Below are 144179 nucleotides of genomic sequence, written 5' to 3'. Positions count from 1 at the left end.
CATCCCCACAGGGCCCGGAGGGTAAAGGTCAGCCTGCTGATGAAGGGTGGGATGGGGTGTGTGTGTGTGTGTGTGTGCGCGTGTGTGTGTCTCTGTGGGAGTCAGTCTGCAGGTGTGTGAGTGGGAGGATTTAGGAACTGGCTTCTGTGTCAGTTAGTAGCTGGTACGATGTGAGAAACCATCTGTCAGCAGCACTGAGTCAGAATACAGTGGTTGACCGGCTATTCTTTACACTCATGTTGTGTCTCTCACATTGTTACAGCTTTATTTACTTTGTACAGAGTAGACAAAGTTAATGACAAAATCAGGATATTCTTCAATACCTCTTTACCCAGTAATTCTAAACCACTGCTCCTGTACACACAGACATTGCATTAGGCTTTGATCTTACAAATGAACTTTACCAACATTTAAAAAAAACATTATCTGTACCAAAAGCTGAACTTTTGTCCCACTTGCACTTAACTCTTAACATTTCTTATTAGCTTCAGATATTGATGTTTTGCACATTTTCCTTTTCAGAATAACCAGGATTATTTGAAAATGATGATATATTTGATATAGTTGCAGTCAAGATATATGGATTATATGAACATGTAGAATTTAGGTTCACCAAGAAAACAAAAACATAACAAAATGTATTTTATTGCTGTGAGATTACAACAGAACATAACTAATAAATAAAGCGATCTAAAATAAGTATAAAGTAAAACAATAAAGTTTTACACAAAGTGACTTTTACTCAGGCTTTACTCACATAAAACCATCCAACCTCTCTGACTTAGGCGACAAGGGTCAACTACTTTGTGAGCAGTTCCCTGAAGCGTCATAACCTCAAGTCCTAAATAACACAGGCAACTATTCGGAGGGCTTCTGTATAGCCTCTTAACATCATTATGTAGGTTGGTTCATAACACACAGGGGTCATAAGCATGATAGCCCATTGTGCAGGACCAGGGACTGATACTGATATGTTGATTGACAGCGAGATAGAACAATTTGTTCATATGGAAGCCTCACTGAAATGGCAGGACACCAGTGCTCTGTGTGGTGGAACTAATAATGGAGAGTTCATGAGAGTTAATTTTTGACTTCAGAATCTGTAGTTTGCCCAGAAATAAATAAATAAATAAATAAAGTCAAATTAAATGCAGCAGCTCTTTTTCCCCTGAGTGGATAGAGTCTGCTCGGTTGTCATTTAGGTAATGAACATGTAATTTAAATGCTAAATACTGATGTTATGGGTGTCTCTCACATTAAAACAATAACAAAAGATGTAATTGATAATGTGAAGTAGCGTAGGATCAGGTGATTTGTTGTCTTCATTGTTAAACAGCCACCATAGCTGATGAAAATCTGTCTGACATGACAGAAGCAGAAATTATGTTTATAGACAATACTGTATAAAAATTCTATTCAGGTTAGGTTAAATCCAACATTAATGTATCCAACATATCCAGTGTTTCCCCAGAAGTTGTAGCAAATGTGGGTTTGTCAGTTGTTGGAAACATTGGATAATGGATGACAAAACAAGCAGGAACAGTAAACAAGCATACTGAAATAATGGCTGACTGTTGACTCATAAATTTCCATTTCCAAAACAAAACTATGAGAAGCTCTAAGTTACAGTTAGATTAATTAGATGGTGACCAACACCAAACATCCTCATTGATATACATTACTGTATGTCTGATGGCTGAAACCTGCTTCTTCAGGCTGTGTCGCAAAATATGTATGTAACTTGTTGGCTTGACTGCTTCTGTTTAACTTGTACATTAACTTGTATATTGTTTACATGCTGTTTTCTTCTCTGTTTAGACCCCGCCTCCCAACAGGAGTATGAACAACCAATCAACTTGCTCTACCTGCATGGCCTGTTGCAGAAATTTAGAGGGTGTGGCTCCTCAGGGACCTATAGTTACCCATAACACCCTTCACCTCATAGGCTTGCAAGATGTATTTTTCAGCTTAATTTGTGTCCATTATCATCACAGTGTTGGACTCTAGCATGCTGCATGTAAACATAACGTTTTCTTGCATGCAAAATTAACTTTTGTGGACTTATCATGCTCCACCGTGCAAACACACACAAACACACACTCCTCCCACTAAGTGTCAGGGTGCTCTCCAGTAATCCTAAACTTTAAGGCACCTGGCTGATGTCCAATCGCTTCAAGCAAACATTAAGAAGACAGTTCCTCTAGTCAGTCCCCATTACACACACACACATACACACACACACACTGTGTCTACACTATCTTTAACGCACGCACACTGAGCTGGAGTGTTGTAATCACACTCACAGCTCTGTTCTGGTTTTAGGGCACAGAGCCAACCAAACCCTCTGTCTGCGCTGTTACTTCTGCACCACTTTGGCTGCAGAAACCCAGATAACATCAGTCACTACACTGAACAGGAGGGGGGTGAGGGTGTGAGGTGGGGGTGGACAGATAGCGTGTAAGAGAGGATTATTTGTAACAGATACAGAAAGAGTGAGAGCCAAAGACAGATATGGTGGGGGAGGGAAGATATATTTTTTTTTAACAAGTTATGACTCCAGAATGGTCTCCTAAAACTTGATGAAATGAGCAGACTGTAACACACAGATTACATGTTGTAAACGTAAACTATGTGATGATTATGACCCTCTACCACAAATGATGTGACAATAGCACCAATTAGATATGCCACTGTGTTGTTGGCCAAATGTAATGGTTTGCTAAACAACTATGATTAAGGCTCAGTGAGAAGGGAAAGCTTGAATTTCAGCCGTGTATTGACACGAGGTGAAACCAGAACCTGAGTTCTTGGATTTAAAGGGAAGATTAATCCACCACCACCACCTTAACCTCCACACCCTTAAGGGGGGCCAGTATACCCCATCAGCCTGATGGTTGCAGTGTCTAAGACTCCTCCACCCACACCTATCTCATGTCATTTCACCTGTTTAACTTTCTAAAACCGACAAATCCGATATTCACACTTCACAGCTTTTACCGTAAGCACTCTGTTTACATTCCTCGGAAAACTATGTGTCACTTTTCATGTGAACAACCAGCTACAGCAGGAGCAGATTGTCTTCAGATACACGCCATTTTCACCACATGTATGATTTTAATGTCTCTTCTGCTCTATGACGGGTGGGTTTTTGTGTGTGGCTGTTTGGATTCAACACATCTTCATAGGCTGATTGCCAATTCCTTGCAAGACACGTGATATAATTCCTGCAACATTGTGCTTTACGTTAAAACTGTTCGTATTTCGCACAGCCAGACCTATCTATCTACACAGCACTCGACGCTGGAGAAAGTTGTTCCTCCGCACATGATCGGCCCACTGTAGGGGAAAAATGATATGGCATGTTTGTATTTCTTTAATTCAGTCAAAATCATCAGCTTAGCCCGGGATGCAGCAAACAACATCTGGGGGTAACTTGTTTTGCTGGAACATTTGCACAGCTAGAGGAGAGCCCTGGCATTAAAACGACAAAATCACAGCAAAAGATGAGATAACAGGTTCTAGCTTGTTTATGTTTGTAGCCTCAAGGTTTTACGTTGCCATTTTCAGCGTGTCAGTTGCTAGCTCAGAGGTTGTTTTTTTTGTCCCTGTAGTGGATACGGGCATAACAGAAATGTTGTTTGCCACCAGAGACATGCATTCAATGTTAGGCTTATACCTACAGTCAGGTTAAATATAAGCACTGTTTTCCTTCAATGAGGTAAAACAACACATATGAGCTAGTTCTTTTCTAGCATAACCCAGCCATTATTTCACTCCGTGCAAGTTCAACGTCACCTTGGTTTTTGTCAGGTCTTCTTTCCATTATTTAATTATTTTGTATAGGAAAAGTAAAACAATCATGTGTTTTTTTCTGTACAAAACATGCATTTACACTCACAACAGGTCAGAACTGAAGACCAAGCTCTACAGTCAGAAAATGTGGAGGATATAAGATGACAGTTAGACAGAAATAATGCATGTACATGAATAAATGAAGACATTGCCTTCAGTCATTCAAAATTTTTAAGTGAAGTGACGCAAACTGGAAACAAAAGTAATGATGAAATTGCAAGTTAAAAATTTAAAGTACTGATAAACTGTGCAAGCATGATTGAATAAGCTTTTGTTTTTTTGTCCACTTGAGAACAGACATTTGTGTGTGCGATGCATGTAACAGCAGTTTGTAATTAAACCCTCCATATAGTCAGTGCACCTCCATTCACCACCTCCTCTCTGATGTAAAGCAGATTGGACTGCAGCCACACTTCCGTCTCCGTCCACTTTGACCTGCCAAAAGGTGCTAATTATAGACTGACCTTCACAGAGCTGCTTCATGGTCAATTGCTGCCCTCCCACTCACTGTGCAGGGCCTAGTCATTACATAAGTAACTATCACTCTGGGTCAAAGGCACATACACTCTGTCTTCTGACACTCATCAACTGGTAGAATCCTGACAGCGGAAGGAGAGTGGGTGAGGGGGAAATTTAAAGGAACGGCTTTTAGAAACATGCTGATTTGCATTCTTGCTTTGTTTGAACACTGTGTCGGGCGCAGTGACAACAAATTTTCTTTTTTTACATCTTTGTTTGTGCACAGATTAAATGAGCAAAGCACAACATGTTAATTAGTGAACTTTATAGGTATTAGTAGGTATTTGTTCTGGCTGTGGACAGAGCCAGACTCGCTGTTTTCCCCTGCTTCCAGCCTTCATGCTAAGCCAGAGGTGGTTCTAGGGTCAGCTGAAATCTGGTGTGAGTCAGGAGGTTTGCAGTTCGGACTAAGACCGGGATAACTGTGGATACAGATGACTTCATTACCTCAGTATCATCATTACTGGGGACAAGGTGGAGTCTGTTGCATCATTCAGCTGTTTGAGACATTTTAATGTCAGGACCTGCTTTCTAACATAGTAATTATGTTGCACGTGGATGTGGACACACACAATCATAGTGCAAACTGTCACACTGAGTTACCAATTTGAGTGAACACATTTAAAGCTTTTACAATTTTCTTCTGAGTAAACATAGCTGTCCTCTGTTGTTTTTGCATTACTTGCTTCATTCTGGTGGCCTGACTGTCAGGGCATGAAAGCTAGATGGATGCATGTACACCCTACTAGTGCAGGGTCGAGCAAAAAGAGTGCACTTGAGTTCTGTGAGTGCATCCCTTCCAACCATTCAAGTCAAAACACACTACACAAATGGGTTTTCAGAAAACGCATTGCATGATAAACAACCTAGACTTACAGCTTTCCTGGAAACATTTGGGGCTTACTTTGCCCTTAACCTGCTCACACATGATCAGCAGTTGAACCGCTCTGTACTGGTTGTGTAAATTTTTGCCTGTGGGGAGAATGGTGGCACCCAACAACACAGCTGTGACACCCTTGGCGGGACGCACTAATACAAAATAACCACCGCGTGCTACACTCAAAAATTAAAATTTCCTCAGCTTTAATTGCTGTATGTGACAACTAGGCCTGAGCGATATAACTGAAAAATGATGATGAAGTTTCCTATTGGTTGACATAGTTAATTATTGATTATTGAATATGTTCTAAGAGGTGGAAGCAGCTAAGGTGATAAAATGAGTCTGTCATAATATCTCTGAGGGATGTGAACAAAATTAAATAACAAAAATATTTTTGACCAAATACCTAAGTATTGATACTGATACCAACATGTTAGCGTGGCTATTGGTGCTTTCACAAAACGTTAACCCATGAGATTTTAATTAATAATCATATAGGTAATGCTGATAACCAGGTGGGTAAAGGCAAATCACAGAACAGCTAGAACAGTCTGGTAAGTTCAGAAAATTACACCACTTCACTGTAATACAACCTTTAAAACCACAAAACACTTTTGCCATATCATGATATAACGATATCCAAAATTGATCATGATATGTAGTCTCATATCCCAATATGATATAATATTGATATGTTGCCCAGCCCTAGTGCCAGCAAGGGAGGTAGAGACTGATTGAAGGGAAGCATTTAGAGTTCCCTAAACACAACATTAAAAAGACGCTACAATCTCATCAAGAAAAGTAATGCAATGCAAAATGGCAGCAGTCAGATGGGCCTAAGGGGTTTGTGCATATGTACACAAATTTATCTAAAGCCAATTCTGAAGTTCACTTAACTGTTTATGTACACCAGGCAGACATGATGTTTAGAGCTGTGCTTTGCCTCTGAAAGTCAGTAAAGCAATGAGTCAAGAGGAAAATGCTTCTCATTTAAATGCAGCTTTAAAACAGAGTAAGGCAGAGAGAAAGGCAGTGCACTCAAAAGACTTAGCCTCACTGCTGTAGAGGTGTTCAAAACAAAGGAAGGAACCATCCCTACTTGTTATGTTTGTCTTAAGTCCTGTAGGGTGCTTCGAGTCAAGAGCAAAAATCCACTGAATTCATGTCAAAATAAACAGGCTTAAGGCTCACTGCACCGCACAATACATTTGGGGCTCAAGCCTTGTAAGTCCATCCCTAGTGCCGCCTATGGGTTAAGCTCTGCACAAAATGCACAGACGGTGGTATCAATCCTTACATCTAACTGTCTGCAAGATAAAAAATGAGTGCAGTTCCCAAAATGTCAAACTTCTCTAGCTTTACAAGGGAAAAAAACAACCCTAAAACACTGTCAAATACTGATTTTTGTTGTTTGGTGGAGGGATGAAATATAATGTCTGTGATGTTGAGTAAAAGAAAAAGAAAAATCACTTATCTAAATCTTTGTCTTTGAATAAATCATTACTGCAGGATCAAAGATCCATCATGAAAGACATTCCAGACCCACAAATTTGCACCAGTGTTCAAAGTCATACGGGGGGAAATCCACCATTTCAAAGGAAAAAGTTAGGGAATCATTGAAGTAGATGAAGCAGTTTGAAAGGAGTTGGATAACCAGCTGGTGAGTCAAACCACTGTAGGCTACATACCGTGTGTACAGTCAGGTACAGGAGTACACCAGGCCCTTACTGTACAATGTATTCCAAGAGTTTTACCTTCAAACTATATCTCTATTTGAAATAAACTTTTAAACTACATTAAATACATGCAGCAGCAAACATCTAATTATTCTTAAAGGAGAGAGAAGGAGAGGAGAGCAGCGACTAAGCAGGACTCCTCCATCCACGTTACTCCTGCCAGACTGGCATCAGTCTGCCTTGTTCACCACCACATGATGACTAAACTAAAATTAAAGTGGCACTGATCACATGCAGCTCGCCACATCTGTCTGAAGACTCCCCAACTAACTGTAGACCACTGGAGCCGGAGTGGAGCCCTCCCCAGACAGAGCTGCCCTGGGGCAAATGTGCTTCATGTTCCACCAGCAGCCGCCCCAAAACAGTAATTTTGTTTCTTTGTGGTCGCTGAGGCAGACTGACTTAAAAGACATTGGCCATGAAGTATCAAAGGACATTTCAGTTGCACAGATTTTTTTTCTGTGACATGATGGCAATAAAGATCTAAAAATATATCATAATATAAAAATAAGACTATATATCTATTACTCCTTCAACAGGCTGGAAAAGTTTGGAAAAAGCTTTCAAACATTTCTTACAACAGATTGTACGTTTTGCGTGAAACGTGTTCAAATTAAAGCGTGTATAATTTTAAAGGTTATCTAAAAGTTCTAATTTTTTTTTACTGAGATTTCTGTCTGCTAAGGGATTATCTGAATGAAAACATTTGTTTTGAATTAAGCAGGCACTAAAACAGTAGTTTTAAACTGCTTGCATCACTCAACCTTTGTCCCTGTCTCATTAAAATCATTTGCTGAATTTGGGCTATAAAAGCAAATGCAGCAATTGCTGGCATGAGGCTCCAATTAGAGTTACGACTAGAGGTGGGGGCTATATGGGGGATTTTTCCAGATCTGAGTGTGTGTGTGTGTGTGTGTGTGTGTGTGTGTGTGTGTGTGTGTGTGTGTGTGTGTGTGTGTGTGTGTGTGTGTGTGTGTGTGTGTGCTCAGCATGCACTCAAAGTGGATGTATTGCAATACATCTGCAATGATATATTATGTCCTGAAATCACCTGTGTTTATCTGTGACACACAGTAGGAGAAATATGATTAATCTCTTTAGATTAATCATATTCGTAAGGATGAGTAGTAACTTGATCTTCACCTGCAGATGACCTGCAAGTCAAAGCTTCAGGCTGTTTTCAGTTTCATTCTCAACTATATTTTTAGTACCTAAATGGAAAATCCACAATCAGTGTGTGCATGTAATTGTATTTTTTGCCATATACACAGTCATAAAAAAGTCAAATTTAAGGTGTGTCATTTGTTTTTTAATTAGTGAAATATAATTTCTGTTTGCCTGCACAAAATCTCAACAAGTGCTCTCAGGTTTAGCCTCTGGGTTGAATAGTAAACACAAAACCGTTTGGTGACTCAGTGTGCTGTTCCTGAGTAAAGAGGCTGTTTACCTTACCTTGTTGTTTGCACAATGCTGATCAACTTTAATCACCAATCAGTGTTTGCCTGCTGTTTGCATAAACTAAAAAATGTCATCTAAGATCAAAATGCCTTATCAAATGGACAACATATTTGAGAGACTAGTTATTTTCTACACTGAAAAATTGTGATATATCAGATTTCCAAGAGCGATATATTATGTGAGTGAGAGCCACTGCTGGAAACAAAGGTGGAAAAGCACTTTTTATATATATTGTGATATTCTGAGTCTGATAACTGTATGAAAAGTATGATTTGTTTCTCAAACCCAAGTGAATCTTTTTTAAAAAATACATATTTTTCTTCATACCTGTAGTGCTATTTATCCATCTAGATTGTTTTGGTGTGAGTTACAGAGTTTTGGAGATATCAGTCATGACATATATCAAAGTCGAGACAAATGATTTTCTACAGAAGTAGCGTCCATTTGCTGTGGTGCATTAAATTTCTCTCTCCACTCTCCACATGTCAGAGGCAGGTGTAAACAGGGCCTCTACACACCCATTCACCACCCCGACCGTCACACCCTTTCTGCTCTCTGCTTCACTACATAAAGGGCACAATACTTCCTTAAATCATGATGTTCAGAACTGCCTACTATGGATGTAATTCCTGTGGATTAGGAGAAACAGTAGCCATCATGTTGTATATAAATGGCCAAAAGATCACTTCTGCCTTCGGGAATTACTTGTCAAGTCAGAACAATGGAAGTTTAAAACTGACTGATGACTTGGACAAGCAACTTAAAACTGAAATAGTGCCACACAGGTTACAGCAACAGAATTGGCTAGCATTTACATGTTATCATGTACATGCCAGTGAGGATTTTGAATATTTAAGTAATTAGGAACATGATAAGTATTGCATAAAACATCATAAACACTGTCAGAAAGCGTGGAAAAAGACATTCAAAGCTGCAAACACGAGGAATCACACCTGAGTAATATCCTTCAGCAGTATCAGATATCTGATGTGATGCACTGTGCAGTTCAAAACATCTCCCGGTTAATATTAAGAGCAGCTGTATCACCTGAGGCCCTACAAGAATAAACACAGTCCCAGTCTCCTGTTGACTCCAGGATATTGAATCACATCCAACATGCACAGGGAGCCAAAGAATGACTGAAGAAGAAGAGGAGGAGGAGGAGGAGGGATACACAGAGAGGAAAGTGACAGAGGTGATGAGAGGGAAAGATAAGACTCTTTATTTAATGTTTGTTTGAATGGAGATAGATATCTCAATAAATAGACTGAAGCCACTAAACATGAGGTTTATAACATAAGCGAAGTTGTAGTGTTGTGTCCATAATGGGCTTTTGTTAATAAATCAGATATACAAAAGATTTATAGTGCAATAAATCTGGTGGAAGAGACAGGGGAAAGTTTACTATAATTACATGACTGGTGGCTGTGAGTCAATTTATATTTTAAGTTGTCTACATGATGATTAATTCTGTGTTGAACGAGAGGGAATGGTCATACACTGACCTGCTGTATAGTGTTTGGGCACTTATTTTATTCATCTTTTAAGTTACTGAGACAAAATACGACAGAAGTTTCATCAACAATCTCAGAAGCATGGTTATGTAAACATGAGTTTATAGTGTTGGCAGATTTATGACTTTATCAAAAACCTAAACGGCTCTTTTTCTCTGGCAAATTGGCATGGAAGTTTGTATTATCCTGAAAGATTTGAATCTGGCATCTTTTGCTGAAAACCAAGAAGTTACACAATGACAAAATATGAAGAAAACAAAAACATAAATCAACACAGAAAAACCTTCTGAACCTATGTATATAAATTTGTCTTAACTTTGCCCCATCGCTAAAATTGGATCCCATTAAAACAAGATGTTTAACCTTTGAAACCTGTCGACTGAGACTGTCCTCTCAAGAAAAGGGATTTATACTTTATCCAAACAGCTTGAAATATTGCACTGAAGTGAGAAGTATTTGCAGTTCGTCCGAAACAGTTGATGGCCACCAGTATCATTATGACTGATCATTTAATGTGTGTTGCATTCAGTGTGTAAGGACTAGTTCAAAATTTTGGGAAATCCAATGATTTGCTTTCTTGCAGTGATTTCAGTGAGAAGATTTATAGCTTTGCACAAAGGCTGGAAAAGGGGAAACTGTTACACTTTTGTCCAAAGATAAAATCTGCCTCCCAGAACCACTAATTAACTAAAAACTGTGGTGTAAAATGACAATTCTGGCTATTTCTTGGCAGGCACAGATTCCAGGAGCTTAGGTTTCTTAAAGGAACACATTATATAATGCAAAAAAGTGAATGAGCAAATACACGAAATGCCAAACTAAGGGGTGGTTGCATCAAGGCTCACTTGTATAAAACACTAAACTACATCTTTGTTTAGAACTTCTCTCCATGTTTGTTACGCTGACAACCGAAACAGTGGCCTTTGGCACTTAACTTAACTCCACATGCCCCTTTTTAACTAACCTGAATATCACACAGGGTGACAGTTTTTATCCTGTCTCCAACATAATGAGACATTACCCTGCATTTTGATTGGCTCTAGCTTTCAAAAATCAAACCGCTGCAAGACAGACTTTTGCAGAGGCTGTGAAGAAAACTGGGAAGGCTTGTGTTTGATGTCAATCAAACTGCGCACGTACAGGTCAAGTGCAGGTTAACCTGTCACTGTCTTTGCTTCCCCACGCCCAACGGGGAAAACTGCAAGTCATCATCAACTCACAAGTTATGCAGAATCAGCTGGAATATGATGGAAACTTACTCATAGAAATATTCAAGGGAATACAGTTACAACAGAGGCTGCAAAACTACTTTTCTGTTGTCTGTTGTTGCTACTGAATCAACCAGAATGCAATGCAGAGAGAGGTTAAGAGCTAAGGGGCAGAATAGAAATGTTTTTAATATCAACACTTAATACCTCTCAGCATTAGTAATGCATCCCACATTGCTGCACACAAGTATGCTGTTTGTCCCACATTTGGTTTGGGATCTGGTCACGCTACTACAGCAGTAACCAATAACTTCACCTCCTTCAGTTACATTTAGTAGATATGGATGTAATTATTTTGAGCTACCGGGGAACTCCCTAACCTTAACGAAACCTAAGAGAAACGTGTGAAGTGTTAACAGGTTGGCTGATATTCAGTCATCAGCAGAGGTGTTTTAATGATAAATCCACCCTGAGGAAAGCTGACTCTTTTATTCTTTATACATTGATGTCCTTTGAGTCATGGATGAAAAGAGTTTATTAAGTAGACATAATATAAGGAATGAAGAGTAAAGCAGCAGGAATCTGTTTGTCCTTCTCACGGTTTAGAGGCACAAACAGACTGGATGAGATATGTCAACGTGGGAATTGAAGAATGCAGAAATGAAGAACGGAAGTGAGGGTCTGTGAAATGAACTTTGAGACCATTAAAACATATTAAAGAGGCGACCCCAACTTAATGTTAGGTAACTGTGACTGGACGTTTTGTTTCTTTACTCAGATGGGGAACTCTCAGTGAGTCAGTCCTCTCTTTCATGAACCAACAGTTGAAGATGTTTTGTTCCCCTGCGTGTGAACAAATTAAACTGTGACAATGAATCACAGCACAATGCTGCTTTACCAGAAATCAGTGGTGAGTAATAAAGAAACAATTGGTTCAAAGCTTGCCCAGTCACAAGTTTGTTCTTAAGAACCCCCCCGCCCCCTGGTACATTCACTTTCTATCCCCATGATGTGTAATCACCACCGAGTCAGAAAACAGGAATCTGGTATCGTTGCACAACAACAGGACTCACAGGCCAGACCTCTTTGACCTGGTTCCAATCTAGATCTCCATACATGTAATCCTTCCATATACTAGGCCTCACGATCTGATTTAAAGGAGCATTATACTCAGATATTCAGGCACTGGTGTATCATCAATCTGTGTTGTACTGTGCATTCCAGGATTTATTTCTGACACACTCTTGTAATTTATTTCTTGCTGTACATTTACCAGAATCCCTCTGACAAACTGCAGAGACCTTCCAATAAACACAGACTACAAACAGACCTTCTGATAAATATTAGAGGCCCCATATTACAATATTATCACAATACCTAAGTCACACTAAAATATTATTTTGATTTTAAATATTTTGTGATACAAGTATGTAATAACATGAATTGATAATTGCGATTTATAACCTTTTTCAGCTGCAAATTATGTCCTTGAAAGAAAAAAAAAAACAATAAGAAAGTTTTCAGTCTGTTCATCTTTCACTTTAAGCATATTTATTGCAGCAAAATGGGATTGTCAAGCAGACACAATGACCAACCAATCTAGCTGACTGTAACCTCAGCTGACCTCACCAAGAAAAAAAGAATAACTGATTTTTATTATTCTATGCTGGATCGGTTTTTCCCCCACCCTTAGTGAAAATCCTGTAAATCGGGAGTGAAAATACACATCATCTCTTTGATGACAAATCAGAAACCACTCATATGACTGTCATATCAGGTGCAAAGTGTGTACTGCATGATTCGTAAATTAAATTGCAGGGTAACCGTTATTATGTTATTAATTTAAAGGCAGAATCGGTAGGATTTGCCAGAGCTCTTTGATGATTGTTTGAGTCTATGCATTGTTTTTAATGAACCTGCCATGAAAGACACTGTGGTTTGACAAATGGCTTATTTTGACACACAATCAAATCATTTAATTTGTCATTTTAAATTACTGCTCAGTGTTTCTCCAAAAATTTCTTGGAGCTTTTGAACCCTGGAGAACTTGCCTGGACATGCCTGCAGTCAGTGTGGCTGGACAGAGGAAGGCCAATAACAATAGTAAAATCTTAGTAACCAAGCCGAAACAGCAAGTTTTTCCAGTCAAGAAAGGGGAGAGAGTCACACCCCTCACTCATAAACACACATGCTGGTCTGTTGAGGCTACTTGCGGAGAAATGTGCATCCCTCCCTCTTTTGAGATGGAGGTGATATGATGATCGTCTCCCTGTGGGAAGTTGCTACTGATTCATACAAAATGGTGAGTTAAGAGAGAAGCATTTAAGATCCAAATGCACTGAATTATATTCGTGTGCCTCATTTCACGCATGCCAATTGATGCCAAAACCACAGAAACAGCAATATTTTAAGAAAATTTAGTTATTTAGGCAAAAATTTTACAGACACTCCCATTAATTTTCTTTCCATTTGAATTTGATTAATGTCATATGGAATGTCAACACCACAGAATACTGGTTTAATTATTAATAATTTTAATTAAGTTAATAAAAACACAGTTACAGAAAAACAGCTTTGCTTGCTGGGTCCAAACTGGCCAAATGTGCACCAAAAGTGTTATGGGGCGTGTACTTTAACTACAAATTTGTTTTGATTTTGAACCCTTAAAAGAATAGATATACCTCCCATTGCACACATGAGATGCTTTCAGGGCATTTGGGCCTTTACTCTTCAGTCATGACAGCATAGCATGTTTTGAAAGGTAAGAAAAAAAAAACAAAAACAACAATTGCTCAAAAAAACACATCATCCAAACAGATGATGACGTATATATTGTGCTTTTGGCTTGTGTCATCACCTGTTTCCTCAACATTGTTAACAGTTGATGAATATATAATTAACAGACGAACCGGATACATAAAAAAAATTAAAATGTCTCCGCATTCACATTACACCTTGTCAAACTCATACACTTGTTGGGGTTTGGGGTTATTATTGAGAGTGGTGGCCTCTTTGTGATGCTTAATGACAATGGCAGCACATGATGCCTTTTTTTTACATTACAATGAGCCACTTACTTAGCTGTGATAATCAGAGCCTCATTAGTTACCCTTTAAGTTATACCTTTGACAGGTATCTGATTTCTTTATCTATGCAGGAATGTCTAGATGTGACAGACTGATGATTACTTTCACTACAAACACAAAGGGGAAGTTGATTGACTCGTTTGTTTGGCACAAAAGTGAGAGGAGACGTCTCAGGTGGAGACAGCTACTGGATAAAAAACTTTGCTGTCACCATCCAGACGGCAACTTTCACATGCTAATCAATGCTAATGATAGCTAAAGGTTGGCTGGATGGTTACAAAAGATGTTGGGTAGCTGACAGAAGATGGTTCATTTTATCATTGAACTGACATGTTGCTCAGCTGGGTACTTCCACTCATCTGAGGCATTATGAGCTCATCCAGGGGTATGTCATGTATTTGTGTGCTCTGCAGTGTGAATGCAGTCTAAACAGTTACAGAGACATAAGAGAGCACTGCCATACTTTCTGAACAACACACAGAGACACATAAACAAACCAGCGCACTTATGTTGTGTTTGTTTTAAAGATAACTAAGTGATGATCTGCTGGAAATGATCAGACATCCATGCAGATGGGTATTAACTCAGGTTCAAGTGGGTCTTTAAATTGTCAGAATACACATCTGGCAGGATGGCCTCATTATCTGCCCTGCTGTGAGAAATACCTTACTACTCTGTAGCACCAGAAATTCAGCTGGTATTTGAAAGGTTTGACTCTGACCAATGATATTTCAGCCGTGTCTTTCACCAGTTTGTGCAGTCCACCGTCTGAAGTCTATTTTCTCTCTGCTATTTTCATTTTATTGGTAAACCACAACCTCAATTATGTTATGTTTAGTTTTGCTAAATATTTTCTCTCCTTAAACAAAGTCCTAGTTTCAACAAAGATTAATATAAAAAAAAGCACCACCTTTTAAATGATTCACAAACTCAGTGAGTTTGTTTGTACTGATGAGGATACGGTGTACACAAAATCACAAAAAACCCCAAGGCACTCGCTTTAAAAATAATTAAAATGCCTTTATTGTCACAGCATGATCGTGCTGGACCTTAAAAACAAACTCTAATATTTTTTCAGCATCATGTCTTGGTCAGGGAATCAAACAGGATTAATTCAATTCAATTCAATTCAAAGGGGCTTTATTGGCATGGGAAACAGATGTTTATATTGCCAAAGCGTGGCATCAACAACAACAAAAAAGTACATTAATTAATGTAATGTTGATTTATATGTCAGGGGATGGGAGACAGAGAGCAATGAGAGGAGGGGTTCATGCTTGTGACAGTGCAGAATGTAAATGTTAATTTTGACCCCCCCAGTTGAGCTGTAACCTCTCATCCATAAATAGATGCACACTTCCTTCTGCACAGTGACACAGTTGGTGGGTGTAGTTCAATAGAAAGAAAATAGTTCCTACATAAAACTGCTGACAACAAGGTTTGTGGATTATCTTGATTAACAAGGTCATGATTACTGGACTCTTGTCCATCAAACCTAAGCGCTTCTGCACCTGCATCGTTCAGATCATGAGAAGAACTGGCATACCCCATTTTATTTAAGCGCAATATATGAGGCAGTCAACAGCCTTTGGCACAATTAATGTTGCCTACGGTCCAATGATGTCACCTGCAGGTGAAAGCGACACTGTTGTTTTTGCCTTTTCTTCCTGTGCCACCATTACATAATCCCCTCTGAATAAAGAGCAGTGGATACTTACCTGCCTACTTTATTCACCATACATGGTGGCCCTATATCCCTTACCTTTGCTGAATAGTACTTAGTGCAGCAGCTTCTATTGTACCTGCAGGTATAGAGACGGAGGCCCGGGCCCCCTCGGTGATCCGGTGTCCTGCGTGTCTCAGGTTTCCTTTAGGGAACCCCTGGTATCTTTCCGTTTGGCCAACATTATGTGTGACTTCCTGTCTGTGGCAGGGATATGACTGGAGGACCTCTCCAGGGACAAGGTGGCAATTGTCTTCTTCTTTAGTTTCTCTTTCTTTTCTTCTTGTTTGGCTTTTTTTTTTAACAAGGAGATGTACAGGCGTGTATGTATGTGTGTGAGTATGTGCATGTTAGAAAAATGCTGAAACTTTGAAACTTTGTTCATTGGGTCAAGTCAAACTTATTTATAAAGCACATTTAAAATTAGCCCATGTTGACCCAAGTGTTAGTGTAAAGGCATGGATGACTTTCTCAAGATCTTTGAATGAAGGAAACGCCCTGATTTTGGCAATAGTATAAGCGTGGAAGATTTTTGTTATTTTTATTTTAGTGCTCACTAAAAATAATGTGAATGATAGAGCGTTAAAATTAGTGTTCTGGAGGGTACTGTACAATCCAAGAATGGGTTCACATTTTCTCAAATCTATTTTAATGTAAGGCTCATATGCCTGCATAGTCAAAGTTTACTGGTGACTGTAACCAACCATTCTGTCTATTCAGGCCATAAAATGGTCCTTAGTGCAATTCCATTATAGGAAATAGCTGGGACAAAATTTAAAGGACCGGTACGCAAGATTTATTGTCATCTAGTGGTGAATTTGCAGATTACAAACACTTTGTCTCACCTCTTCAAAGTGCACAGCAGAACCCACAGTGGCTGTGGATCTCATGCAAAATGTCAAAGGCCATATCTACAGTCATTGTGTGGGTTGCCAGTTTTAGGCTATAGAAACATGATGCCGCAACATGGTAGATATAAAGAGCTCATTTTAACGTGACAAAAGTACAACAGTTCTTATGTACAGGTGATTATACATGAATGAAATGTACTTATGAATATTATATTCCATTTCTGCCAATAAATCCGCATAATTTTATACACTGGACCTTTAAGTTCTTGTTCTCTGTAAAATGTCTTCTAAATGGTCAGCTGAAGCTTATATGAGGCTTCAGCAGACTGAGTAAGTCAAATCGTGTGTTTATCAAACTTTTTAGTACAAAATTCCCTGTAAGTCACTATCTCTTTACTGCAGCAAAGAAACACTGTTGAGACAAACAAAAGCAGGGAAATTTGTATTCAAAATACTTTAACTTTGTGTTGTTCCTACACCTGTCTAAATATACATCTGGGCAGGTGAGTATTGTGTTAGAACAGACTTGAAAAAATGTGAACCTATCCTTTAAAGCACAATACAGCCTGATAATGCACAACACATTCAGCTAGCACTGTGGTCGTGTCAACACCAGGTGAAATCCAACACTGAACTATAAATCAGGGGCACCCGCTGCTGTACACTATTATACAGAAACATGAATCCACTTTTAGATATAAAATATCCCCAGTTGTGGCCTCAACACACCATACGCCCCTCCATGATTCTGTAACCTCATGTTCCCTTCATAACACACTGCTAGTGTGCTATGTCTGTGATCACACACTTAATGCCTGGAATGATAAAAACCAATGTTTAATGAATTAAACATTTCCATAAACTATGTAGTAACGCTATGTAGCAGGCTGAGGCGCAGTCTGTGGAAATGTTAGATTTAAACTGTGGTTTTGCCCCGGGCAAACGTTTTATGATTTAGGGCATCTGTGGATCAGAAAAAAACACAGGAAAAAAAAGTCACAGAATAATGTATATGCCATTTTTGCAATCATCAGTGGTTTCGTTGTTTTCTTTTTCCAAACTCATCTGGCAGATACATTTCTGTACCTCAGTTAAATGCATAGTGTTGAATTCTATCCCGACATCAGTAAATGAATACGTTCTTTCAAACACATGTCAAAGTCCTTTCTGTCCTGCTCATTTTGTTTAGAAAAGGTTGTCATGTTTTCCTCAACCTGAGAAAGCCGAGCGCATCCTCGTGGGACTCTGGTAAAAGGTGAAACTCAAGACGATCTCTAGTTAGTGTAGCGTAGGTTAAAGCATCCTCCTTTCAGAGGCAGGAGGAGAAAGAGGGAAGGAGACAAATAGGTTCCCACCGGCAGAGAGAGGTCAGCTCTCCTGGGAAGCTTCTCCACTATTCTCTCAGAGCGAGGTGTGCTCGAAAAGAGTTTTTTTTTTTTTTTTACGTGGGTCTGGAGTGAAGAAAAGGCTCCCACCCATAACCTCGCCGTCTGCCTCGTGCACACAACAACATGCACCATCCTTCTCTCTCTATCACACACACACACACACACACACACACACACACACATACACACACACACTGCATTAACCTGCTAATGGATTGACCCCCTCTGCCCTCTCCCCTTTGTTTCGTGGCACAGATCACTTTCCTCCGGCTCGATTGGAGAACAGCAGGCGAGCTGCGTTCCCTCACACACCCATCAAAATGTTCAAGAATAGGTGAACAACCTTTCATATACATTGTGTTGTATGGAGGGAGGCCTGTGGTTTCACGCAGGAACAGCAGCTGTGGTTTGCATGGTTTCAGTCGTCACACATTTGCCTGCTGCACAAACTGTAAACAAGATCTGGCAGTTTCATGTCTTATTATCTTAATATATTCTCTGGAACTCAAACTGAAAGCAGACAGTATTTTTTTTATTGAGGAAGCAAGAACTTATGTAAATGTAATGCCATTTAAACTTCCACATGCACAGGCTAGTCTTCTGCTGAAGCTCATGACCTGATGTTGTATTAATATATACAGTGTTAAGAAAATTCAGATCTGAAGATTCAGATTGGCATCAAAATACACACAGTGATAAACAAATGGAATACATGTGCCAGATTTGATATTATACCACAATAGTAACAGCCCTTTTCTACTGTATGAATTGTTTATTTGTGTGGGACTTCCCATAACCTGATCATTCAAAAACCATGGGAGGTTTTAGTGGTGGTTCTTCCTCGTATTCACTTCATTTTACAAACCCATCTTCTTCCTCTTCTTTTTCTTTTGAGGTTTTAGCTGACGTCCTTGATGTTGCGTTACTGCCACAAACAGGATATATGTCATTAAAAAGTCAAGCGCTGTTTGGTAGTCAAAGTGAAGAAAGCCTTTTTTTTTTTTGGGGGGGGGGGGCAGACAACAATGCAAGAAGTGGAGCTGATTTTGCACAAGCGTGAAGACGGCCCAAACGCGTTGAACCACTTCATTCCATTTGTTATTTTCATTAACCTTCTGAAAAGGGCTCTAAGTGTACTTTAGAGTAGATGGATTTAGTGACTTAATGTTTTTTCAGCCTGAACACAACCTGACAAGTTAGAGCTGGTTTAGCTATTCCCTTTGTCCTTTAATCAGGTGGGGTATTATATTATTATTATCACTTTATCAGGCTAATTACACGCTGAAGTTGTTAGAAATCGAGTCTGGTTAAAACAGAACCCATGTTGGCTCAAATGGAAACAAATCTGAAATTTATGTGACATTCAAGGCCAGCTGAAGACTGAGGCTATTTAGGCACTCGCCCAGGGCATCAACTTCTGGTGGGCAGTGGTCATCCTCCCTTATTTTCTGCCTTGAGGAAAGAAAGAAAGACAGAAACAAAAGCCAGAACGACAGAAACACACTTTGCATTCCTGTTCATCACAGTCTTTCATCTGCCTTGGCCTGCATGAACTATGCACATGAAGGGATGATGCGGACAGGGCATTACAGAGATGCAAAGATGCGCGATACCTGTTAATATAATGTTTTTAATTAGTATGTATTCATGAAGTAGTGAATAATTCACAACTAAGTGATAATTCACATTATAACTGGGCTAAGTTTAAACTTAACTTGTCCTTTTCTGCAGCTACATGCTTGTAGAAGGCTCTATCTAAATTCACTCAGGAAATATGCAAATCCTAATCTTGCCTAGGACACCAAAAATGTGTAAAGCTGACCCTGGTGACAGCAACATTATTACTTTTTACATTAAAAAAATGATCGGTTTCATTTATGTTTGGACCAATACTGTGTTTTTAATCTCTCAAGTGAAGGCACAAAATGTTTTTCCAGTGTTAGCTGTGTGTCAAGACCAGCATTGTTCCTACATAATAACATTTTTCTCACTCTAATCCTTTCAAAAGTAATCTGTTACTCTAGAACCTCTTTGTGCGATTCAGTATCCACCCTGTCTTTCCATTGATCTGAGCTGCTCCCTCGCTCTGACCTTTGATTTTGAACAGATAATCCCTCTGTCCACAGACATGTGCGATGTTTGAGCGTGTGACGAGCGCCCTTGATCCGCCTGGGTGAAGGATTTTGTGACAAACATGCTACCTCACACCAGCGTCTGACTCTACACGACCGCTTCAAAGAGATCTGGGAGACGACTAGAGTTTCACATTTGTCCGTCTTGTTTGGGCTTCAGCCCAGAAGTTGTCTCTCTGTGTTTAAATATATTTGAGGAGGGCTGTTCGTGTGTCTGTGAGTTTGTGTGTCGCAAAACATCATTAGTGGTACCAGTTGGTGTGCAGCATCTGAATATCTTAAAGCTTTTGGCAGTGATAGAAAAAGTACTGAAAATCTATACTCAAGTACTGTTACATTACTAAAACATCTCTCAATTACAAGAAAAGTACTGGTGCTAGAAAAATGCTTAAGTAAAAGAACAATGTGTTAGTAAATTTTTAACCACTGATGTTTAATTTATTTTTTTTTAATCATGTTTTGTTTTTCTTTTAATTGTTTTCATTGGTCCATGATCAGATGCAGATGTATACTAAAGTATGAGTAAAACTACAGACTTGTAAATCTAGTACCCCCCAAAAAATTAATTACAGTAATTTGAGTATTCATAATTAGTTACTTCCAGCCCTGGCTTGGAGTAAATGCCAATAGAAGCTCGTCATGTTATTGAAAGGTCAGACGTTTCACCTCTGAACTGGAAAATGAAAACATCTTTCTGTTAAGATGTTCTTCAACAAGGCAGTGAACACTCACCTACTTGCTCACTCAGCATTGGTCAAATACTTAAATTCTGCCTATGTCTTGATGGGTTTTATTACCATAACTACTGTGTATTTGCACACCTTCCAGGCAGGTGTTTGTTTGCCATTTTAAAATGATGCACAGTACGTTGCAAGGGGAGCCCGTTTGTTTCAAATGAAGTCCTTATTTGATTGTCAAACAGTTTCTGAAACTCTGTCCACCCACAGATTTCCAATGTGGACAATTTTTGTAACTTTCCAAAACTGAACAGACATGCGAGGGTAAGAAATTGTGCATAAACTTCTTAACGCAAACATCATTTGTTTGCGCAACATCATGAATACGTTCAAGACAGATCGTCTGAACATGTGTGACATCCCCATTTGAAAGATGATTGCATGTTGACTCTCTGTTCGGTGATGGCATGTTTTTTGCCCCGCCATCAAGTGTGGCTTTTCAGAACAGCTGTGAACACTTTTGCTTCCAGACATGGTTGAATGCTACTTCGTACATACTAATTTGTTTAAAGCGCTCCCTGACCTTAACTGTAGGACAGTGACAGTTCAGACTTCAGCAATGTCTCAAGCAGAAACACATTTAAATTTTAGGGAGCAATTTGGAAGACCCTAAATGAGTACTGCTGTCCAAATAATGACTTGGAGCTGTATGTTATATTAAATAAGTTGAATCTCTACACATATAATCAGTCAGCTGCAACAATTATTAAATTAATTGACTGAAAAAAAGTAGTTGCCAACTAGTTTTATAGCAGACTAAGATTTTAGTAATTTTTCAAGCAAAAATGTCAAACATTTGTCAGTTCCAGCTTCAGGATTTGCTGCTTTCATTAGTCAGTTATGTCAGTAAATAAGGAGTCTTTGGGCTTTTGGTTGGACAAAAGAAGCTATTTAGAGACATCACTTTGGGCTCTAGGAACACATTTTTTGACATTTTTATAGATTAAACAGTTGACTGATTCGAATATTTGGCAGATTGATTGATTTTTAGTTGCAGCCTCACTGCACCTGACAGAAGTGACAGAAAAGTTTTTGTCTCCATTTCCTTCTTGTTGTGATATGTTTCCTAAAATGTCAATTACCTTCATTTTACTTTTTTTCTGTTTTTGTATCTCCATCTCTTTAGTGTTAACAGTAACTTGCTTTTTTCTCAGATTAGATCATTCAGGTGTCAACTGGGGGTGGAAAAATTTTTGGTAAATGTTTGGTTTCAGTGTGAATTTGGCTGAAGGTAACGGTAAAGAACAGTTTTGCTGCCCGACTTGGCTAGAGGGAGTAAGGAATTGTAACATAAGCCATGTGTCTGTTGCTGCTGCTCAGATTATATGAGGAGGAGGAAAACGACCTCCAATTTTATGGTATGTTTGTCTTTTTGTACTTCACAATTTATGCTGATCTGTGTTAGCCAGAGCATAAATGTTTGTCACTGTCTTTGTCTGTTTATAACAGACGAAACGGGGGAGGGATGTGTGTAGGGAGGGGGGCTGCGAGTTGATGAAATGTGATCCCATTAAGGAGCACCAACCCCCCCTTAACCCTCAAGGCCATTATAACTCTTCGCTCGCAATCCCCCCTCCCTCCTCCAACCATCCCTCTCTCAAAGTTTGGACACCTGCCAGGTCCCACAGTCATTATCCTAATGAGCACTGACAGCCTAAAGTCAGTCTGGCTGCAACACACGCACACACACACACACACACACACACACACACACACACACACACACACACACACACACACTAGCAGGGTCTAGAAGTCTGATTCTGATACACACACCACATACTGTACCTTGGAAATGAATTTCTTAACTCTTATCAGAAACACATTACCCAACTTAAAGACTGTGGAGGTTGGTTCCTTCTGTTGATAACTTCATAGCTGACTTTACTGGTCTTGCACACTTCATTTAGGGGTGTTAAGCTTTAAGTTTAAGTTATAAAACATTGTCACTAAAGTTGAAGACTGGAAACAAAGATGTGTTAGTTGTTCTTGCAGTTTTGTGCTGTAAGCTGTAACTTAAGAAGTTTATAACCATAAAATTTAGATAACTTTTACATGTCATCTTGTCAGTCACAGTTCTCAAACAGCGTCAGACCAAAGTCTTGTTTGAAAGCAGACAGCTAAACAACATGACAGTAAACAGACCTGTCTTAAATCAAAGAACTGGGCTGGATTGGTGTGCTACTTCAGGGACTGGTGAGACAATGAAATACAACCCGGGAAGTACAGTTTGAGTAAAAGATCAGTGGAGGCTGATCCGATGACAAAACACACCACGATGTTTTATAATACACAGAGACAAGATTTTTACGACTCTGGAAACTTATGCCAAGCTCAGCGTTTTTTTGCCAGAGCCTTCTGTCTTAGCAAGCTCACTACAACACCCTGTTGTAATGAATGTGAAGGTTTAATGCTCATTTATGCTCCCTTTGCATATGAAAATAGATTTGTACATTTCATACAATATTACAGTTCCTGGCCGCACACTTCCACGTTTCCTTTATGTTGGCATGGATGTTAAGAAATACAACCACTGGGGAGGGTTGCTCAGAGAACGACCTCATGAGAAGAGGCAAAAGCAAAAGCAATGTTATACATGGGTGTTCTGTGTGGCCATTAAATACATTATATCATGTGGATGGATATTTTTTCACTGCTTAATTTGTCTGTATCTGTAAGCTTTCAGAATATGGACAGAAGTATGGACAACATGAATGTAAAGTATGGACAGGAGGCGCCGTCCGTGTCCATACATGTATCTAATGTAGAGCATAAATGAGCCTTTAGGCTGCGGTGACCAGATGTCCCAGTTTGTTTATGACTGTCCCAACTTCCAGCTGGCCGCCCTAAATATCTGTAAGGCACTAAAGCATCCTGGTTTTCTACATTCATTAAAAAACTGTACCAATTTTCACCACAGTTAGAATAATAATTCTAATCATAAAAGTTGTTTTCAGCACTTACATAGATGTTTATCATGTTCCGGTTATTATCAGGTCAGGTTACAGAATAAAATGGCAGGGGGTGGACCTGAAATTAGTGGGGGTGGACTAATATCTGCAATGCTGCAACACAACTGGAAAAGTTGAAAACAGTCTTAAGTGAATACAGTGTGTCATTCTATTTCAGCAGCAACAGTTTGCTTTATGAGTCAGAACAGCACCACTGATATGTTGATAAATCACATTGTGAAAAGTGCTGAACGCAGCACTGTTACATTTAGCACTTTACTGTGTTTACTTTCATTAAATAAGCTGAAAACAACACCAGGCTGCTTAAGTATAACTATACAGATCTCTACAGGCACCAGACTGGTCAGTTATAGCTCAATATTCTGCTTTTTTAGTAAAGAGATGTTTGATTGCCAGAGGTCTTAATAACCACTTTTACAACTTTATTTTTAGTAAAAGCAGCTTGTCATTTTAACATTGGTATGTATGTAATAATCACCACCCACTTGCTAATCTATATTCACCTTTGTCTAGCATTTTGGATTGCACTGCTGCACTATCAATAGAGGCTACGTGTGGAGACAAACAGTCTGTGTGCCCTGAACATGCGTCAAATCATGTGTCAGATTTCAACCGATGGTGCACAATGTTAAACTGAGTAGAACCAGGCCTTGTTATTTTCTAACCCAATCAATCACTGCATTGTGGTCAAGGCTGTTGCTAGTCTGAATCATATAAGTGTCACAGGCAGCTCCTTCTGAGGTAGCCTGTCAGTATGCTAATGTTAGCTGTCACAGCGAAAAGAAAGTTGGTCTTTCCTAAAGAGTTCCCGGAGTTTTGCACCTTCCTTATAAATTACAGCTATGCAGCAATGAAAATGCTGCATAGCTCATGGCATTCATGTTGGTGAAAGGTGCACTCAGTAGGTGTAATGACTGTTGATATAATTGTCCTCAATCCTGATGTGTGTGCGTAAATGCATGCATGTGCACGAACATGAGCATGCAGTATACTTCAGGGTACGGTTTTGGGGTTTGAAAACATGGTCACCCTAGGTTATGCACAGCTGTGCTTTAAGATATGCATATTCTTTGGGATCATCTTAGTTAGGAAGACCTGTGCGTTCTCTCCCTCTGCCTTTTATTTTAGTCCCAGTACTTGGAGACTGTCTCTTTTCTCCCTGTCCTCAAGAGAGTTTAGTCTCCAAAGTTTCAGCCCTCCTATTCCAGACTGTCAGCTGCAATTCTGTTGAGGAAACTCTGGCGTACAGAGATTTAACATCAGATCAAACCTTTTGTAGAACTTTGTTTGTTGTAGATGTGCCTTTCTGGTGCTCCTTTTGGCATCATGGCTTCAACTTCAAACAAATTTACCAAACATTTAACAGACTGATGGGAACAGAGGGGTTTGTCTTCCTTCTGAAAATCACTTGGAGGAAACATTCTTTTCTTTCATGCTGCATCTCTGAGAAAAACACATTTTAAGATTGGATTAGAATTGCAGGAAACCAGTGAAGACAAACCCATATCCAGCCATGTCTGTTTCACATGGGAAATTTCATGAGGGAGACACCTGCGAGCCCGAAGAGGAGCTACGTGACCTGATGAGACACTTCCTGGCGCGACACCACCCGTCTGGTAGGAACACATACAGGAAACAAGTTAGCAAAGTGGCGGGTTTGTGCGTATGTGTGAGTATGTGTGTGTGTGTGTGTGTGTGTGTGGACAGGCTACACCCTCAGGAGTGTGCCACCACGGCAACTGTCTTCATGGGAACAATGCCACCTGTCGCTCGGGGCGACCAGACAATGGAGGCCAGATGGGGAGCAAAGGGTGGAGGACGGAACCAAATGCCGACCTTCGCAGGGGCATCAAATCAGATTCTTTAGGTATTCCTGATGCCAAGAGCCTATGGTTTTATTGTTTATCAGTGTTTGTATCGGTAATACAGTACATGACCATCTGTCTGTTTTTGTATGTAGGTCTTTGTTTCTTTGTCTCTCTCGCTCTTTGATTCACATATGTACTTTAGGCAAGATGAAGTGGTCTAGTGATATTTTTTCATTGGTGCAAAGCAGTCATTGTGGTCATGAGTGTACTTTTTCCACATTCAGCCACAATGAAAAAGATGAATAAAAGGGGCTTTTGATAATTTTATCTAAAAAAAAATCATTAAGGATTATGAAATCAAATAGATTTAGAAGTTGTGTTCACCATAGGTCATCTAGGGAGTTTCCTTTCATGGTAGTGTTTCCCAAATCAACTGAAAAACACACCAACTTTAGAGGTTCTTAAATTTTATTTGTGTGTATCTGTGAACCCACACTTAGACATTTTATTGGCAATGTCAAATTTCAAAAACAGTGACTAAAACTGTAGTTTGTTTGAGATGTCACCTGAAATGGCAATGTTTGTTTTCCAGCTGTTAGTCATTCCCACATTTCCATTGTGTTGCATTACAGTCAGGTATGTCTGTGTCTGTCAAGACTCTGAAAGAAAGTGATTTTGTTTGCTGATTGCTGGCATTTTTAAGTTCACATTATGTCATTTTTATTGATGTGAAATTCTGTTAGAAATACCATAGTTGATACAGCTGGGATATGGCATTTAGATCCACATATGGAATGAATTCATTGAATGAAAATGTTTCACTCGTCTTTCCTCATCATTTATAGAGTCGTATAGAAAAAAAAAAGCATGCTGGTGCGAGGAGAAGTGGTCTCTAAAACACAGCTGTATTTTAATTCTTTATCATTAGGGAAATGAAGCCCTCACTAACATCAAGACTGACTTACAGTTGTTTTAATTCTTACAGATTATTGACTCCAGCTGTGTTGTGGAGCCTTTCCAAGCTGCTGTGGTGTGGTTCTCTCCAAGCCTCTGAGCACTTTCACATTAACTTTAAGCATGGTATGACTCCTCCAGTAGTTAAACTTTTGTCATCACTCAAGCCTGCAACTGCACTCACACATACATTACTGCTAAACCACTGAATCAAGCAGAATTACTTAAATAGATGAGGAAGGCAGTTAAATGTCATTGGCATCTCCCTGAAATGAGCGTAAGCAGAAGTTGCCCTTTGGTCCGGGGGTGCACCAGCGCAAAGAGGCATAAGATTCGGTCACGATCCACTTCTTCTTCAGCCACCCTACTCTTTGTCTTCGTCCTTGAACACATCCTTCATTTCCTCTCTCGTATCTCTCATGTCCTTCTCACATCTACCTCAGTGATCCTCTTCTTCTTCTTTCTCAAGAAACAGGATGTGAAGAAATGTCTGTGGCTCAGAAAGATAAACTACCCACTTACTTTTAAATATGAAACCTATCATTCTTTACTGCGGTATAAACTGTATGCACATTTTGGGGCAATTGCTGCTGTATATTTTTCTCAGTAGCTTCGAATGAGATCATTGTGTTGGCAGGATTTTTTTTTATCTTGATCACGCTACACTCTGAAATATGTTATATTTTAAAGTATGTGCTTCCCCAGTGGTGCTGAAACCAAGGACATATATTTCTTTCTGTAGAATACCCAAAACAAACATGCAAATGTTTTGGACTAGCACCCTTTACAGCATGTCTGAAAATGGAGGTGAAATCAAGTTTGCTGATCTCTGAGTTGGCAAGTGATTGGCTTAAAGAGTCACATGGCAATTATGGAGGAGACATATGTCATGTTTATTGTACTAAATTATGAAAATGTCTGATCAGAGATTAAGGAAACATGCTAAGCTGAGATGCTTTTTTTTAGTTTATTTGTAGGGGACAAAAACTGAAAAACACTGAGAGTTGCATAAGTAGTGTCTTATGTGCTGTACATGTGTTTATAGCCACAGCAAATTTTCAACACCAGTCCCTTGATAAGCATTGACAGTCCAAGCAACTGTTAAAAATTAAAGTTGCAGAGTAAAAATGCATATTCCTATCCCTGAAATTTTCAAAACACGTTTTTTATTTTGATGTGTGTGACTTCACTTAATAATCTTTTAGAAGGTGTAGCTGTTTATATCAGTTAAATTGAGCAATATGTTAACAGAGTATGGAAAGTAGTAAGACCAACAGTCACTGAACTGAAGATTGTTTTTTGTTTTTTTTTTTTTTTTTTTTGTCTTTTTTTTTTAGCGCAGTGTGGTTTTGTTTTCAGTTTTCACTTGTTAAAGTAGTTCATGGTCTGCCTGCCTTTGAGTCTGGGGAAGAGGGGGCAGAGACACATCTCTCTCCAGTGTTTTGAATTTCGCCTGCAGTACCCATTTTTTTTAACAACAGGGCGTTACAGATTTCACCTTTAACTTCCAAAGGTCTATATATATATCTTTTCTTGACAATATGTCAATGATTAAAAACAAGTGAAAGGGAGTTTTTCAGCAGCTCCCACACAAGACTTGTTTTTTGCTTTAGTTTTTTTTATATTAAACAATAGTGTTGGATCTACACTGCAGATTTTTGACAAATACATTAAACTATATATTTTTTATTTCGTTGCACAGCACATTCACATGCATTAATTCCTTCATAAAGCCTGCTGCAACCCAAGCTTAGACCTTCGATTAAGCCAGCTCAGCAAGTAAATGATACAGTATAGTGTGGAGAACTGTGAAAGCCATGACACATACAGTCAAGTCAGTATTACATGGGATTTACCATTTCACCTCACCATGTGTGCTATAAGATTAGAGAGAAAATATGAACACTACAGAGAGTCTGGAAAAAACACAGCAGATGTATCATGCAGATGAAGTATAGTTGTATATTAAGACAGTGGCCATTTGTGCTCATCAGCCACTTAACTTCTAATCAAGTCTACAATACATGAGGCTATTCATTCTGTTATCATGGCAAAGGGGTCATTCTAGTCTTGAAGTCTTTTCCAGTAATTGGACGGGCACCATTGCCCAGTTCCCATAACTTGTATGATTACCCCATGAAAAGAAATCGTATGCACAAGAGAGCAGACGTTTTTGTTCCCTTTAAACGACGGAGCATTCAAGTATAAATCTAAGCGATCCCTGTCACACATGCCACGCTGCCATTGGCAGTATAGGAGTGAAGGCTGAATAGAACAGGAGAATGTGGGAACTTCTGGAGGTTTTCTGCCCTGTCAGGGTCGCCATCTGCTCTTTATCCACGCTGGCACCAAGCCCTGGTCCAACCCTTGGCACCTACACACACACACACACACACACACACACACACACACTGCATGTGTAATATAATTGTAACTTTGCAAAGAAAACCTGCTGCAGACAAATAAAATTAAGCAAACAATGTATTTAAACAAAAACTATGTGATTATGCTCATTTAAAAGGTGTAAAATGTGGTCCAAGTGAGTGGGTTTGCATATTTGGAGTTTCCTCCAGTGTTTCTGGCTTTTATTTGAAATGAGTCAGTGAATGGAAGAACAAGGGTAAGTGTTTATTTGTGGATGTTCTTGTGTGTGTTTGTGGGAGGGGGGTGCTTGAGTTTGTATGTGTGTGTGAGAAAGTGAGCATTTGTATGCAAAACAAAGAATATGTCTTGGTGTTTGAGTGGAAAGACAAGAGGCCATAAGTATTTTGTGTGTTTGTGTGTGTGGATACAAACCCAGAGTGATTGGCTTTTGTTTTTCGAAGAAGTGGGTGGGGAAGGTGCGTGACAGGCGTGTTTCTCTCCTTTTGGGTTACTTGGCTCAGTCTGGGTGTTGGTGCATGGGTGTGTGTGGTGACGAAGTTGGTTCCCAAAACAAAACCGGCAGCTGTTTTTACAGGCTCACACACAAAGCCATTCATCTGTTGTCATCTTCGACCACCCCCCTTCCTCCTTTAGCCGTTTCTTTTACGCTCTCAAATAAACAAAAGCAAAACATTTTCTTTTAAATATAAACATTCAATGAAATTGTCAAAATAGGAAATATCACAGCAATAATTTGATGAGGCATTATTTTGCACAGAACATTATCAAGGGCATGAGAGCTATTAAACAACAGCTACCAACCAAAATCTTGTGCATAAAAACTCCTCTTCCGTTCATTTTTTTTTACTGTAAATATGAACCAGTAAAAGGGAGGAGAGAACAATGATGGCTCACTAGCTCCATAGTGACAGGCGGAGTTGGCATAGCAACCAATGAAGCACAGCTCACTGAGGTTTACAGCTGGTACCACATCTGTGACCAATCACATTACTTGGCTGAAACTTCCCGTTGTATAATGGCATTTGAAAACATCACTCATCAGAAACCCCCAAACACGTCTGTGTAATCTGGAAGGTGTGAGGAGTTAATGGCTGAGTGTGACTTCAGCTATTTGAAGAGCTATGAGGACTATTAAGTTCTCTTTATTTCAGTAACATGTCAGTGCTGCTGTTTCAACAACTTCAGCAGCTGCTGATGTCTTGTGTCTTGCCACAAGATATTGCTGTGGACTTGTATGAAGACAAGAGAATGCATAAATAATAATACTCTGGTAGCATTTTAGTCACAGCTTGAAAACAAAAACTGTGACAAAGTAAAACTGAAAACATATATTTCATTATTACATGCTGACTTATTCAGTACTCGAAATATAGATCACAATGTGCAGATAGGATCAATATAGTCCTATTACAGCTTCAACATATTGTTACAGCTGTGACTCCCCACCTACACAAATGACTCAACACTGGTGACGATTTTGTTTTTAGACAAGGCCCTAATTCTACTACTGGTCAAAATGTGGAAGCCAGAAAATTGGCCCATGACATAGCCATATGTCAGCCAACTGTATGACCATAGCTGTTTTCAATGACATACTAAAAACGGATGTTTCATTTGATGCGGGTACTTTGGATAATCCCTTTATTTTGCATTGCAAAAATATTTTTGCATTGCAATATATCTGAAATTGCATTTTAACTTCAGGACAAGACAGACGTGTGGCACACAGCTCTAATGTGACATCCAGGCTAAACACAATACTCAAGAACTGGCTCATATCTTGTTTGCCACCTTGACTGAATGCCTGCTTGCCCATATCCGGGCCAAAGTTCTGTAGGTCTGCTATGTGGGATCTGTCTACACAAGCCTCTCCAGGTTATTTTAGTAAAGATCAGAGAACAAGAACAAGAAAATGGTGGCATCTCTTTTTCAGCATCTGACACAAGGTTGATAGAAGAATCCAGATGCAGATTTGGGGACAGAGAAGAAGGAAAACTGAAATTCTTTACTTAAGAATTCACAGCCTTGGTACAAAAGAAACTGACCGGGGCAAAAACAGAAATTGCAGAAAACTAAAATGACTAAGGGGTTGAAAAAAAGTCTTCAGAATTGTGGAGCATTCTGGTAGCAGCATGCTGCCGCCTCTCAACTTATATAAACTACTGATGAAGATCCTCCACAGGTGTGCTCTCAGCAGGAGTCCACTGACAACATTACATGCAGGTGTGTTACTCCTCCCTGTGGGACGCAGTCAACCAGTCAGAGACAGAGACAGAGGCCTTTGTTCACACTGCAGGCAAATTACATTTGTTTCTCAAATTAGATATTTAAGACTGACTGTCTGCAGTGTTATTTGCAAGAGATAAAAATAAGATTTGTGTGTCCAGACATCTGCATGGGTTACTGCTGTAAAAGCTAGTCACAAAGCTTTCCAACACTCTGATGCATTTCCATCACTCTGGATTTGATGCCATTTTTGTGCGTAATGTTGCGAGTGATGCAAAAGATGCTTTGAAATCTGAGCCAGTGGCCAGAGCATCAGATCTGAATCACATTTCAAACAACTTTCAAATGTGGCTTGGATCTGATTTGTAAAACTTGCATTTCATGTGGTTTCATACTAAAAGGAGACTTGAAAAAATAAATAGAGCACAAACTCACACAGATTCATTGGGGTGGGAACATCACATTGTCCTCTTTTCATAAAAAATAAAAAATACATATAAAAAATACACAACCCGGATGCTCATGTGAGTCTTAACTTGTTAAACCATCCTTTTCTGTGTCTGGTGTAAGATGATGGGACAACTAAGAAAAAGTTGTAAGTATGATAAGATATATTGAATTATGTCATGACAGAAAAAATGGAATTGGCAAAAGTTTGTCTTCCAAACTTAAGTAACAAACACCTGTCATCTGGGATTTGGCGTGCATTTGTCATTGTTTTGCAAAAATGTCCCTGTACAATGCAGCATTTTAACATTTAGTCTAAGTTGTGGCTGTGAAAAATGTCAGCTGTAATTTTAAATTAAGACAGCTTAATGTGGACGTACCCTGAGCTGTGATCACTGGGTGTAATCTGGTTAAGACAGATAATCTGATAATGTGGTTAAGAGTAAAACCCCTTAACCCCCGGTTTATAGCAGAATGTAATCAGATTCCTCCCATAGCCTCCCCATGTGTCTAACATTATTATCAGTTTCATTGTCTTCTGTAAACTGTTTTATGCAAAGATGCACCATGTAGGACAAACTATGAAGATATCATTCCTCTTCTTTAGAAATCCTGCTGTTAAATCCTGGTTATGCTTTTAAAAAAAATATCCTCTACTTACATACAATTTCCTGAAATTGTGTCCACCAAAAGTGTGTGTAGAGAAATCACGTGACTGCAGTGAACCAATCATAAACATGCACTGAAGACAAACAAACAAAAGAAAAACAAGCCACCGTCTCATCAGAGTCGGTTTGTCTACAGACGCTGACTGACCAACCACATGACTACGCACTACTGTTGTCAGAAGGGGTTTGTGTGTGAGTGAGGGTGTGTGCATGTGTGTGTGTGTGTTCGTGTGTGTATGTATGTGTGTGTTTGTGGCTCAGGAGTCAATCCCTCCAAACAGGACTGTCATTAACCCTTGTAGCTCTTGCAAGACCACCCAGATGTGTGATGCGTGTGTGTGTGTGCATTGGTTTGTGGGTGTGTGTGGGCTGCATACTGGCATTGTGTTGTGTGTTATCTATCCACTCCAGCCTGTCCATTTATACTGCTAAGACAACATTCCCCCCCCTAAGAGTGGAGGAGAGGAGTGTATTATATCACCATGGTAACGCAGAGCACTGAAATTGGAGGGAAAATGCTGGCAAAAAATGTAATCAGGATAAACTATAAAACTAAACTAAAATTTATAAGATGACATTAAACTGGGGTTTTGCCATGGTAACCACTCTCTGTCCTTTTGTTTGACTTGAACAGGTCATGTCCGTGCCCTAATGTGACACTTCCTTGCTTCATTTTCCCCTAATGACCCACCAGAGGGACACTTGAGGGGCCCACATGCCCTCTGGCTGCCCCAAAGACCCCTTTGGGTGGCGCAAATGCTGTCTGGTTGGCCAGAGCGCTCTCCACTTGGCCCAAGTGCCCCCGTGGTCAACCTCAATGGCCTTCTGGTCAGTGTTGTTCTGCTTGCGGCAAAATTGAACTCTTACCCTGCACATGCATGACATGAACCTGGTTTCATTTTTGTCCCTTATCCTGTGCACATCACTGGGAAACTGGGCTGTAGCAGCTGCAAACCTAAAGAGAAAGAAGAAAGAAACTACTATAACAAGAAGAAGATACAATTAAAACAACAGAAAAGTTAAGATTAATAAACAAACTTGGTATTACAGTGAAGAAACAAAAAATGGCATAAATGGAAACAGAAAAGTACCACCACACTTGTTTGAGAAAATAAAAAGAAAAAAAAGAAAACCCCTGCATTCCTGATCCATTAGTCTTCATTAGAGCTAGATAAAAGGCTGTGGCTACTTAAACACAGTGTTTGCCTTAGTTCAGTCTCTTGAAAACCTTTGACTGGAGTTCTTAACAAAAGATTATCCCTGCTCAATTCACTGCCTGAGATAACACACTCCACAATTAGTTAATATAATCTGTTACAAGACCAGTGTGTAGGCTTTAGTGGCACTGACGGTGAGCTTGCAGATTGATAAGACTGTCCCCTTCCAAGAGTGCAGGAGAACCAACAGTGGCCATACAACTTGCGTAAAAAGCAAAATGCCTGGTCGCACTGTAAAAACATGGTGGAGCACAAGCTTTTAAAATGACATCTTACAAAAAGCTGTGAATTGGAGTCACATTTCAGATATCTGTTAGTTAAAACAATGATCGGTGTGTGATAGCAACTGGCTATGATGCAAGGGGCACCAGATAAAATATTGCCTAGTGCACTAAATTTGGGTTGAAAGTGGGTTGAAAGTGGCACTAATGAAAATATACTTATTATATTGTATTTCTGCCATATTGTGACAATAGAATCCTGTACATCTTATACACTGGGGCTTTAAAGCTGAGGCAGGCAGTTTAATTTTGGCATCACTGAGCAAAAGTCCCAGAATAACCTTTAAGCATAATGTAATTCTAGTGGTCTGAGAGAAAACTACAGTAGACTTCTGCTCTGATTTCAGGCTTAATAAAGTCTAGCCCATGACAGGAGATTTTGTCCAATTACAGTTCGGTAAGGTAGTTAATTGTTGAGTCATATTACCAAAACATAAGTATTGGTATGTTGATTCTGTACCTGTGAAAAATCATGTGACCAAGCAGGGTGAGAAGAAGATCTTACCTGTGATTTTTTTTTTAAATATCTTGATTCTTCAGTTGGATTATGCTTGAACAGAAATAGTTTGCAAGTATGCCGCTGATCTAAAATCATGTCTCAGTATTTTAAGAGGTTCAGTTTGTTTCCACTGCATAGCCAATAGATTTAGAGAATCTCTGTGAAGAAAAGAGGAGTATTTCCTGTTCACTTTTGTGACCCTCACCTTGAATTTGTGCTTCAACATGACAGTCTAGCAGTAACCAGAGCACTACGGGTCTCCTGCAGCTGCTGAAACACACAAAGAGTCCCTTCTTTGTAACTTTAGATTCAACACACAGGTCCTCTGCACGGGATAAGTTCAAAGATGGAAGGAGAAAGAGCATTACATGGGAGTTTCAAAGGGCAGGTCCGGCTGCAAGACCTCAAACGCACTCACACACACACACACCCTTCACACACCTGTGCAAACTCTCAATCTGACTTCCTCTCTTCAAGTCACACACACGCACACACACACACACAGACACACATTTCCTGTGGGCTCATACACTGCCCAGTCTGTTCTCCAGGGCGTTGGCTGCTGGGCACTTGGTCAATGTGTACCCAAGTGTAATGCTTCAGTGCTCTGGGACTGGCATGCAGACAGCACACACACAAATTACGTAGCAATACACATACAGTAACTATGTGTGAAGGCAATAACACATTTTCGGATGGATGGTTGGAGTAGCATTGAAACAATGGCTTTGAGGTCAAAGTGTCGACTATCAGCTTTAATTTGAGGATGTTTAAATTCACATCAGAAATGTAACTCTTTTATGCACGATATCCCAGTATTAAGGGTCAGAATGCAAGTTAACATGGACTTAAAGGACTAGTGTGTAGGATTTTACCCACCTCGTCTCTGTGACAGCTGTAAATGGCACACCACACAATGGCACAACAGATTTTATACCTCTTTGCAAAATACGTGCCATTGGAAGTCTAGTGACATTGGGACTATTCCCACTGTAGCTGGCAAGCTAACCGCTGACACGCAAGCCAGCCAGGAGCATGCTATCTCTAGCCTGTCACAATGGCTCCAGTTGTTTCAAGACACATATGTTGTACTATCTTGTAACACTCCAGCTAATGTGGGTGGTGCATCATTACTAATAAGCTGCAGTTGTTAATGACTATCCAATTACTGATCAACTATACAATTTTTTGTTTCAAAGTTCACCCAAAGATTAACTTGATGCAAAGCATTTGCATGGATTTACGTCACTAGTCATTCCACTGAACTGAACTGACTTTGCACAAAACATTACTTTTTAAACAAATGTATAAATATACAAAAATGCAGTTCCTATACAGTAGGAGACAGGGTTGTATCTGCAAGGATTGTACTGCAAACAACTTGAATTCTTGCAACTTTATGAGACTTTTTGCCTTCAGTGTGGTCATGAGCAAGTTAAACACGTTTAGATGGATTGAGGTGAAGTGCAATGAGTGTGTACCAGTGAAGTGTCAAGACATTTGACACTTTTTGATCATAAAAACATTGTAGTTGCCTAGTCTGCATTTGTTTGGGATCACTGTCCTAAAACTGGGAGACTATATTCAAAATGGGCCGGGAGTTTTGCACTGTTCACCTGAAATTAATGTGAACATCCACAAAATACCCTCAAAGGATAAATTTGGCACTTGAACCCCTTTAGTCAGTGTCGCATTCCAAATCCAATGTGCTCAACTTCTGAGCCAGAAAAATGAAAAATACAACTGTCCAATAAACTTATGTTGTATCCACACAGCTGGGCAACTGTGAAGGAAGGAAAAGAGCTGGGTGATCTTTAACACACACTTGATCACACACACACACACACACACACACACACACACACACACACACACCACCTCCACTGTTTACACACCCCTAAGCAAACATCTGAAGAACAACGCAGGCGTGAAAATCTAAACTAAAACCTTGTGTTGCAGACGACGTCTCACTCAGCATCGACCCAGCATCAGTCCACACCACACAGGTGACATGACACATTATTTGCAAATACACTACAAATGAGCAACATCCGCACACATATGCAAACTCCTGACATAGATTTGATGACAAACAACTGTGGTATTGATTTATTCCATTTAGTTTTTCAAAATTAGTAGTTGCAGTGTTTTCACGTGTGATTTCAAGGTTTTTATCAGTTATATTATGTCAGTTGTGCTTATGTTCTTGCTCTATAATATAATAGCATAATAACTGCACACCTGTGGAGATAATCTGTTCCTCCATTATGACAGAGCAGGTTATATACATCTCAACAGCTCCTGTGAAGGTATCGTACTACTAGATGTGCACAGAGATGTCATTATTTGTATGTGATGTTGTATTTCCTAACCTAATATTCATTGACAATGCAATTGTGCCTTCAAGCCATCACACTGATTTAATACTAGCATATAATTAATTCTGAAATATATTTCCACATCCTCATACTGTTCTTTTAATTTCTCTTTCTCTTCTTCTCTTCTCTGCTTGTGAAACACTGGTTATTTCCAGTGTTTCTCAGTTTATGAAAAACTATAAGCCAGAGTTTTTAGCTTGTTATGAAACAGTCCATCAACTACATCAACTATATAGTTATCTTTAATGCCTGCCCGTCGGGTTCTCCTTGAAATCAGATAAAACAAGCCGCTGTTTACATTTTCCCGGCCAAAATTACAGTTAGTAGTACGTTAGCCAATTAAAAAGAAGCAGGGGGGATTTTTTATTTAAATAATTATTTTTGTTGTTATATTTTGTGGTTGTTATGGTGGAAACACTTTTGTCCACAGGGGCCTAAAAAATAAAAACATATGAAAAGTTCCTTGTAGTAGCATTAAATGCTTAATTGAAGACCGAGATAAGGTTGAAATTTCCAGACAAAAGATGATAAGTGAACACTGAGTCTTTGTCAGGCTGTTCTGGCCACGAATGAATCTTCATGCTGAATTAATTGCATAAAAACAAAATCTTAATGACATGTATGTTGCATGTGAAAGTTTGTGATCTTCATAGATCGTAGACATTTCAGGCTGACTTCAAAGAAAGGAAGAGACAGAGAAAAGTAAAAAATCTTCAGTCTTTGTTTCAAAAAAATAAAAATATAGGAGTCTGCCACCAGATCTACATACCATTCAAAATCGTAAACCCTGACAAAACACAACCGTAGATACGAAGTTTATTTAGGTGCATACAAACTTCCACATCCATCTCACAGTATTTACCCGCCCGCCGTCTCTTTACTTCCTACTGACCAACACAATCTCTCCCTCTGACCCGGCCTCTGACCTTTCCCCTCGGTATCACCTGCCATAAATGCTCAACATTTGAACAAGGCATTCTTAGTCGGGGTGAGGCAACAATCTGTATCAGGAGGCAACAGCAGCCCGAGGGGAGGGCTGGAGCCGCCCCCCTCTCTGCTTTATGGTGCTCATTTAGGACAGCAGGCAACCAGAGAAATGTGTGTGATGACTGTGTGTATGTGTGGCGATTGTGTGTTCGTGTGTGTGTGTGTGTGTGTGTGTGTGTGTGTGTGTGTGTGTGTGTGTGTGTGTAAGTGCTGATTTAGGACTGAAGGCAATGAGTGTTGGCCAGTGCTGGAATCCAGCTGGCTCCACAGCTAGCTAACCATCAACTAGTAATGAGTCCCTGAGACGGACAGACAGTTGGCTTGTCGGATAGACAGACAGATTGACAGACAGATACACAGTGGCAGATAAGGAGATAGACAGAAAATGCGGTGGAGGCATTTTTTTACAGTGGTATCCAATACACTGTTACTCAGTCCCTCCAGGAAGCTGAGATGTTGCTGTTGCAACTGAACCAATTCCTCCGCACAAACTTGCAATTTGGTCCAATTCCAGCAACTTTTCTGCAACTTTGACCAACCATTGTTGCTTCCTGCAAGTTCACAGCAGTCCCCTGTACGTACGGCATAAATATACATGGCAATGAAGCAACACAGTGTTTTATTATTTACAATGTTTTCATATTTTTCTTCTTTTTTTAATTTGTCACGGTTACTGAAAAGTTTGTTATTGACTTTTATCAATTCGCAGTGCACTTTTATAATATAAAGGTTACTTAGAACACTTTTTTCTGTTTTTTTCATGTCTTTCTGTCTTTCTTTTTTTTTTGTTTTGCAATTTTCACTTGCTCCCATAATGTCATTGCAAAAAAGGCCTAAAAACATCACAGCATGCATTACATGTTTTTTTTTTTTTTTTTTTTTTTTTTTTTAGAAACGCTGTTGTGAAATCAGACATTTTAGGCTGTACCAATCCCCAATAAAGCCCACAAAATCCTGGAGGAACTGATTATTATGACCATGAAGATCCAAAGTGAATCCCAGTGTTCGGTATAGACCTTCCTCTGTCCTCTTAAAGTGAGAAAAGCGAGGTGCAGACTCTGTTTGAAATAGCATTATTTATATTATCTGTCAAGAGAAAGCTGAATATTGGATCTAGCTTCTCTCGTCTCTTTGGTTTACACAAATCATAGACTGCCTGAATTGGTAAAATACAGTTTACAACATCATTCTGCATAATTCCATGTTATTAAAGTGTTAATTTGTCAACATTTTGCCTCTTCCTGTGATCTTAAGTTCCTTGAGTGCAAAGAAAGTTTAAAACCCATGATATCATAGCTTAAAGGTTGTGCATCCCAGGGGTTTTGGTTGGCAGAGCAAAACAGTAATTGGTAATATTTAAGTAGTTCTTGACTGTAGACATACTCAAATCCAATTTTACGTTGGTTTTGCTGTGACAGAATTGGAATTCACTTATTAAGTCAGTGATTAACATTCATTTCAAATTCGAGAGCTCGTCTATTTCACCCTGCCCTCAGTATCTGGCATCATTTCAGTCATTTTCTTGGATAAATTCCTGCAGTAACAGTTTGCACTGAAAAAAGGGATGGAAATTGTGTGGAAGGATGAAAGTCACAAACATGTACACTAAGTTTAACACATCCTTATTTACAGAGCTTTGTCATTCAGAGTTTTGGAAGAAAGGGCAACTGAATCTGTCACCATCAATAAAATTAATATTATCCTTAAACAAAGGGGAGGTGCTTAATAATTAGTGCTAAAAGGTTAAATGCCTCCACACACTCACACACAACATGGCTGTTGTACCCTGATAGGAAGGAAAAGCTGCTGTAAATTTGTTTCACACTCAGCAGGGGACGTCTGTTGGAGACAGGGGTGGAGGGTGGAGGGTGGAGGGAAGGTGGGGTCGCACTGCAGGAAACCAGCCAGCAGGAAAGAGGACGTCATGATTTCGGTGGGAGAGGGATGTTTGTTTATGTGTGAGAGAAGACACTACATGTGTCACACACGAGGTGCATCCATCTGTATTCTGTGTATTCCTTTCCCAAAATTATGCATATTTCTGTTCATATCAGTATGCAGATGAATAATTTTGGTGTTTACAATATCTCTGACACTTTCAACTCATTTTGGAGCAGTTTTTTTTTCTCTTGGCTGAGCTGTAACTTAGGCTTTCACTCAACGTTCCTCACATTAATGAATAAATATTTTTCATCGTGTTTTCTACATTGTTTTTCACCACTTGAAGTTTGTCTGGCACTCTTTTAAATATGCCATCTTATTATGAGCTCTTCTTCTTCTGTGATTTAATGGCACCCAGCTGGACCTGTTTATCTAAATGAACCTATCCTAATAATCACATAACAGCAGTGAACAGAAAGGCACATCAGGATTGCTTTTTCTTCTGCTGATTTTCTTGTAATTTGGTTCAACTTTGTGCTACATTTTGATGAAGACCTAGAAAATACGTAAGTTTTTGTTAAACATTGGGCAGTAATGCTGGAACTAAGGACATTTATTCATTTGTTTGGATCCCCATTAGCCACTGCCGAGGTAACAGCTACTCTTTCTGGGGTCCACGTAAAAATTACGTTATAATGTTATGCAATTAAAAATCCATGGCAAAAGGAAACAAAAGAAACAAAGAATGGCATCAATACCAATACAACTACTAAATAAGGTCAGAAAACAGTGGCAACAAGTCCCTACATTATCTAAAAATACTTAGTAGGTGCAGGGGTTTTAACACTGGTGTGTGTCTGAAAATTTCAACAGAACTTCATGTCTTATCAGTGCTCACACTTCATCTTATCTTCATTTCTTTAAGCTTCTATTGTAGATGTGATTTCAAAGTCTTTGTAAACTGTGTAAATATACTTTCTACACCTGCATAGCCACAAGTCTGATGTAAGTGTGTAACTTGCCCCATGTCTCACTCGAAATTTTTGGCCACCTTCACTTGCTGCAAGCCAACAATGAATTTGAGGATTTTCTTCAAAAAAAAGCACACACAGCACATGACGTTTAACGAATGGACTACTTCAGCATACCTTAGCTTTAACAGCCCAAGTCGAAAAGTGCAACATTATATATTTTGTTAAGTGATGGTTCAGATTTGTTTTGGTAACCTTGCTGGATCATCTTTCCTTTAGGAGACAGTCAGTATGTATCAGAGCTTGGTCAGTAGCAGATGGTATATGCATGAGTTGGGAAGAAGATGCCTTTAAACATGTAACCCTACACGCCAAATCCACACAGAGACACGGATACTGTTTCAAAATATCTGTTGAACCTTGAAAGATCACCACTTATCTGTTTAAAATGGTCAGACATTATTGTCCGAGTGGATTTCTCTACTTCAGCTGCACAACCTGACTCCCGCCAGGTGTGCTGGGTTTGTGAAGTCTGACAGTCGATTGTTCCAGTTTAACGACTATGAGATGAAAGCTTGTACTGTTGTCTGTAACCAACGTTATGTTGGGATGTGTTCAAGTTCACCTTCACAAGTCATTGTTTCTCTGTAATCCTAGAACATCAGTTGCTTCCTCACATGTGTCTGAGCTTAATGCTGTTCTTCTCAAACTTAGGTTAAGTGATTATCTGTTCAGAAGATTACTCTGGGCTCCTTAACCGTTACTTGTTGTTTTGCTCTTGTATGAGTGTCTCTGGTCAAATACAGTTTAGATGCAGGGTTGGAACCAGTTCTAATTATGCAAACCAAATATCTCTGGTACTCTCTAAGTACTTAAATGCAACCTTATACCACTGCTCTTCATTTAAGAGGAAAATGTTGTACTTTACTCCACTACACCTATAGTTACTTTTCATATTACAATTTTTCATAACCCTCCTGTCCAGCAAAAACTACATAACTCCAAATTTGTTGACTTTGAATTTTAATTTTTCTTATAAAGGATAAGTTGACCTTTATGGGCTGAGAAACGTATTTTGCATCATCAGAAAGCTGAAAAGCTGATTTGTGGTTCTCACACAGTGGCAAGACTATAAACATACGATGATTTTATTAGAATATAATCCATTACTGAAGATTAAATTACCTAACAGTACATAATAGTTAGACATCTGCATACCTGACCATTTGTTGTGACCACGCCGACTAGTCCGTGGACCTTTCCATGCAGCCACTACAGACGCCAATCTACTGCGCATGTATAGTCTGCTTCCTCCAAGCAGACTCCAGAAACCAGTAAAAATAGAACAACTAGGTGTCCGTGGGGTCCACAGCTGTGTGTGTACGTGTCCATGTGGGACTATAATAGAGGTCTTACACACATTCACACCTGGAAGCTGCCCAGTACAACCACAGCCTTCCCCACCCAGATTTATCCTGCTGGTTGGGGATTGAAACAGTGACCTTACAGTCACAAGCTCTCGGCTCAAACCCTCAGGCCACCACTTCAACAACTACAGCAGTAAAATAGCACACACATTAATGCAGTATTAATAACTCTGTAAGTACTTTTCACAGCCACGTACAGTACATTTATTCAGTCACGTCATATCAGAGTTGACCAGTCTGGAAGTTTGGGTTCCCTAGACTGATTTCCACTGGACATTTTGTATTTCAAAGAGAGGAAAAATGAAGAACAAAACCAGTTTATATCGAACAACTCCTCTGTTGGGGTTAGAGCAAAGTTGACTGGTAGTTGAAGCATACAGTGAAAAGTTTGGCCATTTCACATCTGCACAGACAATAGCGCCTACAATGCTTTTTTCTGCCCCACAATCCTCCCAACCCCCACTGACTTCCCTCTTTCTTCGTGTGTGTGTGTGTGTGTGTGTGTGTGTGTGTGTGTGTGTGTGTGTGTGTGTGTGTGTGTGTGTGTGTGTGTGTGTATTCTCCCTCCACAGCACAAAGCTGCCATTGGTTGGCCAGATTTGTTGGAGGGAAAAAAAGAGCCGAGTAGCAGGGAGAGTGAAGCAGGGAGATAGTGCTGACTCAGGCACTCGGCCCATTGTTCTCGTCGTCTCGTAACCCTACACCTCCCTGCCTGCAGTCAGACAGCCCATTGGCCAGCCACAAGTGCTGGAGCCAGGGGGACTGCGGTGTTAAACAGCACCAAAAAAATCTTATCTCTTCCTCCATTAGTCCCACAATGAGAGAATTCAGCAGCCAGAAATCACAATGGACACAGAGCCATTCAGGTTGTGATATCTCTGCTGCATCTTGACAAGTTAGAGAGAGGTATTTTGGTGATAATCAGGGCATTTTATGTAAGGAGTTCTACCTGTTTGTGTTGCTGTTTTGACAGAAAATGCACATTTTGTAAGGCAAGGGTGGGTGTGTCCATCAGGTCTGTTTTATAGATAATGTCATCAAATCTGTTATCTGTGCACCATCACCACCCATCAAGTTAGGTGGTCGCAACCCGTTCGACTCATAACACAGGTAAACTTCAGTTTCAACATGGTTGTAAAGTTCGGTGGTTTTCAAACTGGGTCTGGTCTTTTTCTGCTATCTTAATAATCTTTTAATCCAACATTTATCTTATATATCCAACTGCTGGTATGAATTCCTTCATTTCATGTTCAAATATATCACCACAGTTGTCAGTAGCTGCAGTTACTTGAAATGATTTTGAGTTATGTTGAGAAACATAAATGTATATTTAACTTCAGAAAGACAAGATTCCGACTTTTTTTCCCCAATAAATCTCTAAAGCTTCTTTGCCAAAAACTAAATTAGGAATAAAAGGAACTGAACAACAGATGATGAAGCACCTACTGCAATGCAACTGCAACTGCCAGATGCAACCAGATCCCAAGTGAGAAGAAGACAAGAAGAAGAGTGAGAAGTCAGCTGTCAATGGTCAAATAAAACAGAGCAGTCAAAAACCAGAATTACCACCTGGCATGTGTATGTCTCCACCAACCAGTCGTGCCTGTCCAGACTCATATAATGTTTCCAGTGAAGACTTTGAAGGAATTTAAAATGGAACTTACCACTAAATCGACCTGTTACTTTGAAGGAATTTAATAAACAGTGTTGAGTGTATTTTTGGCACAGTGGAACTTCTCACTATACACATGTGATTCCAGTGAATCATTTCCATTGAAAAACATGCTGTCTTCACTTAGAGACTATTTTATCCTCTTAGACATTTGTGTGTAATTTTGCCATAATTAGCATATACATTCTTAAGTTGTAGTTAAAAATGTATTTAGTGAGGTCATCATGATCTTGACCTTTCATCACCAAAATCTTAGCTGTTCATTCTAGTGGATGCTTCCACCAAGTTTGAAGAAATTCCCTCAAGGCGTTCTTGAGATATCGTGTTCACAAGAATCGAATGGCCTGAAAACATAAAATCTGGCGTAGAGCCATAAAAAAGGTCCTTCAGGGTTTTCAGACTCTGCAGCATTTGGCATCTTTTCTTGTAGTGTGTTTCACACAAGACAGACTGAAGATGCAGAAAAACTTTCCTGAACCCTTTCATATGATTTCTAACCATCCCTTTCTGTTCTGTAACTGAGCACTGCCAGACTTTTAAAACTATAAACATCACACATATCGTCACATACCACAGGAGAAATGATACAGGCTAAATGCTCGCCTTCGGGAGACAGATTACCAGGTAACAAATCAAGGCTCGACAGGGAGGAAAAGTGAGAGTTGCAGCAGCGCCAGTAATGGGATCCTCAGTTAACTAGGCCATTTAGATCCTCAAGGTGATAAACGGTGTGTGCCTGCTGCAGAGGGACGAGTTTAGTGAGCTGAAACCTGTAAGGAAGAAGCTGAAAACATGGTTGTATAACATATTTTATGTCACTTTGCATCATCTTTCTATGTGGCTTTGTATCATGTTCACAGCTGCACAGAGGGTTATGTGTATTAAATAACAGTGCTGACATGATTTCCATGCATTGGGTGGATGCAAAACACTGCACTGGTATTATGATTATAAGACTTTGAGTCATACGACATGAATATCCAAAACATAGATAAAAAGGGAGTTTATGGAGAATATTACAGTTTATTTTTAATGCTTCATTTCAAGTGTGAAGAGTTTAAAAGATATTAAGTTTTTGAAACGTTGTTCTTCTGCCAATGGTCCACACAGGAGGAAGCTGTAGGCGTAACAAGTCAGTAGCACCAGGACATCCACAATCACACTTAAAACAATGGTGGAGGAAATATCCAGGCCCTTTACATAAGTATAATTATTAACAATATTAAAGCGCAACTAAAGATCCTGCATTTAACATTTTCCCAAAGTACTAGAAAGTTACAATGTCATATTACATTAAATTCATTTAGAGGATGTTTTTGTTTATAGCCACTTATGATAAGTGCATTTAACCTCCATAACACTGAAATGTCATCAAATTATTACGGTATCCCTCCCTAGTTAAAGGGGAACTGCGGCTATCTAGTATTGCACTTGCTTTAAGTTGGGGCACAAGAGAAAAATAGAATGATCAACATTGAAACAGTGGCTGAGATACAAGAGATTTTTAGTTCCCAGTTTAGTGCCGTAAGTCGTAATATGGGACTTTATTTTTTCAAATCTTATGTCTTCCAGAGACAGAGAGGAAGGGTTGTGAGGAAGGGCGTGCCACAGGTTGCTGCTTTGACAAATGAACGAAAGAGTTCCCCTTTAAAACATTAAAAATAAAGTATAATGTAGAATGGCCCCTTTCACAGGGGTAAATTGTGAAACTGACTTGAAAACAGTGTTTTTTAAGTTGTAATTTATAGAGTGGAGCAAAAAATAGTATATTTAAAAATAAAAGTAAGAAAGTAGAAAGTTCCAGAAAATGGACAAATTCTCTTTTCATTTCACCTATGAACTGTTGTCTTTGTAACAACAGTGTGCAGTTCCATTGCAAGTTAACAGGGAGTTAGTCTGCATGTTCACAAAAATAAAAATATCAGCTTCAGCTTGTGCTGGAGGGTCTTTCTTATATAAGTAACATATATTTGCACAGAACAACCTGAGAGAAAGGAAATGGATGAGTTCTGTCGTTCAGATGAGACATGATACTTCCTTCTCAGGAGGCAGAACTACAACTATTGGAGACTAGCTACTGTGTCCCTACATGCAAACTTACATATCTACTAGCTGCTTGTGCTAAGCTGTTTTCACACATGAACTTCAGACTAAGAATCACATCAGAACAAATTGCAGGAAATACATTGGGCGAAGGGTGGCGCCTTGGTAGAGCTTGAGGAGGAAGGGGAGGGAAAAAAAAGATGACTGTTTTGGGGTTGACATCAATTTGGCTGATCCCTAAAAGTGGATGATTTGAGTCATCAGTCGAGGAGTCAAATTGTTTTCTCGATGTGTCATTGTACACAGAGCAATGCAGGAGAAACAGCATGGCAGGCTGCAAACTTTACAAAGTGAGTCTCTGCCCAGCAGGAGAGGTATTCTGAGGTGTGCAGGGATTTTATAAGTAACTATGAGCTGGAAATCTAATGTAGATAAATAAAGAAAAGCAATAAACAAGCCAATGTCATCCTCACATCTACACGATCATTGTGAATTCTCTCCAGACCTGCTCTGTTCACACAGACTTTGGACTATGTAGCTGGAAAAGTTCAATTTGTTTACAGTACAGCTGATTCAGACATTTGTGTTCACACACATATCTAGTTAAGTGAAGAGTTGCAGTGCTTTTGTTAAAGGGGCCTTAGTTTCAGGATTAAACTGTTTTTTATTGCAGCAGTCAGTTTTGCCACATTTTCAGTTGTATCCTTCATTTAACAGTTTTGTGTGATTTTGAAAATAAGAGCAAAAATTGTGGCCAAGGGAAGCGTGAGAACAGTAGTATTTGAACACGAACGCCCTCAGGCACCGCTCAGCCTACACGCGTGTTCACACGGATATATCCACCCTCATCTGCGTTCTTTACGTTCTCAACAGTGATCGCATCACATACAGAATCACAACAGTCTGCTTACACACTCTCATAGCTGAGGCATTGTTTGCCTGTGACGCCCAACAATTAGCCGTTTTTCCCATGTGAGACAACTGATTCCCCTAAGCCCACTTTTATTAGATTCCGCCCTTGTTGTATGAATATGGAGGAGGGCTGGCACGGGGGGCACAATGCCCTGCTCCTGTCCGAGCCTGCACACCAAGTTTGGTCACGGATCGAAAATTCTGCCCACGGTCACTCCACGAGACAACAAGGCTCTTTCAGCTGGTGGGGCAGCCCAGACTCTGCCTTGGCAGTGTGATTTTGTGTATTTTGTGTGTACACGTCTGCTGGGAATACTACACACCGTCATTTATTCATGATCAGAATTACTTTTCAAAATGAATTGACTGTATCTTGAAAGTTGATGAAACCGTTTGGCAACATGCTAGATTATTTTTCCTTAGACTGAAAGCTCCAGCTAAATGGTGGCGGGGTTTCTGTTTGCTTTTTGGCTCTACTTTTGTGTGAGGTTCAAACACAAAGGATGAATTATCAGTGAAAAGACCAAACTTAGCTCACTTTGAAGATATTTACCCCAACGCAGCTGAGCTCACATATTTGTGAAAATGACGACACAGAGGCCAAAGTGTGATCACGTCTGATCTCAACCAAACTTTCTCCAGTATGCTAATTTCTTAAACAATAGGTAAATGAGAAACCTAGTGTCCATAATCAGTGGCAGGAGATTAAATAAACCTTGTCTTGTAGAAATCTCCTGAGAAAGCTGATTTATTTGCCAGGTATATGCATAGCTTGGTTTCTTTCCAGCTTTCTACATGTACACATCAGGATGACAAATTTTTCAGACAGTATTGCTGAGACAGGAAAGCACCAGGATGAAAGGAGATGGCATTACACCGACATGTTCAATGTGTCTTTGCAGCCTCCCTGAGACTAAATAAGTCACTTAATATCTGCTGAAAATGCAACATAAAATAATGACACATTTACACTGCAAGAAAAGGCTGTGCTTCAAAATAAGGTCACCAGTAGGGAACAAATCTGATTAAAGTAAAGTAGTTTAGTATGCATGTGTGGATGTACAGTAACTAGGCTACAACAGTGCATATAGCCTGGCCTCTATTCATTTTCAATTTCCAACTGGCGTTATTTACATGTAAAGACCAAAACACCTACAGCCAAACAGAGCAACAAAATGTGTTTTGTTTCCACGCAGGCAGTGGCTGCAACTTGGTCACAATCTTTCTCATATTACAGCTAAACAGTGCATTAAAACATGCTTCTGAAAACCTTTTAGGACAGAAATAGGGAAGATTCATCTGGTTTCCTGGCTACCATGTATGTAAATACACTGCATGTTTGATCTCCTGTGGTTTATTTTTCACCTTCAACATCCTCCACGCTGTATATTACAGTCACTCCTCTAATTTGTCTTGTCTCCCTTCATTCTTTGCTTCCTGTCCCCTCCTCTTTCTCCTCCCCTCTTGCCTCTTGGTTCGGGGTGTACAATCAGCTGTCTGGCCCCCTTTTTTCATCCCCATGTTCCTTCAAAGAGTCAAAGCAGGGCCTCTCTGAGGTATTAAATATCTTTATTAAACTGCTGCTTTTGGGGGCTCCCCCTCAGCCCCCCTGCCTCCTTCTTTTCTCTCCTGCACAACCCAACTATCCCCACAAACTTGGCCCCTGTCGGCTTCTCTTCAAAGGCCCCCGCCATGCGGCTTCTGCCGGCTACCTGCTGCGCTGCAAGATCATGCACAATAGCCTACGCTGGTCCCTGCTGCGTTAAACCAGGCAAGCTCCACCACACTCGGCTGGGCCACATCTGACGGGGGGACTTTGCCCAGGCGGAGTCCACAGGATCAGGGACTTTAGTGAGACAGAAGAGGAGAGGGGGGGGTTAGGATAGTAGGAAGAAGGAGGAGTGGGTTTCGTAGGCCAGCTGTGTCATGCTTTACTGACTGCTATCAAAGACAAGCTCTCCAAGTTGTCTCCCACGTACAAACACATGCATCTTTTGGTAGTTTCACTCATGCACACAGTGTCACTGTGTGTCTTTGTGTGCGTGCGTGTTAAAGTGTTCCACTCGCACATGCACACACACAAATACCCACACTCTTTAACAGATGGTTGCTACAAATTTGCACCCTCACAGGCCGGACACCCCTCTCTCTGAGGGTGACTACACTCTGGGGCGTTCCTGACTCGCATTATGGTGATTCTCTAAACCCTGAGTTTGAGCGAGTCATCTGTCATCACAGTGACATCACAGGAAATCCCACGGTTACCCGCTACGAAATATCACAATACTGTACCCACAGCATAGTAGCATTTGAATGAGCAAAAACAAAAGTAGTTTTTGGTTTATGGGCTCCTATGCCCAAAAAATCCCCCAAATACATGTTTTTATTCTAACTTGTAGAGCTATTTATCTATCTAGATAGCTTTGGTGTGAGTTTGGTTGAAGGTTTTCGATATATCGTCCATAGAGATGTCTGCTTTTTTCTCCAATACATTGACACTAAATGGCACTCAGATTCAGTTTCAGATTCAGATAAGCTTTATTATCTCACATGAGGAAATTCATTTGGTCCAGTGCTCCAGACAAACACCATAAAATTCAGACAGACACCATAAAGTCCACAGTGAAAAAAAATAATGGCATACACAATAAGACCACTAAATAGTCACACTAAACAACATTTGATCCCATAGAGAAGGAAGAAACAACACAGTCAAATATAAACAGTCAATTCACAGCAGCACAGTCAGAGTTGATATGAACGTGCCAACGTGCAAGTGACCAGTTAAGAGATTAAATGCACACAACGTGCAGGCTGATGGCTTTGGGAATAAAAGTGCTCTTATATGTACTTGTTAAGATTTTAAGAAGAAGAAGATTTTTTTAAGAAGGCTGATGTGTATGTGTATGATTGGTGTTTTATATTTTTTAACCTGTTTCAAAAAAAATCCCCTCATGTTAATCTTATTTTATCTTATCTTATCTAAATGTTCTGCAATATATTTTATGAAGGCCATAAGCCACTTCAAGTGTTGCTTGAGTTTTGACTGCTTCAGTATTTTTCTCTTCTCCATGCACCTTGGATGTAGGTGAAGATGTGCCAGAAATACGCCTCTTCTTCACACAGAAATATTCTGGTTAGAAGCATTAGTTACTCTCAAATGCTCTAGTTTTAAAAATCCAGCATGAACACACTAGTGTTTTCAGTTATTCTGGTGGATTAGATTTCTCCTCAGGTGCACGCTGAGCATCGTTCACTAACAAGAATGATAAAAATCTCAATTGCCCTGCCCTGACAGACGCAACAAAACTAAGGGGAGTGAGAAATATCAGTCAAATCAGTTCATGCCCACTCAGTCCTGAGAGGAGCTCTAATTAGGCTGAAAAGTGAAAACACTTGTGTGTGTTGAACATGTGTGAGCAGAGGTTTTATAAAGCTGCTCCCTCAGAATCAAGCCTTGTCAAGTCAGTGATAAATTATCTGCATTGAAATTTCTTAAAGACAGTGATTCCTCTCCACATGGCACTTTCTGGCAGGCAGCTGTCGCATAAATGCATTGATTTTAACAGAGGCATCTGACTAACATTATCTAAACAATCATGACTGATCTCTTAGTAAAAATAGAATAATAAATATATAGTGGTATTAATTAAAGAGATTTTAGTTTAGTACTACATATTTGATGTAAAATATGTAATCAGTGTAACTTTTTGCAGTTTTACTCCCTGTTGACCGACTGCCTCCGGTGTGAAGTGGCTGCGTGTAAACTACACTTTGAAAGTAGCCTCCCCCCACACCGCCAGTTGCAGCGCACTCTTTGTCCACCACAATGTGAGCTGAGGAAACAAAGGCGCCATTGCCGACCCTGAGGTTTTTTGGGAGCTGTCTGTCACTCAAACCCATTGTTGACGTGTGCAGGGCTCAGAGGACAATGGCACTTTGTGTGAGGAGTCAGGACACACCCTCCTCCTGTATCGCTGCCTCTTATCTGTCTCACTGTCAGATTTCTCTACACTTCTCTTCTCTTCTTCAGTTGATCTATCTGTTTTTTGTGTGTTTCTTAATGATTTTTTAAGTTAAGTTTTTCTACTCTTACTGTCTATGATGTGATTAAACACAGGATGCCAGATGCAAAAATGGAGTCTATGAATTGTTCACTTTGCATGTATGCCAAAAAGGTTAGCTTCTGGGTTTACTTCTGGGATATGCAGTTTTTCTCAGTTCTAGCGAAGTTTTAAACAACTTTCATGAATCAAAAATTCATGGCAGAAAGGGCCATAATTTGCCACGTTTGCTGTTCGACGTGTCTTGTCAACAGTTTTACAGACATCTCTTTTATAATAATGTATTATGGGCAAAATGTTTTTGGGCCACAGGCTATTTTTTCACTGTAATTTGGCCACAGGGCAAAATTGAAAGCAAGGCTGAATGGCAGCGCTGTGTTCTGTCTAACTACCGTGCAAACAGCTAACACGCTAGCAAGCCGGAAACATGCTAGGACTTCTCAGTCACACTCTGACAGTTCTCTGAGCATCTCACTGTTATCACTGCACTGTGGCTTTTACCCCCCTCTGGTATTTTGTTCTCAGATCATACATTTATTATTTTTTTGCACAATAACATAAGTACATTAACAAGAGAAATAAAAGAAACAAATTGTGCAGACGAAACCTGTAAATGCTTAGAGAAGAAATCCCACTGCAATAAGCATCATACATAAGCAAATATAAAAGATATGTAATCCACAAAAGTGAGCAAACAAGCAACCATACGGTCAAAGAGCAAACATTTAGTACACCATATGAATTTCATCACTTGAAGTGAAAAAAGCTAACTTGGTCACTAACAGGACAATAAATTCACAAAGATTATTTAAAAGATTAACTTGTACCATTAATTCTTCTCTCATAACTGTCTGCCATCCATTTTTGAGACATAATGCATGACTATTTTGTCAGGGGATTCAGACACCAGTGGTTCATCTGTATTCATTTAGCAGTGGTGCACCACAAGGAAATTACAACTGCAATGTGTGTACACATTGTAATTGTGCTTTTATGTTCTATATCTATCTATAACTAAACTAAATGTAGTCCAGATTCTTTAGAAGTGATGATGAGTTTGAGAACCACAGCTCTAACAGAGGAGACCTACAGTAAAAATAAAACTGTCTGGTTCTAATAGCTTCCTCTATTTTAGATTCCCCAGTTCTCCGTTCCCTCGAAGCCCGACACTGTCAAGACAGTGATTTACTCACTACAGTGAGTGTCAGAGTTCGCCAAAGTAGAATTTGATGCAAAAATCTGAGAACTAAGTCTGCTCACAGCAACCGATCACATGCTGATCACTGTGCTGGTGTGACCATGCATGAGCTGAGGTTACGTGGATTTTTTTTTTTTTTTTTTTGCTTGTTTATTTTGCTTCTATCTTGTCTTTGTGTGACACTGTTTTTCTTAATGTTTGTCCTTGTTTTTTCCTAAGTTCTGTTCCTGGTTGTTTATTGCTTGATTGTGTTTGGTTTGCCACCTCACTGCACATGTAAACAAGTGGTGACATTTGTTACAACACACTAGACACAATGTGGGTTCTACGCAAATATTTTAACACAAAATAAAGGTAGGGGTCAACTTTATTATCACACACAATAATACAAATAAAAGTGCTAGAACTAGAACCATAAAGGGTTCTTTGGCTTGTCTCCAAATAAATAAAAGTTTCACTTAGTTCTGCAGAGAACCCTTCTATAGTATAATTGTCTGACCCAGAACCCTCTCTGGGAGTTCTATCCACAACCTTTCCACCATCTAAGGGTGCTAACAAGAACATACCCTTTTTATAATCCAATGGTTTTATCAAGAACACAAGCAGGGGGTTCTACTGAAACCTTTCCATATTCCAGGGGTTTTGTTCTAGAATGCACCATGGGGTTCTACTGAGAACTTTTTTATATTCCAGATGTTTTATCTAGAACAAATACAAGGGGTTCTACTGAGAACATTATGTATTCCAAGGGTTTTATCTAGAACCCACACAGGGGTTCTACAAAGAACTGTTTTTTTATTCCAGAGGTTTTATCAAGAACCCACTAAGGGGGTCCTACACGGAACTTTTTAGATTCCAAAGATTTTATCTAGAACACATGCAAGAGGTTCTACCAAGAATGTTTTGAGTTTCAAGGGTTTTATCTTGAATACACACAGGAGGTTCTACTGAGAACCTTTTCATATTGCAAGAGTTTCATCTAGAACTAAACACAAAGATACTCTTGAGAAACAACAATCCTAAAAGAACTATTTCTTCTAAAAAGGGTTCTTTGGGTGAAAAGGGTTCTTAATGGAACCCTTAGTCTTTCAAAGAACGCTTGACAAACCCATTTCTCCAAAAAGAGGTTCTTTAAAAGCAAATAGTACCGGGTAGAACCTTAGCCCTTCAAGTGAATAAAATTAAAAAGGAAAATACAGAAATAATTTTAAAAGTAAAATTAAAAGTTGTACACTGTAGTAAGTAAACTTTACTTGACAGTTGAGTAGAAAATGATCTATTCTGTGTTTCTGGCTTCAGCGTCTTTGTTTCTCTTCAGTCCTGTAACTGGACCAGTGGGTCAGGGCAAATAAAGTTGGGGTTTGTTTCGAAGGCCACCGGCAGTCTGGCTGTGTAGGCATCACAATCCTGCCCTCTGACCCTGATGACATCATATGACTGGCTCTCGTGCGTCTTTCGTGAACCGAGGAGGTCAAGATTATTCAGTGGACTTTCAAACAAGCGAAGAGTAAGTGTCGAGGAGCGAGAGGCTTGGACAATTATGTGTGTTTGCTCTGAGAGGCACCGCTCTCTGAGTGTGTGTGCGGTCAGAGTCGCTCACATTGTATGAGACAGCGAGTGTGTGTGTGAAAGACAGAAATGCATGTTGCGTTATCTGTCTTGTAACACATTGTACTTTTGTGTTTTCATCTGAAAACCCTACAATGAGCTATTTGTCTCTTCTTTTGTTTTTGTCCTTGATAATGGTGTAATTTGCTCGGTTATTGAGGCCATTTGCGTAACATTGTTGATGGTTGTGAACTTGCAACTTTGTACAAGATTAAGTGCATCATTAAGAACACCTGAAATGACAAAAAAAAAAAACCACACACACACATTGCATTGATCAGCCATGACATCATTTCCTAATGTGGTTTACAACTTACTGCTCCTCTCTTCATTCATCACTCAATCATCTACTCTCCCTGCCCCTTTATCTTTTAATTCCCTGTCTTTCTCCAGAATTCATTCCTTTCAATTTTACTGCTTTAAATAAATATCAATTAAAACACACAAATACATTAAAAGCATCAACAATGACATGGATACGCAGGATTAAAATGATTAAAAGGAAAAGCAACAAGGAGACAGGTCAACTGTGACTTAATGCAGCTCCTGACTGCATCTACAATACCCACAATGCTACTTGACCATTGACAGCTGGGTTTCGGCTGTGTTATGCTTATGATGGCTAATGTAGCCTTGAGCTGCTATCCTCAAGCAGAGATGAGGAGCAGGCTACACAGGTCTGATAAGCTCACTTCTGTCCAACTCCACCCCACCAGATTTTTATCATTTCCAAACTTGTAGAATTAAAATCCAACCGACGAGGCAAAAAGATAAGAAATAACCCATCATGTGACACATCTTTATGCCAAGCATTGACTGGAATCAGATGAGTTTCTGTTTGCAACCTACTTTGACTTGACATGTTTTGACACAAAAATGTGAAAGTCAATATGACTTCACAAAACTGTTACGACAAACAGCCCCTCCAACCAAACATCAGCTTTTGTCCGACTGTAATTGTGTTGCGTAAACGAAACGTACACGCCGGACATGAGACTCCCGATCTGGAAACGCAACACTCTGCTGTTGTTGTTGTTGAAAGCAAACAAATGAAAAGGACACCAAATATGTATGTGAACATACGATGGCTTGTCAGTGATGTAATGTTAGTTTCCCTTACTTGTCATTTCCCGCCTCATTCTTCATTTTGTTGCGCACGTCGTCTTCTGGGAAGTCTTTCCACACCTGTATTACAAGTCCATTCAAGAGGCCAAGGAGGAGGAATTGTATGTGTCATCAAATAATTATTAGATTATGTAACTTGTACATCTCCTCAGTGTTGTAAAAAAAACATGAGGTGAGTTCCTCATAAACATTTGAATTGATGAGTCAGAATTTTGCACATTTTCACAACTTTCTTTCTGGATTTCTCCTCCATAGCCTTAACCTCTCTAACCATATCCGTGTCCTCCCAACCATGTCTGCTTCACCCTTCAAGTCTCTATTTTCAGTTGGATCATACTGATTCAATCTGACAAACTCTGATTCCCACCACAACCAGAGAATCGGCTTAAAGAGCAAAATCTAATTTTGGTTTCTAACAATTTTTACCACACAATAAACATATTTCTTAAGCGGATGAGCAGATCAGTTTTGATTGATTCTCATTCATTCTCAAAAGTTGTTGTTTCAACCACTGTAACGAGATACTGTTCACCACAGTTTACAGTAAAAGAAGGTCTGGTTCTCTTTCAGTGCTTGAAAATGTAGAAAAATGGGCAGAAAATGCAAAAAATGGTGCTGTTTATGTCCTACAAAGTAAAAGAAAAGTTTGCAAAGCCTGTGCCACTTTTGATATACAATTTTCACCTAATTTTGTGCCTTTTGTTTTGCAGCTTTCACTTGTTTTTGATGTTTTGCATCACTTCTGTACACACACACACACACACACACACACACACACACACACACACACACACACACACAATTTTAAGAGGCTCTATTTCTGTCCAGAGGCAAGAGGAGCTCTCGGTGCCTTCTTCTGGCCTCTTGAGTCAACAGGGGCAAGAGGTTAGAGGTCAAAACTGATTGAATGAAGCCCAAGGAGACAAGAGAAGAGGAGAGGTGGAGGAGGGGTGCAGGACACCGGTGGGGGGTGGAGGAGGAGTAAACAACGGGGGAGAGATTTTGGCGGGAAAACTGAGACAGACCTGGAAAGTCACCTCTTGCAGACAGACGGTGAGTCAGAGTCTGCCTCAGCCGGCCGTCCTGCAGCCTCTGAATCACACTGACATGCTCGTACACAAGCTCAGACTTATAAGGGCATGCACACACACACACACATACATACACACATTCTCAGATACACAACCCCCCCCCCCACTCACACACACACACTCACACCTTAGCAGCCTTCACACCAAACAATAGCTGCACCCCTTGCAGTTGCCCCCTCCTGCACACACACACTTTGAGATGATGTCATCTTTCTTTGCCTCTGTGGCATTGCTACACAAGCATGACTCAACATTTTGTGTGTGTGTGTGTGTGTGTGTGTGTGTGTGTGTGTGTAAAGTTGACTCATGAGGTCAAGGTCCACATTTGAGCCTGATGTCACTTATCACTGACTAATCCCCTCTGAAGCGTTTGAACAAAACAGGACAGAGGGCGGGAGGAAGGGGGAAATTGGAGGGAAATTTTAAGTTTCACCCTGTTTTTGTGTGTGTGTTAGTGTGTGTGCGTGTTTGCAAGGCACAAGACACAACCTTTGTCCCCTGCCATTCACACTTTTGCAACACATGCACATTACATCACTCTTTAAGTCTTCAATTACACACACACACACACACACACACACACACCCACCCACACACAGTCCTTCCCATACTAACTTAAAGAAGTAATATATAGCAAATGTGCATCCAAAAACAAAAAAGAGTGCTACAGTCCAAATAGGAAGTTAGAGCTATGGACTGTATCTTAAACAGGTTGAAATCCTTTTCAATATACAATCTATGGTTGAAGCAAGTTGTTTTCCTGCCGCCCCCTCCTCCCTTAACTTGGGGAAACTCAAGCAGGCTGCAGGAAGACTGCAGAAGTGCAAGACAAGTGCAACATTATAATTTCACAGTAACAAGCAAGTCCTATATGTAAAACTAAGCTCGTTATCCTGAAAACAAAAGCCCTCTGCTCTGAAAAAACACTCTCTGGAACTGGAGTTCAGTGACTGCCTGCCTTGCAGCCTGCCAGACTCCATTAATATATTGCTCAAATTAACTGCTACAAGCTACAAGCATCTACTCATTCTAAAAGATTATTAATGATTTCTTAAGACTCATAAACAAATACTCATTTGGTGAGCATTCAGCATTAATTTGAACTCTAATAAACATGAAATGAGCAGCAGGAATGGAAATTTCTAAGGAGGAGGGCAGAGGCGGCTGTAGTGTTGCTGTCGAAGTATTTCAACTGAGCATGTTTCTTTAATTTCTGACGAGATATCATGGTCATTTTATGATGTATTACAGTAAATATATTACAGATTTCTCCTTTAAATAAACACCAACACCTCTCCTCCCTGTCTCTTTCGCAACTAATAACAAGTTTCACCACAGGTCTTTAAAAGTGTGCAAATTCCTCTAATCACACGCTTATTAGCTCCCAATGCAAATACGCGCGCATTTAAGTCCACACACACTTCCTCTTAAATGTTCAGTGTATAAACACGTCGCCATCACCTCCACTTCAGTGAAATGATTAGAGCTCGGGGGCCAAATTAAACATCCCCTGGATCCCAGCCTGGGAAATGAACTCATAGCTAAACCCATGACATGGCCCACTAGACATGAAAGCCCTCATAGAGCGGCCCATTCATCTAGAGGGGGCAATGACAGAGTGGCACCGGGCCCGCACGGATGTGGCAAGAGATCGTGATGTCAGCGTGGTCTCTGCGCGCCCTGCCAGGCAGCGCGGTGGCCGTGGATCTGGAGTGTAGCGCGATGCCAACGCAGGTGCACTCAGGACACACACCAACAGTGACAGCTTGGCAGGGCCCCCCCCCCTGGGATGTGGAAACACGGGTTGTATATTTCACACTTGTATATACAATATGTGCTTCTGTGTGCATGGCAGCGAGTATATAATGTACACAATATATAGTCTGTATTTAAGTAGAAATGTTTTTGTACCATTCATGAATAGTGGGGGAAAGTGAGACCGGAGGCCGGTGAGACAAGGTGAGACTTGCTGGTCCCAAGAAGAGAAACATTCACTTATTGAATGTAACAAGCCACATTTACTGAAGTATTTAAAGCTGTAAAATGTAACATTACTGTTTTAAAATGCCCAAAAGTGATAGATATGTTATATATTTTGTAGAGTTGTGTACACCCATTGTTCCAAATGTTTTCAACGGTCAAACCCAGATAAATCCGTGATCTTTTGAAGGTAACAGTGAGTTTCCTGCTAGCTGCTAGTTGCAATAACTTCCGGGAGATTTCTGCCTGATTCATGTCAGATATTTTCATCTGGAATAGTGGTTGTTACGTAGTTCAGATAACAACTCCCATAATACCACGCAACTTTGTGATGCCATCAAACTGCATCTTTTGTTATTGTTTTTATGTGAGAAAAACCCATAGTGGCAGAACTTACATGTGTGCATGTACGTACAAATTCAAGGTACTAATAGTTTTCATGAGTATTTCCATTTTATGCAACTTCATACCTCCACTATATCTCAGGGGCAATTATTGTACTTTTTGCTCCACTACATTTGTCTGACAGCTTTAGACACTAGTTACTTTTTAGATAACAATTACTGGTACCCTTACTTTCTGGACAAAACCATTTTGTGATGCTGAATTTTACATTTTGTAGTAAACTGAAGTTTCCTGTTTTAGGCTGCTTACTGCTGATTACTAAACAACCCAATAAGATGTAGAGCGCCACTGCTCCTCGATGTTTAAGGGAGACAGTTGGGATGGTTTGTACACCTGATTAGGATACCTCCCGGACGCCCTCTGTGGAACAGGAGACCCCGGGGCAGACCCACAACACCCTGGTGAGCTGACATATCTTAATTACTCTCTTAAGAAGAAGTGGCTTAGTAGCCTCGTAGTCATAGTTTTCGTCTTTGTGTGACAAAGCTATATCCGGATCTAAATTTGCTCACAGACACTTCTCTGCCAGCCTAACTTAATTTTACCGTTCATCTCTCATCCACTAAAATTATATCTGGTTTGCCATCCTTTGTTTGCCTTAATCCAAGTCTGCTGCCACCACAACCCGGACCCGGGTAAGTGGATGGTCTGTTCGTCTTTGTTGCTTAATTTCTTCAGACAAGAAAACCATGACACACACACGCTCAGATCAGCAGCCAGTTATCTCTAGGCAAAACAATGGCTCCGGATCAAACATGCTTCTAATTTGCTGCCTGTAATCTGTCGCGACGTGGTTGCCTCAGATGTTTGTTTCTCAGCTATGAGGATGACTTACCAGCTGACGATGAGTAGAAATTTAGCGTTATTCCCATGTGGCAGCATGGGAAATATGAGGTTACAGAACGAAAAAAAAAAAAACACAGTGAGACAAAAAATATGTGACATGCAGCAGCAGTTATTCACTGTAGCACAACTGAGTGTAGTAAATGTGGGTTTTCTATGATGGTTGATCTATAATTAAAGCTAAATTATGACTAAAATGTCTGACATCCCATGTAGAAATGTAAAGATGTCAGGATCCCAGTGTTCCCCAGACGAGCTGTGGTTGAAATAAGATGGTTTGTAAATCCCACACGGACACTTCATCATGTTAACGAGAGGGAGGGAGGCTCTCCTCAAACACTGTGATATGTGTTTCTTACACACAATCCTGGGAAGAGTGTATATGCTTTTTTTTTCTTCAGCACAACCCTGATTCACATGTTCACATGCTCATCTGGTGCCTCAGTGATACTGTGGCTCAAGAGAGTCTTCATCTGATATTTTTGTGTATGGACAACTAGTTATGGCTCACTTAAATGCACAATTCGTAAGTATTGATGATGTGCTTGATGAAGTTCTCTCATGAGTCAGCCAGAAATCATGTTCATGTACAAGGTAATATATTAAGGTTTGAGTCACATTTGCCTGTGTTTATTCACACTTGCCAGCTTCCTTCCTCACTCTCTAATGCATCAAAAATATCCTGTTTTAAAGAAGTCATAGCAACTAGTGGCTAGTAGGAAACACACTGTTACCTTGAATAAATTACAAATTTCTCTGGGTTTGAATATTGTTGGAAACATTTGGGATAATGTAAATACACAACTCACCAAAATATATGTAATCTGTAAATGCATGCACTGTAAAATTTCCAGTGAGCTAATGCACTGATATTTTATAAGTTGTGTGGCTTAACAAATGTATTTATTTGGGTTTTTGTGTTTTGTCTTTATTTAGAAAAGCCGCTACTGTTGTCTGGTTGTCTAGTACTATTTAGTGTTGTCTTGTGTTGTCTAGTAGAGTCTAGTCAAGTCTAATATATGCTGTAAAACTGAAGTTCATAAGAGGTGAGCTGTTAACAGGAGGCAGAGTCTGTCCATTGTAAATGTCCCTATGTTGTGGAACTACCTATACCACAGTTTATTCCTATTACTGTGCTGAGTTTAAAGCTGAAAGTTAATAGTAAGTGCAGAAAAAATACAGAAAGAGGTAAAGCTATTTTTTCTGTTTTGTGATTTTCAGTATTAATGCTGCTTTACTTTTTCACAGGCAGTCAGGGAAAATAAACACCTGCTAAGTAATTTTACTCTGGGTTGGTCCCATCTGTTTTTGATCTGGCCACTAACATTACTGATGCAGAAATTCTACATATAGCTTTAACATATACTAGAGAACATCACCAGGGGAACTTCTGCACCAATTTTACTCATAGATCTTACAAAAATCACCCCTTTAAACAATCTGCAAATCTCATTTGCAAAGGAGACATGCTGGCAGGATAGAAAAATACAAACACATGTAGATAAAACAGTACTAAGGGTACTAAGAAGGGTAAAATAAGCTAAGGCTGGAGATAATTGACAATTAAGGAGTTATTAACAATAATATTTCAACTATATGTCCATACATTACTGGGAAACTGTCCTTCCAAATAAAAATTTCTAACAGTAAGGTGTTTGCTGAAGCCATATCATGTTGAAAGTCTGTACTGGTTTACATAAAGATAACCACAATCATTACCTTACCTTAATTAAATTGTTTTTATTCCTAATCTAACCAAACCTTGACCATAGGGACGTCAGATCGGTAAACGGTTTTATTTTTCCATTGATGATTTGTACTGGTGGAAAGCACCTATGTACCGTTAAAGGGCTTTCTTTGGTACAAACAGTATATTCTGTCATTTAATTTAGAGGTCATGTTCCTTGTGATCCGATCGTGATGATGATGATCGTGAGATGAATTCTTACTTGCAGAGATATGTTAAGTTTGCACAGATCTGCATTTTAATATTAACCTTTTGGTTGCTGAGTTTGACAGCAGCTGTTCTGAAGGTCATGTCTTGTTTAAGCAAGCAGGGCCGACTTTCACAGTTTCCTGAGGAAGTGAAAGTAGTGGGCAGTGGGAAGAATGAGTCTATCTAAAAACCACTGCTCAGCATCTACCTCTCTTAGGTGGGAGCAGTTCAGCTAATCAAATGTCAAAAGAGATTCAATCAGAAAATCATTTGTTTTGATCCTGTCTGAGCTGAAATCTTTAAAGATCTGCTCCACTAAAAAATTTGTTTTTCTTATGTTTATGTCTAAAATGTCTGACCTTTACTGTATCTGTGCAAAGTTTGTCACTAGAGAAGGGAGTGCACTTCCCTAAAATCTGAAATTCTAACACGCCCAACAAATCTGAAAGCCAATCACTGTCTAAAATGCAAGTACTAGCAAAGAACCCTGACACCTCCAGTGCAGAGCGGATGTGTCGGTACAAAGAGCGAGAGTTTGCATTATCTGTGTCAGCCATTGCCAGCTTCAAGCTAACAAGCTGACAAGCAACTTCAACGAATAAAGTGGACACTGGGCTTTGCATCTGGTATCCTGTGTATTAAACATCCAGATCCAGAATTTTTCAGTGTGGAGAAAAAAGTGTAGTGCTCCTAGCCCCTTTTCAGATATTAATCAGCAGAGTATTTTCACAAACTCAACACGGTTCTACTAACAGGTGTGGTTTGTGAGCTTGAGGTCAGAGAGGTCACATCATGTGGACATCTGTGTGTGTCGTGTTTGCCTCACTTTCTCAACCAGAGCTCAGTTTTTCTAGTAAAGTGACATGTTTCAAATGCTTGTCTACAGGTAAAATATCCTTCCAGTCTTATCTCCATGGGTCTCACAGGTCTCAGGTCACATCAGTCACATCTGACTATCCTGAAACATATTTATCATTCTCCTAAGTGTAATGGTTGCCTCAGGGCTGCTTTCACTCTCAACTTTTACTCACTCTTTGTCTTTCCCTCTTTCCACCCTTTCATCTTGTCTTTACAAACTCTCTTCCTCTAACAAACACGCACGCACACACAAACTGCCGTGGTGGTTTATGCTTCGGCATGCCATTAGCGCAGCTGTGACACAATATGAGGAAGCCTTTGACCAACTCATTAACGGGAAAGTGCACGAACTTGTGAAGCAGCGGCCCCTCCAGGAATCTGCATCTGGTCAACACACACTCATGCATTAACTGTATCATTCGTTTTAACCAATATCTGTGGCAACAGCCCACAATTTGGAGGCATTGTTCGATGCAGAACTGTTTGTTTGTTTGTTTGTTCTACCTCAGGTGAGAACAATAGGTGGAAGAGCAGAGAAATGACTGACCATCACCACCCTGACCTCAAGTGTACTCCAACCTACCCATGATTAGCAGTGACCCGTCCTCCTGTGACCTCCTAGGTTGAGGTGACACAACACAATGTGTATGTGACATCACATGCACAGTGTTAAAGAGGAGTGATGTGATTTCAGTCATTTCCCTCTCGAACTCTTTTTCTCCCTAGATTAACTGGTGGACAATCAGTGCATCCTCAGTGGGTGTGTGTGTGTGTGTGTGTGTGTGTGTGTGTGTGTGTGTGTGTGTGTGTGTGTTCTGTGTACATGAGTGTGACAGAAAAACTGATTTATCCTAAGTGCACCTCTACAGCCGCTTCTCACTCAGACAGGGACAAAATGGACCTCTACTGCCCCCTTCTGGTGTGTGTAGCCCATAAGGAATTAATTTTTCCCCAGCTCTCGCAATTTTCAATAATTCCTTGGCTCGAGACAAGAAAAAAAATATTTTAGTGATGCTTTACATAGCTGTGGTTCAAGTGAATTAGTTCTGATTAATATTTTTGTATCAAACCCAGAGGTCCTTTGATCAGCGCACAGCAGAGTATTATTGTCTTCAAGTAAGCAATCAAATCTACAATCAAATCTATATGAAGAGCACACTTTCTGATGATAAATGAGTTATGAATGATTCTTTTTGGGCTTATGCAGTTCCTTCAAGGAGCCTCCTATTTTTATATTTTAACTTAATCCAACTCTGGTTGCAGCAAGCAATTCTAGAGAAAGATGCTTTGGGTTGGGTTGATTCTTGAGTCTCACTGTCTTGTTGAGCGGCTCAGTACGAGCCACCAGTCCAAAGTGTCACTGATTTTTCACCTGGGAATGAGAGTCAACAATCACCTTTCTTTCTGCAGGATCGCTTACTCCAACTTTAATCCTAACATTCGTCCAAGGCCGAGGACAGCTTTTTGAAGAGGAGGACCAAATATGTCCTCATTGTCAAGGTTAAAACTGACTTTGGTCTTTACAAAGATAGAAATACAACACATACACGCACACACAAACATACTGAGCCTGATGTCTTTAAACAGCAAAGCACCAGTCCAAAAAATCTGTCTCATACAGTAACACTGTCTGCTCACTTCTGACTGCACAATAGTGCTTGGTGCTCTTTGTAATCACTTCACTCACAAGACTACATTTTAGAGGTGAAGTGATTACACACACACTCTAACACACACTCACACACACAAACACACACACTCATAGCCACACTTCAGGAAATGAACCCCATTACCTTCACACTGAGCTGGAAAAGTGCTACCAAAACAGCACAGTCACCATTTTACACAGAGTTGCCTTTCACCGATACCATCCACACACAATCCATGCCTCCACAATCCACACACACACTTCATACACACACACACACACACACCCAAACAAAGAGGCAGTTCTCTCCAACAAGGGTGTGGCTGACCAGAGGTGGGTTGCTAGACTGAGGTCGGTGTGTGTGTGTGTGTGTGTGTGTGTGTGTGTGTGTGTGTGTGTGTGTGTGTGTGTGTGTGTGTGTGTGTGTGTGTGTGTGTGTGCGTGCATGTCCTGCTCAAATATGTTGCAACAGACTAAGATAAATGGTAAGACGACGAAGAGACACAGCTATCACCAAACACGAGGATGCATAAAAGGTTGATAAATTTGAACCTGCTGTGTTGTAAAATACATCATCCCACACAAACATGGCAAAGGTAAGCAAATTTCTGTCAGCTCCTACTCTGTCTAACTTATTATTTGTGTTTGAGTGGAGACAAACACATAATACATCGATATATCTTGATGTTTCTGCTGTCAAATTGATAAAAAGTATAAAATGCAGATTTTTTTAGCAATGAATGTTAGTTTTGGTGAATTATCCAAAACTAGATGCACGCAATAATACTTTTATAAGCATCACATGACAGTTAGTGCCTGTTATGTTACATAATGGGAAAGGGATACAGGAGAGTCTACAGTAATACAAGCAAAACCTGGCTAACATTGCCACCTGTTGGTGGGAGTGGGTAACACGTGATCATCACTGCAAATTGTCTGAAACTGATCATACAATTTCTGCTACATTTTTCTGCCAGGTAAAAGGATGACATTAATCTTAATAAAATAGAGATTTATTAAAATAATAAAAAACAGAAGTGTGTGTATTACACTTGAATCTATCTTGAGAAAAAAATACTTAAATATAGGCTCTAATTCTTCGAGCTTTTAGGTTCCCAAAGACAAATCTGGTGTACTACAACAGTAAAGAATTAAAGGTGATTAGAGGACTAAAGAAGATTAAAAGAAATTCATAGTGTTTTATTAACAGAGCAACACTGTCACACAATTCACTTAACCTAAATAAGGATAATTATACCATACAGTGACCAGAGTGTGTTGTCCAGTTAATTTAATATAAGTCTAAAATCTGAAAATAACCAGATTACAGACTTTGGCTCATGTGATGGATTATGTTAATGATACTGTAGTTTTAAGAATCAGTGCTCAGATCACAGTTGGAGTGAAAACCTTTTCAAACTGTTAGTCTCTGAATCACTCTTCTTGTGGTGAAAAAATGAAAGCAAACAAACCAAAGCGCTGAAATACAACTCCAAAACATCACTGCTGAGGTAATGTTTCATTCTAAAATAAGACATCCGCGAAATAAAAAAAAATGTATGAAAGAAAATAAACAGCCACAGAATTGTTGCTAAAATTAGAGAAGAAATTGGCCTACTGGAATACAATAGCTGGGTGTTTTCATCAGGGTGTAATGAGGCCTAATGAAATGTTTCCAGAAAAAGACAGTGATGCTGTTTTTAGACCGAAAAACAATCCAGGCAGAATCTGTCTTTAATCAAACACAGGAAACACTGATAAGCCATTAGCTCTGCTTCAAGTGATTAAATTCACCACTTTCAGTTTACTGATTTTATCTTGGCACAGCCAGGAGAAAACACGCAACCTCGTGCAATCTCACACACACACGCACAGTCATGCTGACTGTGGGACTTTCTCGCAGGCCAGGAGGCCTGATAGTCGAGGCCTGTATTTGATAACAAACGCAAAGTGACACTGACGTCACCAAACACTGAGATTAAACAGTGGTCGACAGGAAAGAAGTGACACCTGACACGCAGAGAGGTGAGGGAGGAGGTGGGACTGTGGATGAGCTTGTGTGTGTGTGTGTGTGTGTGTGTGTGTGTGTGTTGTGCATGTAGTACAATGACCCTCATGTTATCTTTGTAAGAATGAAAAACACTCCAGATGCAAAAAAATAAGAATTCTCATTCAGGACACACAAATATAAACAATGAGCTAAATGGCTGTGTATATTTATATACTTTATAATAGAATAGAACAAAAATGAAAATCACTTGAACTTGTGTTAACCCCAGACCTTATTTCAGACATCTAACCAAAAACTCATTGATTGGAAAAAACATTGGCTCTGGATGAGGGAACCAGACTCATTTTTGGGTTTTAGAATTTATTCCTGCAGCACTCTATAAAATAATCCAAGATAATCTGATTGACAATAGCATTTTAACATTAGCGAGGTATAGATAATTCTTTAAATATTACTATTTGTAACTGACAACACTATAGGTTAGCTACATTGTTTTGGCATCTAGTAAACCTTCACATTTATTAAACTGTGACTGAAATCAGTTTTCCTGGACTATATTTCCTCATGTCACAGGCACCTCAAATAACCCGCCTGTGTTGGACCAGTGTGTAGGATTTAGTGGCAGATAGCGAACACCTTGCTTCATCCTTCCCTTCCAAGCGTGTAGGAGAGCCTTCGGTGGCCATGAAACACAGGAAAAATGTCCACATCTACTGCAAGTGTTTGATTTTTTTTTTTTTTTGGCAATGCTACATGCTGGACTCTGTCGAAGGGGACCTGCAACCTCTGTAGATAAAAAGGGTTCGTTCTAAGGTAACAAAAACACAAATGAAAACATATCTATTAATATTATACTCCATTCCTGACATATTCTGCCAGTAATTCTCTGTAAATCTTGCACAATTTTCAGTTTGAATTCCCTCCTGACGCTGTAAAAGGTTGCATGCAGAAAAGCTCTGATGCTCTTTGGGGAAAAAAAGTTCTATAAACGAGATGATGCATATCCCTTCTGTGGGCTGCATTCTCGTCCCATTTGCAGACATCGTGATCTGCTCCCAGATCTCTGTATTTAGCTTGGTGAGCACAGTGATATCATATTTGGTAGCAGCAATGGCCGAAGCCATTAAAATGCGACCTAATAAAATAGACTGGAGTAAAACCTTTGGATGTCCTGATTTGCTTGTGGAGCATCTGAATAAATAGTTTTAGTCTCACATCTCTGCAATATGAATAATAAACCATACGGCCTCTTTGTTCTTTGACGAGGTTGACCTCACAAAGATAACAATAAATTGTTCAATATGTTCCTGTGGCAGTCCAGAATAAATTATGGCAATATGGTCAGTTCATCGAGTCCATTAACCACAATACGCTCATTAAAATGTACAATGCAAACATCAGCACAGCTTTCCAAAGCCACTCAGTGCTCTGTCAGTCATCTGTCATCCATTGTTGTGCTCTTAATCCCAGCATTGACAGTGAGGTCCATTTCCACCATCGGGGACACAGAATTAATCAGCGGACTTAAATTAGCCCAGGGCAATTAAAACACCCAGCAAATGGTTAATTAATTGACCTTGGTGGTCATTAAGCAATTCATGGAATCAATAAGGGATCAATGGTCACCAGCGACCTCTCATGCTCGGAGCAGATGGGCTGTGGCCACTTAGATGAAACCATAGCTGGATGACAGTGGAGATGAGCTGATCGCACACTATTTACCAGACAGATGGATATGTATAGCCCCCCATCCCCTACCTCCAGCCCCCTCCTACCCCCCCTGCATCCTAAACTCTTCCCCCAAAAGCAAAGGTTTTATTTTTTTTAACCCTGAGGATACAGTGAAGTTAAGTGCTTAAGCTCTGTTTTCTCTTAATTCGTCCCAAATAAACACTAATCATCATCTCTTGCTTCTAAAAAAATTTTTAAAATACACTCATGGAGGGCTTTGGATGCTATTTTGATTGGGGCAGTATAGTATTTGCTTGATTATTTAATGGGTTTGTCTATTAAATGTCAAAAAACTATGAAAAATGCTTAATTTTCCCAGACCCTAATGTTAAAATTTCTTTATTTGTTCATTGTTCAATCTACCAACTAAGCTCAGGGATTCAGGCAGTAAAGGGATAGTTTGGATAATGTGATGTTTGAAGAAGCACAGAGGGACAACAAAACACATTTTAGCCACTTAAAAAAGACCCACCTAAAAATTTCAGTTTCAGTTTAAGTGTACACTATATTAAGCATATTTTCACCTCTTTACTTTGCCATCAAATAGTCTTTTCCAACAGGAAAAGGCTGTTATATAGGCCAAATATCACTCTCTCTTCCTCAGCCACACTCCTTTGGCATCATTTTACCTTGTAAAACTCTTGACTTGTTGGTCTTCCGCAGCCTTGATCTGTTTGTTTGTTTGTTTGTTTGTGTGACTTTGGTAAATCTGAATTAACCTTTTAAAACATCGAAGACACACAATAAAATAAAATAACTAACCAATCTAGGCAGTGATAGTCCAAACAAGTCCCATTTTCTGCAAGATTAAATTACTGATTTTTCCAGTGGAGTTTTAGAGAGAGTGAAATGCTGCTCATATAACAGTGGTTTCCCCTCAGAAAAGGCTGTCTGACAGTAAGGTAAAGTGGTGAAAATTTTCTAAATATAGCATATACTTAAAATGATTTTTTAGGTGGCTAAAGTTTTTTACTGCTGAACCTGTATTACCTGTCATTATGGTATGTAAATCTGTAAAAAATGACTTCATTTCTTGCTAAATGTGACTTAAAAAGGGTATTATATGTATTTTCTGTGTATTTTTTCTCTTTTAAAACTTTTTCTTCTAATGGTGACAACAGCGCTGAGTGTGACATCAGCCTCGCCTCATTTCTTTGCCTCTCTCCTGAACCGAGGTTTGTTCCTGACCCCTGAACGGCCAGACTTTATGAGGACAAAGGAACTCTGCTTTCTAGTACATCCACCTCCCTCCTCCTCCGTCCCTCCTGGACTTCGACTTCTGCTCATTTAAACTCCCCAGACTCCCCCATCCCCCAAACACACTTAACAACGGGCCCCCACCCTCTGTCCATCCTCTACTATGTCTGCTGATTATAGTCAGCTATGATTCGTGTCCTGGACTGACATGTGGATACCAAGATGTGGATGCCAAAACTTGGCCTGAACTTTGGACAACATACAAAATACTTTCAATCTGATCTTGTAGCTACAAGTTTGTTTTTAGTTTTCCAACAGCTAAAATCAAAAAATAAAATAAAGCAGTTGATATTTTGTTTTATTTTTGCATACTATTTGAAACTCCAATCTGCTGAGCTGTAGAGAAGAAGACTGTGAAGTCATGGTGAAAGAGTGTGGATGTTAAAATGCCTTTACTGAAACACAAATAAAAAGAAATACTTGCCTTAGTTTACGTATTAGTCTGTCTCCTCCATTACTTTTGACTTACCTGCTCTGTTTGTGACACTCAGTCCAAAGCTCAGTGGTTGTTGCTGAATATGAAAATCTTCAAGAACAGGTATTTTCCTTTTTTTCAAACAGTTAGGTAATTTCCTAAAATAGCTTTTAAAATAGTGGGGACCACAGGTTTCAGCAAACATTACCAGAAAGAGTAAATATTAAATTTGTTGAGGACTATTTTTAGCCACGGATTAAATATTTACCATATTCCTGGTAATGTAGGAATATGTCACTGAGTGCAACTGTGTGCCTCACTTATGTGCTCTCCTGAACAACACTGGAGCTCTATACAAGTACAGCAGATACAAGTATGCAGTAACCACAAGCTGGCCTTCAATAGGATCAATTGTTGGTGTTAGAGCCAAACGAATCATTACATACTTTATTATTTTTGATATATGATACATTTTGTATATACTGTGCTATCAGTTGCTTATGTTTATTATACGGTGGGTGCCACGATTGAGAATTCAGATGCAAAAGCAGATTATTCAGCAGTTAGTGAAAGGAGATCGCTTACAATAAATTTGGATTGATGCAGCTCTTTTGACCCATTAATATTTAATATTTAGGATTACTTTTCTGAGCAGTATGATTTTTCTGGATACCCTTTTGGATTCTAATTTTGTTCTACAGATATTAAACTTTGTTAAGCATGTTTTTGCTGTGTAAAAAAGGAGGATTATCCATGTGTGTGGAGAGAGAAAAATAAAACTTTTCTGACTGTAGATTTATTTCTTATTTATTTCTTATATATTTTATTAATTTTATTCAAATTAAAAACCCTTCTACCTGAGATGGATGGACAGTGAAATGTGTCAGAACAAAAGACAAACTAAATTGGCCACTAAGTGACTCAAACTTATCCTGTAAATAAAAATGACAGCATTTGCTGCAGAAACTTGTAGAAACACCACATTGCGGTTCAGCCAAAGAACAGGATCAAAACAGTCTACAAATGTGTGCATGTGTGTAAATGCATCACTCAGGCAGTGATGTCATTGCTGCTTGGTCCACCCCCACCCAACTCAATACACACACACATAAACACACCCTCACCCTCCTCTCTCCCTGGCAGCACCGGCCAGCTGTCTCCCCTGCTGGTCTCAGCTGACGGAGTATGGGGGAACTGGGGGGTTATGAAGGAAGAAGGGTGGGGGTGGGTGGGTTGACAGCTGAGCAGATGCAGAAGCCCCTCCTGGGTTTGCCGGGGACGGGCTCTTTCCCAGCCACCCCGCAGCCGTGCAGCTGCCCCAGCACCAGCTGTCCTGATGATCGCACCAAACAGACCAGGGACTTCCTCACTGTGGTGGTTGGCTGCGGACAGAGTGGAGGTGGTGCAGTGTAGTCACACTGTATGGACCAGCTGACACCCTCTGAACTCCCCCAACCCCCAGTCATCACCACTCCAGACCAAAACCATCCCAGACAAAACATGCCTGGAAATGCACTGTCTCCCCTTTGACCTCTGACCACTGGCTCGCATGCAACAAAACACAAAGGGTTAAACTTATACGTTGCAAATTAGACATTAGGCAGGAGGGCAGTGCATCTATAAGGGCACAAATTACTGTACAGACCCCAGATTAAAGGCCTCAGAATACGTCAAACAAACAAAAGTTGGTCAAATTTGTCTTCACAATAAGCAAACTAAATGTAGAGTATTGGTAATGTAAGTTTATTGACAACTTCCTTCACAAAGTGTTGTGTTTGTATTGTAATATGTACAGTATTCTGAACTTCTTAAATTTTGCTACCAACAATTGCACCCCATATTATTTATTTTTTTAAAATCTAAAACAACCAATAAAAAATTAAACTAAACCGTTTTTAAACAAAAAAACTAAACTGAAACAACAAAGAAGTTCATCGTTAGCTTCGTCCACACCTTCACACACCCAGCAATTCACCATATCAGGTGGGTGGGAAGCCATGTACATGACTTGTGTCAGTCAGAGCTTTCAGAAAATTTCACAGTTAAGGGACATCCGTATGGACTTGTCAGTAGCATATGGTGGTTATGACGGGCCTCAGTGTACGCCACTGTTGGGGCAGGGGTGATTGCACCACGGTGCCCCAGTGTTCAAAAACATGCTGCAAAAATGCCCACTTGGATGCCCCTATGGTAGGTGTAACATGCTAAATTGCCCTCTAGGGTGGCCTTCCAGTGGAGAAGATGTGATGCAGTACCACATAGGCTGCCCTACATGGTGAGTAAATTAGTTGGCCTCAGTGTGCCTCTAAATGGTTAAACAAATAATAGATCTCTTTGTGCTTTTATTGCAGAGGTGCACTCTCAAGTCAGATAGTAAACCAAATTTAGTCTAAACCAAAAAGTGTTTAATGAGTGTTCAATTTAATAATCACATGAGTCACAGGTAACAGTCAGTTGTATATTCTATGCAACCCATCTTGACAGGGACAAGAAGACCCTGCTTTTCTAAAATGAGGTTACAATCTTTGAAGATTAGCAGTGTGGGTTATTCAGGAAAAACTCTCTGTCTTGCATAACACTGAGTTCACTCAACTCAAGCTGCAAGTTAAGTTATATCAGTGTAAGATAAGTATGTTTGTTTCTGCTGTCAGTTATCAGTCAGGGTTAAGGTCAGTGTAAGACACAGATTAGCTCCATATGGATGTATACAGTATGACCCTGCCCCCAAGTAAGATTTACTCACAGCTGTTACATAACTAAGTCCACACTGTCCACACAGAGATTGTGGTTTTTTTTTTTGGTTTTTTTTTCAAGAAAATGATACATGTGTATTTAAAGATGAGTTCTATCACTTTGCTATCATGGACTTGCTTCTTTAGGAATGAAGAAATATTATTGAGGAATAGAGAAGCTAGATGTCAAAGGAGCTTGACCTTGGCTATACTTGTATCTTTAGTTCCACTTAATGAGTCCATTAGCACAGCTGGATAAACAGACCTGAGTATCAAGACAAATATATCAGTGCACACAGATGTTATGCTTGTCTGGCTGGTTGATTTATTTTAACGTCTGTTCACTGCAGACAGGTCTTTCACCATTTTATTTATTCTATTTTTTATTTTTTATGTTTTTACACTCAAGCATGCACATGCACTCGTATGGGACAGTTGTATCTTAATATTATTTGAATGGGGTGGTGTTGATCATTTTTGTTTCAGGGTTGCAGGCCCAACACATGCAGGATCTGAGGCATAAAATTATGTTGATGTCTGAAAGAAACTCAACTGACTTATAACTGAAGATCTGTTGATACTCAAAGTTAAGGCACAAAACCACAGTGCATTGTGCCTTTGTGATATTCAATTTTATTATCTAACTTTCCAGTATTTGTCTTTTTTTTTCATTTTTTCTTCACAGTATATCGTAAGGTGTCACTGAAATTCAGAAGCATTGAAAAGACAGGGCATACTGCAGAGCTAATGAGCAGGGCTGCTTGCAAAATGCAACGATATAAAACAAAAAATAGATAAATACACATTTGAACAGATGCATAATACACAAGGGATTAATAATAAGAAAATCATATATTGTACTAAGGTTTTAGTACAAAAAAAGATGCAGCACAAGCACAGATGCTTTGATAATTCTGTGTTTCTGTCTCTTCATGATGAGGTGTGAGGGTGGAGGGATTGATCGGACAACTGCACAGAGAGGAGTGTGTGCGTGTGTTTGAGTGTGTGTGAGACTCATAACGAGAGCGATGGAGGGAGGCTGGGGCCCCAGATGGATAATGGATGGGAAGTCATGCCATCAATGGGAGACTGAGGGTCAGAGCTGTTGACACGACCGTCCATCCAGCTGACACTAAATGAAATTACTCTGTAATTTCATGTAATGAAACTGAAAATGACATTACCATCTAATTTAATGTAATGAAATTGTACATCAAAATTACACTGTAATTTCATTTTCTCTCCTCTAAGTCTATTTGATGACTGGAAATGAATGGTTATCCATTGTGAAATTATAAAACTTTAAAAAACAACAACAACAACAAAAAAAAACAAATAAAGTACGAAATGAGTTTCTAAGGATGCATCTGAATTAAAATATGAAATTTGGGAAAGAATGAAAAAAAAAATCATTTCCCAAATAATGCTGTAACATTCAACATAGTTACAATTGCAGTATTATTACATGTTATTTTTATCCAAGTACATTTTTACACAAGTACTTAATTTAAATGTATGTATTCTAACATTGTATGTGTGTAATATATTAGTACTGTGAATTGCAGTAGGTTTTTTGCAGTAAGAATGTTCATAAAACATTTTTCTTATTATTCAGTTTCTTATTTCTTAGTGTCCCCCATTTGAAGGGTTGGTTTAGGGGTTCTGTTTGTAAAATTTAGTTTAGTTACAAATAAAATTAGTAAAGAAAGCAAGAGACATGAAAAGTACAGTATGAGGATGTAGAAATTTGTCATCAGTTGTATTCCAATATTAAATCAACTTGATGCTTTGAAGGCACAACAATGTCAATGAATATTAGGACACACAATACGACATTTTCCAGATTTAATATGAGATTTAAACCATAGATACAGACATAGATAATAAAATCTCTGTGCACCTCCATAAGGTCCATAAGAAACTCTTAGCAAACCTTTTTCAGCTATAAAATTTTCAATTCATTGCTCATGTATTTATTCATTCTGTTTTAATCACTGAAATGTCAAAGGTCAGGATCTGGACTTGAGAAACTCCGTGGTGTGTTAAACTAAATGAACTTAAATATTATCTGAAAATGTATAATCAGATAATTATAAAAGACTAAAATCGTGATCAAATTTCATTGGTGCTTTTACAGAATGTCTGTCTCTTGGCTCAGGGATCAGTAAACACTGACCTACTGATATCTGATATCTAATAAAAAGCCTATAAACTGTCCTGCAAACCAGCTCTAATTCTTTTCAGTGAGTAAATACAACATATAGAGTCCACTGAAGGCTGTCGGGGGTCGGAGTGTCCTCAGGGTCAGGTTGTGGCCCCACTAGGCCCTCATTAGATCAGTTTCCCCTGATGGGATCATCTCAGCTGTACCTATCCATCACAGAGGCCCCAGGCGCTGGTCTGGGAGCCCCTAAACCAACACTGACCACAGAGAAAGGTGAGCTGCTGTCCCCGTCCTTCCCTCCGTCACCTGTTGTTGTCGTCACACATCAGCAGCCTCTGACTCCTCCTGGCTACAAACAGTAAACTGGGCGGCAGCTGGCCCGGTGGAGCAGAGCATCCACTGTGTGTGTGTTGGGGGTTGCCTCAGAAAGTGTGTTTAGGGTTGGTTTCTTGCCCGGATCAAGACTCTAATCCTCTCTACTGTAGATGAAGGCTTCCTTTGCCCAGAGGGGAGAAATAAACCAGATCACAATGGCAAATGCAGCACCTTTATCTGCAGGGAGAGAAGGTTAGCAGACCTCAAAGCAAAATGGAAAATGGCTGTCGGTGAGCAGGAACGGGCGGCAATATGACTCTTTGTTTGGTCCCGTGTCACTGATCAAAAGCTTGTCATGCTTTGAAGTTCTTCCATTGATCCACCTCCATATAGCATTATACTTCAATCATTCAATCAATCTTTAATTTTCTTTGTTTCATCTTCTTATGGACCAAGCAGACTTCTCAACAAATTTATTGACCAAGTACATTTCTATAATGTCTCGCAAGAGACATGTCAGCAAGCAAGAGACTATATTTTATTCACAGTAGAACTGTTGCCACTTCTGGGATGCCTCACAAGATCCAGACAGAAAGACTAGCATGTTAAATTTTTTCGCCCTCTGTAGCATATTCTAAATTTTAGTCAATAAGAGCATAGAACAGAACCTTTTTTGTTTGCTTACATTCTTGACATTGGTCCCTACAGCCTGCATCGCTGTGACATCACGTACATTGTGAAAGATGGCAAGGACCAGCATGGTCTGTTCTCATTGTATGAGTGTTCTGCCCCATTTAGGAGCACTTAGAACATATAGAAGCTGTTCTGGGGTCAATGAGCCATGGTTTTAAATGATTCTCAAAGCACTGCTCTTTTCACCCCATTTGGTGTTTTGGGTGCTGCCACTCGGGGGCGCAAAAGCTGAGGATTGTCAAATTTTTCAAGGCTCAAAGCAAGAGCAAAATCCCTACATGTCATCTTCACCTACACCTACATGTCTATTTAGAGAGAGAGACATTGAAATTATCACCTCAATCAATGATTATTGTTATTTAAGACAAGATGTGGTGAAAGGGTTTGGACTACATGCTTTCTGACATTTTATGTTTAAATATGCAAATGAAAAATTATCTAATTAAATATGTACTAATTTGCATACATTTCCAGAACAGAAATCTCTACTAAAATGTGTATTATGAACATTTCTTTCCACTAGTCTGCAGGGAGATGCATAAGAGCAGCAGTGTGTTGCCTTAATTGGGTTTTCAGGGCGCATTGATTTCAGGTAAAATCTTAGCTAAAGGCTGAAATTAAGTATTGATGCAATTGATCTAATATTGGTCTCAGAGCCAGAACAATCAATCAGCAGCTGTCAACAAATTATAGATTCTTCTCTTCTCTTCTCTTCTCTTCTCTTCTCTTCTCTTCTCTTCTCTTCTCTTCTCTTCTCTTCTCTTCTCTTCTCTCTTGATGGTGAGAGATTTGCTGAGTAATAATTACAGTGAAAGAAGTCAGATTATGTCCCCTTGTTGGCTCGTGTCACACCTGTCACCTGATAATACAGCACAGCGGGGTCCTGTTAGCCTCCTTCAGAGAGGGAGGTGTGTGCAGCGTGAAGTCCTGCTGCTCTGTGACGCTTCTGTTTCAGGACTCAAATGTCACTTCCCATGACTCTGGGACGGGCCTGGAGTTAGGGCTTTAGCGGCAGCAAGTGACAAAATTTTCACGACTCACAGGAGCTGACTGTTTACAGGAAGTGTCAGTTGAACTCTGACAGTATATTACAGCAGCTTGTGAGGATATCAGAAAGAGACGTGAAGGAACTGACACAAAAAACTAACCAACAGGAGCAATACTGTGCAAAACAGGTCACTTGTTTTTGTTTTTTTAAAAAGCCTGGTACTGGCATTAAAGTCGATTGTCAGTCCTATTGCTGACAGTCTTGTCTATTTAGTGAAATTAAGTTATCTTTAAACTAATGTGCTAATCATGTATTGATGTTAAAATGCCTCACATACACAACAAAAAATGGATAAAACTGCAATAAATTGGTTTTGTTCAGTTAAGGAAAAGAGAAAGAAGAGCTTCAAAAATCTAATTGCTATGAGAAGAGACAAAGATGAAGTGCATCAATGAATGAAGGTGATGACAGGAAATGAAGAGAGAGTGACAGAATCAAACAGACCCAGTATTAACTTCAGTGGAGGACACACGGAGACAACTGTTTACGTGTCATTAGGACCTCACACACAGACAAAGGTGATCCAACACCTAAGCTGTCTGTTGGCATGTCGGTGTCAGAGCTGCAAGCTGGCGGTCATGTCATCCAGAGGTGTGTAAACCACACAGAGGAAATTAAAATCCCGCTCGCGCTCACACAAAGTGATCCAAATGAGAAAAGAAGAGAGGAAAAGAGAGTGTTGGGTGCCGTCCTCCTGTCTCATTTTTATTTGCTCTTCACTCATTTCAGTTTGACCAATAAAAAGCAACACATGAACCACCTGGTTTACAAGAGGGACAGAGAAAAGACTGTTTCACACATAGACCAGACTGGCTTTTTTCCGGCAGTGCAAGTAGTTTCTCCTCCTCACTAAATTAGCTGTATGACAGTTTCACGTAGGTGAGAAGAAGCCCATGAGCCAGATGTTTCAGTCACTGTAAACACCAGAAGTTTTTTTTTTTTTTTTTTGGAAAGATGGAAAATGACCAAGTTTCTTATATAATGCAGACGTACTTTGAAGGTAGCACATCTCAATGAAAAAAATTGACTAACAATATCTTCTGTATTGACTACAACTTTTAAAGCATGTGGGTAACACTTTACAGCAAGGATATCCACAAAAGTTACATTATCCCAAATGTTTGAAAATTATGTTCAAATCCAGAGAAATTCATAATTTATTCAAGGTAATTTTTGCTAGCTGTTTTGCTAATTGCAATAACTTCCAGGAAAGCACAGGATATGTCGAAAACATCAGAGAGCAAGGAAGGAAGTTGGTGGTGAATAGCAACTCCCATGGTCCCGCACTAATTCACAACATCATTAAACTGTCTTTTTTTATTGTTTTAATTTGCTAGATCCCTACCAGCAAAATATTGTTTAACGCATGAAAAAGCAGGAATTTATTCATGTAGAACCTCATGAACTGTAAAGAATGTAAATATAAAGAATTTACAATATTTCATGCATTACTTATTTAATGCAACAACTAAGGTATTTCAATCATCATGATTTCTAAGTTCTTAATGCAGTAGTACACAGATATTCTGTCGAATTGTGAGTGTTATAATCACGATTAACTTAGTATTACTTCCTCCTGACTTCATCATGTTTGCAGCCTTTGAAATGAAGTCTGCCCTGTATATTTAGGCAATATGTATCTTTAAAATTAATAATAATAATACAAATGCAAATCAGCATATTTTAGCACTCCTTATCAATTAATATTGTTATTTAGTGTGACAGGTGTATTTTGGACCTAAGTGCAGCACACTGAACAACTGGGATAATTGGTAATGATCTTTAATGAAGCACAGGCAAAACAGGAGTGTGGGCAGATGAGGACACACAGGTATCAGTTCTTAGGGCTGGGAGCCCACACACAGTCACTGAGCTGAGCAGGCTGCTACAGGACCAGGGACAGGCAGCAGGAAAGTCAGGGCCAGGTGGAGGAGTCGGAGCTGAGAGAGCTGACAGGACAGGCAGACCAGCCGACAAGGGACAAGCAACAGGGAAGTTGGGACCAGGTGGAGAAATGATGACAGACGGACTCACCAAGCAGCTACAGAGACAGGCAGGCAAAACAAGAAACATAGAGACAGATCTCATGGTCAGGGACAGAAGGCTGTGGTGAATATCTGGGAACCAAACAAGGCAGGAGAGTCAGAGACAGGCAGGGTAGGCAATGGGAGATCAGGCAGGGTATGAGTGCTGGAAAGTCTCACATGGACGCAGCAGAATAGTCTGGCAACGAGTGAGTGTGCTGGAGAGGCTTTATACTGGGCTGATTAGGGATGAGCTGCAGCTGAGCTTGCAGGTGGGTAGAGTTGGGCTGATGAGGTGGGAGTGGCTGGCAGGTAGAGTGGAGCAGAGGCAGGGAGAGTGGAAAACTACCAAGGCAGAGTGAGAGGAGGGAAACTGGGCCTGCAGAACTGTGACATTTAGATAGAAAAAGAACATTTTTATTTATCATGCATGCATAAACAATAGATGGTTGTGATTTCACTATTATGCACCAATTAAATTAATTAATCATATGTAGTTCATCAGTGTTAAAGAGAGACTAGTCATCGCTTTATATGAGGGGTCGCAAACAGGGTGAAGTCATGAAAAAGTAGTGTTAGTTAATCATGATTACAGCACTTGAAATTCAACAGAATGCGTGAGCACTGCTACAGGAAGTACAATATAAACAAATTCATACTTTTCCATGCGTAAAGTCATGTATGAATTCATGATAATTAATTTACCCTTACCATAATATCTAACCAAAATGTGCATATATGCCTCTGTAGTCTTGGAAAATGAAATAATCAAGATGTAAAGTGCACCTAGCAGTGTGATAACTTGCGATTTGATAGACTGATAGTGCTCTTTTCACCTAGTTCTTTCTTTTTTTAATGGTGTATTGTTGCTTTTATTGTTTTGTATTTTCAGCAGTATGGGTTTGAATGTGAGGTCTTGTTTTTGGAGTTCATCCTTTTCTATTTGTGACATGATTGAAAAGTTATAAATAAAACATGAAAAATAAGAACACATATGCATAGAAAGTATAAAGTATGTAGTGAAGGATAGAAGAGAGAATTTACAGAGATTTATAGAGATTTATAGCCAGGAATTTATTAAATATTCCAGTTTTCAATATTCTTGTATTTATGGCATTTTGATCTTTGGCCAACAAAATCAACGCCAGACCCAAACTCTACTAAGGGAGCCAACAGATGGAGAGACGTTTTGCATTCCCGAGCAGTTGGAGAGAACAAGACACCAGATGCTTTGCTTTTATTTTTACGTGTTCGCTCGGTCATTTGGAGGTATGGTAGCCCGGGCAGGACAAAGAGCCAAGGCCAAATATCTTGGCTTTGTGGGGGCAACAGCTGGGAAGAACAAACCAGGAAGTCGCTCCACTTCATTAAAGACCCAGCAGGAGAGCAGCAGAGCCTTTCTAGCTCTCCTCCCACTCTCTCCATCACTCCACTCCTCCCTCCTGTCTGTCATTACACACATATACACGCCTTCCCTCTCTAGTGCTGGTTAACAGCATTAACATTAAATATGAAGAGTATGAGTCCAGTCCCACTGTAATTACAGCATTCTACACCAAATTTGAGTTTCAACTACTACTTTTGCATAAAATTGCAATATAGTTTGTATATAAGTAAGACTCTATACATGTATATTTTATGACATTCGTGCCTGATTTTTTTTTTCGTAATCATCGCTAATACTCCATGTCTTAATGTTGCAAGGTGTTAGATGGCTGACTAAAAAAAAATATTATTTTTAACAGGATGAGGTATTCACAGAACCTTCTGTCTGAACAGCCTCATCCTGTATTAGAAAAGTACAGTTAAAACAACCAAAGAGCTCATGGAACAATGGCCCAATGTCAGGGAGAAGAAAACAATGAATTTGTCCCCTAATAAGTATAGTTATTTGAAATAGAATAAAAACATAATACAGATAGAGAATTGTTTCAGAATTAATAACTAACTTCCTGCAGTGACTGAGCATGATATGACACAGCACAGCAATGAAATATAAAGTCTATAAAGAGTAAATGCAAAGAAATAGTGCCTAATAGAATAGCAATAGAAGTAAGACAAGTCAAGTTAAAAAAAAAAAGCTAAAATAGAAAAAGTAGAGTTTGCAGTGACATTGAAAATAATATTGGCAGTGATACTGACAAGTTATGAAAACTTATATTGCACCAGATAATGAATGTAAAAATTGCACATGGTATCAAATGTAATATTGTGCATGATAATAACAATGAAAAGAATTTTGCACATTATACTACAGCATGATATTAAATAAAAGTAAAAAAAATAATATTGCACTTTATAATGTACATAATATTGCCTATGATATTAAAAAGTAATATTGCATGCAATGTTGAAAAAGTAATACTGCAAAAAATGTCACTTTGGGTCGTCAGTTAACCAAAAGATAGAAAAAGGGCCTAGATGGAAAAAGATCTCACTGTACACATAATATGATTCTCTGTGTTGTGTGAGAGTGTATTTCTGATTCTAAGCTTAAGAGTTTACTGTAAGGCTCTGCCACTTCTAAGCTCTTCTGATCTGATCCTCCTACAGTGTGAAAGTGTTCTCCTGTGCTCTCCAGCAGCAGCTACACTAATCTCCTCCACAGTGGATCCCTGCAGCTTCACAGCCAGAGCGATTGATCGGCTGCATCAGGATGCCACCTAAATGCTTCCTTAAACAAAAAAAAGTTTGTCAAGTTTGTCATTTTGCGTAATCTCACAGTTTAATGTCAGTTTAGTTAAGATTTTTCTCCTTCTCTGCTCATCTGATTAATTTCGTGCAGCCATGACCTCGCTGCGTCACACATGCTCATTACTAAGAGGCCAGTGGTGTCTGAAGTCCAAAAACAAACACTGACCCACACACACACTCATGCCATGCCCTTTTGGCATCACTCGCCCCATCAGTAATGGTCGCTCACTTCATGATTTGCTCGTTCTGTGAGTGATGGACAGATCCCCCCTCAGCATCACAAAAGAAAACACCTGTTTGAATCTGCCTAATCCTTGCCAGCGGCCCTGCTCTTGCGGCTCTCGGGGGCCCCGTCTAATCCGCCACAAGGGCACCAGGCCAAGGCCAGGACAGATTAGACCCCCAAAATCCATCTATCCATCCATGCACACACACCTCCAAGTCTGCCCCCCATAACGAGTGTTTGAATCGGCCCCTTAATCCTTGGACTCGGCGGAGCACACAGCCTCCTTCCCCCTCAACCCAAACCTAATCTCCATGCATCCCCTTCATACCCACTAGCAGACCTGGCCCAGCCTCCTCCCCTCCACCTCCTTTCCCCTCCCCCGGTGGGGCTGAAAGCCCATTGATTTGTTGATTTCTCTTCTTTTGTCTGCGGCCGGCCGAGTGTTAACGGGACATCCAGGGTCCGGGGCCCAGTGCCAGGACTTTTGGCATGGGAGATTAAGGTCCTGATCTGGGCATCTGTCACTGCCCAGTCCCCCTTCTCCCTGGAGGCTCCAGGAGAGGCCTTTCCTGCAGCCATTTTCAGTACAAACGTGCTGCTTTAAAAAAAAAAAAACATAAAAAGCTCAGTCACATTAAGAGAAATCTTTTGCAAGTATAGTTTGCAATAGTTTGCATTGCATAGTTTACAAATAAAACCAGACCACCAACCAGAAGTACACACTGTGTAACTGTACATGACACAAGAGGACACATGCACAGAGTACACAGCTGTTTCATACACACTCATACAAAAATTAAGAACTGTAGGAGCTAGAACTGCCAAACTGTAGATGTGGTAGTGATAATCTGCAATATTAAAGAAGAGATATTTACATAACTGTGTTCCAAGACAATGTAGTTTATGAAGTGATGATGTTACTGGTGTTGAGTAGACTAATATATCATATATTAGTTTTCTCAACACTAGTAACATCATAAACTCAACCAATCTTGCTAAAATAATGGATAGTTACCATGGATTGTTCATTTGTATTTATTTATGTATTTGCTTATTATGGTCATAATTTAACTGTATTCATTCAGTATTGGGCAACAGGGTTTACCTTATTTCTTTTTTTGTTTGTTTGTTTTTTAATATGTAACAGTATTGATCATTGTGGGATGAAGAAACATTTCATTATTATTGTGTTGTTATGTGTAACTTCTACTTACATATCAGCTTTACATCAAATATTTTGTCATTTCCATCACAATTGTAACAATTACTATGTTTCACAAAATAAGATAAGGCAAAAATTAAAGGTAGAATGAGTAGGATTTGTAACTTGTTTTTGTAAACACACCAGAGAGTTAGCTGATTGTATAGGACATCATATACTGAAGTTTTTGGGCTGGTAAAGGATCCAGAGAAAAGTAATGAGAAAATAAGCAGGTACTGGTGGAGGGCGACGTCTCTGTGGATGCAGGTGCCTCCACACACCTCTGATGGGGCATGGTTGATGATTGAGAGTGATTTTTTCTTTTTTTTATGAGTCTATGCATTGTTTTTTGGGGAAATCCTGCAAAATAACATGTAAACTGGTCAAATGAAGCTACCCAACAAACAATACCAACATCATAGTTCATGAAGTTCATAAAGGCATCCATAGAGTTTCCTCAGACTATGTCTCCATCTAGTGGTGACAAGTCCTACATGCAAACTGTAGTGGATGGATTTTCCTCAGGTCAGGGAGATTAAATTTATATGAAAGCGCATGTTATTTTAATACACCAGTTCCATCATTATTATTTGTGTAAAGTGTAATTGCTTTTGTATGGGTCTGTGAATTACAAAATTATTTTTAATATAAAGTCACAATTGTTTAACAACAAAAAGCAAAACCTACAAGCCAACATTTGCCAAAAAAAAGTAGATTTTGAAGAGGTTTAAAGAATATAATGCAGCTTGATTGGGACATACAATTATGCAAAATATTTAGAAATTATGGAATTAAAGATATTTGACTGAATAGGATTAAAGCACAAAATAAGTACAGTGATTTTTAGCAACTTATGGGGTAACATGTTTCACAACTTACTTTCTACAATGCACAGGTATATACGTATTTCTTCTCCTGTTTACTGCCTGTCAATTCCATTTATAAATTATTCTGAGTGAGGAAGTATTTCCTTAATAGCATATTTGACCATGAACTGTTACAAGTGGAGTAACATTAAAAATTTTGCTTATGTCGCCATCTGGTGGCTGAAGTTCCTGGAGATGCTTGTTTTTGTATTGACATGAAGACAGAGCATAATAAACATGAAGAAACATCATTACATTAATGCATAATATATGTTCATGAAATAGTAAACCACATGGGACGTTTAGTATGAGAATAAAATCAGAAAAACAAGTTTTGGTTTATATGGCTTTTACTGAATAAGGCACATAAGAATGGTGTTCTTCTGATGACTTCAGAGTAAAAACAGGATTTGAACTTTACAAAAAATAGGGAAACATTCTCACGGTCAGTTTCAAAGGCTTCGCTGCATTTAACAAAATCTTGGTGTGCGTCACACTGTAATTTAACTGTACAGTTGCAAAACTGCATTATAACTGCACAGCGTGAAACAGCTCACCGCCAGAATGACAAGTTAAACCAAAATAACTCATTCACTTCCAGCTATCAGCCACAACACTACAACTTACACCAGCTTTAGACAAATAATGTGCGTATCTTTATATTTAAATTTAAATTTGGATGCAAACAAAAAATACAATTAAAAACATGTTTCAAGGACTCTTAAAAATGAAAATATTTGATATTTTCCTTTTTATATCACAAATTTCATTCTAATTAATTTTTTTTTTTTAATTAAAACTTTTATGTTTTAAACAATTAAAATACCTGACAAGTGTGGTTAAAATGAATAAAACATGATGATCATGTATAATGTCCATAGACAGAGCTGCATTAAGTGGCTCAGTGTGAACTTCAAGAGGAGCCGAAGTGCCAGATTTCCAACGCTGAGGATGTTGACTGGACGGACTAATTGGAGATGAGTTTGTCACATGGCAGTGGTTTGACGCCAATCTTCTTCGCACACTCGTTCTGCAGAAGAAGGAAAAAAAAAAAACGCGAACGAAATCAAGTTAGCTTCATCTCAAAGGCTTTTTTCTTTGATGGCACTCTCATGTCTCATGTCAGGAAATACGAAGCTACCGCCAGCAGCCGCTCAGATTAGTTTAGCATCAGAGCTGGAGGCCTAAATATGAAGATTTAGGATACAGACATGAGAGTGGTGTCAATCTTGTCATGTCTTGGTAAGTGATAGCTTTTCTACTGGGGATGTTATTAATCAATCATTAATCAATTAATCACCATTAAGAATTTAATTTGCAGAAATGGTGATGATTGTGAGACATTGTTTTGTCCGGAGCAGCCATTTGTAGGAAACTTTAAGAAAATGAAAATGAGAAAAAAAGAGAAAAATAAGTGTGTTTTCTATCTTACTGTTAGCATTTTCAACTATTGGTTAAGAAACTTTGCAACCATTTTATCCACAAACGAACAACTTCTGCTGCTGCATTTTCTCAGTTAACTACTGCTCTCACACTTTCTGTCAAAGTCATATCAATAATGTATTGTAAGCACATTCATAACACATTACAATGCATTTATAATGCTTTATAAAATTCTTTAGAAAATGCTTATAATCATGCTTGATAGCTTATAAGAAGGTTTATGAAGATTTATAGGTGGTGAACATAATTTTTTTTATAATTTATTATTGTCCTATAATTTATAGGACACAGAGAAATAATGTATCATAACATCTTATAAATTCTAAGTTTCTGAACTGGATTCATGTCTTTTAACATCAATAACACACTATAGCATGACTTAGTGAGCTTTAAGTAAAGTGACAACACTGTATAAGGTTAACAGAAATTGTATGATGTTTATAAGACATTAATTCATTTCAGAAATTTAGAATGTTTCACACCATGACCACATAATTGTTTTGTTTGTTGGTTTGTTTTTTTTTGCAGTTTTTACCATGTAATTGACGACGTTGATGTGGTAGGGGATCCCGCCCATCTGCTCACACTTCTTCATGTTCATCCTCTCTGGATCCCCAGCAGCCAAAACAGGAGTGTCAGCGTCGGCCTGCAACAAATAGCAGCAGCGACCAAATGACACTTAAACCAATGAACTTTATTTATTTTTAAATTATAAAAGACTCAGAGGTTGCAATCATTGGACATTATCTACATATATTCCACCTAACAGAGCTCTTTCAGTGCAGCCATGTTGCTGCTATTGTGCATGTTGGCTCACTGGAAATGCTGTGCTACACTAAATGGAACAAGGCCTTGATTCATATCATTGGTATATTTTCTATATTATTTCAATTTAACATGGCTGCCGTGCAAAAGGTCTATTGGTTTGTGTATCAACATTGCAGCAGTAGGATCTACTCACCGGCTCCATTCCTCTATGGATGGACAGCAGGTCGGACATCCTGTCGGTGAACCCGTCAGCAAAGTTCTCTGGGTTGATCGCCACAAAACACTGACCCTGAAAACACAACACAGACGATGACGACACCTTGAACTGACTCAATACAAACAGCAGAGGGAGCCGGGACATGATGTAATATTGCCTACGTCCCACTCATTGATTGTGCTTATCTTTTAGATAACAGTGGCTGTCAAAGACTGTGTTTCAACATGAAAAACTTGGCTCGCAAAAACCAAAATTAAACTGTCATGTCTCTTTGTTGTGTTTGATTGAGAACTGATCATTTTATCAACTTTGTTTCTGTCCAGCTAATCATCACTGTGCTGTAAAACAACTTCTCTTGTGCATTTATAAGAATTATATTTTATTAGTAGTGTGGGAACTTTTACTAAATTATCAAGATGCTTACTTAACTGATTAGTAATCCCAAAAGTGAGCATTATGCCTGCTCAGTCACAAGCTCCAACTTGTAGTGGCTTAACTACTATGACTAGAAGAACATAACACACCTATATTATGAAACTGGTGGCTTTTATTTTAACTGGTAGCTGACAGTTTTCCAGTAAATCCCCTTGATGATGTCTGAAGGGATGTAACTGCACCCACATTGAAATGGATAAATGTGGCTTTATACAACTTTTAAGAATGCTGACAAATATTTTTCGGTCTGTTTCATTTCACAGACAAGAAGGCTAACTTTCATCGTGTCACTAACACATTATGAAAACAAGTTAACGGGGTTAATGTGTCCTCTTCTAAACACAACAAAACACAAGCCAAGAAAAAGGAAACACACCAGGTTGGCAATGCGGTCTGTTACTTTCCACGTGCGGATGTGTTTGCTGTACATGCCACCGGACAAGATACCACAGAACACCTCTACCATCATTCCCAGACCGTAACCTTTGTACCCTCCTGTGGGCAAAAACACACAGACACGTCAGTTGTTTCATGTAGACAGACGACAAATACAACAAATATACTTTGTCAATCAGGCCACGTCACAGAGAATCAAGCCAGAGCCCTTGTGGATGGTGCATTATTGCACCCTGCTCAGTATTGCTGTCACTTCTTGTCTTTCATCCACATCTTTCCCTTTTATATATAGTCCTACCAAGACCCACAAGGGTCATATAGTGAAAAAAATACATAAGAATGTGTAAAATGAGTGTGCAAATTTGTAAACCTGAAGGGGAAAAATATTTAGATGCAATAGGAGCCCAGTCAAAGTAAGCGCTTTGACAAGAGGTACATTTCTGATATGCGTCAATCCAGGAATGTTTAGTTTGTAGTAGTTTTTCTTTTAAAATGAAAGAAATAGAAAGAAGTATAGAACAGTATAACATCAGTATTATATTTCAATGGCATGCTAACAGAATGAAAAAAAAACATGTTTTCCCTCCCTGAGCAGACTTTTGTCAGCTGGTTTCTCACCTGTGGCTTCACTGCCGCCGATGGGCACCAGTCCTCCGCCATTCAGGACTTTCTTGGGGTCGGTGTTCAGCTTGCCCTGGGCGTCACAGCCCCAGCCCTCGGGGATGGGGTCTCCACGCCGTTCATAGAGCTCCACCTGTGCACACGAAACATAATAAGTAGAGAATAAGTAGACCTTAATAGCTGTTAAAAATGATAAACTACTTCATAAGTGCGCATCATACTACGAGTTATGACATAAATCTTAGCTTACCTTTCCAAGTGCTACTGCAGATGTGGCCATGTCCAGGACAAAGCTGTCTCCGTCATTAGCAGGAGCTGCCACACTGATGGGGTTGGTGCCCAAAGTGCACTACAAACAGCAGGTTCACAGTATAAAAATGAGGCACAGAAGTCACACAGTTTATTCTGCAGAATGATTAATAAATTTACCTCTTTACCACGTGTGGGGACCACCAGTGGGGACGTGTTGGTGAATGACATGCCCTGTGTTGGTCAGATTGGATTATTAGACACACAATTAAAATCATTTAATAAAAAAGCACATTTACTTCCTTTGTTAAATAAAGGAAATTTAGTTTGAATTACATTCATGAAGTTCTACTGAAAATGGCAAAAACCTGAGAAGCAGATAAACATTTCACTCACAATCATGTTTTCCTTCACAGCTTGCGTTGAGTAGTATCCGGCAATACCATAATGGTTGGAACCTAAGAGGAAAAGAAACAAAATTTGTTGACTATTCTCATGAAATAAAATTCTTCTTTGTCTCTGTTCTAGAAGGGGTTCGGTTTCATTCAGTGGATCATCACTGTCTGCCCCCACCCCTCTCTTGTATGGTGTACCACAAGGATGGTGCTTTGTATTTTTATTTCCTTTGTACATGTTACCCCAAAGGCACATTTTGAAAATGTATGGAGTGTCGTGTTACACTGGTGACACACACTTGTAGCTCCCTTTAAGACCTGGCAGCTCTGATACCCTGTTTGACAGCCACTGCCCCAGGCTGCCTTTAACATGTACTGTATAAATACTTCTTTGATAAACAATAAAGGGATTTTATTGTCAAACCCTGTTTAGTCATTCAAAGTAACCAGTACTGCACAGTCATCAGACACCACATTGCTTTTGGTTTCTCTTCTCCTACACTTAATTACCTGTTACCTGAGCCAAACACTCTACAAATCTTTTAATAGTGAAGAAAATCTTTTTATGAATGCTGTACATTCAGATCAAATACAGATCTGCATCTGAAACCTGACCAGGTTTTTGTGAAACAAGAAACAGGATATGCACACATTTCTGATGTCCAGGACACCTCTACACCCGTACAACAACTTTAGGTTAAAGAAATCCGGACTCACCGTGCGCCACCACCCAGCCAATGCCGACTTCCTTGGCCTTCTTGATGGCCAGATTCATGCAGAAGTTTCCCACCACTGGACCCAGGAGGTTCTTCCCGTCCACCAGTGCTGTGGCTGCAGTCTCCTTCTCCACCACAGGCTCACCGTCCTTCGCACAGATTCCTGACTGGATGTCCTTTACATACATGTCTGTTGAAAAATATAGACTGTAAGCACAAACAATATTTAAATACAGACACAAAAATATTCTTGTCAAGGAGTTGAAAGCTTGCAGATGAAAATAAATACCTAAGTATAAAGAGTTTTAATACATAAACACACATCTTAAAGTACAAAAAATACAAAAGCATAGCATTTATGACAACATTACATTTTGCATGTTAGGCTTACCAGTCTTACTTACTTGTGAGTCACAGTTTAAACACCTTTTTCTTCTTTCCCACTACAATTGTCCTGCCTCTTTTAAAAGCACAATACATAATCGCCCCTGCCTCTAGGGACCTCTCTTACATCAAACCAGTAACAAAAGAGGTAGTTTGATGACATTGTTTGGCAGCGTGGGATTATGGGACTTTTTATCTTCACTGTTCTATCCGATCATGTCTATCTGATGACACAGGCAGAAATCATGTTCATGGACGAGGTAACATTAAAGTTTTATTCCTGTTAAATTTAATCATGATTGGAGACTCCCCTTCTCTCTGTGACATATCCAGCGTATCTCTTATTTTTCTGGAATTTATAGCAACTAGTGGCTAGTAGGAAACTCACTATTACCTTGAATAAAACATGGATTTCTCTGGGTTTGACCACTGTTGGAAACATTTGGTGTTTTTTGACAGGTTACATATTACAGCTTTATATCGAACATGCAGTTAATGTGATCAGCTCCCTGGGTCCAACTTACCCATCCTGTTGAGTCCATGGCTGTAGTGGCCCCTGTGGTCTCCCTCCACCAGCACCTCGGCCAGGCTGCGGGCGTGATGTGGCTGTGTGCCGACGGCTGTCATACATCTCTCGATGAAGCCTTGCACCTCCGATTTGCTAATCAGACATCTGCAGAGGGGAAAAGTTTATAATCTCATGATTTTATTCTCAAATATGCAATATTTTGAAGTTAAAGGATTTTTTAAAATAATAAATAACCCTCTGGTATGCTTTGCTTTTGTTTGGAAATGAAGATTATTTGCATTCACAGCATGACTGCAGTGCAGTGACACAGTAAAAGGCAAAAAAAAAGAGTGTTTTATTTGGTTAATGTGTATTACAGTGGGTTGACTGCTCACATTTCATCCCTCATGTCTCTTGTGATGATCGTTCCTCTGACGTAATGGAGTTGCAAATCAAATTTGACCTGAGCTACTCAGTGCCAGAAAGAAAAAAAATCAATTAAGCCTACACAATCGTTTTTTTTTTGGGTCATGTTCTGTTTCTCATACAAGAACAGAACAGACAGTCTGACTTTTGACCCACAAAGCAAAGGTAATCAAACCTATTGCAATGTGTTCCCAGTACGTTCTACACCAAAGTCCTGCAAGGGTGAACCCTTCTGTTGCCCCACATTTTATAGGTTTTGACGGACTGGACAACCCCAGAGTCTGAAGTCCACCCTTAGCAATTGCGCAACCTGTGACCATATAGGTTGATGCATGTCATGACTGTTTAACTGTGCTGGTGTTACATTACGATGTTAGTGGAAACAGAGAAATTCTGATAGAAAAGCCACCGAGAATAAAACTGCAATCTCTGTTGACTTTCCAAAGGAATGATGAGTTGTGCGAATTTAAAAACTGGCAGAACATCATGTACCAGAAAAATTGTTTCTCTCTCTCCACAGGGACACAAACAATAAACACTTGTGTTACTGAGTCTGCTTCTGTCATAGTTAAAGTCATGTGCATGAGAGCCGCAATAATTACACAGGATGTTTGAAAGATGTGCTCAGCGAGGGTACTGACAACACATGGCAAGAACTACAGTGGACAGTCATTGTGCCTTTAATTCTACGATAAAACTTTTTGAGAAGAAAAATGAAATCATGAAAATGTGCTTTTCAATAACAACACATTTGGTCAAACATGAAATATGTAAGCAGAGCTCAACAATAAGGATTGCCCAATTACCCAGGGCAAGTAAAGTGTCACATTGGGCTAGTAAATCAACTAAAAAGAATGAAACACATTGTTTTTCCAAGAGCTGATGATGGAAATAGCTTAGCAGTGAGCCATTTTGCTTCCTTCTCATCTCTGTTGAGACTTGCATGTGTCCAGTACCGATCGGGACACTCAAGAAATGAATGTGAAGAAAATCGCGAAAACTCCAACTTTGTTTAGCACAATTTGCTGCAAGTTTGAGAGCATGGTGTTTTTTAAAAGCCTGTAAAACTTTACCAAAAATCTTGCTGAAGTCTCATAACATGAGCTGGCAACATCTGGCTTCCATGGCAGCCAAGAGGGCTGCCAACAGGGCCGTGCCAGTACTTTAACGAAACATGAACGCTGAGGTAAGTCAAATAATCTGAAAACTACGGTGTGTCATGTTTCAAAAAACACACAGTCATTCACTGAGTACTCCAGTGTGATTGGTCTTAAACAGAAAAACGGACCTGAGTAAACAATATCATGCAAATATGGCTTGTCAAAGGCATCACTTGATAACCGCTACTGCATAAAGCAGTTTTTGTTGGGTACTGATGGCCAGATGAAGCCTTATGAAGTTTTGGGGCTTTCTTTCTATTTGTGCCAAAAAAGATTTTAAGTTGGAAGAAAACACAGTGATATCTCATAGAGGTTATAACAGCCCTCATATATGTGCAATAAAGCTCCAAGAATCTGCATTAAATAAGTCTATATTGTGCAACATGTTGCAGTAAAATCATAAAATGCTTAGATAAAGTATTTTTGGTGACATTTAATATTTCTGTATCTTTTTAGTGTTGTTAAGACTTGCAGCAGAACCAGTTTTCAGTGACTTAAACTGTGCGCAAATTGTTCATTTAAAAAAAGGAAAATATATCCTGTTTTGTGTGCCTTTTTTTTATACTGATATTGTACTGAAGTTAAAAAAATCTGCCTTCGTGACAATCCTGTGCCACATGCTTGACTAAACGAACAGCACATGGCCCCTCAATCAGCACCAGATGCAAAATGTTACATCACCATTGTGGCGGAGTATAGACTGTCATGTGAAAATGTAACTGAAAACTAAAAATGTAAAAAAAAAAAAAAAAAAAAAAGGATTTGCCCATTTAAAAACTGTGCAATTACTGTTCTTCTATGCCAAAGAACAACAGAAAGATGACAATTAATTCATTAAAAAAAATCATCATCTGAAACTTAACAGCAAAATCTTCAAAAATGGTTTGTGCAGAAGTTGTTCATTAAAAGTTGCATCTCACTGAGATTAAACGCCTTTGGACGGGTAATAAAGTATTTCATTTCTTCATTCTCTGTTGTCTTTCTCATTCTGCACTCCTTCCCTTCTTCCCTTCATTGTACTTTGTGGTTTTCGATGGTTAGAGGGAAGTCGTAACTTTTGGAATGCACCATAATTGGGTCCAGATATGGGCTATAGGCGAACTGGCTCTGCCTGGTAATTGGACGATTCTGAGTTCCTCTCCAGTAAGTAACATTGTGTTCTGTGCAAACAGCTTTGGTCAAAAACCCATACTTGATGCAAATAATTAAATCTCAGGCAGTTTGGATCTGGATGCTTGTTAAATGATTAATCTCCTTTCCACTGGTTTGCTGAAACTGAAGCAATTGCACATTCAACTTGCTGTGATCTAGTTATAGTTTAGTATCTGATGGTGAGACATGCAACTCGTGATCACACATTCTGACAGAAATCTAAAGATCTCCGAACAACAAATTTGAATTCTTACACTGAATTTCCTTTTTGAGGCAACTCACTAACTGTTCCAACACACTGTTCCATTCTGACTACAAGTTTTATGCGAGAACAGTTGTGAAATTTTCTCTTCTGCTGTTACTCATTAAGAGAGCCTGCAAAATGAAACACAAACACAAACAAGAGTTAAAAACAGGACACTGTGTACACTCACAACCCACAGCTCGTCAGCTCCTCCTATTTCTTACTGCAACCAAAGCGCTTTCTGCTTTAGTTTTAATCCAGCAAAGCATGAAAATGAAGCATGAAAAGCAGTTAGATGAAAGGATCAATATCACTCATGACACCACGCTAGATATGAAGCTACAGCCTGCAGTCAGTTAGCATAGCTTGGCATAAAGACTACTAATCAACTTCATATACATTGCTTGTTTAATTTGTACAACAACCTACCGTTTTAATATTTCAGTTTTTTAGTGGGGACCAGTAACACCCTGGAGTCTCACCTGGTTGCCTGGGGACTATTTCTGCCAGTACTCATATAATCCTATGCAAAACAGCTAGTTTTAATTTTCACTCTATGCGTTTCCAGTCTTCATGCTAAGCCATGGGTTCCCAAACTTTGTTATATCGATAGATGCACATTTAAAGTCTTCATAGTCAATCAGTGATCAAACGAGGATCAATCTGGGATCACTATACATTACAATAAATCAAAACAACCAGCCCTTTTTCTTCCCTTGTTGTTCAGACTAGGGTTGTCATGTCCACAGTGAAACATCGCAATGGACGATGATAATGTCATTGGAAACACACTGGTCAGTGCCCACCACCACTCTAACCAGGTTTTTGGAGGGTTTGCCTAATTGTGCAGGTTTAATAAGAAAATAACTCATGGACATGGAGATGTAACACTTGTGCAATGACCAGCAGCTTCTTTTTATTACTTTACAGACCTGAGTTTTAAAACCACTGTGCTGAGCTAAGCTAACTGGCTGCTCGCTCTAGATTCATGTTTAGAAAGACAGCAGAAAAGACATCTGCACACCAATTTAGCTGGGCTAGAAAGCTACAAAAAATTTTAACAAACTGTGATAAATGCAAGAATAGTTTATTAAAATAAGGCATGGGTGTTCAAACAAAAGGTGCATATTGTGCAAAATATAAATACATAATAAACAGTTTTTTGTTTTTTTTTGTTTTTTGCAGTGTAAGCACCTTTTGTTTGCATGCTGATGACTCTAGATACATATTTACCATACAGGTATAAGAGTGGTGTTAATCTTCTCATCCACCTCTCGCCAAGAAAGTGAATCAATTACAACTCCCCAAATGTTGAACTACAGTGTTGCCAAGTATTCAGCAGCCTGTCAAGCTATAATTTGAGACCTGTCTAACACATCAATCAATTAAAGTCACATGCAACTTATGCATCCATAGTTCATTTATGCTGTTGCTGCTGCTGAAACCCCTCACTCATTGTAGACGATCAATAAAAAGAAGGGACGTAAACACTTTTTCTATGCAAACCTTTAGCAACTCTGGACTCTTTCATGGCGAAATGTCAGTTTCTCTCCAGACACAGCTTTTCACCTTTACCCTAGTCTGCAGACCCTCCTCCCTATGTGGACACATGGAAACCATGTCAGGGTCGTCTCTGGCATTCATAAAGGGTACCAAGGAGGTTGGACTTGGGCTGGGGGATAGGGGGCTGCACCACGCAGCAGCCCTAATGAAATCCAGAATGGAGCCCATTTAGGTATGGAGGCGTTCTCAGTAGAAACTTATGCAATGCGTTACGTAAGGAAAAGGTAAAGACCCTATGGGACATAGAATTTCCTGAGAGGGGTCACGGATAAGGGAAAACTTTGACCAGGGATTCTTGGTGGAAGTGTGACACCTTCCAGACAAAATCCTTGTCAGGCTGTCCCAAGGTCACACTGAGTGTTTGTTTAGGAGCTATATACAGAAAATGCTGTTATGTATGGCATTTCAAACATAAAAGGTTGGTATTGTCCATGCCCTTCCTACCTTAAATATAAGAGGTAGATATGTCTAATTAAAAGGATGCATAAGAATCTGACTTTGACTGAATTCTATTAAGGCAATGTGTGTATCCAAGGATCAAAGGGGAGGGAGGCGTCTCCTTTACTGGTTCATGTTACAAGTGTAATGGGACGTGCGTGACTTAGAAGGGGCCAGTGCTCTCCTATAGGATGAACACACGAAAAACACAATGGAAACAGATCCACTCAACAGCTGTAATTACGCCAAGGTCTCTATCCTTCAGAATATAGTAGTTGCATCATTCATGTCACGTGTAGGACAAACTGACTTGGAAGCTTGTCTGGAATGCGTGTGTCTATGTCATTACTTGTTGGGTGTTTATTGAACATTTTGGAATCAGCTGGACTCAAGTACGCCTGATGTACAGACGGCATTGACTGGTTTGTGGCTACTATTTTATGTTTTTATTGTTTCATTTTTTGGTTTTAGTATAAGTTCACAGGACCTCAGAGAAAAGTGGTTTTCAAACTGGGGTCCAGGGACCAATAGGGGTCCTTGATTGGGTCATAGAGGAGTAATTTTTTGTCACATTTTTTTGGAAGTTAGAGCAACAAGGTAAGAAACAGGGTTGGTGGTTTTGACTGATCGTAATTTATACAAATCTTAGTTTGAACACTGATTGAAGACTTTTTTTTTATCTTCAAACATTAAAAAAGAAATTACTCAAAGGAGATTCCTTAGGATGAAATCCTCTCCAGTTGGGTTTCTGTTGTCTAAGATGCATCCATTGTGGGGGTTCTTGATATAAAGATATGTAGGGCACTAAAACAGTAAACTTTCACCGCTATTTTTAATAATTATAGTTAACAATAATTTAAAAAAAAAACATAAATAGAGGAAAATATATTACCTGTATTAAGAAAAAGGATCAAATATAAATAAAATGCTGCTTATAAAGCTAAAAAATAAAATCAATCTGCATTATGGTCTGTTTCATTCAGGAAAATATCAGATAACATATATGCCGATACATGTATATACCTGTGATAGGCGAACATTTGCTCAATGATCAGGGATGGATCAGATTACTTTGAAGTCAAACACACTTTTTCATGCATGAATAGAGCACTGTCTGTCATGACAAAAGTTTCAGAATTTTAAAACTGTCATATTTTTCTAAATATCTAATAAAAAATGTAATCTTTGACAGTGCAACTATCATCTAGACCTGGGCTGATTAAAGTGATTACATGTAATTTATTACGACCCAACCCTGCAAATAATGTTAGCAATGGATATATCGGTCGGGCTCTGATGTGAGCATGAAAAGTTCTCTTTATGTGAAGGAGGAGCAAAACAAATCAGACAATAAGGATCTTTCAGTTTGTCAAAAAGCATGCTGCTCTTGGTACAGATAGCGGTTTGAGTGGGGCCAAAAATGCACATTAAAAATGCACGAAAACTGCTGACTTTACTTTGCTTATGTAATATAAATTGCAGACACCCAAACACATATTTAGTGAAAAGTGAGAGGATGAAGAATGAATCAGGAGCAAAACAATCAAACACATTGTAGCTTTTCATGTAAAAGTTATATATACATATATAAAAGACTACAATGACTAAATATCTAAAGGTGGAAAACTGTCTTACTTTTTTCACTGCTGTAAGTCAAGACATCAAGAAAAAGTCTGTTTCAGTTGGCTGTCCTGTCCTGCACATCCTTCACATGCTAATTGATCCTTGATCCCCTTTAATTGGAGTCCAGTCTGGAGCCCTTACCTGCTCATGTTGACTGTCCTGCTGCGTCTTGTTCCTTCAGATCGATTTGTTACTCTTGGCTCTGGCGCTCAGACTCAACCAACTTGATCTTCAAGCCTTTTGGAAACGCCCAGCAGTGTTGTCAGATGTATAGGTGTCCTGTCTGTGGGCGTGTTGGAGGAGAGGCTTCGTAGGGGGAGTCGGCTCGACTCTCAGCAGCAGGCCTGTTCTGGCGTGGCAAGGTCGCGGGGCTCCAGGCGTTGTGTAAACTTTGCATTTTGCTGCTTCAGTGTTTAGCGTGATAGGTGTGCTACCTTTGCAGAGCAGAGCACATGTTGTACTGGCGGGTAATGCCCCTTAAAACCATACAAGGACATCCTCTAGTTCATCCACAGGGTGCTCAGCTTAATTGCATGATACTCCTGTCAAACTTTTGACATACTTTTTCCTTATCTTTGGGGTGCAGTGCAACTGCATTGATTGGACCTTCCTAAATATCTTATTAAAAATAATAATCATCTCCCAAAATAATAATTGATTTCTTTGTAACTGCAAAAACAGCCAGCTCCCTCACAAGCATTACAAAACACCCACAGGACTCCTTCACTATGGAAACAATCCTGAGGGATTTTCCATATTCAGGGACTTCTTTGTAAACAAATAGAGATGCTGGCTGCAGAATATATAAGAAAAATAAAACTTTACGAGTCCTTTCGGTCAACACAGTCTGTTTGAAGTCAAAGTCACCGGTGCTTGTTTTGAAAAGGGGCATGTGGCTTCAGGCTAAGGTGTAGTCAGTTACACAACAGACAGTGGGAAAGAAGATGAGTTGCCAGAAATGAATGACTGGTTGCTCCCTCTTGTGGTCCAAATCTGTCTTTGATTAACTGTTCTGTACTTCTTGTACTGTTGATGAATGGGGGAGGTGTCCGAACAAGCTGAAAGATCCTGCCATGCAAAATGGCAGTAGATGTTTGAATCGAGCTTAAAACTGAACACCACTGTAATCTGTAATTGTGTATGCTTTTGTTTTTCTGCTGTCTTAACTGAAACAGTCCCTCCAGGAAGTTGCAATGTTGCAGTCACAACAATTAAAGCAAATTCAACCAATCCCCATGGATTCTGTACAGCTTTGCAATTTTGTCAAGCCACTGCACAAATTTGACCAATTATTGAGATCCACCAATCATAGCAGTCCCCTGCACAAACATCATATATATGTCTCAACTTGCAAAACATTTATTCAGGAATACAAATACAGAAAAATACTCAGTTGTTTCTAGTAAGGCCATCTATGTGGCATCGTTGTAAATGGTCCAAATTTCCATTGTTGTGTATGTAAAAACAGAATGCAATGATTTGCCAGTACTTTTCAATGTGTCTTTAACTGAATACAGTAGAAAGACAAGATGTTTAAGGTTCAAACTGATAGACTTTGTGTGTTTTTGGAAATATACACTCATTCTGTATTTGATGCCTGCAACACGTTTCACAAAAGTTGGGACAGGGGCAACAAAAGACTGGTAAAGTTGTGGAATATTCAAACAACACCTGTTTAAACACTCCACAGGTAAACAGGTCAGATGGTGAAAGGTGACAGTGTCATGGCTGTGTATTAAAGGGGCATCCTTGAAAAGCACAGTTCACAGGCAAGGACGGAGTGAGATTCACCATGTTGTGAAAAACTGTGTTGGCAAATAGTCCAACAGTTTAAGAACAACGTGTCTTAATACAAAAGTGTAAGGAATTTAGGGATTTTACCATTTACAATCCATAATATCATAAATCGCTGCATGAAAGAGGCCGAAGCCAACATCGAAAACCCATAACCTTTGACCCCTCAGGCAGCGCTGCATTAAAAACCCACATGATTGTATAGTGGGCTCAGGAACACTTTGGAAAACTGTTGTCAGTAAACACAGTTTGTTACTGCATCTAATAATGCAAATTAAGGCTCTAACATGCAAAGTGAAACCCATATATCTCATCTGAGATGAACGATGCAAAGTGGAAAACTGTGCTGTGGTCTGATGAGTCCACATTTCAGATTTTTGAAAATCATGTGTCCTCTGGGCGAAAGAGAAGGACCATCTTTTTTTTTTTACACGCATAAAGTTCTGCACAAAGCATCTGTGATGGAGCGAGGGTGTATTAATGCCCATGACATTATGGGTAACTGTCACATCTGTGAAAGCCCCCATTAATGCTATAAGGCACATACAGGTTTTGGAGCAACATATACTGCCATCCAGACTGCTTTTTTTCTGCAAGACAATGCCAAGACACATTCTGCACATGTTACAACAGCATGGCTTTGCAGTAAAAGAGTGACCTGCTTGTGGTCCAGACCTGCCTCTAACTGAAAATGTGTGGAGCATTATGAAGCACAAAATACAAAAACAGACTCCAGACTGCACCTGAAGTCGTATATCAAGTAAAAATGACAAAGAATTTCACTTTAAAAACTTCAGCAATTAGTGCCCTCAATTCCAAAACACTTTTAAACTGTTTAAAGAAAAGGAGGTGTAACACAGGGGTAAACATGACCCTGTCCCAGGATCAAATTCAGAGTGAATGTATATTTACAAAAAACAATAAAGTTTATCAGTTTGAACACTGAATATCTTGTCTTTGTACAGTATTCAACTGAATATAAGTTGAAAAGTATTTGCAAGTCACTGAATTATGTTTTTATTTACATAGCATCCAAATTTTTTTGGAACTGGGGTTTGTGTTTGCTGATTAAATGTTGTACTATTGATCTGAATCTGCAAAGTAACAAGTAACTTAAGTTATTCAATAAATAGAGTCGAGTAGAAAGTACAATATTTCCCTCTGAGATGTGGTGGAGTGAAAGTATAAAGTAAAAGAAATTGGAAATATTAAGTAAAGTACAAGCACACTAAAATTGTATTATAGGATAAATATACACAAAAAATAATGCATAGATTCTAATAATCCCTCTCAATCATCAGTGTAGCAGTGTGTAGCAGCGTCTACAACCGCAGAAACCCTGCCCTTATTTGTTGTTCTGGGAATGAGACTCAACAATCCACCATCTTTCTGCTGCATTTACGAACAGCAGCTGAAAAATTCTACTTATTCAATACTCGTGTGAATGTTCTGTGTTACTTTCCACCTCTGGTGCCGACTGAATATAATATCCTCACAGTTTAGGGCCTTGAAGCAGTTTCTGTCGTATGCACAGGCAGGCCCATATATGCAGAGACAGTATAGGATGATTATGTAACCCAACAGATGTATCCACTCTACAGAGAAGCCGTTGTGGCACTTTCTGATTTCGAAATCTGATAAGAGCATTTTTTTCACTTTTTAGGATTCATTTTGTATGAAACACGATTGCGATAACCGTAATGATTCTGCTGATTTTTAAATGTAGGTGTTCATTTGTGTTATGGTTCTTACAAGGAGAATACACTTTACAGTGGTATGTAGATTCAGAATGATTGCTGCAAAAAAAACACACATATTTATTAACTATTTAACCATTTAGAGGCACATAAAAAGGCCAATTTATTTTCTAGCATGCCGGGCATCTAAGGGCACTTTGTGGTGTTTCTTTAAACACACAGAGTGAGAGAGGTGTGTTTCTTTAAGCTGCTTTGTGGTGATGTTGTTTTGGTTTGTATTATATTTCAAGGTGTAGCCTAATATTGTTTAGTTAAGTGTGACATCTATCAATAACACACGTGATATTTTCCATTTAAGTATTTGGTGCGAATGTTTTAACGTTAAAAAGTCTGGATAGGATAAGTCAGGGAATCCTTTGAATCCTTTGAATCTCTGAAGTCCAGCAGGCCACAAGGGGTCAGGCACTCACGGGACATGGAAGTGAGGCAACCGAATAAGAGCTGAGTGGTTTAGATGCACGCAGTATATAACCACTGCTACATGGACATACAGTGACAGGAACATCATAGATAGACATAGACATGATAGCCTTGTGTGAACTCATATTTGGCACTGAAGCTTGTGAATAGACCGACCTCATACTTGGCTTTCATACGTTTGTCACTAAAAAGATAATGAGATACTTAAGGCTCATTTTCTCTGCAGTTTGCAAAATACTTTAACTGATTATGTAAAAGTGTGTTCTTTAACTTGCTTCAACCCAAAAAGCAAAGCTCTCAAAATACTTAATGATCCATAAAGGAAAGAAAATATAGTGCCGGTCTTTTCTCCAGACGTAAGCCTGTTTTTGATAATATCTTAACTTGGAATTTAACTTGGTCCTGGAACAGAGACAATAGTCTGAGAACAAAGGGCGTGGAAACGGGTTTAGCTGCCATACCACTAACCCATGTCCAGATCAAATTCCACAAGAGCCTCTGGTATTTCATACAGCATTATGATGACGTACTAACTGATTGTGTATTGATACAATACATTTTCAACCTTCTCATTGATAATGCAAAATTCAGTGCCTGATTACAAATGCTTCACCTGGAGTATGGATTATTGTAGAGCTCTGCAACCTCCTGTGTGTCTTATTACAGATGTCTTGTTGTACAACAAACACCTAATGAAGAGACAGATCTAGAAAATGTGGTCTTTTGTTAAAAGAAGCCTGTTTCCAATTAACGATTTAGTTCTGGGAAAATGTCTGTAGTGACAAAAGATCCCAGAGGCAAATTATGTTGAAATTTATGGCCCCTAAGAGTCATCACATGACTAGTTTAGACAAGAAAATGCAGCTTGAAGATTATAAAGGAGTCCTGTGTACCCAGGTTGTTGAGCCAGAAGATTATTAGCCTCCTTTTATGCAGCAGTTAACTTGTTTAAAAAATGAGTATTAATGGCAGCCACTACCTGATATAAATATACTGGGTTTCATGAATACTTCAATGTTGTTATCATCAGCATGTCTAAACAGCAACTATTCAAATTAAGGCTTAGAGGCTCAAAAACTTACTGCAATTAAATTGTCAGGAAGGTTTGAAGTATCCGTGCCTCTGTGTATATGTATGTATTTGTGTCCCTCTGTGTACACTCACACGTGTGAGCGTATGTGTGTACGGTACATTTAAGTGTACAAATGCCTGTATGTACATGCATGTGTGTGTCTGCATGTGTGCAGTTGTTTCATGGTTATTCTAACCAGATTGTCCTGTCCTAACATTTCGGTGCTACAGCATGACTTTTAACTCAACATTTACTTATTAGAAAATGTCAAACTCAAACATGCGGATGGCCATGAAACATATTGAACACATTAATTATCACCCATGATGAATCCTCTCCGCTTTGGATGCTCCGTGAGTTTTCCTCCTGCACCACTGCACCATCTTGTGTGCAATGTCAGCTTTGCACTCAGGCAGTACTGGCAGGCTTGGGGAGTAACAGATTATATGTAATGGGATTACATAATGTGGATGCAAAAAAGGTGTATGCAAAAAGTAATTGAATAAGCCAGCTTGCAGGCTTTTTTGGGGGGGCTTTGGACTTTAAGGAAGGTACTACTAACAGGTACTAATCATAGGCAGTATAAATAGGTGCAAATACAAGAAAAAGCACACATTCAAAGTTTTTATACAGGGGCAGCTATACATTTATAGGTAAGGCAAGAAACTGGACAACATAGTATATATACTAATAAGAACCAAGCATGATACTGAGTGAAACAGAAAGATAACTTGATGACACTGTACCAAAACAAGTTGTTTTAGGGTTATTAAGGTTGTTAAGGTTAATCAATTAGGTTTTAGACAAAAGATTAATTAAGGGTCAAAATATGTTACGTTATGCTTGGTTTGAGTTTGACCAAAAGTGAACTAAATGATTTTATAAAACTAATTTTAATGATTAAGTTTAGGTTTGTTGAACTTGACTCACACAATTGCACAAGTGTACGTACAAGTGTTCTTTCCATATGTATTCGTCCTGTTTCTCCAGGCCTCGGCTGTAGCGAACAGCTCCCAGAAAGAGCAGAGAGAAGTCAGCGTCCCCCCCTCCCTGTGCAGGGCTGGCTGCTGCTATAGCCTGTAATTCTTCATGGCTCAGACATCTGTAAGCATTTCTTTCTGACCACAGGAGCAAAATAGAAAGTTGGAAGCTAGAGGCTGTGATTTGGGTGTGTATAAATAAAGTTGCGAGCAAAGGACAGGCTGCTAATATGATGGGAGTCCAGAGGGTGGGAGGTCTGGAGGAGCGGGACACCCAGGTCATCAAAGACATGGGATGGGGAGCAGGAGGACAAGTGGAGCCTCTGAGAGTTTTCTGTGGGACATTCAGATGTAGTCTCTGTGTTGCTCAAGGACATGTCAGTGACTGTGTTTCACATACCACGTACAAGTACAAACCTGATTCATTCTCAGCTTTTCACAGATTCCTTGATTTGCATGTCTACCCACCACCTGTCTTTATCACTGAGTAACTGATGACAGCAGCAGTTTAAATCCTACAATCTTATTTCTTTAAGGTCTATACATGGTAACTAAAAGGACAAAGTCTTTGAAGACACTGCTATGTTGGCACACCACTTAAAAACAGTGTTGGCAGGGAAGGACATTTTGGGAGCCCTGTTTTTAACCTATATTTATCATTAAATGTTGTATCCATATGTACTCGTTCAACTCTTTAATTTAAAGGCACAGTTCTCCCAAAATCAAAATTACATATTTCTGCAGAGTAGTGCTATTCATCCATCTGGATAGTTTTGATGTGAGTTTCCAATCGAGTTTTAGAGATATCAGCCACAGAGATGTCTGCCTTCTCTTGAATATACTGGATCTATGGCAGTCAGTTTGTGGTGCTCAAAGCAGCAAAAACAAAGTTCAGAACTCAGCAGCAACTCACACCAAAACAATCTAGATGGATAAATAGCACTACAAGTGAGAGAAAAAAACAAAATGTATTCTTGAATTTGAGGTGACTTGTCTCTTTAATAAGAAATGCAAGCAAGTAAGAAAACTTTCTTCACTAAATTTCTGAGTTTTGAATCAAACTCTTAATAGAATTACAAGAAAATTACTTTTCTTCTCTAAAAAAAATAATCTTTGAGTTTTATAAACCAAAAAAAATGTATTAAAAAAATATGAGTAAATTCATTACAGTTAAAGTGAATAATAGTTAATAACTGAATATTTTCAATTGTAATTTAATTTTTAAGCACCCAAAGAAGGTCAAATCATGTTTTTGAAATAAAGATTTTTAGGGGTTTCGAAAACTCAAAGATTCAAGTTTATCTAAAGAAGAAAAGTAAATGATCTCAAGAAAAGTTACATGTCTGTTTATTTGAAAACATAAGAGTTTGAGTTTGACTTAAAACTAAAAAATATAGTAAAATTAGTAAAGCCAATTGCCTTGAGATTTCCGAGTTTCACAGTGAAATAAAACACTCTGGTCCTTTATTTCATTATTTCTACATATTTCTGAGATTTTTCTGTATTACTTACTTCGCCTCCATTTGTTTATCCTGTCACCATTACAAATACAAGTAATTCATGTGCATGTATATGTAAGGTGTGTAGGATATTGTATTCATGTGTGTTGTATACATCTGTGCTCTTTTCTTATGATATGTTCTTTACTTTTCTGCCTTCACTTAGAAACTCAATAAAAACAGTCTGAAGTAAAATATTTCTGTGGCATTTATCTAGTTTCTTCTGGTGGAAACCTGAAGTTTGAGGTTTTAATTGTATTGTAATATATAATTCTGTGGTTTTGCAGCACAACATACATCTAAATCCATACACTGGCTCAGGCTATGGAGAGTTTCCTAAAGCACTACCCAGACAGTTAAGGCCTAATATAAAATGGCAGGTCTTTCACAAAACATGTGCCATTTAGTCTGTGTGGAAATGAGCCATCTCGTCCCGCTGCATGCCTCCACATTGCTGCTGTCTCCTCTGTAGTGGTCGGCCTGGGCAGCCCTGCCTTACAACTGAGGACACACTTAGACTCCTAAAATGGGTTCTGTATATAGTTGGTGCAGCAGCAGGCTCACAGCTGGGATGAAAAAAAAAACATGCCATGCCCGTTCCCTCAGACCCGGCCCAGAATCAGGAAGCTAAAAATTATCACTTTGAAACTGGGTGCAGGTGCTGCAGTGGAGCTGCAACAGAAACCCAAAACTGGCTTTACACGATGAAACTTTCATGCAGCTACTTGCAGGTGGCAAATTGCTTGAAACATAATTTCCATGCAACTTGACAGTTACATGAAGCAATTAAGAAATAATCAGTCTCATGCAACACAAATGGTTAATGACACTAAAATTAGCTAGCTAGATTGGTAATTTAAAGGAGCTTGATCCAATTAGCCTCCAGAGAGTGCATTTTCCCTTCGATTCAAGAAAAATAAATAAATAAATAGGTCTTTGTTGCCTGACATCAGTGTGAAGATATAGTTTGATATATGATCATATTTTTGACAACAGCTCTGTTTCTCATCAAAACTTAATGCAAGCAAGCTATGATTACTAACAAACTAGCAGTAAAAATAGTCACATGCTAACTGCGTTGTAAATAAACTTGGCTCACGTTCATTTGTTGACAACATTATAAACTTTGCATGAAGTCTACGACCATAATTTCTTCCAAAAGACCATTTTGCTTTGGTTTCTGGATTAAACGGTACATTTCCGCAAAATGATGCATAACAGTGTGCAACAGGCTTTGCGATATGTTTTCTCTGATGGGTGTGTCACAGGTTTTACCCAGTCAGCAGCGATGCCCGCCACCGGATTAAAACGGCATTGCAGTGTAGTGCGCCTGTGTACATAACAGGGTGTTCAACACCGTTTCTGTTTAAATATACATTTTGCTACATTTTGTCAGAGCTGAAACATTGAAATGTTGAAAGTTTTGTTATGTTAAGAGCATTTGGATTGGCTGTTGTGTGAAACTAGTTTTAAAAAGTTGAGAGTTTCAGAGTGTGTTGCACAACTTAGTTTCACCTGAGTTTCAATGCACTAAAGTTGCGTAAAAGTTTCACTGTGTAAAGCCAGCGGGAACATCTTTTCATCCTTGAGTTCATCAGCCAATAGGGGATCTGAAAAAGACCTGAAAAATGTTAGTAGATTTTTGTTAAGGTAAGTTAAAGTATCACATAAAATAGAAAATGAGGGCTGATTTTTCAATGCAATACTGAGTTAACAGTATTTGGTTTATTTAGCTCACTCACAAGAGGTCAGCAATAATAAGATGTAAAATTAAAACACTTAACACAACAAAATACTAATTAAAATACATGAATACTGACAAAAAATAGATGTTTGTTGTAACAGTAATAAAATGTATAAAAAAAAATGCTGAAAGAAAAAAAAAATCAATCATAATCTATCAATGGGAGGTGAATGTTGATTGTCCTTTGTCAAGTTGCTTCTCATCATTGTGACATTCAGACTTTGGTTCCACAGTTCTCTGTTCTGTTCTCTCTGCTCTTTCTATCCCGACTATAGATAATTTCAGCTGTCATCAAAATTTCCATTCCACATAAATACAATAAATAACATCAAAAATGACCCAGAGTAGCTGCTTGCTCAACCTCTCAGCTTGAAATCAGCTCATTAACTCTGTTTGTTCCCTTTCTTTTTCCATTCCAGGCTGTTCAGTCTTTGATCAACTTCACATCTCTACTGACCGTGTCTGGGAGACTGACAGGTGTAAGTTGAACTCCCTCAAATACTGACATTAGAATTATGGATGCAAAGATACTTATGTCCTACAGTCCCACAATTATCAAACTGTTTGCATTGCTTTTTTTTTTTTTACTGCAGGACATAAACTTTTATCAATAGTTTTAGGACACTGGTTCAAGAGCATTATATTTTAACTCTCACATACTATTTGAATGCCCTGTTTAAGTCTTTTATTGGCTGAATTTCTGATACCAGCATTAATTCTGGTGCATCCCAAAGAGAATATTCACGTAACACACAAACCAAGGCTTACTTTTCTTTCTCACCAATTAAGCAGATTTTTATTAAGTCCAGCACAGGAGCTGATTTGCATGTAGTTTATCACTTGGCTTATTAGACTGGCCAAAATATCTTAGGAGCTATGTCAGCTCTCACCTGCTGAATGCAATCAAATACCCTGTCCCAGTTAATGTGAATGGGTTGACTTTCAGACTGATCTGTTTTTTTTTCTACCAGCTGAACAGTTTCATGAAGTTTTGGAAGCCGTCCTCTCCGAAGAAGTCGAAGGAGCCCTGGGACGAGCCGAGGTGGACGAGCAGGAGGACGAGCAGGACGATGGCCAGGAGAGGAATCAGCAGGTTCCAGCCGGCTGCCAGGATGTTGTACCACTTGGCCTTGTCTGAACACTCCTGGGCGAGCTGCAGGTTGCCCTGAGTCTTCTGGTCCCGGGCCTACACAGACGCAGACAAACACATTCTCATTTTATTACGTGCAGCCACTAAAAAAAAATCAACCAAGTTTTATCCATAAAGGTTTTGTCGTTACGGGATGGTCCAGCTAAATGTTTCTCTTGTTTATGCACAAAAATGCTTAGTTAGTGTCTACACCCATGTATACTGTAAATAGTGAGAGGGGAAGGGCAAAGAAAGGTATATTACAATGTTCAGTCATGTTTTCGTTTACAAGTTCATGGCGGCTTGCCCCATAATTCCCAGTTTTTCCACACAGAGCTCAGATTCAAGGTTGTGCAAGGGCGGAGTGATATGAAATCCTCGAGCTGCCTCTAAGTGTATCCGTATATTTTGGAGCGGACCAGCCTGAGTCTCTCCCTAGCACTCTCTAATTTCCCATGAGTACTTGCCCATTAAGAAGATGCCAATTACGCCATTTTTAACTCGTCAGACGAGCAGCCAGTCACTGTCTTTAATTTGAGTGCAGAGCCAATGCTGCGCCTGTGATTCAGAGCTGTGCCCTGTGCAGACAGATGAAAGATAAAAAAAAAAAAAGACTTAAATAAAGGGTATACACACCCTTTTGTGGTGAGTTTTTCAGAGACCTTTTTGTTCAGGTAGTCTCAGAGCTTCTCCAGTTCTGCTTTACATGTTGTGTTATTTTGAATGTGTCATTTTTTTAGTGAGAAAAGCTTTTGTTTTCTTCCAGAAGTACAAATACTTTGTTGCTGTACTTAAATCTTTAACAAGGAGTTTTTAACTCATTATTAAAAAGTCTCAGTTTAATACTGATGCTGAAATAATACCAACATAAGCAAACTGCAGGAAGATCGGCCTTTTCTACACAGTTACTCTCAATGCCTGTCACTGGGTTGGATTCACTGTGAAATCAGATGAAAAGGTCCTGCATTTCCATTTTTCCACGTAAAGTTGCAGTACATTAGCAAGTTAAAAATAAGAAGGAAGAGATTTTTAGTTAAATAATTTTAGTTTTGATGTTATCTTTTGTGGCTTTGGCGGAGGAAACACTACCACTTTTGTCCACAGGGGGCTCCAAAATCTACACAATATGAATGTTGCCTGTAGTGCGTTTAAGTTTTTTGGTATCTGTATTTTAGTATTTAAAATACAGGTAAAAAATGTATAACACATACCACATAACATGACGAAAACAATGGAAGAAATGTAACAGAAAAGGACAAAAGATGGTTCAGTTAGCTTTGCACAGAAATAGCCAGTGACTTTTTACTTTTCTACTTTGAGAACCTTTCAGAGCTTATACTTTTTTACTTTTACTTGAGTAAAAAACTTGAATCAATACTTATACTTTTACCAAAGACTTTTTTTACACTAGTACCTGTACTTCTACTTCTACTTGAGTAAATAATGCGTTCTACTATGTGCTATCTGACCTGGGACAATAACAGGTCTCTACGTGACATATATTGCTTTTTTTCCACTTTACAACAAAGATTTTCCTAACAGTGTATCTACATGGTGGAACACATAATGCATTTACCCATGTTTCCACACTACTTGTTGCACAAGTCTGACACTCTAAATCCAGCCACGCCAAATTTTCATTTATTTTGGCAGACATTTGATGGCAAGGTTCATCTTATTCTTTCAGAAATGACACTGTAGTTCTGTAATTCGTCTGTGCTTCATTTCCAAATGTGGCGTTTACCACAACATGCCCACTGTTTGAAAGCTCTCCTTGCCATGTCGGCCCACCTTTTGCTTATGTCTGTCCACTTGTATTACACAAGTCTTTTAGTCATCAGAGACGTGTTCCTGTTGCAGATTAGACTGCACAAATTTCAAAATTGTTCCCTTTTCCCACCAAGTATACCTCAGTGTTTCAACATATGGTGTATTCAAAAATAATAATAACTTAAGACGAGGGCTGTGTGCCTTGTAATTCCACACCAAATTTCAATACCTTATGAATAACTCTCCAAGTTGTAGTTTATTGTTTATATTGTAAAACTGCTTCACATGGGAGAAAAGTCAGGCTGCTGAAACATAAAACTAAAAACTTAAATAGGTATGTATTTTTTATGTTGTGAAATAAATTTGAGTGTGTAAAAATGAGTTAAAAAATGAAACTAAAGATTTGTACCTTAATGTGTAATGTAATGTTCTTTTTGTTAAAATGGATTTGATGAAAAAATGTTCAGGAACCAGTATTGAAGTCAAAATATTGCTACTGGTGCCAGTATAGAAAGTTTTTGAAAGATACCCAGCCCTACTAAAGACTAGAGCCAGACAGATATGTTGGTCAGCTGATATGTTGGCCTATTCACAACTATATCAGCCTATAAATTATTACTGGTGATATGAGCAGACAGAACATAATGCTGATTTTTTGTTTTATAGGCCGCATTTACGTAAATGTGATGCTTTTTATTAATTAATTTATTAATTAATATTGAGTTTATTTGCTTCTTTTCTCAGGCATTACTACTTGCAAGAAAATATCATTTTGAAAGGTGGACTTAAAAAAATAAAATAAATAAATGTGAGTTTCTGGCAATAACGATAAGATAGAGGATACTAAATTATGAGTGTTCTATGATATCATAGGCTAATATCAGCTGACCATTTCCTATTCTTTTATTTTCTGCAATAGGATAACATATTTAATATTCTTATGTAATATTGAAGATTTATGTATGTGTGTGTTATGTAAATACATGGTTATTGTTGCATTTGTAAAGCAAGATACACTTAATATTTATTTTGTGTTTGATTTAAAAAAATTATAAAAATCCAGTGTCGGACTCCACTTAACACACCAGTTAATAAACCTATTTATGAACCAGTTTTACTAAGATCACTTAACAAATGTTAAAGGTTACAATTGATGAGGAAGGCCTAAAATGTACTTTAAAATACTTTAAAAAAGTTACCATCACAGTGTCAAATTCTGCTTTGAAACAGAAAATATTTCATGCATTGCTTGGTCATCTTTTGTTAAACAAAAAGCAGCGCAGCCTCGTCCAAACTTTTTATTTTTAAAACCTCAGTCCATTTCTTGGATGTGGCACGCCTCATAATAGTCAGCCATAATTTACTAGAAAAAAGTGGTGCATGAGTTTAAAATAGAGCTCTAGATCTTACCTTGATGGAGTAGATGAGAGCCATGAAGCCCAGGCAGCAGAAGTTAACGTACAAGGTGTTGCACAGCGACCAGATTAGATAGTCCCGGGGTGGATTCTTGCCAGCGTTGCCCATGTTCACCACGGTAGATCCACCCGGTTTACGGGCAGACTTAGAGGCGGTGAGCGGGGTGCAGTCTGAGGGGAAGTTGTATGAATGGTTGTCCATGGTTGGCGTTTAGACAGGAGATCCCTGGACGAGCTAGCCTGTACACGGTCCCTCTTTGGAAAGCAGTGCACCCCCCCGCTGCGAGGGAGGCTTATAAAGGCCAATGAAGAGGGAGGTGACAGGGAGAGGACGCATGGGCAGGGTCCTTTAATATACAGCAGGTCTGTCATTATGTGGTCAGGCCTGAGAGAGACTGAAATAGAGATACAGAGAGACAGAAGGCTGTATGAGAAAGAGAACAGCAAATATATACATGGGAGAACTCTCTTCAACCAAAGTATCCATCACCTCAGCTTTCAGAGGTCCTGGTGGTGTGGGTCAGGTGGTTGAGTTGGTGAAGGCAGGGTTGTGCTGTTTAAATCCTCGAAGGTGTTGAGGAGGAGTTCATGTGAAGCGCCGTCTGCTAGAGGATTTGAGGTGACGAGTCAAGGATGTGGCCTCTCAGGGAACTGAGTGGGCGCAAAAAAAGGTCATAATTTACAACACATTTGTAAAGTACAGGACAATTACATTAGGTTTTTATGTCCACAGTTGCACGGCCTAAAATACAAGTTGTGGCCAGAAGTCATTCAGCCTGAACATAGTTTCTATTTAAATGGAAAATGCTGGATGTCCAGTCAGTTTGATTGCAAATGGAGTCAATTAAAGCAATAAATTCCTCAGTGTGTGCCGAGCTCATGCACGGTAGTGCCTGCATGTACCAGGATGCAATGCATGCAAGATTTTGACGCCCATGTTGCCATTTATCACCACCCTAACCTATAGCTGTTACTTTGTTGGTCATATAGGGCTGGACAATATCAATGTTATATCGATATTGTGATATGAGACTTGAATTCATCTTAAATTACTGTTATATCGTAATATGGCACAACTATTGTCTTTTCCTGGTTTTGAAGGTTGCATTATAATAAAGTGATGTGATTTTCTGAATTTACCAGACTGTTCTAGCTGTTATATTATTAGTCTTCACCCACTTTGTCATTATATGAACATCATGGATGATTGTTGATCTGATTATTTGAGACTTTACAGTGTTATTTTAGAGAAAATGTGTATATTACCTCAAAATACTGAGGTAGTATTTCCCTAAAGGGGGGAAGCTGAAATAGACCCTTTTTGAGCCAACGTCATGATTACGTCACAGTGTTAGCTGGAGGCAAAACGAGGGAAAAACCAGGCGAACACGAATCACCTCTGAGTAGTAGACCACATAACCAAGTGAAAATGTGATCTTGCTGAGTTGTTTGGTGCCAGAATCTAAACAAAAATGACTCATAATTGACGCTTGTGGTCCTGAAGAGTGATCGACCGTACATATTCAGAAGGGCTCGTACTTTCTTCAGTCAGTGTTAAGAAGCAGACCAACAAAAACTTGATAGTTAGTGTTAGCTAACATGTTTTAGTAATTGTTTAAGCTTCGCCTGAGCTCTTTTTGCAGCAGGAGATACCTGCTCTTTTAGTCAATACAGCACACACTGATAAATGCATTGCTTCAGTTGACTAAATTTACCATCAACAATGACTGGACATCTACATGAAAGGTGCAGAGTTTTTCTGATACTTTCTCAAGCAAAAAATGCCAAACACGGGGTGGTTCCAGCTTCTGGAAAGTGGCGATTTGCTGCTTTTCATTGTAATGCACAGTCAGATAAAACAAGCAATTTGACGGTGTCACACTGGGTTTGAGGAAATTATAATTTTTATCATAAAAATATTCTACAGATTAATTCATAATGAAAATAAACATTTGAAGCAGGATTAGTTTTAGCACAAGGAAGGATCTCTGTGGTACAACATAAATGAAATGAAACTGCAGACATGACAAATCTTTAGGGTTGAGAGTAAAACAAAAAGGTTTTATTTGCTGCTTTATTTAGATTAAGTGTTTCTTTCTCACTATTATGTTTTCAAGCACTTCAAAATTCAGTTACTCACATTGGAGTTTCCAAGCACAACCGCAGTCTGCTGTTGATGGCCGCTGAGGATCCCCACAGCAGAAAATAGGGGTTTAGTGCCTTGTGAAAGGGAATAAACAGGCATTAGTCATATTCTTTCTGATTTTCAGTGTGGACTGACTCTGGCAAGATATGGAAGCAAACATGCTTTTCTAGCTTCATGCGGACACATGAGTATTTGATGTTAACAAAGGGAAAACATTATTTACATCCTGGATTCAAAAGATTTGAGATTTCATGAGAGTTTTCACAGCTCTGTTTTGGGATGTTTTATGTAACATCTGGGATTTGAAATCCAGAGGTTATAATAGGATGGCAGTCATGAGTATGTCAGACTAAAATAAAAATAAGAATAAACCATTTAAAAACATGGACAACAATGGACAAATAACCAAATGATCATTTTACCAACCATTGACACGATACAGTTTGAAATGTTCAAATTTTAAAATATACAACAACAGTGCCCTCTGCTGGCTGCTTATAGAAATTTGAAAAATATGGCTGACATAAACATCCACATAGATCTTTATGGCTGTTTTCTTTCATGTTAATGCTATAACAAGAAACTTTCAGATTTTGTTGATTTATATTTGAAAACTAAAATTATCTAAATTAAAATGTCCTCCCACCTTACTCAAACTGGCTAATGTACTACTTTGACCGTGAAAATGTAAACAGGCTTGTTTCATCTGATTTCAAGACAAAGACTCAGTAGCAAGCATTAAGAATTACATGGACGATCTTGTTCATTTATGTAGGTCCGGTGGTGGAAGTAACTGATTAAAAATCCTCAAATTACTTTAATTCAGTAGTTTTGTAACTTTGTGACTGTGTACAAAATGCTGCACTTTGTGTTAAGTGATATAAAACCTGCAAAGTATAAACACGAAGATACACTTAGAGACTTAACAAAATGCAACAAACATTTTTACCTTTAAGGAAATAATCAATCGCTAAACTACGAAAAGAAAAATGTTTTAGCGATGTAACATATAACTTGTCTGGTGCTTTTGTCCAAAGCGATGGAAAATCAGCGTCAAATGAAGTATACTTAAGTGTATTGCGTATACGTCAGTCTACGAAAGAACATCATTTCTCGACTCACAGTTACGAAAGAAACGTAAAATGGAAAAAAACATCTTCCCTAGCAGAGGATGGTTTCGATCCATCGACCTCTGGGTTATGGGCCCAGCACGCTTCCGCTGCGCCACTCTGCTGATGATAATATATTGTACGAGCAGATATATTTGACTTTAACTGTACGCAGCATTTCTATTTTTCATCTGTTCTCATGAAGACGTACGTAGAAAAGGTTTCATCGTCGCTGACACCATTCACACATAGATGGCGCTAGAGACTTCCGTCTTTTTACTTCCAAAATAAAAGCGTTAAATCTTAATACACATGTATCGTTTAGAGACAGATGACAACATTTACAAGAAAACAATTAGCTACGCAGCTATATAACTACACTATGGATACTGGCGCCAGGTTTTTACCGTTTAGGACCATTTAGGAGACAGGACAGCCGCCACTCCGGCCACGTGGTTCCTGGTTTGCCAGACTGAATTGAATAATTGAATGAACCGATGATACACGGACCTTGTGAAGATCGTGACACGTGTTCAAGTTTCCACAAACACTGACATCTCACAGGGCATTGAGTTTCACCGCTAGGGGGCGCCACAAATGCGAAAAGTTTATATCTCATAATTGGCTACATGAATTTGTACGAAAATCAGTTTTCATGATCTCGGGTCGTGACTCAGTTTGCAGTGATATTTAATATCTTGCTTGCACTGTATGCATAACGTTTTCTTTTTTGTTCAGTGTTTGATGAAACGTCAACGAAATATTTGACAAAAGACCTGAAACCAGCAGGATGGTGTGTGATGTTTTTCAAACTTTTATCACCAAGAGTTTGACTTTTATAAGCATTTTAAGTTTAAACAGATAAAAATGCCCCCGTTTTGCACATCTGATGTAATTAACTCACCTTGTCAGAAAGTGTGGTATAGTTTGTAATTCACCATCTCTGGAGGTCAAAGGTCAAGGGTTCAAATCCCTATGAGACCAAGTCCAACTTTCCAACCATGTGACCACCTCTGCTTGAGTGTGTGTGTCTAACCAATACTTGTTTATTACAAGCATCAAAATATTAGCAATTTGCCTGGGCCCTGTTCATTGCCACTTGTGGCTTTATATTGATAGGTTTCTTATTATTTAAAAAAAAACAAAAACAAATAAAATACTACTAAATAATTTCTTTGAGATAGTAACTCATTTTGACATGTCATTATTTTGACATAATAAGTCGTTATTTTGGGACACTGTTATTATTAGTTATTGCAAGCTATTTTCTCAATATAATGATTTAGAAGATCTTTTTTCTGTTTATCACATTGGCAGAAATGGGCATCCACACAGGCTGAACTTCCGGTTTTAAGGTGCAATAATTAACTTTTACCCTCAAGAATGTGTTTCAAATGAGTTAACACTGAAAAATGGGATCAGCTGGCTTTGTTTCTGTCCATGTTCTAATTTGATGAGATTCTAGTAGATACTCAAAGTTATTTCTGCCTACTGCAGCAGCACTTATGTCAATAACGCCTGAGCAGCTGTAAAAGAAAAGGCCCATTCTGTATGTAAATGTAAGCAAAAGGATAGCAGTGATAGTCAGGAACATTATAAAGTGTTCCTAAGTTCAAGTCTTATGAATGCAGCCCTAGCTTCATGAGTAAGAAGAAAAAGAAACTGTAAAATCTGTTTGGTTTTTTTTTCAGATTTATAGCTATTGTTATTTTTGTTTGCCTTGATGCAGTACCAGTGGACTTTCAGTAAATTACTAGAATTGGCCTGTAAAATACACATTACAGTTTCTAGTATATCCTCCTGCAAAATCAATGACATGCACTACTGTTTCTTGAGTCAAAGCCAGTTCTTCATAACTTCATAAGCAGTATTTTGAATGTTCAAAAGTAAAGGTACCATGCACACAAAAAAAAACACACACAGACACTTTACATTTACATTCATTTATAAAAGAGAAATACAACCATACTAGAAGCACACATTGTTCTGCATTGTTGAAAATGTTGATAATGAAGATGAACCATTTCATGCAAATGGATCAAAAGAAACACTGGAAGACAAATGCACCAATTAATCACAAAACACGCTTCTTCAAAGTCTGAATATGTGTGGTACTGTGAAATGTTTTTTATGTTTTTTGTTTTTTTTCCTGTGTTAACAGAGGAGATATCAGCAGAGAGATGTGCATTAACTGGAAAAGATATGGGAATGGCAACAACACACTGCATTACACCAACACTGGAAATGTTTCTTGTTATTATCTGTAATATGACAAAGGAGAGCTCGACTGTTTCGCCAAAGAAGCTTGATATCTATTGTTAAAAAGGTATGAGTTTTGTTTTCTCCAGGGGGATGAAAGTCCGCTTGCAACATACAGTAAATGTGAACGAAGAAGGCACCTTAGACTTACTGGTATTATCTTATGGGCCCGTCATATTGGTTGTAAAACTGTCATCATAGGAAAATAATTACATTTTGTGACACCCTTTGGGATCAATGATAAAGTGCCACTGACAAAAAACACATCAACGTAAATTCATTCCTTCATTCACACTGACAAATCCAACCACAGCCACACATTTGACCTGTTCAGCAACAGGCAGGAACACACACTAACATTTCATCTGGTAGTGTCTTTAGCTGAAACCTCCACAAGTAGGGTACAGTATCTTCAGATCTCGCTTGCTATTGCTAAAATCTACTGTTTCTCACCTTTTCAGACGTTCTGTATGACAAAACAGTAAGTTAGTGCAAATCTCTTCTGTCGAGGTGAATTTTCTGACTGTGAGAAGCTCAGATCTGGATGTTTTTGGAGGCAGAGTACTTACTGTATTTTCACATCAAAGTTACAAAATTGTGTCAAAGGATACTGGTGCTGTAAAGTCCATTTGATATGGATCACTGACTTGCAGTGTTGTACTATTTCTCTGCTTGAGAACAAAAACTGTATTGGAAATTTAACAGGAGAAAATTGTGTATTAATAATATTTGTGATGACAACGAGGAGGAAAAAAGTGTAATACCTACTTTGAAACACTCGTACCTTGTTACACAATGAGTCAACACAGTTACAGTTTCACATTAGTAAACCTAGTAATACTCCTACCGTATGGTTCTGAAAATGTTTAAAATGCTACAAATACCACTTTCTTGTAAAAGATACACAAATCATTCAGAGGATGCCAAATTAAAATGGCATTGCCACACTTAACACTGGACAACACCAATGTTTTGACTGCTGAGAATATATATTTCAAAACAATGATATTCTTTTTTTGTCTTGGAAAACTAAATGCACATCAAGAATTTCCAGAAAAATCTAGCTGCATGACTGTGACAGAAGCAAGCGTACCAGTCCAGTCAAATTCACCTCAGCCTCTCCAGTGCAATCAAACTCCGGTCACACTGCTCGTGTTGCTGTATTTGTCTTAAAGTAGCCTGCCACACTAGCTTATTCAAATAGAGACTGAGTACAGAATGTAGACAAGCTGACTTTTGTTATTGAGAGCTGATTGGAAGATGGGATGGAAATCAAGGAGAAGGGAGTTCAGATATCTTAAGGGCATTCGCTTTCCAACTCTTAAAAAACCTAGATATTTATCAAAATATATCCATCTTAGTGTGTGTGGTATGTGTATATGTGTGTGTGTATGTGTGTGTACTCTCAGAAGAGTGTGGATATGAGAAAATAATCTGTAAACTTCTCTCTTTCACACTGTGCAAACTGCATTATTTTGAGAAGAGGGAGGAGACGAGGGAGAAGAATGCAGCAGGTTAAATTTGGCAGCGCAGCAGTTGAAGGGGAGGTGACAGTTGGGGGGGGAGGAGGGGGTAGCTGGTTTAGCCTAGCTCTGAAGCAAGATGGGGTCTTCTAGCTCATGGAAGCCGGGCACCGAGCTGCCCTGGCTCTCCCCAGAATCTGAATCATAGGGCGTGTCAGGCAGCTCCGTGAAGCCCCAAGCCAGCTGGTCATCCTCAAACTCGGAGCGCACCTGCACGGGCACGTCGGCACACTCCTCCTCCTCGTTGGAGTGGAAGTCCTGAGGGATGTAGAGCATCTCAGGGTAGTTGCGTGACACCAGGTCGCTGGTGGTGGCCAGACACACCTTACGGAAGGCGATGAGATGCATGTGAGAATACTTGACGTATTTGTAGCGCTTGAAGCCCAGCGACTCCACCGCGACGCGCCAGCTGCGCATCATGAGGGCGTGGCGGTTTTGGTGGGAGGAGTCGGGCGTGATGATGAGCAGCAGGCCGTGCAGCTCCAGCAGCTCGTGGGCTTTCTTACAGCAGATCCAGCGCTGGTATGGCGAGGGGAAGTAGGACAGGAGCAGGGAGAAGACCACCACGTGGAAAAGCTGGGCAGGCAGAGTGTCGATGGGGTTGTGGAGCTGGCGGAGGAAGGCCTCGACCGCGTCACCTGCCAGCTGGAGAGGCTGCTGGAGCTGAAGGTTGAGGAAGTCACACTTGTACACACTCTGAGGGAGAGAAAACAGGCAGAAAATCAGCACTTTCAAATGGTTTAAATGTGGTCTCTTGCTCTTCATGAACTGTCATTGTCATTCTATCTATGGAGTTTCTCTGCAGCTACTGATGGGCCGATCTGATACTCAGTAATGTATCGGTCAGATACTGGCCAAAATCACTGCATCGAATATCAGGGGGAAAAAAGTTTAATCCAATATGATCCATTGTGCTAAAAGGGATAGTGGGGATTTGAGGGGTTGTGTGAGATACTTATCAATAGTCAGTGTATTACCTACAGTAGATACTGGTCTGTATGCAACCAGTTTGGAGAAGCAGAGAGGGAACCAGCAGAGAAACTATTCACTGACCTGCTGTGGACAGGATCAGCAGCAAAACGGATTTTAGCTGCCTAAAAAGATCAATTTAAATTTAGGTGTACCTATATTTTGAATTGTTTTATTTTTACTCACTGTCAGACAGCCTTCTCCTCAGGAAACCACTGATTTATATATAATATCAGTCTCTTCTCATCAACCAGACAGCATGGGTGAAACCAGTAATTTTACCTCGCACAACACAGGATCTGCTGGTCTAGTGCTGCTTCCATCCATCTGTTAGCTTGTTTGTGTTAATGTGTGACTTTGTTTTATTGCTTGATCTCTGTTAATCCACATTGTAATTTTAAAACTCCAAACAAACTAATAAAATCAAGGCAGAGAAAAAAAATAAAATTTCTGATTTCGCGCATTGAGTCTGGTTGGTTTGGCTCATATAACAGTGGTTTCCTGTCTAAAAAGGCTGTTGAAAATATTATAAATATAGTGTACACTTTTAACTGATATTGGTTTTGTGGCTGGTGGCTATAATGTTTGCTGCTGCTTTGAGTAACACAGATGTTGCTAGAACTGAGACCTGTCAGCAGCGTCACTTGTGTAGAGTTATTTTACACTCAAGGCAGAAAAATGCAAAACAATTGAGAGCAATTTATTTAAATTTCATTTAGATTTTTTAAAGGCTGCTGACCAGTCAAAAAAGCTGCTAAAAGTTCTCTGTGTGAAAAAGTTTAAATAAAAAGAGGCCGCAATATTTCATAATGCAGTCATGTTGTGGGTTAAGCATTTCTTCCTTTATGAGAGTAGAATATTTGTTTCAATTTTTGAGCATGATGTCCTTTAGATGTCTTGCTTAAGTAAAGTGCATCCATACAAATGTATTATTAACAGCTTGGTTGTGAAAGAGAGGGAAAAATCAGAATGGAATCAGTATCAGACATGAAAAAGTGGTATCGAGCAATCCCTTCTTGCAGCTGCAGAATGCAAGGTGCTTTTTGTTCTGCTTTCTGCAGAAATTTTACAGACTGTCTAACCACAACACTGATACTCCTGCATGAGTCATTTCTGCTGTTGTTTTTTGCTTTGTAATGTCAGCACTGAGCCCCCAGACAGGAAAACCCCATGCATTTTATTTGTGTCAACAAGAACATTAAATATGTTTTAATCAATAAAAAGTAAACATAATGAGAAAGCATTCGTACCTCAACTGCAGGCACTATGTCAATACCAACTGTTAGGAACTCATCAAACTTCAAGAAAGGGTTGAAGCAGCTTCCAACGTCCAGAAGGCGCATTTTTCCCAGATGAGAGATTGAACTACAACACAGAGGCAGGACAAGTGTCAAATTACATAGTTTACCAAAAAACCAATATACTGCATAACTTTTGCATCAAACAGTGCTTCTCTGTCTTAGAAAATCCACATTGTTAAGTTTTAATAAAAAGATGTTGAACAAGATGAAGAACAAATACAGAATTACGTGCAGGGGGCCTTTCAATATTTTCGATTGAATTTTCTGCCTGCCGGTGTATGGTGTGCAAGTACAGTGTGTTAAAAAAAAAGAAAATAATGTATAGCTACTGCATCACTGCCTTCAGGCTGAGATTTCTACTTATACATGGCATGCAGCATGTCAGTGGCATCTTAACCAATTATATCTGACTAAATAAAGACTTTTCACATAACTTCTCTTCTTGCTCTTCATCTGATTAAGCCGGCAATGATCTTGAGGTCAAACTTTACATTTGATCCCTTAGCAGAACTGTTGTATCCCTTACTTTCTTTCTACCAGAAATGGCTCAAAATAAGATATGCGAATTATCTTAACTAGCTCATGATTCCTGGAAAGAAACACTAGTTTTGAGTTTTTCAAATGTATTTCTTTGGTGCTTTGAGCATCACAATCCGAGTGTCATTTAATCCCATTATACTGGAGAGAAGGCAGACATCTCTTCAACCATTATCTCCAAAACTCTGCACCTCACAACAAAACTATCAAGATGAACATTTTAGCACTACAGGTAAGAACAGTATGTATTTTTAAATCTTGAGGCTAACTGTTCCTTAAGTTTTCCACGTTTGCATTGTGTGTAATACACACAGCAGACTGTAGGGGTCAGTACTATAAGGCTTCAGAATTTGAATTGTAGCAAAGTTGTAGGCAGCTTGAAAACCAATCTTATGATGGACAATCTGTTCTATCCGCACTGACTGGGTGTTAAATATGTTCAAGAATTACTCTAATTTGTAGTGGCTGCAACAAGCAAAAACTGTGAACGATCTTGCCTGGCTGAAATGACCAAAAAAACAACAATGTTCAGGAATTACAGATGAAAAAATATTGCCACTATAATTACTTTCCTCAGTAATGGGTGAACATTATCTACACTATCTAGTAAGCACATAAAGGTTTTGAGTTTGCTGTTGACATAAAGCACACAATTGCTGCATTCACATGGATTCAGGCAGACGGTAGACTAACAGCACCTTCTAGATAACACAGGAAAAACAACAAAACAGTCTGACAGACTGGCAGAACATCAAAACGAAACAGGCATGACGATATGTTGCTATGGTGATGTCATATTGTTTTCAAAGAATATCATAAAAAATACTAAATACACTCACTTTGTGTCAAGGGTATCATGTAATTATACTAGTAAGCACAGTAGTAGTACTTCTCCTCTTGTGTGAGGGACCTACATAACATCAGGTTATAAATTCCTCTGTGGAGGACCACAAAAGGTAAAATGTTTTAACTTTTGATAGCAATGCATCTACTGATGTCAGAATTCTCTGCCGGTCTTGCATAATACTTTCCTGCTTTTGTCCACTAAAATGATATGTGGTTTGCTGTCAACTGTCTGCCTGAATCCATGTGAATGGAACAAACTGTTCCACGACGCAAAGAAACTGAGGCGCTATATTCACAGCTATAAAAATTACAATAATTTGGGAATACTGGTAAAAGAGCTCCAAGAGCAAAAGTATAATCAGTAAATCTCAAGGGACAGTTTACCCCAAAATAAAATAAAAAACATAAAAACATATCTTCCCTGGCCTCTAGTGCTATTTATCCATCTGGATTTTTTTGGTGCAAGTTGAAGAGTGGTGCTTTGAGCACCACAAGCCCTTTAGTCCAATTATACTGGAGAGAAGATAGACATCTCTACAGCTGATATCTCCAAAACTCTGCAACTCTCACCAACTAGTAACCAGTAACTGCAAGAACAGTATAGCATCAAAATAGTATGTAGTGCATATTTAATATAATCAGTGTGCTGTATGGAATTAGGACACTGATGATTCTAGGATCTACATTAATGGCAGATAAAGTTCTTAGTACAACTTACCTGGGGATGGTGCTGTGTGGCTGGGCACTTACAGACGCTGCAGTCAGACCCATGGCGAGCGCAGCACTTTTCTCATCCTTTTCTAACATTCTTTTCATCCCGCCATCCAAAAAGTATTCTTGACAGACACTGTGGAAGTGGAATCATAATATTACTGTGAAAGTGATGACGACGTGTCACAAAAACACAACCCACAGGTTTAGATGAGTCAGACTTCGCTGTCACGAGGTCTAGAACTGCAGCTGAAAGATGTCGGAGGACATTTGAAGCCAGTCCTACCTGCGACACCATTCAATGCGCCCCTCTCCTTCGCAGTTTTTGGTCCAGTGGTTGTCAGCAAGATTCTTCATGGCAAGGGCGTACTCGCTCAGCGTCTGCTCATCCTCACAGTGCTCGCGCCAGATCTTGTCAAAGTCGCCCACTGAGGGAAAAAAAAAAAAAAAATCAGAATACAGAAACAAATCAAATAACCTCACAACTTAAAGAAATCAATTGCAACTTTCAAAGTTTAAGTAAGTTTCTCACTCTACTATCACCACTATCCACAGCAAATCGCAAACATTCACAACCTACTTGCCAACTTTGGTCATCCCCTTCAGCACCAAAACATGACAGTACTCCTTTGGAAAAACCAGGCCACATTTACTGCTACATCGCCTACAATGTTCTCTCATCTCTGCCAGCACTGAAGTGGAAATGTTTCTCTAAAAAGCATCCTCCAATAGCCATTTCACAGTCAGAATAATGTCCACAAAAAATCCCTTCGGCACATCTTCACAGTTGCTCAGAAGTTTACAGCCTGTAGCATGGGCAAACACTCTGATAAGGGAGAAATCCCATGACCACAAAACACTATCAGATTTGCAGAAATGAAAGGACAACAAGAGGAGTGGTGGTAAACAGCAGCACTCTGGAAGCATGACCACTGTGATTCAATGCCAAGCCTACCAGATCATGCTTTACTTATTAACCAATCATGAGTTCTGCTTCTCTCTGCTGTTCAAGCCTCCAAAACAACCAGTTAGTCTCTCCTATTCTGAATAGTTTCTGATTTAACATGATAATTCAAAACATGACTTGATAACATCGTTTGCACCATCGTGTTATGGTTACGTAGTGTTTTTCAGGTGGAAAAGTATGTCAGAGCCTACAAAAATAACAGCATATGCACTTAGTACACACCTCATAGTAGAGAATGTGGCCATAAATATTTCTGACACTCCTTTTTGCAGTTTTTTATGAATTGTTTTAAACTAGTAAAATGTGTCTTGTGCTGTTTACTTTGAGACTTGAGAGCAGTGAAATGGTCAAAGGCATGTTTTTGTTTTAGAGACCGTCAAATGAAACAAACCAGTCAGACAATCTGAAACAGGATATTTTAAGTTTTTATACTTGTCAAAATCAAATACATCCATGAGCCTACAAACTGCCGACTGATCTTCTGCTGCAAGATAATGATGAACTAAAGCCAACTTTCTTTTTTGAAGATAATTTCGCACCTGCCGTTGTGAATTTCTGTTCCCCTCCTACACAGTCTCTGGTAGGACTATGCATTTCCTCAGAAAATCAGAGATTGCCTGCAGCACCAACAACAGTACAAAGCCTCTGTATAAAGGCATTGTAGCATGTTTTTAAATCCAGGGCACTTTAGCATTGCTGGTAGGCATTTTTAACTTCAACTTCAAGCTCATAGCTGTAATAAATCTCTCTGTCAGTGCTGCAAAGTGAAATTTCAGTTTCTTCTTTCAACAATGAAGATGTTGGGCACTCTGACTAACATTTGGATGTCATATGTCGGTTCTAAAGTATTGTGAAAGGGTTTCTCCAAACTTCCCATTTTACATCATGCTCTTATCTAGATTGACTCATAATAGGAAAGAAGACAAAGATTTTTGCTCTCATGACAGACAGCTGCCAATGAACAGACTCTTGTGGAAATCAAACCTGGAATCAGTCTTTAAAGCTTTGAATGAACCGTTAATTCCTTGTTTCAGTCACTGGAATACAAACAGCCTACAGGAGAAAATGAAACTGCATTTAGTTTTATATCCAGAAAAGCAGATTATGGTCTTTGGTAATTTTATTTGCAAGTAGTTATGGACTGAGGTCTGGGTGAAGACAGAAGAGGTGATCGACAGTAGCATCTCTGGTGAACTTAAACACTTTGTGTGAGAAATCACAGTAGTATAATATCATCTGCTAACCAAGTGGTTAATTTGGGACATTTTTGTACTTCCCCAAATCACAAAAGCAGAACAAAGTCCACCCAAAGTGGTATCCAAAGTGTCTGCTTGGACCTTATTTACTAGCAATACATGGGGTGCATATATCTAAAAAGTAGAAATAAAGAGTAAAATCTTCAGTCTCTGATATTCTCAGGTGACACTTTCTTCACCTGCCTCTGACAGATGGTGTTAAAGATGAATTTCCAGGATGAACAATTTATTTACTTTCTATTAACACATGCAAATGCTTCACTAATGTGATACAGACCTCATGCCATACATTTTCCACATACCAGGTATTAGAATACAAATAGCATATAACAGCCATAGGTCAACCCAAAGAGACTTTGTTATTACTGTTTGTATCATGACTGCTATCCAATTAATATTTCTGGTCATGTTTTGCCATTGTGGGCAATGTTGCAAATCAATGAGCAAGACTGCAATGCAGGATTTTTCCATCAATGTGAAGTACAACTATTCCGACATGGTCATTTTGTAAGACAGGTTTCTCAAATGATTTCCACAAACCTTATCATATTAGGATATACATACTACTTGTATTAGGATTTTATTGGTTCTACAGCTGCAGTGATTAGTCGATGAATTGATTAGCTGTCAACAATAAACTTAAGCACCAACTTTTTTGATAATTAACAAGCCTTGTATTGAGTAATTTTTTTTAAGAAAAAAAATGTTTCCTGGGTTATTGCATTTAGCTGCATTTTCACTGAATTTGGTAAAGGAAGCTATGCTTTTGAAAGTTTTACCCTGTCCGCTATTAAAGTAATATACTGCTAGTAGCATTGGTTGTTGCAAGCTTAAAAATATTTCGGTACCACTGACAAGCCATAAACTGGTACCCTTTTTTATAGTATCAGTTCTCAACACCCATCCCTAATTTGCATTATGATAAATTATGAAATTTTAGCCATTTACCTGTTCTGCCATGTCTGTAGTACTTCCTGGAAAAAAGGGCAGAGTCTTTCCTTTTAATTCAGCAAAAATGGCCAATCTTTTTCTTAGCCCCCATGATAGCAGCTTTCCAAACCATTCATGTCCTTACATGAAAATTAACACAATAATCAGCTTCTGAATTTAGATCCACTCACAGAAGCTCCAGACTCATGTCCTAAAACAATTTCTATCTATCTATCTATTGCTGTCTATAATATCTGCAGCAGTAGATCTGTGGGGTACTCGTTGACAATATCTGATGTATGAACACCAATACTCAGACATAAAACTAATTTGGTAGTAAAAGTTGCACCAAATGTTTGCTGAGTCCACATAGTTATCATCTGCTGGCAATAAAGAGGCAATAGAGAGTCATTCATTGTCAACAGCTCTGTTAGTGTCTCTCATTAGTAACCTATTAAGGTCTCAGTCGTCTGGTTTTGGAGGAGATAACACATTTACACCACTGGCTCAAGTTTAGAAACAGGAATATCTTTTGCAGTGTATGTAATGTTATTGTTAAGTAGCTTTAAAGGCCTTGTTTGCTGAATGCAACCCTCAGACTGCGGTCTGCCTCCATAACAGCTAGCTAACAGACACAAGACAGAACCGTTAGCTAGGAGGGGGTAACGTTAGCGAGAATGCGCTATCTTTACTGGAAAAAAATATAATTAATACGTGATTAATTTGGTATTTTTTTGAGCTACAGTGTTAGCCACTCGGCTGCAGGGCCACAGAGAGACAGAGGGGCCCACTGAGGCTGCTGCTTACCCTCTCTGTATTTCCTGCGCAGTTTTCTGTGGACGTTTTTGACGACCCCCGACAGCTTCTCCTGCTCCCGCTTGCACGGTGCTTCGTCCGGGATCGGCACGTAGAACAGCTCGGGGTGGGTTTCCGTCTCCCCTGTCTCGACATTGTCCCTGAGGTCCATAGCACCGTACCGCCGATGCTGCCCCTCCGCCGCCAGTTGCTTCCCCTTTTCCCAGCTGCAAACCGACCGGCGAACCGGGGCACCGGCCAATAACACGCAAGATGATTGGTTCACTTTGGCACACATGCTTCAGAACTGACAGTCCGTCGTCCAATCACAGGCTTGGAAGCCTACCTGACAGTCTGCGTGCGTCCCATGGAGCGTTTAAGTGCATCTTGTAAATCCCAAAACTCCCCTGAAGTTATCCCAACACCTGCTGTAGTTAATGGCATAACAGAAAATACAGTTGTTTTTATCAAATATGCTGTCATGAATAATTGTAAAATTTATATTGAAACAGCTTCTTCCACTTTGAACAAAATGTCTGTCAGAAAATTTACTAGATGTACCTTATTTGTGTTCATTTATCACTTTGTAATTTTCGTTTTACGCATTTGTCTATTACATATATATTTTCATTTGCACCTATATATCTGACACTTTAACATTTTAATACAAACATTGCAAGTATTTGCATTTTTATTGGAATACTTGGCCTTTATATTTCTCTTTAAATGTAAAACTTTAACTCAGATTTTGAATATTATTCATTGCACACTGGTCTTATGTTCAGTCTTAAGAGTAGGCTACCTTGCATTTCATTACACATATTGTCTGTATTATTATTATTGTACTTAAAATACTTGAAACCATAGGTCTATGTTAATAGATTTTCATTATTTTCTTTCATAAGATAATATGATTATTTGTCTATTTAAGCAACTAAGTCATACTGTAAACTGTGCTTAACTAAGCTGTTCCAAAGATTTTCTGGCATGCCCCTCTTTCAGAAGTCAACAAAAGTTTACTCATGCTCACACAACTGTTAATACAGCCTTCAATGATTTGGCTCAAATACAGCATACACAGAAAAGACGCTTGGCCATAACTGCCTCAGCAAGTGAGATAATCTGATTAGGCCCAGAAATGGGATGCAGTCTGCACAATAGATTTGGGAAAATGTGACTGGACATGAACATGATGTTTTGTTCTGTTCAGGGGGGATTTTGTGAGGAGAGGCATTTGGTAAACCTTTATAAATAATGTTTTGATTAGTTTGATACTGGTGCAGATTATTCAGGAGCATTGCATAATTAGACATCTCAGCATTAATCATTAGGCTCACTTCTGTCTCAAAACTTTGAAGAGGGAATAAAATCATTTTAAACATTTAAAGCCTGAACAATAATGATATTCTTTCTTGTTATGAAACTAAAGAATTATGGAGAAAAAGCGTGACAGCCTGACAGAAAGCATTTCAGTCTGGTATGGTAGCCTGACTGCAGCTAATAAAAACAAGCTACTGTTGTCAAAACAGCTGGGAAAACTGTAAGCTGCCAATGAAATTATTAAATACTCAGTATAACAACACTGTTTCCCGGAAAGCCCTCTTTATTATTAACAACAGTGAACATCCATTCATTTCAGAATTTGAGGTAATGCCTCCTGGAAGATGCTGTAGGACATATCTGGTAAACAAAAAGAAGCACAAGGGATCTTTTGTTACCAAGTGTATTTAAGATAATAAAAGAAAATAGAAATAATACCTCCATGCTGGGAGATTTTAATTTTTAAAGTGTATCAGCTTTTGCACTACTGGCATGATGTTAAAGATGTGATGACGTGTAGCGAGTAGTGTTTATTATTTCTGTTGGGCGAGAAAAAGACCAACAGTGGAACAGTTATGTGGAACAGGTGGCACAGTTATGTTCATTGTTCAGCCTCTTTCAGCCACTTTTATTCAATGTAATGTTATAAGATGTCTGATTTGGATATTTTCCTACAAGGCCAATCACATGGAGTGCTTTATTAGATATATACCCCAGTATTCTGGAGTCAGGCATCAACCAAATAAGTCTCTGCTGTTCTGCAAAGCCTTCATTAATATGTCCAGATTGACTTTGTTAATATCCTTAATGGTGCTTTCTGAGTGACATGCATTGATTGAGTAACTCGCTGAAATATTTAATCCCTAGCTTCTATATGTCTTTTACTATTCAAACTTTATGGATGTTATTGTCTTAAGTCTCTGATGAATTAAACATTGATTCTACATTGATTTTACATGGATGTTGTTTTTGATTTATTATCATATTGTATGGAAGTGTCCTGATGCTGCTGCTCACATACCTGATAAAGTTTGGAAGACTGAAACGTTGTTATTTAGTAACACTTAAATGGTTAAAAAGATGATTTTGTATGGGACAAAAATTCTTTATTTCATTTTTATACATCCGTTTTGACTCTGACTAACTGTAGATAACTGTCGAAAAGAACAAGACTGGCAGAGTTGATTTTAAAGGAATTTGTTGTTGCAACAATAAAAAAATATATACATTTGAAACATAAATTATTTTACAGTTTCTGTACAGCTTTGTGACTTCAGTTCTATCCAAAACCGTTTTATCCAGACTGTAGTTATAAACTCTTTTGAACCCTTTGACAGAGGAACATACTGTACTGTATCCCCCTCTTCCAAAAATAACATATAGCACATGATGGTAACAATGTTGTCTGTTTTTACTGGAGCTGCAGATACGCCTGCTTGATCCACTGTGATGTCATGGATGGGATGTAATTACACCATAAAGCCATACTTATGTTAATGGGGTTTAATGGAGCAGCATCATGTGCGGTGTTACATAAAGGCTGTGTTAGTAAACACTTCAAAGATTGTTAAATTAAATCAGAAAGGCCTACTAATGAATATATTCATTCATTCTAACATGTTTTATTGGTGCGTTCATGTGATTCAATTTGAGTTTTCTCACACTTTCAAAGTAACTATGTGCTTTATACTGTGCGGGTCAGCTCTCAGATTCTTTATTTATTGAGGCAGCACAACAACTTCTTTCAACGACTTTCTCTTTAAACGTTGATCTGTGCACTTGTAGTACATTTGATTTATTACTGTACTCGAGTAATAAAAGTCCTAGAAAGAGGTCAGAGGGGCATCTGTTAGCGTGGAAATGTAGATAGTTGGCTGGCTGCAGTCTGTAGTAACTATTAAATACTGTAACCATTATCAGAGTTTGTAGTCCAAGAGGTGTAGGGGTCAGCCAACATGCTCTGATGATGCGTGGCCAAAATAAGCTCCACCTGCACAGCTAATAAAAAATAATTATTATTGTACGCATGGGTTACTGAGGGCAACATTTATCAGGCCAAATAAGGGTGTATTCATGTTTAAAAAGCAAACAAATTATAAAACCATATAGACAGAAGATGTTTGTTACAATATGACAGATCTGATACTCCTCTTTAAAACATTTAAAACAGAAAGACCAACTTGCAAAATGTATTGGACTGCCCTGAAAGGTTGTAATTGTTATTCGCACCCAGTGAAATCCTGGAGAGGATTATGCGATCACTTGGCGTGTGTGCTTCTGTGTGCGTGTGGTCAATGGACCTGAAACTTGTCCACAGCTGAACCGACGAGCCTAATTGTTTTGTGCTCATCAATGACTGTATGCTTAAGGACGTCTGCGAATCAGACCATGATGGCGACAGTCGTGACCACAGGAATTATGCTTTCAGGTCATCCTATTCTCGTGAACATGAAGGGAATTTCTTCAAACTTGGTACAAATGACCACTTGGAGTCAAGGATGAACTGATTAGATTTTGGTGGTCAAAGGTCAAGGCCACAGTGACCTCATGTGCGTCCCATTCTTGTGAGTGCGATATCTCAGGAACGCTTGGAGTTGGAATTTCTTCCAACTTGATACCTTGGACTCAAGAATAAATTGATTCTCTATCATCCCTCTGTACTGCTCTGCATAAATATCTCTAAGTGAAAACAGCATGTTTTATACTAGAAATTATTCACCTGAGTCACACATGTAAAGGGATTACTTCCATTTTGCGGGAAAAAAAACACTTAATAACTTTTATTAAATTCCATCCAAAGTTAAAGTTAAATTCCTTCAAAGTCTTCATTACATACATTATTTGAGTCTGGACAGACATGGATGTAAACTGCAACTTTACTGGTTAGCGGATTATTTTTTTATTTCTCTGTTAAATACAACCACTGACAGCTGACTTCTAACTCTTCTTAACCGGCCGCAGGGGGGCGTAAGTGATCAACAACTGCTTCAGTATAAAATCTTATTTCAGCTAGGGACAACGTATGTGGGGGTCATGTTAATGTTGGCAGAACTTTGCAAATCTCTGCCGGTTGCATCTGGCCGTTGTGGTGGCATTGCACTAGGAGCTTCCTCATCAGTTGTTGGATCTGCACTCTATAGAGAACACTCTTCTAGTTGGAATTTGAACAATTAGAATGTAAGAAAAGGTCATTAATCATCTTTGCAGATATATCCCTCTGTATCACTGACTTGTTGAAAATGTTGTTGTGCTTATCTTGGTTGCCAAAAATGTTGTGTTCATTTGGTGCGAGAGCGTGGTAATCCTCACAGGGGACTGCCTGGAAATCCCCTGGCAAGTACAGTACTGCAGCTGCGTTCAGCTCAAAACACCACAGCTAAAAGCCAAAGTTCAAATAGGGAGCAGGAACAACATGCTATGGCTGCAAGTGACATGATTTGACTCTCCGATCATTCATGTTGGAACAAAAGTTCTCAGCTACTTTGAGCAGGCGTTGAAAGCTGTCAGAAGACGACTCTGCTTGGCTTGATTTATGACTGTGGACTCACACTAAAGGCAGTATGTCAGCTGCGCACATGGAATTGGCTCAAGGTTTGTCCTCTATTTGGATCAACTTTGAAAGTGTCATTCTTTCCCAGAGGAAGATAAGAAAAGAAGTCTCTCCCAGGAGGAGTTTGTTCATGCATAAATACTGAGTTTTGAAATCCCCAAGGACGGCATATAAACAGTATGAAAGTACAGGTTAATACTTCCATTGGTGACCTTGATGCCAAACATATTTTAATACTGATAAGTGGTGATAACAAGATACCTGATTTGATGAGAATGCAACCCGAGATAAAAAGCATTTCAACACACCAGAAACACAATCTAAACTGTCAGGTCAGAATCCAGTTTCTGCATTTTTAGAGAGTTTCAGGGTATGACCTCAGATCTCTGACATAACACACCCTGAAAGGCATTCGTGTATTGCAAAACACTGAACTCAGGTTGGATGATCTGTTACTAATCTAACAGAATCTATTCTAAGTATATTAACCCTGCTGTTTATTTGTTTGCAGTACAATTTAATATTGAAAAATGTCTCAGTTTTTCACAGCACCGATGCATTAAGCCAGCTCTTAGCCACGCCAGCAATGTGACTAGGAATGGTTATGTCTGTTGGTCCACAATTTTGGTCCAGACTGAAATATTTCATCAACTCTCAGATAGACTTCTAGAGTTTGTGCAGACCATCGTGGTCCAGAGAGGATCGTGAATCCTAATGACATTGATGATCGCATGACTTCTCCTGTAGAACCACGATGAGGTTGACATTTGTGGTTATGAATTAAATGTCTCAGCAACAACTGGATGGATTCCCTTGAAATTTGGGACAGACAATCATGTACCCCTCGGGAAGAAATTACTTTAGTGATCACCTGATTTTCCGCAACATCATCTGATTAAAAGTTTAATTTGTCCAATACTTTGGTGCAAAATCAATGGCATTCTTATTAGCCTCATCTGTACTTTGTGTTTGGGGGTAATTAGATCATGTTAGCATACTAAGATGCTAAACTTAGATGTAAACGTAAAGAAAGACTTGTTAACACAACAGCTTTGTCACTGTGAGCATGTTAGCATGCTGACATTAGCATTTATCTTAAAGCACTGCCTCAGAGCTGCCAGCACAGCTGTAGATCAGAGGTCTTTGATGTGTTTCACAGCATCGACCCCTTAGCTGATAGAGAGACGGAACAGGGGCCCCTGAATTGTGTTGAATATTTTCATGTCTTTAGTTGCTAAGTCAGCAGCAGCTGTAGCATGTTGTAGCATGTTAGCTGTGTTAGCCTCACCCTCTCCACTTTCCCTGGTGGTTTCTGAGTTGGGAACCAAGGGTAGCCCATGTGAATGTTGTGTAAATAATTTTTTTTGTTTGTTCTTTTCTTACAATTATCAAAATGATTTAGTTGCTCCCAGCAGTAACTCTGAGGACCCCTAAGAGTTGCAGACCCCCTGTTGAAGACCCATGCTGTAGTTTTTCTCCAGTCATGGATATTAAAATGCAGAACTACTGTGAGTTGGCAACAATTGTTAGTGTACTATTAGTTCCATGAACACTAATAGTAATAACGAAAAGCCAATGAATGCACTGACTTAATTGTCTGCAATAAAATTTATTCATTCCAGACTTGAAAACTAAATGTACCCTAAACAAACACAATTATTCCTAGGTGGCATTCATACACACAGCACACTGATGAGTTTCATTTACACCAAAAAAATGCATTAACACTCTGCAGAAATGATCAGTGTGAGCAGTGGTCCACAGCCTGTTGTCTGAGGTGGCGATAAGCTTTATGTACAGTAAAGTGTAGGAAAATTGGTTCATACTCTTGACAACAGAGAGTTAGCATCCTCCCATAGGGAATATACAGCATTTTCTGATATGTGTCATATAGGCTTTAAATCAGTTATTTTTCTGCCGCGTCTTCTATTTAGAGCATGGCTAATCTTGTTCAAATATCTTCAGACGAAGGGAGATATCAGATTGTGATATGATATTATGCAGCAAAACCAGAGAGTTTCAAATCTACAAAACCTACAGACCTTTGTGGATGTCATGTCAGCTCCTTGTTTACTCAAAAACCTCAGAATTCCATGTTAAACTGTACTACAAATAAAACAGACTTTTACAATTTAATTCAGCCTATTCTGTTTTTGTTTTTAACTGTCTGCCTCTCTCCTTGACAGCAGAGCCAAATCACTGATATCAAATAGAGCCCAAAACAGGCAAGAAAATCATAATAGTAGGCCACAACTACAAATACCACAAACAAGGTGGCGTATAACAATGTTTTTGCAATGTTACTGCAGGAAAACTTCTCCATCCACCATGAGACATCTCTGTCGTTGCTCTCCTGTCCACCTGACTCCTGCAAAACAGCATCTGTGGGTTCGAAGGCCGCCGTCTCCATGTCATCATCGTGATCCTGAAGGGGGCTGAGGTGTTGCTCTTCATCCAGAGACTCAGTGATGGATGGCATGGGTGTAGACAGCAGTTTGCTTTTGCTTATCGAGGGCCTTTTGCCCACATTAAAACCGGTATCTTTGTTCCTGTCTTTATGGGCCTGGGCCCCACCATGAACAACCCTCAGGCAATGCATGTACAACTCCACCTCATCGTCTGAGTTAGACTCAGAGTCTGATGCGCTACCATCGCTTAATTGGTCACTTTCAGGCTCATCTGTAAAAATGCATGAACCTTCCTCTGCAGCAGTTGATTGACTCTCATCTCTCACAGCTTCTGACAGGTCATGTGTAACATTCTCGTTGATTTGAAAACCTTCATCTTTGAAAAGATGCATTTCAGTTGGGATGTGTGCATTTTTCCTTTCTCCTGTATTTTCTTTGTCAATTACTTTCTTGTCTTGCACATTGTTCACCAGAGCAGATAAACCATCCTCAACCTTATTTTGTGTAACGTCTAAGCTCTCCTCAATACACCTCACTTCATTTTCCCTGTCCTCGTCTGTCACACTCTCTGACTCTGCATCTACAATCTCTGATGCCTCTGTTTCATCAAGTAGAATTCCCTCCTTGTAATCTGGATTCTCCTCTTCTACATTTTCCTCCCTCGGTTTTACCTGATCCTCCCACTCCATGCCTGCTTCATCGTGATCGTTCAAGTGTATTTCCATTTCCTCCTCCCCCTCTATCTCCTCTTCTTCTTGGATATTTATCCTTTCAGTAGTGACCTCTTGAATCTCTGCAAAGTGTTTTTCTTTCTTCAACTCTGTCTCCTCTTCTTCCTCTCTTTTCTCTACTTTGGCTAGATCCTCCTCTCCAGCTGTCTTTTCCATCTTTGTCACTTGAACATATTCTAATTCTGTCACAGTCTCCTTAATTTGTTCCCCTCCAAGCCTCAGTTTGTCCTCTAAAGCATCTGCACCTTTGGTCTTGTCGTCTTCCTCTCTTACAGCTGTGATCTCCCCCACCATTTCATCTATTGCTTTCTTTTTTTCTGTTCTATCTCTTTTTTCTGGTGCTGTCTCAATCCCTGCATCCTCCAACTGTTCTCCTCGGTCTTTCTCCGCTGCTTCAGTATCCTTTGAACTTACTGCATCACCTTCATCTTCATCTGTTAATATGTTTGTCTCCTCCTCTTCAACCATCATTTCCCAGTTTTTCACCTCAGCCGTGTCTTCTAAACAAATATCATCCTGTTTTGAGACAGCAGCCTCTATTTCATGATGCTCTGTCTTTTCTGAAACAATTATTTCGTCTTCATCTTTGAGCTCCATAAACATGTCACCAGATATGTGATAGCTGCTCATCACTGGCTTTTTATTTTCTTCCTCTACATTATTAGTCTCTTCTTGAGTTTCAAGCATTATCTGAGGTGCTTTTTCCTCCATGATTTCCAAACAAGACACACAGCCATTCTCTGTTTCTTTTGAAGCTGAATTATTTATATGGTTAGGAACCAAATCATGTAAAGTGTCTAATAGTTTATCCTCCCCTGAAATGCTGCTGTTTGTTGATATAGTTGCTGTGTTGGCAACGTCATTGTCTTTGTGTGAGTCACTGACACATTTGCAGTCCTCTGATCCACTGCCGCTGCTCTGTTGGTCTGTCTCATCACTAACACACTCTGGTACTCTCTGAGACGGTTCAAGGGACACAAGTGAAGTTTCTAGACTGGTCATGGCTTCTTCTGCTTCACTTTGTGCAAGTGCTTCATCTGGATTAGTTTTAATTTGTGTTGCCTGCGCTGTTTCTGCTGTGCTTTGGCTTTGGAGGTCATGGGTTAGATCGTCTTCCTGTGTTTCCCCCTGGAGATATAAACTCTCAGAGGGAATTTGTGGATTCGACAAGTTTGTATTTAAAATGTTCACAGCATGTAGATGCACTACTGTGTCACCTGAAATAGTTTCTGGAACCTCAGATGTATTTTCGCATCTCTGGTCTGAATCCTGCAGCTTTCCTGAATGATCCAGGATGTCATTTGCCGTCACACTCGGACTTGTTACATTTTCTTTTTCAGTGGGAGGACCATTCAGAGTGCCATGTAAGCAGTCTTGCTTTGATTCCTCCTGAGTCTTAATTACATGTTCCTGAACCTTTTCATTGTCACCGTTAGCATCTGTTGGAGCAGTACAGCTGGTCTCTCTTCTTTCAGTTTGAGGGTAACTTTGAGTTAAGTCTCCAACATTCAGAGCAGCCTGTTCTGGATTTCCCCAAACACCTACGCTCTGACTTTCACTTCCCACTCTGCAAAACACCTGATGATACAGTGGAGCCACCACTGTACCAAATGTGAAGCTGCTGGTCTGGCTAACAAGGCTTTCACTGCTCACTGCTGGGATAACATTGTCAGCTGGTTGAGCTACAGTGTTGCTGGGATATTCAAGACTCATGCCTTGCTCCTGACTGCTCTCCTCAGCTTTGGAGACAGACTTGTTGATACTTTGATGTCCTGCGGGAGCAGGATTGTCATTTGATTGCATTGGGTTGTCTGGGATATCACTCTCACCTCCTGTTAATGTGGCTGAGTCAGCCAAACTGGCACTCTCAGATTTCTCTGGCTCACTGTTGGATGTGTAGTCATGTGCTGGTGACGAATCATGCAGAACATCATGGATGGCTTCCAGAGATTCGGAAACCAGAGAGCCTTCTGATATCCCCTCAGAGAATGATTGCACATCCGAGCGTTTTTCCTCTGGACTTACTTCCTGAGCAGCCTGTTTTGCTTCCGGAGGTGATTCATCTCTTTCAGTGTCATTTGCTCCGTCACCTCTTTGAGCAAAGAGGTCCCTCACCCGAGCCATCCGTGCAGCCCTTCTGCGATTTCTTCGGCTGTAGTTCCGTCGGCTCTCGTCCTGTCCATCAACGACAAGGACAGATTCATTTCAGTTTGCTCACACAGTAGTTATGCTGGTTTAAGAAAAGAGAGTAGGATGACATTTAAAGTTCCATGTCATTCAGTAACGTGTTGGCCTTGACTGCATTTTGGATTAAATATGAAAGGATAAAAGATTAAAATAGTATGAAAATAGCGTGTATGACAAAATATGAGACACTGATGAAATGCAAAGCAGGCACTGAGTGTCCTTTAGGTGCACAGTACATTATGTTACGCTCATGCAACTCAAGTCCCAGTCATGTGACAGAGACTCCAGTGCACCAGGGGTCATGTTAAGTTTGCTATCTCTCCTGAACTTCATAGACACAACATGGTGTCTTTAAGCTCCCTTTCACAGCTATTAATGCATCAAACTCTTTTGCAGTGACTAATAAGAAGGATTTAGGATTTCAGAACATTTCAATTATAATTTGCCAGTCCTGTAGGCCATCAACCTGCTGGGGTTTGCAGATGAAAATTAACCCATATTGCTAAAATCACATAATGGACTCAAATGCTCATGTTAATTAATGTGCATTATCCCTTCTTAAATAAAATAAACAATCATTTATACAGTTTATAATATTATGCTAATTTAAGATAGTGTTGCAAGCAAACACAGTAAACTGGACTGTTGTGTCTTGGTTTATACATGTTCCAAAATAAAGAAATGCTGAGTAACTGTGTGTTTTTTACTCACCTGTAATTTCTGTCTATCTGCTTCTGATGCTCCTGACTGGCCACCTGAGATCTGCTGTGCTTTCAGAGTATCCTCTTTCTCTCTATGTTTCGACACATCTGGGGAAAAGAAACACCTCAAATTTAAACTGAGGCTTCCCTATTTTTTATTTCACAATTATCATATTAATAAACTAAATAAATTTTCACCTGTTGATATGTTTTCCTGAGATGAGGCTTCCATTGCTGACTTGTTTTCCACAGTGGAGAAGTCCTGACTGTGAATTAATGAAATTGTGATCAGTCAGACTGTGACATTATCACCGATCAACAAACCACATAAGGTGACAATGTTGACATACATTAATCCTTTTGATTAAATTGTATTTCAAATAATCATGCTGATAGAGCTTGTCTGTACAAGAGGAAAACCTTTGACTATTGTTCACACAGCTTTGTTGCATGACCCCTGCACCTCACCACAGTTTTGTCGGTCCATCATATTATTCATCAAGCAATAATATAGAGGATGTTTCCACCAATTATGTGACTTAAAGGACCAGTGTGCAAGATTTATGGGGATTTATCTATGGCAGAATATGACATATGAAATTGAATAAAATATACATAGGTATGGTTTTATTAGTGCATAATCACCTGCAAATAAGACTTGGTGTGTTTTTTTTTAGCTTAGAAAGCTCCTTAGCTTATCTTAGAAAAATAGCTTATAATCAGATTAAATGGACAAATGCAATTTTAGTCTGGCTGCTATATCAGGGCCAATATTTTTCAAATGGTATGCCTGTCCACCCTTCCACCTGAGGCAGTGGTTCTCAAACTGAGGGGCAGGCCCCACTGGTGAGACATAGAGCCAGGGCAGGTGTGGTGTGGATGACCAGGAGAAAAATGTGGAGTGAAACAAAGTTGAATATATGATTTATGTATGAAAAATAAACAGTTTGCTGATGCTGTTATGATGATGTTTATTTCACTAAAATTCAGCTTGACTCATTTTTAATTAGTTGCTTCCTCAATTATTGTTAATGACTGACAAATAGTGTCTTGTTAGAAATTTTAAATACTTGCACATCAAATGTGTTTAAAATAAAATGCAAAATATGACAAATGTATTATATTACAGGAATTTGATAATAAAAAAAATACATTATATACAAATTGATATTATGACATTTTATTTAGTAGCCTAAATATGGACCTTACCTTTAAGGAGTAATATGTAAGAATTTTAGTTTAAAACATTATAAAATTAGCCAAATTTTTCAATGGAATGTGAAGAACAGTAAGGACAGTATGTCTAAGATGTCAATGTATTGTGTGTGTTAGCATGCTGACCAGCTAGCTTCAGCCCATCCTGTCTCATCCTGTGTCCGGCCCTGCTCACTGAGAGTCTAAGTCTACTAGCTAACAGCAGCAGTTAGCAGCAGTTAGCAGCTATAAGCTGTCGGTCACAAGGAACAGAAATGAAATAAATCACAATGTTGCTGGACCTGACAGGATATGTCACTTAATTCAATTCGTTCTTGCATGAAAACCACTGACCTAAGGCATGATGGATATTTCTCCTGACCATGTATGATTCTCATAACTAAATACATTGAATTATGTCACCAGTATTGACCTTTTCAAGTCCTTTATATCCTCACCTGACAGTCTTAAGGCAGCTTTTCTTGTTCACACCTCCCCTCTGTGTTTTCTCTTTCCTCTCTTTCATTCTCTGGTGGCAGAACAGCACGTAGTTCCTGTTGTTATTGTTGGACCAGAATGTCCCGACAGGAGTCTCATATCGCAGGCAAAAGTCAACTCTGGCTCCCTGCTCCCCAAATGGAGGCACTAAGGTGAGCCTAAACGAAAAACAGTCTGTTAGACTGTCACTGGAACCGGGGATGTACTCTGCCAGGAGGTCAAAGTGGGTGGACCAGGTGTCCAAAGTGGTTCGGATGTATACTGCCTTTTGGAAAGAGATGTTAAGGACACGGAGCACTCCTTTCAGTATCGTGGTCCCTGGAAGTAACTCAATGGTCTCCAACTCCACTTTCTGCTCCCGCACTTTGACGAACAACTCCTCAGTTGATAACGGACGTGAGAAAGTGAGAGGAGAAAGGAAGTATTCCTCTGTATCCTCACCTTCGCTCTCAGACATGTCATATCCTGGCAGCTTGGGTACATCCCAGGTGTCAAACTCCTTCACTTGCACCAAACTGAGACCTTTGGCGTCTGCGAAGGACACTCTCCTGGAGCCACACAGGGGCGGCTCAGGCTCCGAGTCCTCATCAGAGAATGACGTCCTTCTCCGTGGCAGAGGAGAAGACTTGGGCCTGATGCCAATCACCATCTCACCCTCATCATCATCCACATCCAGGTCCAGGGTGCTGAGGCCTGGCACTCCTAAGAGGCTACAGGCCCCAGACGGTCTTGGTTGTCCCACAGACTCCATGGGGCTCTCCGTGAGAGAGTCAGTGTGAAGTGAACTGCAGCGCTTCTGCTTCTGGCAACTGACATTCAACATGCTCTGACTTAACAGATGGAGTCGAGTTACAGATGACATTGTTGCAAGGGCCAACACTATAAATAGGCCAGAAGGGACTTAAACTATGTACAGTAGTCCAAACTCAGGAGGAGAAAATATCATCCTCCTGCCTCTTTGAGGCAGAGCGTTTTTCTAATATAATTTATAATATAAATTCATAATTAGCCAATTTTCCTACTGCAAAAGTACACAAACACATAGATGTTTTATGGACATTGTTCTTATGTAACTGTACTAATAGTTCCTTGGAGATTTAACACTGTTTGTATAACAAGCACGAGTATTACCATGGCAGCTATTTGTGTTTTGTTGATTTTGGCCAACAATGGGTCACATGAGATCTAAAATAGAACAAATGGTTGTTGCATACTGTTGAGGCCAGCCATAATTTCCACTGATCAATCAATCACTCTCCCAGGGCTCAAAATTAACTTTTTCTCTTCAATTTCTTTAATCTTTTTTTCATTCAACATAATAAATTCAAGTTCAATAACTTCCAGTAGCTCGAATCACTTCAGTTCACTCTGGTCAGCCATGGAGGTTCTGCTGTTTGTTCCCTGCACTCATATATGAATGAAAAAATTTAAATCACCCTAGGTGTTTGACCAAAATCAGTGTTCATTATTCTTTAAGTCATTGGTTGAGTTACTGGTTCTTGTTTATTTCTAACTGTCTGATAAATACAAATGCACATTGCAGTCCAAATGCAAACCTGTTTCTAGTTAGTATACAGTGACATTTACATACACACACTTTGAACATATCTTATAGTAAACAATTTTATATTAAACACCATAACAGTGTTTAAGTTTGTACCTAACAACTAAAATGTATTCTACGATGCTTCAAGGTGATCATTTCATTTTTAAATCAGAATCAGAAAAAAGCCTTAGTGATGGTGAAATTAAAGGTTTTATTGCGAAATGCCCCTATTATAAAACACCTGTTTTTAGAATGAAGTTTGGTTTTAGTAGAGAAGTGCTGGTTCCTTGGGGAGTTATAACGCCACTTGTATGATAAGCATGAGATGCACCGTGGCAGCTCTTTGTGTTTTGTTGTTTTTGGCCGACAATGGGTCACGAGATCTAAAACAGAACAAAAGGCCTTTGCAGACTGTTTAGGCCTCAAAAATAACTTCCACTGACCAATCGCTGACTCTCTGATGGTGCAATAAGTGTGAAAGTCTGATAGTATGTAAGAAACCACCACTCCACAAAAGCTTATTTATTTGTCTGCTTATCCCATATCAAGATTTATCTGCAGATAACAGAATTATACAGTTTACAGTTATGCATTGTTTTTGAGGTATTTCCTGAGTTTATCTCACAGCTGTGACAAAGTGGCATGTCTAGCCCGAGCCAAAGTGGTTAGTCCTTAATCCTACTGAGCAAATAAAATACATATTTTAGCAATGAGTAAGAGTGTTATGTCTTATCTGAAAAATGGTGACACATCCCCCCCCCAATTCGAATTGGATATGAACAGTATAAAAGCATGTAAAAGCTGTGAGGAAGATGTTAGTTTTGTCCAACAGGAAAGAACCAAATTGCCAGAGGATGTGGCATCCAATACGGACAGGATACTTTGAATTTCACTGCAGTGCCAGGACTTGGAAGTCTCTGTGAAAATAAACAATGACTACAGAGAAAGGGAAAACAAGAAAACATCTCAAGGACACTTCATACATGAAAGAGGAAAAAGCAGGATGTGATTTCATAAATGCATCTAAGACAGAAGAGAACAGCAGAGAAATTAGTGCACCGAAAACCTTTGAGAGCATCCTCACCGACCCAGACAACTCAGACAATCCCTCCTCTAAGGACACTCAGCTCTTCTCAAAGCCCTCGCTCTCCTACATCGCCCTGATTGCCAAAGTCATCCTGTCCTCCCCCTCCCAGAAACTCAACCTGGCGTCCATCTACAGAACAATGGAGGAGCGGTTTCCCTACCTCAGGAGCCGGGGTGCGGGCTGGAGGAACAGCGTGCGGCACAACTTGTCCGTGAATGACTGCTTTGTGAAGGTCAGCCGCTGCGAGGACGGTCGGGGACATTACTGGGGTGTCCACCAAGCTTACCTGAGAGACTTCCAGCAGGGAAACTTCAGGCAGTACAGGAAGGCCAGGGGGAGGAGGGAGAGGGAGCGATGTGATGAAGCAGCAGGGTGTCTGGCTTGGATGGGGACCAGCTGCTTCTTGGGAAGGTTCTGTGGTTGTGTGGAGCCACATTGCCCTCTGCAGGAACCAAGGAGGTATCAGATGTGTTCCTTAGACTGGACCCGGCCTCATTACCAGCCTTGGAGCGTCAATGTGGGCTGGGTACAATCCCCCAGCTGGATGAAACGTTACTGTTTTCCAGAGAGGCTACCAGACTCATATGGCAGTGCTACAGCTGGGAGAGGGCATGAGAGTCAACCCATGACCTCCAGACTGCACTGCTGGGAGATGAATGACCCAGTGCTCACAGCCATGAAAGAGTCATATGACAGCAGGTTCATGACACCAGCCTTCAGGTCTCCTGGCTGCTGGTGTATGTCTCCAGTCATCAGAGAGTTTAAAAAAACACTCAACTTTTAATTTCAACACTTAACCATCTTAAAGTATTATTTTTGTCATTGCCTTGGATCTTACTAACCTGTGTACAGTAGGTCTGTAACCTGACAGATAAAAAAAACTTTTCAAGTGTGCTATGGTGCTCTTTACAATTCTTGCAATCAAAGTAATATCTTTCTTTACACATCAGAAGGCTGTACAACAAAATTAAGAGTTGTAGTTCCTTCATGCTACACACAAAATACTTTGTACAATACACACATCTCAGCAATGAGTCCCACATTGTCCCACATAAGCATGCTCTGGTTTGTTCAGATCTGGTCCCCCTAGATTGAATGTAAGCAGCAGCAACAAGATATGATCAACATCTTCATGTAAAAAGTATAATCTATATGTTTGTATATGTATATACATGTATGTATGCCTATGATACTATCTATTTGGGGATTATTGTACTGTTACAGTGAATTGTGCTTTTCTAAAATGCTGACTATATTTTTCTCCTCTCAATGTGCCATAAAATTATAGGGTTCACCGCTTTATGTTTCTTTTTCTTGTGTGGCTCACCATTTTGTAATCACATGACCTCTCAGGTGACCTCTTGGTACTTGTGAGGTGTGTCTGAATTTTTTTCATGGCCTGAAATGTCACTTTGTGATATATTAATAAAGGTTCATGGGACTTCACATGTACTTCTGTCTAGCACTTAGCATTTATTACATTTAAATGTGCACCCTTTTGTAAACTTAAAGCATTAAATTAAAAAGGAGAACAACTACTCAGGTTCTTTCTGCCTCTGAATATACAGAACAAATGTATATTCCTTTTCTAACAATAAAAACTGGAGGGCAGGTAAATACTAATCCAGTAGGTGGCAGAAAGTTACCTTGGTAACAATATCTACAATTCAATCATTAATTGCTCTCAGATCTGTCCTGCTTTTGTTTTGTAGAGAGAAGATATATTTGGCCTCTCTGCTCAGTTGTCCCTTATATAAATGCATCATATCCATATGCAGTGTGTATACTCTGAAATTTCTTTGGCCAGTAATTCTAGGTCAGTTTTGTATCTATTTTTTTTGGGTCTTAGTTATGCTTAAACTTCAGACTCTAATGCTATTTCGTTTTTTTTTTTTTGACTAAAATAATTACTTCTAAAAAATCTGGATTTAAATTATACTGTTTATACTTGTGTTGGTGCACCTTTGCTAAATGAATATGAAGAAAAACTGAGGAGTACAGCATTAATCTACATTTACATGATATAAATAGCTTCCTCTTTAACAAGTATCATCCTGCATTATTGCTGTGTATATTCATTCAATGCCAGTTTTTTTTTTCTTCATTCCAATGCCATGACATTTTTGTGTCTCTGTGAAAATATAAAAGAATATATTCAGAGTCTTTGTTCTTACCTTGATATGAAGTATAATTACTCTTGCAGGTACGGCCGCCTGGCCTTTGGCCCTCATCATCCTCCTTCATCATGTACTTTCAATCTGTAAAAGATATTTTGCAATAAAGAGCTGACATTACAAGAAACCATTATAGGAGTTTGATAAAGGTGGCATGCTTAAAAGAGGGAAACAAATAAAAAGATAGACAAGAGCAAAAAAAGGGAGTAAAGAGAGCGAAATAACTGAACCAACATGGTTAAAAACACAAAGAGGCGCAGAAATGTCCTGCACACAGTTCACTGCATCAGTCATTTCAGGCTGTTTGGCAGCATAGCCGTGTTGAACTTCTACACTCTAAGGTACACTGCATTTATCAGCAGCCAAAATTAAAACACTTTTGTTTTTAACAGATGTACTGATATGCTATTCAAATAAAAGCACAGACGCGACTGTAAATAGCTCTTTGATAACAGTTTGACAGTTGTGTAGCTGCAGAGCTCTTTTTGTTGTTCAAAACGCCGTAGATACTGCATATCTAAATAAAGTCGCAGACAACTATACTTGTCTTTTCTCAAAGAGAACCCTGCGTTTTAATCATAAAAGACGATAAATTATGCTTATTTTGAGGCATTTTGTTTTCTTTTTTATTGCATTGTGTATGTCTATGAATATCAACAAAGAAAAGCAATGCCTGAAAAAATGCAGCTGTAAAGCACAACATCAATATTTTTTATATTATTACAATGTATAAGTGACATTTATTGATTAATTCAAACTGTAGAGGACTTTTTACAAATGCAGAAAAAATCTCACTACAAACCTCATGCATACTGTTACTTTGAAGTCTACAATAAAAAATTATCTATAACTCTTCCTGATTTGTTAACTATTTTTCCCTGTTTTTCACATCCTGGTAATCACATGCTATTGTCACTGTTTGTCTAATTCACTGACTGACAGTGTGACTCCTCCCCCTCAGGTAGACACACAACTCCATCAGTTCTCTCCTCACTCCAAACTGCATGACTTGGAGACATCAACTCTGCCTGGCTGCTCTAAATTTGACTATTCATCTTAAAGGTACGTACCTTGAACACAATTCTGACAGAAAAGTAGGATGCCAAAGAGCTTAAGTGAATACTCCTAGTTAAATTCCTGTGTGTGCTCAGTTTTAGAGGTAATAGGCTGTATTTTATAGCTCTCTAGTGTATATGTAGGCTCTTTTTTTACCTGTTAGTCTCTACTTTCTGTAGTGCAGTGCAGTGTATAAGTTGCATGACAGGACAAGATGTAATAAAAAGTTGGGTTTGAAAAACTCCAGGCCATCTTTCCTGGCTCTTCATGACCTGCAAATGCATTTACTGTTCTATTCTATGACAAATAACAGATTTCAGTTGGAACAATCAATTATAATATATATTTATTATAATTAATGAATTTATATATATATATATATATATATATATATATATATATAAGTGTGTAATATTATAATAATATTGGGTAATATTGAGTTGGCAGTTTGGTAATCAGATTACAAAAATAAGTAACTGAACTCAGTCCAAATTATAGTTACATTGTCAAGGAATACCTGAATACACTTTTGATTAAGTCTTTAACATATGGCAATTTTGAAATGATTAAGCTTTTTTTCAATGCTTTGCTGAAAAGTGTGACACGGGGCTTCTTAGAAAGCTGCTCCACTTTGTGGCAAATCTGGCGGAGAAAAAAAAAATCCTATGCAAAAATGCATTTATTTGCACTGTAAAATGTTTTGGTGTGTTTTAGGAGAGCTAAAATTTTTGTCTGCATCCACTTTTTTAATATAAATATGCAATATCTTTGAAGTAAAAGCAATTCAAGTATTCAAAATAATTATTTTTTTGTGTGATTCAAATGGATTTAAGTACAAATTACAAGAAATGCCATGTAGTTAGTGTTCAGTAACTGACTTCATTTCAAAGTAATCTAACCCAGCTCTAGTGATATGTACGCTTACTGTCATTTGCATGTCCAATTGTTGATAACACGTGAAGAAAACATTTGTATGTTTACTAAATGCATACAGACACCTTCATTTAAGAACCCACTGTAAATCACTTGTTTTTCCATGCTATCATTATTTGTGCATGAGGTCTGGATGATGTTACTGTTCAGAGGTTTTGATTTTTTTTATGTTTATTAACCAT

The 144179-nt window shown here is 39.1% G+C and overlaps 4 protein-coding genes and 1 non-coding gene across 6 annotated transcripts; all 5 read right to left on the bottom strand.

Moving 5' to 3' along the window:
- Positions 1–83277: 83277 nt before the first annotated feature.
- On the bottom strand, positions 83278–95876 carry LOC146316808 (uncharacterized). Its single transcript, XM_084734409.1, has 11 exons — positions 95825–95876; positions 89094–89242; positions 88187–88375; positions 87471–87532; positions 87255–87308; positions 87076–87174; positions 86823–86958; positions 86185–86303; positions 85350–85445; positions 84924–85034; positions 83278–83975 (listed from the first exon to the last, which is right to left on the bottom strand). Exons 1-11 carry the CDS (start codon positions 95830–95832, stop codon positions 83913–83915), a joined length of 1086 nt encoding a protein of 361 aa, XP_084590535.1. The 5' UTR covers positions 95833–95876; the 3' UTR covers positions 83278–83912.
- Positions 95877–105196: 9320 nt separating this feature from the next.
- Positions 105197–113076, bottom strand: LOC146316806 (interferon-induced transmembrane protein 5-like). The gene is made up of 5 exons (XM_084734422.1): positions 113029–113076; positions 111404–111483; positions 109754–109914; positions 109259–109658; positions 105197–106135 (listed from the first exon to the last, which is right to left on the bottom strand). Exons 4-5 carry the CDS (start codon positions 109463–109465, stop codon positions 105914–105916), a joined length of 429 nt encoding a protein of 142 aa, XP_084590548.1. The 5' UTR covers positions 109466–109658; positions 109754–109914; positions 111404–111483; positions 113029–113076; the 3' UTR covers positions 105197–105913.
- On the bottom strand, positions 112572–112643 carry trnam-cau (transfer RNA methionine (anticodon CAU)). The gene has a single exon. It is a non-coding gene; the product is annotated as a tRNA-Met (tRNA).
- A 1369-nt stretch (positions 113077–114445) lies between the features above and the next one.
- On the bottom strand, positions 114446–124878 carry samtor (S-adenosylmethionine sensor upstream of mTORC1). 2 transcript variants are annotated; one of them, XM_084734648.1, is made up of 5 exons: positions 124625–124878; positions 120951–121092; positions 120672–120800; positions 118520–118634; positions 114446–116996 (listed from the first exon to the last, which is right to left on the bottom strand). In XM_084734648.1, the coding sequence occupies exons 1-5, from the start codon at positions 124782–124784 to the stop codon at positions 116364–116366; spliced, it is 1179 nt and encodes a 392-aa protein (XP_084590774.1). In that variant the 5' UTR covers positions 124785–124878; the 3' UTR covers positions 114446–116363. The 2 variants fall into 2 exon arrangements, with proteins under 2 accessions (XP_084590774.1, XP_084590775.1); XM_084734649.1 differs by lacking the exon at positions 124625–124878 and adding an exon at positions 121245–121732.
- Positions 124879–131407: 6529 nt separating this feature from the next.
- On the bottom strand, positions 131408–138096 carry ppp1r3ab (protein phosphatase 1, regulatory subunit 3Ab). The gene is made up of 4 exons (XM_084735006.1): positions 137162–138096; positions 135708–135775; positions 135520–135617; positions 131408–134796 (listed from the first exon to the last, which is right to left on the bottom strand). The coding sequence occupies exons 1-4, from the start codon at positions 138061–138063 to the stop codon at positions 131620–131622; spliced, it is 4245 nt and encodes a 1414-aa protein (XP_084591132.1). The 5' UTR covers positions 138064–138096; the 3' UTR covers positions 131408–131619.
- Positions 138097–144179: the final 6083 nt, after the last annotated feature.

This window comes from Lutjanus erythropterus, chromosome 13 (genome assembly GCF_056507025.1).
Source record: "Lutjanus erythropterus isolate fLutEry1 chromosome 13, fLutEry1.hap2, whole genome shotgun sequence".
Taxonomy (NCBI): domain Eukaryota; kingdom Metazoa; phylum Chordata; class Actinopteri; order Lutjaniformes; family Lutjanidae; genus Lutjanus; species Lutjanus erythropterus.
The sequence above is the reverse complement of the archived record's forward strand: the minus strand, read 5'-3'. Positions and strand labels throughout refer to the sequence as shown.

Coding starts and splice junctions, on each gene's coding strand:
- LOC146316808 (XM_084734409.1), bottom strand. Junction 87,533..88,186: donor TGGCTGGGTGGTGGCGCACG/GTGAGTCCGGAT, acceptor TTTTCCTCTTAG/GTTCCAACCATTATGGTATT. Junction 86,959..87,075: donor CTGCAGTAGCACTTGGAAAG/GTAAGCTAAGAT, acceptor TCGTGTGCACAG/GTGGAGCTCTATGAACGGCG.
- LOC146316806 (XM_084734422.1), bottom strand. CDS start 109,465: ATGGACAACCATTCATACAACTTCCCCTCAGACTGCACCCCGCTCACC. Junction 106,136..109,258: donor CTCTCATCTACTCCATCAAG/GTAAGATCTAGA, acceptor GCGTCTGTGTAG/GCCCGGGACCAGAAGACTCA.
- samtor (XM_084734648.1), bottom strand. CDS start 124,784: ATGGACCTCAGGGACAATGTCGAGACAGGGGAGACGGAAACCCACCCC. Junction 120,801..120,950: donor CGCATTGAATGGTGTCGCAG/GTAGGACTGGCT, acceptor CCACTTCCACAG/TGTCTGTCAAGAATACTTTT. Junction 116,997..118,519: donor ACATAGTGCCTGCAGTTGAG/GTACGAATGCTT, acceptor TCTCTCCCTCAG/AGTGTGTACAAGTGTGACTT.
- ppp1r3ab (XM_084735006.1), bottom strand. CDS start 138,063: ATGTCATCTGTAACTCGACTCCATCTGTTAAGTCAGAGCATGTTGAAT. Junction 135,776..137,161: donor AGCTGCCTTAAGACTGTCAG/GTGAGGATATAA, acceptor ATTAATTCACAG/TCAGGACTTCTCCACTGTGG. Junction 135,618..135,707: donor TCAGGAAAACATATCAACAG/GTGAAAATTTAT, acceptor TCTTTTCCCCAG/ATGTGTCGAAACATAGAGAG.